Below are 143,736 nucleotides of genomic sequence, written 5' to 3'. Positions count from 1 at the left end.
GCCGCTGCTTTGCCAAGTCTGCTTCTACTCAGCAAGCCTGAGTTCTTGACACGTAAGTCACATTCCTCTGTTCTCACTATCATCTACGTCTGCTTCTGAACATCTTTACTTGCTATTTTTTTTGTTATTTGAGTCTTTTTGGTTTCCCCAAAGTTCTTCCCCAGAAGGGTGGGATTTTGCATTCACTCGAATCACCCATCTCTCCTACCTGACTCTGAGTTCCTTGAGAGGCCACGCACGCCCACAGGCCAAACACAGTGCGTCAATGACGGGCTAGTGACCCTCCCTGGGAAGCTCTTCTACAGCCTGACATAAGGAGAAAGTCACTTCAATTCTCAATTTATCTGTAAAATGAGGAAATACAATGATATTAGTGGTTTCCAGGCTGGAGATCGTAGTCTTTAGGGATCCACAGTGGGAGAAATGGAGAAAAGGAGAAAACTACTCTGAATGTTTTTAAGAGTTCAAAAGAAAGTGTGCATCTACCCAATTATGGCTACACTGGTTCATGTAAACCCTGTCACTTGATCTAGTTGGAATGATGTCACTTCTGTGCAGTATCACAGGTACAGTCATGTCGCTCAACATGTGCACCAGTCAGGATTCTTGGTTGTGAAGAACAGAAACCAAGTCTGATTGACTAAAACAAAAAATAAGTGCATTGGAAAGATGTCAGCTAGCTCCAGAAGAAATGGAAAAGCAAGAGGAACAGGCTCTGGAAATGGGCAGTAAGCAGAGAAAGCTGAGCAATGAGGTACTCAGCTAAGGTCCCATCAAAGGAGCAGCCCAGTGGGGGGTTGCCACTGGACACCAGGCACTGACCCACTGGAACCACCACTCTAGGGCATAGGATGCTGTTGCCCAGTGAGATGAATTCCAAACCATGGTGGCTGCTTTGTGTCCCTCACTCCAGATGCAAAGTCTCAGGTGATCATCTAGTGGGCTAATCTTAAACTTTCTGTGCTCATGTCCAGCTTCTGGAGGACAAGGATACTGGCTGGTTACTTTCTAGTATCAGTTCTTCAGAGACTCTACTGTATTAGGAAAATTCCCCAAATATAGAAAGAGAATCAGCTGTTGGACAGCCCCCAAAATGGCAAATGTCCACTATGGTTGTTAAATGTTTGCCATGATGAGTAAACCAATTAGAACTTAATTGATGGGAGAAAAATTTATTTTGAAACATTGGATCCATAGAAGAAAAAAGTAATGAACATGCTTGATGATTAAAAAAAAAAAAATTGATCAGAAAGGATGATTTCTAATGTCACTCCCAGGCTTCGGTGCCCCCTGCAGGCAAGATAGAGGAATAAGAACTGAACTGATTTTTCTCAAGCTCTTTGTTTCATCAAATACAGTTGTCCCTCAGCATCCAAGGGAGATTGGTTCCAGGACCCTCTGTGGATACCAAAATCTGCAGAGGCTCTTGTCCCTTATATAAAATGGTGTAGTATTTGCATATAACCTACGCACATCCTCCCTTCCATATACTTTTTTTTTTTTTTTTTTTTTTTTGCGTTACGCGGGCCTCTCACTGTCTCAGCCTCTCCCATTACGGAGCACAGGATCCGGACGCGCAGGCCCAGCGGCCATGGCTCACGGCCCCAGCCGCTGCACGGCATGCGGGATCCTCCTGGACCGGGGACGAACCTGTGTCCCCTGCATCGGCAGGTGGACTCCCAACCACTGCGCCACCAGGGAAGCCCCCTTTCCATATACTTTAAATCACCTCTAGATTACTTATAACAGCTAACACAATGTAAATGCTATGTAAATAGCTGTAAATACAGTACAGATATTATGTAAGTAGTTGCCAGTGTAAGGCAAATACAAATTTTGCTTTTTGGAACTTTCTGGAATTTAAAAATATATATATTTTTGATCCGTGGTTGGTTGAACACACAGATGCAGAACCTGTGGCTGTGGAATTTGCCTTGCACTGACTGTATATGTCATAAAAACCTGGACTTATAGAATTAATCACTGCTCAGGAGTAATTAGCCGTAGCTAATTTTAGGTTCTGCTGCATATAAGAGAAAACAAAAGGAATAATAGCATAAACATGATATGGAGTTTTCTTTTACATAAAAGAAATCTGGAGATGGGCAGTCCCAGGCTGGTATGGTAGTTTCATAGTGTTCATGAACGCAGGTCTCTTTTATTTTTGCTCTTCCATCCTTAGTAGTTCAGGCTTTTATACACAGGGACACTTCCTCAAGGCTGCTGGAGCTCCAGCCATCATGTCTGCATTCCAGACAGGAAGTAGGAGGAACAGTGAAGGGACAAATGGCAAAAGGGCACATACAAACTGCCCTCTTAAGACTTTCTGAGAGTTGTACTTAACAATGTCTGCTTATATCTTATTGACCACCTCTAATTTCAGGACAGCCTGGGAAGTATATGATCTTTTAGCTGGGCACTTTGCCACCCAAATATTGAATGGGAAACTAGCAGTCTTTTCCTCCCCAAGGAACTCTCAAGGTGATCAGAGGTAGGCAGAGGTCTCATTTGGTGCCCATCGGCTCTCTGCAGTTCGGTTTATGGGTATCACTTAAGATCAAGGAAGCCTCAGTGGGGAAGACCAGCACAGATGCCTTAGGAGCTACCTTTCTGAAATGCTTGGAAGGTGGTTATGGGTCCTTTGAGGAGCTTCCTAGAGAATAACAAAAATAGTGAACATTTGTTGAGTGTTTACCTTCTGCCAGGTGCTGTGCGAAGTGTTTTATCTCCGCTCTCTCACCTCATTCTTACAGCTACTCCATGAGGTAGGCACAAATGTGCCCAGACTACACTTGAGGAAACCAAGGATTAGTGGCGATAAGCATTTTGTCTGATCAGAGTTAGTAAGTGGGAAAGCAGGGTCAAAACCTAAAGGGTCTGTCTGACTCTGAGCCTAATACACATACACACATAGCAGCCGCGCTGTCCCATAGGGTGGTCGCCAGCCACATGTACATTTAGATTAAAATTAATTAAATAGAATTAAATTAAAAATGAAGTTCCTCAGTCCCACTAGCCACATTTCAAGGACTCAGTAGCCACACGTGGCTAGTAGCTACCATATTGGATAGCGAATATATAGAGCATTTTCAACATCACGGACAGTTCTATTGGACCACCCTGTGCTACATGGAAGGATCATTCCTGGATTCCAGCTCTCATCATACATGAGGTGATGAGATATTCTCTTCTTTTCTCTGGCCCCCTTTCCCGTTTCTGTAGCCCCATCTTGTTACACATACAGCTCAGCCGTGCAAAGAGATGAAAGAAATTCTGAAAAAAGAAAATACCCGTGAAAGTTGGAAAAGCGGTGGCGTGTGTTATTTGTGCTGCTACAGTACTTAACTTCGGGGCAGGGGAGCCACTGTGGAGGGCAGAGCCGGCCTGGGGTGGAGGATGTTCCCTGCAGTTCACAGTCAGCTCAGCTCACAGGGTGGCCACTAGACTGGCCTGAATTCCTGAACACTAAGTTGCAGCCCCCTTATCTTTCCCCTCCTTTCTTTAGCTCTTCCTCCCTCCTTATCCCATTTTGGCACATGCCAAATGTGCTTTCATTTAAACCTGCTCTTTTAAAAATTTGCAAAGCTCCCAGCTGTTGCGAAGTCAGATTTTTAAGAACACATTTGCATCTTTTCTCAGTTGCTGCCTTAATTACATATAATAAAGGTACTTAGTTATAGAAGAATAGCTGATGAGCCTGCACTGTCATAAAGAGGTCTTGCCAAAAGCCATTTCCTTTGTCAAGAGAGAACTTGCTCAAAGACAGTGAGAAGCCATGATTCATTCTTATGCCACAGTGTTGCTATAAAAAATTCGGTTCACTGTCGCACAAACTTTAAGCAGTGACAGAGTTCTCAGCCATGTTCTGCAACCAACACCTGTGCCTGGGCTGGAAAAGTGTGATAAGAGAAGACCAGCGTCGTTTGTGACTGGTTTATCAGGGTCAGGAAGCTTTGTGAGCTGACTGCCTGTTTTTGCAAATAAAGCATTATTGGGACATAGTCATGCTCATTGGTTTACCCATTGTTTACGGTGGTTTCCACGCTACAACAGCAGAGCTGAGTAGTTGCCATGGACTCCACCTGTAAAGCCTAAAATACCCTCTGCCCTTTCACCAGCCCCTGGCTTAGAAGGCAGGAGTTGGGGTAGATCAGAGGTCTCAGTCCTGTCCTGTTTGGGTGTCTCTATTGGAGGGTTTGCATGGACCCTGCCCTCCCACTTGGTCCAGGGCACCATCACCTCACCCCTGCATGACTGCCCTGGCCTACTTCCTGTCTACCTGTGTCTCCCTGTCCCCTGCAGTCTATTCTCTATTCTCCAGTGACTGGTCTAGTCACTGCAACCAGAGTGCCCCTTTGAAACATAAGCCCTTTCTTGTCACTGCCTTGCTCAAAGCCCTCCAAGGGCTTCCATTTCATAGAGAGTAAAGTCCGAAGTCCTTAGGGTGACCTGTAGGCCCCTCCATCACCTCCCCACCACCCACCTTGCCCCACCTGGCTTCCCCTGCCCCAGCCAAAGCAGCCTCCTTACTTAGCCTTGAACTACCAGGCCCTGTCTCCACTCACAGGCAGAGGGGGCCAGCTGGCCCTCAAAATGCCTGTCCACAGAATGCTCTGTTGCTGGGAAGTAGCAACCCAGTCAGACCCCTGGCATTCAAGGGTGCCATCCTGACTGGTTCTCACTAATGGAACATAACAGAAAGCGGTGCTTGTCACTTCCGCTGGGGGTGTGGTCTTCAGAACCGTCTGTGCCTTCTCCACTCCCCATCTGCCCCTTAATGGAGAGGTCTTCGAGGCCCTTGGAAACAGGAAAGCCGCAGGATAAAAGGCATTTGAGTCTCTGGACCCAAATGAAGACTGCCCATCACCAGCAGCTTAACAGTGGACTGGAACATGAACAGGAAATAAACATTCATTGTTGCCATCCTTTTATTATGGGGTTTTAGGATTTGTTTGTCATGACAGCATTACCTGGACTAAGACAGGGCCTTTGCACTTGCTGTTCCCTCTGCCTGGAAGGCTCTTCCCCAAATATCTGTATGGCTTTTCACTTCCTTTAGGTCTCTGTTCAAATGCCATCTTATCCTTGAGACTTTCCCAGATGACCCTAAATAAAAGAGAGCAAATCACCTGCTACCCCGGTACTATCCACCCTGTACTGTTTTATTTTGCTTCATAGCACACACCATCACCTGACATAGGCTCTATTTACTAGCTCATGGCTCAGTGCCTGAGTTGTGTGCCGTCTTTCTCACTCCACCAGAATGTAAGCACCCATGTGTCCCCGGGGCTGAGCACAGTCCCTGCTACAGCGTAGAGGTTCAATAAATGTCTGATGAATGAATGAATGAATGAATGAATGGACCAACAATCTCAAGGATTAGTGGGGAAAATAATAAGATTTAGAGTAGATGGTCGGGTGGGGAGAAGAAAGGATGTGGGATGATTCCTTTTGCAATGTTTAACGTTAAGTATTATCTGATGCCAAAGGCAGTGCCGACACCTGGCGTTTGGAGCACCTGCTCTCTTGAGTGTGTGGGCACAGGTGGCAGCATACCGTGAGAGCTGCTCTGTCACAGGGAGCCCAGGGTGCTCAGGGGATGGGCATCAAAATAGCCTGTGGGGTCAAGGGACGCTGGCCAAAGGAGACAACACATAGAAGGAACTGGCTGTGAGAAGAAGCCAGAAGAGGAGATTCCGGCATATGGGAAAGCAGGAGACGAGCCCTGAACACTCTGATGCGGCGTGAATTTGGGGCAGGTGGGGAGTGAGAGTAAGGGTGGGCACCAAGGCCTGTGGGGCCAGATCATGAACAGACTTGCTTGCTATGCTAAGAAGCTTGAACTATTTCCTGAAACAGATGGGAACCAGGCAAGAGAGGACATAATCAGAGGTGCATTGTATGAGGCTCTTTCTGGCAGCAGCCTGTAAACAGGATTGGCAAGGACGTGAGATTAGAGGCTACGTGAGGCAACTACATGGAGATGCCCTGGGGTGGGCCAGGGTCCCCACTGCTCTCTGCTGGCAGACAACACAAACAGCACGGCCTAGCTCTGGGCAATGGGAGCCTGGGAATCTGTTTCTACTTTCTTCCTCCCTGTTCCAGGTGACGGGTTGGGCACCATCTGGGTCTAGTTTCATAAAACCATGGGCTCCAGGAAAAGGCAGTGACTTCAAGCAGTGGCATCTCTGAATCCTTACTGCATTCCACCTTCCCTCACTATCCAGCAGGGACCCTGCAGGGATGGTGGACCCTGATGTATCACTGCCACAAACCAGTGCCTATGAATATGCCGAGAGCCTTGGGGTCCAGCTGAATGGAGGATGTTTGGGAGGCCCCGGGCACTCAGATCTGCCATGTCGTAACCTAAGTGTTTAGGGTCTTGGCACCTGAGGGGTGTCCAGAGAGGAGATATTTAGATGATGCAACTGCATTTCACATGAGTGGGGTTGGCATTCTCCAGTTAGGAGAGGCCAAGGAAGTTGGGGGGATGTCAGCAGGGGGTAGCTGCAACCATGCAAATGTCAGCAGTAACCCTTCAAGACTCTGGGCTTGCTCCCAGGCACTTGATGGCTTCCACATGGCAGTGGCCACACAGCACTAGAACTCTGGATACGTTCATTTCCATCATGTCCTGAGCTCACCCTCCCGTGGAGCACTTGCTGAGGATTCCAGGAATGGGAGGAGGGTGGATAGGGTCTCCCAGGGTTGTAGCTGAGCAGTGGGTGAACTGCAGGGGTCACGGCTTCCAGCAATGACTCATGAAATCTTGGAGGTGGTCAGGTCAGCCCTTGTTTCTCACATGGTTTGTGCTGTGAGCGAGCCTTCTGTGTTCAAGGAACTTGGAGAAGTTGCCAGGCTGAAGTGAGGAGTACAGGCGGTGGATGTGTCAGTGAGGTTGGAAACAGAGGAAACCATGTGGAACATATGACGAGTGCCTGAAACAAGGCATTATTGCCCAGGACTGGCTTTTACAGCTCTCTGTGACTCTTGTTATACATGGGTGGCATGGGAGTTTGAGTTAGACGTTTACAAGGGCCCACAGCCCTGCAGATGAGTAAAGCGGGCAGGTGGTGACTGGTCTCCATCCAAAGGGGGAGCCGCCCTTTATCTCCAGCCACTTGATGCCATGGGGCTCTGGAGGCCGGTGTCATCAGATCTTCTGACTCTTTAAGAGAAGGACAAGGTCCAGGTTGTTATGGGCTATCTCCTCTATCCGTCACTTTTTCTAGGTTAGGCTGTGGTAACAAGTAGCCCTCAGAGTATCACTGGCTTGTAACAGTAAAGGTTCATTTCTGTTCCTGTTACATATCAGCAGCAATGTTTCTGCTCTGCGGTTCCTCTCTTTCCAGGATCCAGACTGAAGAGCAGACCCCATCCTGGATGTGCTGCCAGGTGTCAGAGGGAGCTTCTGCTCACATCCCATCCACCAAAGCAAGCACCCTGGCCAAACCTGAGCGACTGAGGAGGGTATGTGCCGACCCCCGCACCCCCACACAGGGAGACATAGCTGTTCACGTGGCCACTGGTGGGAGGACAGAGGGTAATTGGGGCAAGAATATGATCCGCCACACTTCCTCTTTTTCTTTTTGTTTTTTTTTTGCGGTACGCCGGCCTCTCACTGTTGTGGCTTCTCCCGTTGCGGAGCACAGGCTCCAGACGCGCAGGCTCAGTGGCCATGGCTCACGGGCCCAGCTGCTCCACAGCATGTGGGATCCTCCCGAACCGGGGCACAAACCCGTGTCCCCCTGCATCGGCAAGCGGACTCCCAACCACTGCACCACCTGGGAAGCCCCCTCTTTTTAAACGTTGGCAACTGCACCAAAAGCATCATAAAATGTGGGCAGAGCCAAACAAACAAAGGGAACCACAAGCTACTAATTTATAACTTCTAATTTATGGGGTCAGAGATGGAGTGAACAGTATTGCTCTCTTCCTAAAACACAGACACTGGCTCAGAATCCCCTTAAGAGTCCTCTCAAAAAGAAATGAAAATGGTTACAACACCTTAACATTATGGGTGAATCTATACTGGCTCCTAGTAATCACTATTTCCTTTTATAGGTACTGATAAATTCCCTTTAAACAATTCTTTCATAAATACTACCCAGGATCCAGGTGGCCTACCATGTATGGTTTTCAGAATTCACCTTCTGTTTTGTTTTTTTTTTAATTTTTTTTTATTAGTCATCCATTTTATACACATCAGTGTATACATGTCAATCCCAATCTCCCAATTCATCACACCACCACCACACCCCCTGCCGCTTTCCCCACCTTGGTGTCCATACATTTTTTTCTCTACTTCTCTGTCTCAATTTCTGCTCTGCAAACTGGTTCATCTGTACCATTTTCTAGGTTCCACATATATGCGTTGATATACGATATTTGTTTTTCTCTTTCTGACTTACTTCACTCTGTATGACAGTCTCTAGATGCAACCACGTCTCTACAAATGACCCAAGTTCGTTCCTTTTTATGGCTGAGTAATATTCCATTGTATATATATACCACATCTTTATCCATTCATCTGTCGATGGGCATTTAGGTTGCTTCCATGACCTGGCTATTGTAAATAGTGCTGCAGTGAACACTGGGGCACATGTGTCTTTTTGAATTATGGTTTTCTCTGGGTATATGCCCAGTAGTGGGATTGCTGGGTCATATGGTAATTCTATTTTTAGTTCTTAAAGGAACTTCCATACTGTTCTCCATAGTGGCTGTATCAATTTACATTCCCACCAACAGTGCAAGAGGGTTCCCTTTTCTCCACACTCTCTCCAGCATTTGCTATTTGTAGATTTTCTGATAATGCCCATTCTAACTGGTGTGAGGTGATACCTCACTGTAGTTTTGATTTGCATTTCTCTAATAATTAGTGATGTTGAGCGGCTTTTCATGTGCTTCTTGTCCATCTGTATGTCTCTTTGGAGAAATGTCTATTTAGGTCTTCTGCCCATTTTTGGATTGGGTTGTTTGTTTTTTTAATATTGAGCTACATGAGCTGTTTATATATTTTGGAGATTAATCCTTTGTTGAAAATCCTCAACAAAATACTAGCAAACAGAATCCACCAACACATTAAAAGGATCATACACCATGATCAAGTGAGATTTATCCCAGAGATGCAAGGATTCTTCAATATATGCAAATCAATCAATGTGATACATCATGTTAACAAACTGAAGAAGAAAAACCATATGATCATCTCAATAGATGCAGAAAAAGCTTTTGACAAAATTCAACACCCATTTATGGTAAAAACTCTCCAGAAAGTGGGCATAGAGGGAACCTACTTCAACATAATAAAGGCCATATATGACAAACCCACAGCAAACATCATTCTCAATGGTGAAAAACTGAAAGCATTTCCTCTAAGATCAGGAAAAAGACAAGGATGTCCACTCTCACCACTGCTATTCAAAATGGTTTTGGAAGTCCCAGCCATGGAAATCAGAGAAGAAAAAGAAATAAAAGGAATACAAATTGGAAAAGAAGAAGTAAAACTGTCACTGTTTGCAGATGACATGATACTATACATAGAGAATCCTAAAGATGCCACCAGAAAACTACTAGAGCTAATCAATGAATTTGGTAAAGTTGCAGGATACAAAATTAATGCACAGAAATCTCTTGCATTCCTATACACTAATGATGAAAAATCTGAAAGAGATATTAAGGGAACACTCCCATTTACCACTGCAACAAAAAGAATAAAATACCTAGGAATAAACCTACCTAAGGAGACAAAAAACCTGTATGTGGAGAACTATAAGACACTGATGAAAGAAATTAAAGATGAGGGGCTTCCCTGGTGGTGCAGTGGTTGGGAATCTGCCTGCCAATGCCGGGGATGAGGGTTCGTGCCCTGGTCCGGGAAGATCCCACATGCCGCGGAGCGGCTGGGCCCGTGAGCCATGGCCGCTGGGCCTGTGCATCTGGAGCCTGTGCCCCGCAATGGGAGGGGCCACAGCAGTGAGAGGCCCGCGTACCGCAAAAAAAAAAAAGAAATTAAAGATGATACCAACAGATGGAGAGATATACCATGCTCTTGGATTGGAAGAATCAATATTGTGAAAATGACTATCCTACCCAAAGCAATCTACAGATTCAATGCAATCCCTATCAAATTACCAATGGCATTTTTTACAGAACTAGAACAAAAAGTTTTAAAATTTGTATGGAGACACAAAAGACTCTGAATAGACAAAGCAGTCTTGAGGGGAAAACACGGAGCTGGAGGAATCAGACTCCCTGACTTCAGACTATACTACAAAGCTACAGTAATCAAGACAATATGGTACTGGCACAAAAACAGAAATATAGATCAATGGAACAGGATGGAAAGCCAAGAGATAAACCCACACACCTATGGTCAACTAATCTATGATGAAGGAGGCAAGGATATATATTGGAGAAAAGACAGTCTCTTCAATAAGTGGTGCTGGGAAAACTGGACAGCTACATGTAAAAGAATGAAATTAGAACACTCGCTAACACCATACACAAAAATAAATGCAAAATGGATTAGATACCTAAATGTAAGACAAGACACTATAAAACTCTTAGAGGAAAACATAGGAAGAACACGCTTTGACATAAATCACAGCAAGATATTTTTTGATCCACTTCCTAGAGTAATGGAAATAAAAACAAAAATAAACAAATGGGACTTAATGAAACTTAAAAGCTTTCGCACAGCAAAGGAAACTACAAACAAGACAAAAAGACAACCCTCAGAATGGGAGAAAATGTTTGCAAATGAATCATTGGACAAAGGATTCATCTCCAACGTATATAAACAGCTCATGAAGCTCAATATTAAAAAAACAAACAACCCAATCCAAAAATGGGCAGAAGACCTAAATAGACATTTCTCCAAAGAAGACATACAGATGGCCAAGAAGCACATGAAAAGCTGCTCAACATCACTAATTATTGGAGAAATGCAAATCAAAACTACAGTGAGGTATCACCTCACACCAGTTAGAATGGACATCATCAGAAAATCTACAAACAGTAAATGCTGGAGAGGGTGTGGAGAAAAGGGAACCCTCTTGCACTGTTGGTGGGAATGTAAATTGATACAGCCACTATGGAGAACAGTATGGAAGTTCCTTTAAGAACTAAAAATAGAATTACCATATGACCCAGCAATCCCACTACTGGGCATATACCCAGAGAAAACCATAATTCAAAAAGTCACATGCACCCCAGTGTTCATTGCAGCACTATTTACAATAGCCAGGTCATGGAAGCAACCTAAATGCCCACCGACATATGAATGGATAAAGAAGATGTGGTATATATATACAATGGAATATTACTCAGCCATAAAAAGGAACGAACTTGGGTCATTTGTAGAGATGTGGATGCATCTAGAGACTGTCATACAGAGTGAAGTAAGTCAGAAAGAGAAAAACAAATATTGTATATTAACAAATATATATGGAACCTAGAAAATGGTACAGATGAACCGGTTTACAGAGCAGAAATTGAGACACAGATGTAGAGAACAAACGTATGGACACCAAGGGGGAAAAGCGGCAGTGGGGTGATTGTGGTGGTGTGATGAATTGGGAGATTGGGATAGACCTGTATACACTGATGTGTATAAAATGGATAACTAATAAGAAAAAATAATAATAAGTGAGTTTAGTATGGTTGCAGAACACAAGATCAATATACAAAACAAATTGAATGTATTTCTGTATACTAACAATAAGCATGGAAAACTAAATATTTAATGGAATTTTTCAACAGCACCAAAAATACAAAATACTTAAGAATAAATTTAACCAAACATATACATGACCTGTACACTAAAAACTACACACACACACACACACACACAAACCCTGCCCTTAGCAGCAGTGGGAGCAAAAATGCCAATAGCCAGGCTCTGGGTCCCCCTTCTGGACCCACAACCTACCTCAAAGGAACCCAGTACTGTGTGATCCCAGGATCAGGGAACCACCTGGGGGTGGGGGCATAGCTCCTGGTGTTACTACCTGTGAATCCTCCCAGCTCCCCAAAGCCTAGCTTCAGCAAGGCCAAGGCAGCTCAGCACCACCCTGGAGATCAAGGCCCCGAGCCTCTGAGTTCTTTCCAGTCCATGGGAGAGCCAGCAGCCTTCAGCTTTAGCACTGAGGACCCCTTGCCTATGCTGCACCTGACTGAGCAAGACAACATCCTGAGCAGCACCATGGCAGTTCCACTACTAGATGTGTGTCCACTGGGGTCTGTGGCCCTCACCAAGGAGAGCTCAACCAGGAGGCCGCCTGGCACCACACTCCTCACCGCTCAGACTGTGAGTGCATCCAGCCGTCCCTCCCCAGGAGCCCCTGTCCGAATCCCCAAGCACCAGCAGGTGCTGCCCCCACACTGGCACACTGCAGAGTTCTACCAGCGTCTGTGGACAGAGACGCTCTCCTTCATCTTCTTCTATCTGGAGGGCACTAAGGTACAGTACCAGGCAGCCAAAGCCCTAAAAAAAACAGTCGTGGCAGTTCCATACCAGATACATGATATGTTTCCAGAGGCACGAGGAGCCCGAGGCCACCACCGTCCAGTTGGGGTAGGGCACCTAAATCTATTTTAATTAGGAGAAGTGGGGATCATGGAAGAAGGAAGACTTCACCTTTGAGTGCACTGGCCCCTCACTCCACCCCACCCCTCTCCCTGGCATGCTGATCCTTCTGCCCAGGTGAGGGCCCTGCCCTGGAAGATTGATGGGACTCCCCGCCCCCCTTTAGAAAGCAGGGAGCAGGCCCCGAAGTTTTCCCATCCTGGTGGCCCAGGAGCAAGGGCTGTCCCCGACCTCCCCAGTAAGGGACATTTTTTGGTAAACCTATTTTCATTTTGGAAAATATTTATGAATAAAAAAATTTATATAAAAAAAAGGAAAGATATACCCTGTTTGCGAATTGGAAGACTCAGTATTGTTAAGCTGGCAATTCTCCATAAATTGATTCAATATGATCCCAAACAAAATCTGAGCAGATTATTTTTTAGCAATTGTCATGCTAAACCTAAAATTTATATGGAATTGCAGAGAACCTATATTAGCCAAAATAATTGTGAAAAAGAAATTCAAAATTGGAGGACTTGAACTATCTGAGTTCAAGTCTTGTTTTAAAGCTACTGTAACCAAGATATATTGTCTGTAGTTGCTTTCTCACTATAATGGCTAAGTTGAATAGCTGTGACAGGGACCATATGGCCCAGAAATCCTGAAATATTTTCTATCTAGCCTTTTACAGAGTTTTCTGACCCCTGTGATAGATGATGTTTATATATAAGACATACTCTTATGTACAATTCCTGGCCCAAAAGGTATTATTCTACCACTTTCTCTGCTGCTCATTATAGCGTATTAGAATGCAGGTTAGTCAACATAATTTTAGAAATAATCTTTAATCCCAACTAATATATTTAAGAATATAAATTGTTCATAAATTATGATACCTTATAATTAATAATATATTGTTTGCAATATCCCTTACAACTGCTCACAAAGCCATGGTTGAAAACTGCTCCTAGCAAGATGAATATAATTGCACATTAAATTTGTATGTAAATATGTAAATGAGGCATAGTACTACTGGGCTCGTTTTATAAATGAGTGGCAAATGTATCTGTTAGAGCCTGCTGTAGGTGGTTAGGAAAAGCAGACCAATGAGACAGTGGGATGAATAGGTACAAACTGGTGATGGATTGGATATAGGTAGTGAAGACAAGTATTGAAAAAAGTAATTCTGAGGGTTATTGGAGTCTGAGTTTTTAGATGTAGTTGCTTTTGACCTCATGGGAAGATTGTGAAGAAATACTTATTTAGCTGTCAAGAGCAGAAAGGCTATGAGTTCAATTTGCAACTGCTTAAAGCAATGCGTTTCAGATTAATGAACTTGCCAGGTCATCCTGCTGGAATGTAGACTGATTCAGTAGTTTGGGGACAAGTCCCAAGTTTCTGCAGTTCCAAGAAGTTTCCAGGTGATTCTGACATGGCTGATTCAAGGAGCACGTTTTGAGTAGCTAACAGAAATTCAAGTGTAGGTTTCTTCTGGAAGATAAGGGGAAGGTTGTAACAGTGAGTGATTTTTATGCATGGAAGGAAAAAGTTTATTGGTCTCCTCCAGAGGCAAGATTGTAAAGGGCCTGCAATCTTGAGGAGATCCTTAAAGCAGAGAAGAGGAGGATCCAGGGCAGTCAAGGAGAAAGAATAAGAGCTGTCAGGAAAAGAAAAAGACAAACCGGGTGAATTGAGTGTCATTAAGGAATCCTATGGAATACTGAGTTTCAAGGAGGAGGTCAGTGGAATTCCAATATATAATTCATTCATCACATTATCTTCCCTGGTCCCTTTTCAGGTCCTGTCTTGGTTGTAGTAGATATTGATGGATTGTCTGTCCAAAGCTTACCCACTCCTTTTGCTAAAATGGCCTCTCCTTATCAGTATGAGGTCCATAAGGGCTGCCATGTTTTTATATAACCCCATGCCCCCTCCCGCCCTACGGTTGATTGGTCCAGGCATGAACACCTGATCCCAGTTTGGCCAATCATAGTTCTTTCCTAGGATAACTTGAAATAGGACTTGATCATGACAAAAGTTGTTCAGTACAGAATAGTTTCTGTAGTGGTGAAGGTGTTAGGTACAGAATCTGCTAGTTGTTGCCAGCCATGTTAGAACCAGCACAGAGGAAAATTAAAGACAGTTGATGGAAGAGAGGCTGGCGGTGTTCCAGCTATTCCCAAGCCCAACTATATGCCCTTTTATTCCCCGTAATTTGGTTATTCAACACTCCCTCTGTGACCCTGAAAATTCCCCTCTTGCCTAAGTGAGTATGAGTCACTTTCAGCAGAATTCTGACTAACACCCAGCAAATCTTTTCCCAACACGTTTCCCCGTATACATCACTTCCCAGGGCCTCTGCACCCTGTTGACTAAAGCCTTCCCCAGGTGCTTCCACAGGGTGACACTAGGCCAGAACCAGCTGCTTGACAAGGACCAGAAACTCCACCTTTGGTCTTGGTGGATGTGCATGTGTCACTGAACACCAGTGTACCAAATCCATGTGTTCACGGCAACAGGCGAAAAGAGCCCACGAAAGTATAATCTTCAGCACCACTGGGCCTGTCCTGACAGATTGTTAAGACCCTGGGCCAGAGCTTAATGTGCGCGAGTATTTGCAAGGCACAATTTCCTTTTTACTCATTTCGACTAAATTAAATTCATTTTGGAATTCTCAAAGTCATTACTTGTTGATTTCTCCCGTCACCCTTACTTCACATTCTGGGTACATTTCCTCCCAAACTGAAAGTCACCCTCTTCTCTAGTTTCCTGGGTGCCTCAGATCCCTGGAGAGGTTCTATCCCTTGGCAGTTTGTTACAGTTCGTGGAATAAGTTAACTCCTTCACTGTTGGGAAATTAAAAAAACAAAAAATAAAACCTGCTGTTCTACAAAAAGGCAAAGAACTTCCCACTCCCTTCCCCACCTTCACTACACACACACACACACACACACACACACACACACACATACACACACACACCAGGCCTGTCTGAGGGCAAGAAGCCTACCTCCCACCACCCCTTCCGCAGGCAGAGATGCTGGCATTCGTGAGCTGTCACTCTGAGGAAGACAGCAGCTGTGTTATTCTCTGATTTATAGAACAGATTTGCATTTCCTTGCCTTTGAAGATTGCCTATAATCTGCCACATAAATATTTGAAAGACAGGATGGTGGAAACAGACCTAAGCAGCTTAAGGGAACACTTGGCAGGTAGAGGACTTGGGCTGGTGTTCATTTAAAATGTCCCCATTGCCCCGGGGACCTCTTGGTGTGTGTATACAAAATTGAAATTCAATGTTTAAACCCAATCCTACAGTCAAAAATCCCACTTGGAGGAAAAGCCAGAAGAATGCCCGTTGGAAAATAGGTTTCATTTCATGTCTGGTCTCTTGGGCCAAAAGCCTGTTTGGCTTCCTTAAACTCTGCTCCAAGAAACAGGGGGCAAGGAGTAGAAGCATCTCAGCCACTCTAGAAGCCCCACCTGTGCAAATGGGGTGATCTGAACTCCACCCTGCCCTGCAGCAGCCCTGAGGCCACAGAGAGGCAGCTTCACCGGGAGTAGGAACACTATTTCCCAAGAGTAATTAGGGGTTTGGCTGTCTTAGGGAGCCAGGAGACCCTGTTCAAGGAGCAAGGGAGCTTCAGATTTTCCATGCCTCTTCCCTCATGCAGCATTCCCCAAAATGTGGTACGGAGCACAGTTTCTGGAGTTATTATAGGTTCCTATTGGATGGCCATAGTCAGAAGCTCTAAGTCCTGCAGTAATAATAATCATAATTTGTTTAATCTAATTGTTTGAGCAGAATATATGCATTCTTATTTTCACAGGAGTCCTATTAATATACTATAGAATAAGTAGAAAATAGCAAATTATTCCCTAATCTGATTCAATAAATATGTGTTGATTCTCCTACTTGGCCTAGGAGAGGGACTGTCAAAGGTGGTCTTCATCCTCAAGACAGACCACCGATGCCACTCGTGGCTGGGCCCCTTTTCAGATGTCATACAAAGTTGGTGGAGGGCTGAAGGAGGAGGTACTCCAAGATAGAAAGACTTTTGTAAAATTCTGAATGGGAGAGGGCAGATGATCCAGTAAACAGAGACCCAGACTGAAGTCAGGAGACGTGGTGAGCCCCATCCTGCCATGAGTTCTGTGGTCCATGTCCTGAGTTCAACCACTTCCCCTCTCTAGACCTCCGTTGGCTCATCTGCAGAATGAGGCAGCTGATCTTAGGGACACCCTCCCCAACTCCCTTTGCTGTTAATATTCTACAACAGGCTGGGTTAGAGCTAAGATTCAGGTACGTCTGAATGATGGAGTGACATCTTCCCACCTGGATTTCCGGAGCTCCAGAGAAAGAACCCCAGCTGGGGTTGCCTGCAGACTTGGGACAAGGAGAGGAAGGAGGTAGGGAGATTGGTGACAAAAGTCAAATGTGAAGCTCCTAAGAGATGGTTTAACCTCAAGGAGAACAGAGCCTGGCAGATTCAGCGGCACAGGTCCAAGTCAGGAGGAATCAGTGGTCCTGGGGCCAGTGTGGTAGTCTCTACGGCAACCAACCACACTGGAGGCAAGAGGACAGCTGGGGTGTCTCACCCTCCTCCCAGCCCCCTGGATGCCAAGCGACCCTGTTCTAGGGCCTGGTAGTATTGTCACACTGGGGGCAGGGAGGTGTTTTCCTTCTTTTTTTTTTTTTTGTGTGTGTGATAATGCGGGCCTCTCACTGTTGTGGCCTCTTCCGTTGTGGAGCACAGGCTCCGGACGTGCAGATTCAGCGGCCATGGCTCACGGGCCCAGCCGCTCCGCGGCATGTGGGATCTTCCCGGACCAGGGCACGAACCTGTGTCCCCTGCATCGGCAGGCGGACTCTCAACCGCTGAGCCACCAGGGAAGCCCGTTCCTTCTTCTACTCTCAAACTGACTGCCAAGAACCAAAGGTCCAGGAAGGCAAAGCGATTTGCAGACATGGCTGAGACATCCCCAGGGACTTCCAGAAAAGCTGTGGGTATGAGACACACCAGGCAGGTGGGTGTCCTGGGGCAGTGAACAGGGACAGGGTACTGATGTTAATGTGGCCTCATTTGGACACTCCACGAGCCTACACTAGTTTACTTAGTTTACCTCTGGGGAGGTAGCCACCTGGAAGATGGAGGCAAAAACACCAGCTTCCAGAGGAAGCCCCGTGAACACGCCTGCCATCACAGCTGACAGAGGAAGGGGGAGGAGGACACACTGTTCTGGCCTGGCCGGGCTGTGACGGGCTTGAACCTGGCAGAAGCAGGTGAAAATCCCCAGAGAGGTTTTCACTGTTGGCAAGACGAGGAAAGAAGAAGAATGACCAGTCTCTGAAATGGAATGAGATTTGGGGACCACATCTATCAATCCATCCTCATGCCCACCTAGAAACTGGGCTACAGAAAGGTGGGAGAGATTCCTACACCAACAGCCCAGAATTTCAGGCCCTGCCTCTTCAACCCGCAGAGCTGTCACACCTAGCAGCGGCCTTGCCCTGCTTCCATGCAAAGGAGGAGCAGCTGGGCCTGCCCTGGCACGATGGGGGAGCCTGTGAGCCCATGGGGGACACAGAAAGACACACACAGAAAGCAGTTCCATGGTTACCTTGCACCTGTCTGTTCATACCCCCAGGTAGCTGTGGCCGAGGAAATCTCTGCTACACAGATTAGGCAGAAGCCTTTGACCCAATGTGTGGGTCCTTTGTCAGAATCATGGTGGCTTTCCCTCTCTTCACAGGCTGATCCCACAGCTTGCCTATTGTCCTGTGGCCTCAGCAGCTGTGCCTCTGACCTGGGTGGGGCTGCAAGTCTGGGCAGGAGAGGCTTTGGGAAGCCAGAGTTGTTGCCAGTCATCTGTTTCCAGCCTGGGGTGGGAGCTGGGCTGGGTTCCAGGAGCAACATTTGATCAGTCATTAGGCACAGACTCTGCTCCAGCCACACCATCACCTCATTCCTGCCTCAGGGCCTTTGCACTTGCTGTCCCTCTACCTAGAGTACTTTTCCTCCTGATCTTCACCTGACATGTGCTCCCTGTTCCGTCAGATGTTACCTTCTCAGAGAGGCCTTCCCTGACCACCCAGGCTAGTGTAGCCCCTGTTCTCTCTCTGCTATACTGCCCTGTTTATTTCCTTTTTGACACTCCCAACACTCTGTAATTCTCCTGTTAACCTGTTGACATGTTCACTGTCCCATTCCCCACTGGAACGTTAGCTCTTTGTGGGGAGGGGTCTTTTGTTTCTTATTCACAATTGTCCACAGCTTCCAGCACAATGCCTGGTGCATGGTAGGCGCTTAACAAGTATGTTGGATGAATAAATAAATGAATGAACGCCACAGCAGCCATGATAAACTTACCCCCACACTTCTCCCTTCTTCACAGAAACTCAGTGTTGTTTGGCAGCCTGTCCTACTCATTACCATGAGTTATGAGCCATCATGATGTCCCTTTCCCTGTGCTAGTAAGTGGCTACAGAAAGAACAAGTAATAGAATTCTGGCCAGAACCATGAGCAGAAGTCTACTAGGTGAGGGTCAGAGGTTCTAAAAAAGGTTTTCCCGTCGTAAAAAGAGCAGTAGTTACTGCCATTTGATCTGGATACCATGCCTGACTGCAGCTGTAGACCCTGGGTCCTTTATGGCGTTACTGAAGAACAGTACTTCCTGTTCTGGGCATAATAAATGTTCCCATTTTTAAGCCATTGTAAGCGGCATCTTTTGTTCCTTGCTGCCAAAGGCTTTTGGACCATAGAGACTACGGCATATGCTGGTCCTTAGTCCTAGCGGCTGCCCCTGGCTGGTAGACTGGAGCCTCGGCTTTTATCCCCGGGGTGTAGTGTTAAGTGAACATGAATTAATGAACTAGTTCCTTCCTTACCTCATCTGTACATCCAGCAAACTACACTGAAAACATCTGTGCTAGAAAGAGAGATGGATGAGGCAAGGTCCCGGCCCTGAAGGAGCCCAGAACCCATGGGAGGAAAGCTTGTGAATAGACTGGCAATCCGGAGGGCGCCTGTTACAACAGGGGTCTGCGAGGTGCCACGTGGAGTCGAGAGCAGGGGAAACAAGTGTCTGAAAGCAGGAGGTGGGAGGGTGACTACAAAAGAGGTTGTGTGTGAGCTGAGTCTTGAACAAAAAACAGGAGTTGCCCAGATGGACAAGCTGGCAGAGGGAACAATAATATCCCCCGTTCTAGAAAAGTAAAAGAGTAAGCGGGACCACTTTTTAAACACCTACAATGAGCCAGGCACTGTGTTAAGTGATTTAACATACATTTCCCCTCTCATCCTAAGGATATGCATTTCAAGGCAAACACTGTTAACCCATTTTACAGTATAGAAACTGAGGCTCCAACTAGTTGTGATTTACCCAAGGTCATGCAGCCAGAAAGTGGCAGGGTCAGGCTTTGAACATGGGCCGTCTGGCTCCAGATCCCATATTTTTTCTACCCCCCCAGCACTCTTCCTACAGAAGTGGACCCAGCAAGCACACATTTGTAGTCTGACCCGGTGACCCACATGTGGAAGAGACACGGCTCCATGAGCAGCAGAGAGAAGCGAGTGAGAGGCAATTGGCAGAAGGTGTGCTCTGGGTGGGGTAGAGGTGAGGTGGGTGGTTGACGGAGATGGTGGGCAGAAAGGAGAATGTAGGTGACCTGGAAATGCCTATCTCTCTTACACACGGTTTATATTAAGTTGCATGATTATAGTCAGGGTTGCCATCTCCTAACCATTTTCTTTTACATCACCCTTACAGCTAAATATTATCCTAAAAATTTACCAGCCCACACATCTTTGTTAATCAGCCTGCTACAAATATTATACAGATGGCAAAATAAATAAAACCTATCAGTAGTTATGACTAGCCTCCCTGAAATGGTAAGTGGCCTCTGGCTCACAGGGACTAGGCTTTAAGAAGACTGCCTTAAATAATGAACAGGAAGATGAAACAAACACTCCGGCTCCAGGCACTGCGGGACCCTGCAAGTTAGCACCCCAGATCCTGTAGACACTCTGGTTTGCAAACTCTCTTTTTCACGAAACAAGGGGTATGGCAGACACCCATCATCATAATAAAATAATGGCACCAGCTAATTTCCTGAGGCTTCGATCTCAGCAGGGAAGGATATAATATTACAAGCCAGCAGAAGCCAACCAAGTGGTGATGAGGTAGTTCTGTTTTACATTACATTAAATGTTACTATTTCTGAAGGGAGTATCTGTGGAGCACTGGTGTAACCCATAGCAACCAGCTAATAAATTGTAACTTACACTGCCTCAGCTTATTGTAGGGGTGGAGAAAAGCAGGAAAGAAAAAAAAAAAAGACCAAAATTAAGGAAAAAAAAGCAAATGCTGGCAAAAACGCCACATTTTCCCCCTCTCACTACCTCCCCTACACAGACACACACACACACACCACCCCGCACCCCACAGCAAATACAGGCTGCATCAGCATACTCTAGCCAAATTACTTAAGGTGAAGCGGGACAATTAGCGGTTAAGGGTTTAGAATTCCTGACCTTCATGTTTATATATATGGTGCCTCTTTTAACGCTGAAAAGATGTACTTTAAATGTTTCTGACTCTGGGCCCTCCCCTCTACAAGGATAACCCTGTGTATCATTTCACAGCCTCTACTGAGGGTGACAGTCCTCAGCGTCAAGGCTGCACCTAGAACTGAGCCGCTAAGCTCACCTTTTCTCTCTCTGTCTGCAAATAGCTCACACCTAATTGCCCCCATACTTCAAACTCACAGCTGGCTGCTGAGGCTCCTTCTTTGCTACAATGTGCCCACTCTCCAACCCCAAGTCCAATAGACTCCTCCCACCCATTAACTCCTGTTCCCAGAGCCATTCAGTCTTTCACACACCCAATCAGGCTCCCTGAAACTTAGGCACTGGATTCCTATTTACATGGGGCACTCTGTGGCCTTCAGAAAGTCTGTTTACGTGTGGGCTGATTAACTGTGTACCCGCCCCCATCTGTCTATATGAACACCGGTGAACTTAAGGAAATTGCTTCCTATTCTGAAATGCCCGTCACTCAGCCTACTGGGAGGAAGTGACCAACGCTCATGCCACCTGAATAAGTGTTCCTGGGCATCTCCTTTCTGTCTGGCCATCTCCGCTCTGCATGCAGAAAAGGGGTGTCAGGGAGTACACCAAGGCTCAGACTAGAGGGAATTCCATTATCTCTTCCCCTAGGGGACCAGCACAGGGTACAGAGACACGTGGGGCTTGGAATCAGGCCGTCAGGATCAAGAAGCACTTCAGGTACTTACTAGCTGAGTGTCATTTGGCAAAACTATTTTGCTTCTGGGGGTTTAATTTCCTCATCTGCAAGTGAGGCTACTGTATCAGTTAGCACACATTTGGCAGCAGTAAGGGAAAACCCAACTGACAAGACTTTAAAAAGGAGGAAAGATGTTTTCTCACTTGGCCATGGTTAGGGCAGGCTGGAGGCTCTGCTTCTACTTCCCTGTGATTTCTCTCCTGGTGGGTCCCTTTTCTCCCCATATTCTCCTCACCAGAGCATGTCTCTCTACTGCAGTTTGTGTGTTCGTCTCCTCGCCTAGACCTGATCTCCTCACTCATCTCCGAAAGCCCCCTGCCTCTAGCTCAGTGCCTGAATGTGGGTGGGATGAAGAGATGGGTGGGTGAATGAATGAATGAGTGATTAGAAACAGTCTCCCTTCTTATAGAAGGAAAAGGAAATTAGGGGAAAATAAAAAGCTGTAATAAGTGTGAAAATGCTCTGTAAACTGTGAGATGCTACAAAAACTTTAGGAAATGTTATGAGTATTCATTATTACAATCATGAAGCTTCCTGCTGTAGGAGCAGCCTCTTGAGCTGCTATGGCACACTGCTATGCCTATGGGCTCTAAGGCACACCATACTGTCAGTGAGTTTTTTTTTTTTTTTTTTTTTTTGCGGTACGTAGGCCTCCCACTGCTGTGGCCTCTCCCGTTGTGGAGCACAGGCTCCAGACGTGCAGGCCCAGTGGCCATGGCTCACGGGCCCAGCCGCTCCGTGGCATGTGGGATATTCCCGGACCGGGGCACGAACCTGTGTCCCCTGCACTGGCAGGCGGACTCCCAACCACTGCGCCACCAGGGAAGCCCAGTTGGTGAGGTTTTTGATAGGACAACGGAGGGAAGATTTTTTTTTTTTCAGGAAAAGTAGATGATTTTTGGCCCCTAAAGAAAAAAAAAGACTTTAACACCCACAGTGTAATTATTAATTACAAAGGTCAAAAGTTGTCTTTACAATGAAGGGATCTGATAGACATTCCCTTAGCCGATTTTTTAAACTTGGCATCACAGACAATGAGGGTAACTGACGTTATGGCCTCCTGATGTGGGCAGTGGGATGCACACGGCTTCACCTGTGTAGTATTCTTGCCTCAAACACTCAGCCTGAATATAATCATGAGGAAACAATCAGCAAAACCCAGATTGTGGGACATTCCACAGGATAACCAGCTGAACTCTTTGATAATATCAGTGTCATTAAGAAAAAGAAGTCAAAAGGCAGGGCTCTTTCAGATGAATGGAAACTAAGAAGATATAAGAACCAAACTGCAATGAATGAACTTAATTGGATCCCAGATTATAAAAGTGCTATAAAATATATTTTTTAGATAGTTGGACTATATATTGGATAATACTGTTGCAATAATGTCAAATGTCTTCAGTGTGATATCAATATTTTAGGAGAGTGTCATTATTCTTAGTAGTTACATAGTGAAGTGTCTTGATATCCATAACTTACTTTGAAATAGTTTACAAAAAACATACGGACACAAATACACTCATGTAAACACACACACCACACACAACAAACAGTCAGGTGCACATATACACAGAAAAAGCAAAAGTGACAAAATGTGAACTAGTGGATCTAGGGGAAGGGTACAAAAATATTCACTGCACTATTCTTTCAAGTTTTTTGTAGCTTTGAATTTTTCACTTTAAAATACTGGGCAGAAAGACATTAGCAGAGAGCATGAAAATCCTATTTACTTATTTAGACACTATTCTAGTTAGACATTTACATTTTGTCCATTTTGATTCCCTCAATTTTTATTATTATGCATTTGTCTTTGGAATCCTTTTACCTAGGCTAAATTAGAAAAATTAGGGTAATGTATCAGAGCACATATATTTGTAAGGATACATCATTCTTTCAAAAACATCATCTGGGCTCCTGCTGTGTATTCCTTCTGTGCCTCATCTCTCTCTCTCTCTTTCTATCCTCTCATGTCTTCCCATCAGCGACCTCAAGTGCCCTATGCATTTAAATGACCTTGGTCCCTGCCCTCCAGCCCTGTGTACCCTACACAAGGCTTCCTTTGAGCAGCAGCAAGGGAAAAAGCACCAGTCACAGCCCCAATGCCTACCTTGTATAAACACACACCTGAGACTTGGACACAGAAGGTCAGCTGGACTAAAATTTAGCCTTGATTTATCCAGTCCACAGCAGAGGTGGTATTTGGGGAAGCATTGTGGTAGAGGGAGGGGCTCTGAATTGAAAGGCTTGGTCTGGCCCTGGCTGATAAAATGTAGATCAGGCCAAGCCCAGGATGCTAGACCATCTGGCAGAATTTCTAGGAAGGGCTGGTCCCTGCTGTGTCTTGTCCCTGAAGCCGGAAGAGGCCAGGCTGTCCTACTGGCCATTGGCAAGTGGCCCTCTGTCCTTTGGGGTATCCAGTCTTGGCTGTGCTCATTTACCAGATCCACACACCTCTATGGTATTTGGCTGTCTTGTGACTTCATTCCTCAACTTTCCTCTGGTACACCCCTGCTCCCTAAGCAGGGCCCGACTTTTCCACAGGCAGGACCAGCAAGGTCCTGATGGTGACACAGAGGCCCTCTGGCACCCCACCTCACGGGATGCTGCCCCTAGTTTTAGGACCGTCAGGCCTGATTTACCCCTTAGGCATAGAGAACAAAGAAACTTAGGTCCACAATACTTTTAGGGGCCCACAAAAATGTTTTAATTTCTTTTAACATCAAAGGGGGAAAAATGAGCTGCTAGGGTCAAAGATTACATTCTTTATTCCAACATAGTCATAAAATGTAATTTGTAATATTTTTATAGAAGAAGACCTGCTCCCTATACCCCGCCCCCCAAGGAAAGCATGCCCTGGAAGGTCATGACACAGCCCTGGGGGCTAGTTGCCTCTACTCTCCTTCCTCCCCCAAATCCAGGGTGACCAGAAAGACGAAGTCCCAGACGCCTCAGCACCTCTGTCCACCTCTGTCCACGTTCCTTTGCTCTGCTGTTGCGCCTTCCCCAGCTTCTCTCCCCACTGCAGCTCTAGGACTCATGTTTTCATGAATCTGCAGCCAAATGAGACAAATAAGAACAATGTGATGATTTCTTCACAAACTTAAATTTATACCAAGTACAGGACAGTCCTTGTTTCTGAAGTTGTGTATTTCTTTTTTTTTTAATTTTTATTGGAGTATAGTTGATTTACAGTGTTGTGTTAGTTTCAGGTGTACAGCAAAGTGAATCTGTTATACATATACATATATCCACTCTTTTTTTAGATTCTTTTCCCATATAGGTCATTACAGAGTATTGAGCAGAGTTCCCTGTGCTATACTGAAGGTTCTTATTAGTTATCTATTTTATATATAGTGGTGTGTATATGTCAGTCCCAACCTCCCAGTTTGTCCCTCCCCTTCCTTTCCCCTGGTAACCATAAGTTTGTTTTCTACATCTGTAATGAAGTTATGTACTCCTGATTTCGCTTTCTTTCTTTCTTTCTTTTTAAATTTCAGGTACTAAAAGGCCTTTCATCTATAAAATTATGATAATGGCAGATGATATTTTGTATGATCATTATCTCACAAAATGTAAACGTCGGTGACCCAGTAGTGGCCCTGCCCTCCCCAACCATGCCGTGAACATTGTGCTGGTCTCTGACCAGCACTGGCTGAGATTACCCGAGCTTATCTTCAGGACTTACCTCTCATGGCTCATCCTCCAGGATGCCCTCCCTGGCCCTGAGCTCTAGGCTCCGTAGGTCCCCCCACTGTTTCCACCACGGCATTCACTTCCTCTCATCCTCTTAGCTTTTTCTCGACCGTAGCCATGACTAGGCATCTTCTGGAAGGCAGGCCTGCACCTTACTTCTGTGTGTCTCCTCTGCCTGGCACGGTGCCTGGCACACAGTAACTGCCCAATCAGTCTTTGTTGAATGAATGAAGAAATAGGCTAATTCCCAGAAAATTAAGTTAATGGATAGAATTTCTCCAGTTTTTTGTTTTTTGCTCTCTACATTTTTATTAAATCTTTGGCACCTGCTATTGCTTGTCCACTGGCCAGTTCTAGCAGATGACAGAGAGAATTAGCAAGTAGCAAATGAATATTAATGGACCCAGACATAGCCGCCGGTACTTAGTTTGACAGCTTGTTTTTTCTATGGACAGGTGTTTGGGCTTATGGTTCTGGTTTTATATTGGGTGTTAGTGTCTGTAAATTTAATTAAATTTAACATTTCTAAGCAACTTAAGCATACAGTAGCTAAATATCTAATTTTGTGCTAAATCATAGGCTGTATTTTGGACTTCAATATATCAATATTTTATGGTGTTCTGCAAAGGGTACCGTGACTGATAGGAGCTCCACTATATAAAACATTAGAGACTAGAAGATAGAGAACTGCTGTCCTGGTGCAAATGTGGGCTCTGGGGGCAGATTTTAAACAGCATGGGGGGGTGGGGGGGACTTCCCTGGTGGCGCAGTGGTTAAGAACCCGCCTGCCAATGCAGGGGACACGGGTTCGATCTCCGGTCCGGGAAGATCCCACATGTCACGGAGCAACTAAGACTGTGCACCACAACTACTGAGCCTGAGCTCTAGAGCCCGCGACCCACAACTACTGAGGCCACGTGCCACAACTACTGAAGCCTGTGTGCCTAGAGCCCGTGCTCCGCAGCAAGAGAAGCCACAGCAATGAGAAGCCTGCGCACTGCAAAGAAGCGTAGCCCCCGCTCGCCACAACTGGAGAAAGCCCGCGTACAGCAACGAAGACCCAGCACAGCCAAAAATAATAAATCAATAAACAGAATGGGGATTCTTTTCTGTTATAGGGAGCCTAAAAGAAGGGGGGGAAGCGGAATCCAGGAAGAAGGGTTGGAGAGGTTTGTACAAGGCCGGGGCATATGATCTGTCCCTGTTCCTCCCTCCCATGGCTTGGGTCTGAGAATGTAATTCTCTCTTGTTTGTTCTTGTTGATGCTTTAGGTGCATCTATATTAATGTCTGTGTGTGTTGAGGGTGTGGCAAATAATTAAAACAGTTATTATTTGGTAAAAAAGAACAAGCTTCAGTCCGTCTACTAAAGATGGATCTCCCCACATTCAGCTCTGATCCTGTTACCTGTCTATTGAGAATATCCCCAGGGGCCGCCATTTGCAACCTAAGCAGACCCTCATTTCTTGGCCTGCTATTTAAGGTGTCTCAAATCCTGACCCAGTGTAACTTTTCAACATTATTTCCACCCCTCCTCTACACACTTTCCATACGCCAGCTGAACTGGATGTTCCACTTGGCTTTCCAGACCAGTCCACTTTCTGGATTCTGCCTTTCCTAGTACAGATTCCTAGTTTCTAGACCTGGAAAGCCTTTCACTCTGTCTCTAAAAATCCTACCTACTTTTCAAGACCCGGCTTCTATTCTACTTCCTTCATGGAGACTAGCCCACTTTCCCCCAATGGATGCTGTCACTATCTTCTTTGACCTCCTGTATCTCTTTCAAGGCACTTAACATATTCTGCTTTCTAGAAGAGTAATTTTATATTTTATTATTCCCATCCCCCAATACAAACATACATAGATTTGTTATAAGTAATTTATGGTAAGGGAGTTTTTTTCATCTGTGTCTAATACCATGCCTGGCACGTTGTTCTCATTTTATCTATGTTGCATCGAATTGAATTGGTGTCCTCAATAAAGCCAAGCTAAATTCTGCATCTATTTTGCTGATATTCTGGGTATCAAAATTCTTTCAGTTGCAAAACACAGATGAACCAACACAAAAGGGCAGCATCAATAAGGAAAATAGTTGATAATATCTCACATACTAAGATGGCAGGAGGTAGGGAGTTTCCTGGGTTGAATTCAGTGCCTCAGTGATGTCATGAAAGACCTTCCTTATTCCATGTGGGCCCCCCTTAGACCTGGCTACAGTGTGGCTGCTTCAGACTTAGGTTCTATACACAGATAACACAGGGGAGCTAAGAGAAGAAATATCCTTTCTGTGATTCTCTTTTTATCATAAGGGAAAATCTTTTCTAAGAGACTGCCAACAGATCTCCCCTCACATGTTATTGATCAGAATTGCAACACACGTCCAGGCCTACAACAATTGCTGGCAGAGGGACCAGAATTATCTTGATCAGCTCACACTAATCAAGATTCACAGCCTTGGTCAGAGACCCAGACTCCCCTAAGCACACGGCCACTGTGTATCTGAACAAAACTGGGTTCTGTGTCAAGGAGGAAGTAAGAAATGGCTTTGTCTAGGCTCAGTAGTGCCTACCAAAGTCACTCTACATTACAGGCTATACAAAGCTATACCAGTGTCCTAAGGTAGTCCTGGAGAGTAATGTGTAGGATGGGAACGCTCACCTCTCACAGGGAGATCATACAATGGCTACCATTCATTTCTATCCCTTCCTCCTTGACCTTCCAACACCCCTTACCTTATCCTCAAGTTCAGCCAATGACCTTGCCAAGAAAACATAAGCAGTGAAATTTCGTATGCTTCTACCGACATCTACTCACTAGCTTACATCAGTGCCCATGTATTGTGCCTTTCCTCCCACATTATGTATGGTCCATTCTTGTTCCCAGCTAAGGCCAGTGCCTCCACTTATACCCTGTGTCTTATTTCCACTCAACTCAAGGATGTCATCCGGAGAATCTCCTTTCTGTCTCCTGCATCACTTGATTTTCCTCTCTCTACTGAATCATTCCCATCCATAAACAACATGCTCCTAACCTTAAGACACCTTCCTTGATTGCACATCCTTCTACCACTATGGGTGCATTTTCCTATTTTTCTTTTATATCAGAGTCCCTCAAAGGGGATTTCTATGGCCATAGTTCCAGTTCCTCTCCTCACATTCACTCTTCAATTCCTTGTAAGCAGGCTTCCACTCTTATCACTCCACTAAAGCTGTTCCTCTCAAGCTAACTAAAAACGTTCATGGATTAAATCCAGCAGTCAATTCTCAGTCTTCATCTTATTGAATCCGTTAGCAGTATTTGACATAATTGATTCCTTCTTTCTACCAGTAACACAGACTGTTACTTGGTACCAGGACACCACACATGCCTGGTTCTTCTCCTTTTGCACCGACTGGTCCTTCTCGGTCACATTTGCAATCTCTCTTCCTTTCTAGATGTTATGGTGTCTTGGGCCTCAGTCCTTGGACTCCTCTTCTGTACCTATACTCACAGCGTTGGTGCTTTCACTCTCATGGCTTTAACTATCATTGATATGCTGATGACTCCCAAGATGTGTTTGCAGCCTGGACATCCCCTGGATTCTAGACTCATACATCCAACTGCCTACTTGATATCCCAGTTTGAATGCCCATAAGACGTTTCAAATTTCACATGATTGTACCAGTTATCTATTGCTCATCAGAAACCCTAAAGCTTCGTGGCATTTTGGGCTGGACCAGCTGGATCACTCATGAGACTGAAATGCTCTGGAGGCTTTACTGGGACCAGATGGTTGAAGATGCCCTCATTTACATGTCGGACCATTAGCTGGAGCTCTTGGTTGTCCTCCATATTCCTCTCCAGCAGGACAGTTTGTGTTTCTCACATGGGTGAGGCAGCCTTCTAAGAGGGCAAGTCCCAGGGTACAAGCCCCAGTGCGTGAGTCATTGGGGGCTAGTGAGGCAACAGTCGCTCACAATATCCAAAACAGAACTCATAGCATTTACTCTAAATGGCAATTTCATTCAGGCCAAAAATCTCACAGACATTCTAGAAATCCTCTCTTGTTTTCACACTGCTCATGGAATCCGTCATCAAATTCTGTCAGTTCCTCCTTAAAAAACATATGCTGACTCCAACCCACTTCTCACCACCTCCTTTCTTCCGCCTGATGGAGGCCACCACCACCTCTCACCTGAACTACTACTGCACTGGCCTTTAACTAGTTTCCCTGCTGCCACTCTGACCCCTGTGGTCTACCTTCAACCCATCAGCCTGAGCACTCCTGTTAAAACCTTAATTGGATTATACCACTCCTCTCCTTAAAACTCTCCCAAGTTTTTACAATGATCAACAAGTCCCTACATGATTGCACTCCCTGTTACCACCCTACCCTCCTGCACATGTGAACCATTACCTCTCTGGCCTCATTTCCAACTATTCTCCCACCCCCACTCAGCTGCAGCCACACCAGCCTCCTAGATGCTTCTCAGCCCCACCTGGTGTACTCCCGCCTCAGGGCCTTTGCACTTGCTGTCCCCACCCTACCCAAAAGGTTTTTCCCTCAGACATCTGCAGGCTGGGCTCTTTCACCTCCTTCAGCTCTTTATTCAAATGTCACTTTCCAGGGAGTGCTGGCCACTGGGTTGAAAATTGCACATCCCCCCTCCTCCAGCACTCCTATCCCCTCCCTGATTTTATTCTTTCCACAGCCCTTTTCATTATCTAACATCCTACCTATTTTACTTATTTACTTGTTTCTTGTCTGTCTCCCCCTCCTAGAATATTAACTCCATGAGATCGGGATTTTCTTTTTGTCTGTTTTTTCTCCCAGCAACTGGAACACAGACTGACATTTAGTAGGTGTTAATCATTTTCATTAAATGACTGAATTCTTTAAGCATTTACTACGTGCTACAGATTTTACCCACCGTATTACCCCTGAGCTCCCTGTGCTAACTCTGTGAACCAAGCACTCCAATACCTCCTCACATGAACTAGGTGCTATTATCTCCATTTTGAAGGTTAGGAAACTGAGGCTGGTAGGGTAAATAAATTATCTAAGGTCACGTAGCCAGTGAAGGAAGAAGCTCTTCCCCGAAAGCTGGACTGTATTACGGTGTTCTCTCACAGCCCAGAGGTGGGGTTGGAAGCTCTGGGGCCCTCTGGGCGACATCTTTGTGTGGTGAGCCTTCCGACTGCCTTGCTGGACTTCCATTGCTGTTCCAAATCTGCAGTGTGAAAGAAAAAAGAAGGAGGAGGAGAAGGAAGAGGAGGAAGAAGAGAAGGAGAAAGCGTTGGGAGAGAAAGGGACGGAGGAAGTGGTGGAAGTAGTGGGGTCTGGAGCCATCCAGCTGCTTCCTGCCTCGACAGTAGGACCCAGGACCACCCGGGAAGCACCCACGGGAGGAGGACTCGTGTGTGCTCCCCACCACACACCCCAGCTCGTGATGCTTCTTTCAAACCCTGGCAGTGAGGTCTGTCCTGGTTTTCCCTGATGGTCACGACTGGATTCCTAGGTTGAAAACAAGCCTTTTAATAAGCAGCAGTTGCTGAGCTTTGAGAACAGCCCTGAGCCACCCCATCTCCGTTCCCAGGAGGCTTTGCTTTCACCCTCCCCACCCCGTCACCCTGCACCCCTAGCTGGCCTCAGGCAAGATTAGGCCTCTCTCAGATCTGGGGTGGAGCTTGGAGAGGGTTGTCAGCCCTCACCACTGCACAGACCAAAATGGCTCTGCGGTGGGTGAGGATGAAAGGGAACCTCTGGCTGGCTGACATCTGGCGGCCAGGAGTGGGCTGTGGGCTGGGACAGCCCAGCTGAATTCCACAGGGCAGCCATTGTTGCGATGGTCTTGTGACTGATACACGCATGCACATATTTTTTTTTAAAAATTTTTCTTCTTTTTTAAACAGTCTAGGACCAAGACAGACGGCTGTGGTTGGTAGTGTCTGGAGAAAACTAGCAACTACTGTGTTTGGGTTATCATATGACAGCTCACAAAGAAAGGGGCTTTGTTCTATGATTGGTTTCTCTAGTCAATTAAATGTGTAATATCTACCACGAGGTCCCTGCTGTTTAAGTAGAGATACTTCAGATATGTTTCTTAGACACATGTGTGGTTACTTAATTTAAGGTTCTTTCCTTCTTTCTTTTTCTTTCTTTCTTTCTTTCTTTCTTTCTTTCTTTCTTTCTTTCTTCTCTCTCTCTCTTTCTCTCTCACTGTCTCCCTCTTTCTCTCTCTTCCTTCTTTCTTTTCTTTCCCTCTGCTCCTTCCTTCATTCCTCTCCCTTCCTCATTTTTCTTCTTTGGTTCATTCTCTCTTTTCCAAGTTCTTTTCTTCCCTTTCTGCTGCTCCCTACCACTTTTTCCATAAATAGAAAATTATAAGTGAGGAAAAGAGTGGAAAGAGGACCGGGGGTGGTGTCAGAGAAGTGTTATAGAAACCACAAGTGATTATGAAAGAAGCTTGTTAATATCCATGTACGGTCATTTGTGCTGTGAACTTAAGGCACACTGTGGGCTCCTAAACACTGTCAGCTTTACCCAAAGCCACCCAGTAGAAATGCTGTCTCTGATTAAGTCCCAAGGGCCATGAGGTGTGGACTGGGGTGGAACTTGGGGATCCCAGGGAGATGGGCAGTGGTGGTAGAGGGCATATGTCCCTTGCCTGGGGACTTTGTGGATGGAACTAAAAAGGAAGGCTCTTGGGCACAAGTAGGAACAAAAGATTTGAACTCCTACTTGTCTGCATGGACCATCCATACAGAGCAGCTGGGCAGAGAAGCAGATGTCATGCGTGAAGTCACCCAGAGTAAAACTCATGAAATGCCCCAACCCCTGGCTGCCGTGGCTTCCCGGAGCTCAGGGGCTGGGGGTCCACTCCGTGGGCTTGAGGATACAGTCCAGGGTATTCACATAACCACTCCTTCATCTAGCCACTAGAGCTTTAGTTGAGCGCCGGCCAGGTGCCAGGCTCAATGCAGGGAGCGGAAGACACAGTTCTATCAGACAGTCTCTGACCTCAAGAAACTCGTTAGACAAAATACACAAGTAAACACATAACCTTAATCAGTGGAAAAGCGCTAGCCTAGAGGTCTACACAGAGCTTTGCTAGATGATGAACTCGGTGCTAGGAGGAGGCAAGCAAGGAGAGGGGAGAAAGTCTGCTTCATAGAGAAGCTGATGCTTCAACTGTTCCTACCAGAAGGTTGAGCGTTTGCCAAGTTGATGGTAGTGGAAGGAGAAAGGGCATACCTGGCAGATGACAGCATATATAAAGGTGCGTCCAGGAAGCCATAGGTAACTGAGTGAGACCAGATCATATCATAGTGGGAAGAATCAAGGGCATAGAGAAGTTGGAGATGGCTCCAGGGTGGACGTGGGGATGGGGGTATTGGAGGAGAGGGGCCTGTAAACCATTCTAAGGGGTTTGACTCTTCTGTAAGCAATTGGAAGCTCCAGAAGGGTTCCACCTGCACTTTAGAAAGATGTGTACTTTAGAAGGATGCATGGGCTGGGAGAGAGACCAGGTGAGAAACAACTTCAAGAGTCTAGAAAGAGGTGATGAAGCCTGAGCAAGGGCAGAAGCCATGAAACCAGAAAGGAGCACACAGCTTTGAAAGATGTTAAGGAAGGAGGTAGAATCGCCAGTCCCTGTTACCACTTGGACCTGGAAAGTGAGAAGTCTAAACTTAGTCCCAAGGTTCTGACTTGTCGAGTGAAAAGTGGTATCATTAACTGAGATAGGAAATTGAGGAGAAAAAAAAAAGTTTAGGGCTTCCCTGGTGGCGCAGTGGTTGAGAGTCCACCTGCCGATGCAGGGGACACGGGTTCGTGCCCCGGTCCGGGAAGATCCCACATGCCGCGGAGTGGCTGGGACCGTGAGCCATGGCCGCTGAGCCTGCGTGTCTGGAGCCTGTGCTCCACAACGGGAGAGGCCACAACAGTGAGAGGCCCGCGTACCGCAAAAAAAAAAAAAAAAAAAAAAAAAAGTTTAGAGGGAAAGATGATGAGCTAAGTTTTGGGCATGTTTAGTCTAAGGTCTGATGACACCCAGGTAGAACATTTCAAAAGGCGGTTTGCTCCATAGGGGTAAAGCTCAGAAAAAAGGACTGGGCTGAAAATTACAATTAGGAAGCTGTCTCCTGAGAGAGAAGTAGAGACCATGTGGGGACTGGGAGAGAATGGGGTCATAGAGAGAGTACACAGGGGCAGTGAGCTATTCTGACCTTTTTCCCATACCCCATGTCCAATCCATCAGGAAGAGCTCTCAGCTCTCCCTTCAAAGTATATCCCGAATTCACTTCTCACCACCTCCATCACCACCACCCTAGTCTAAGCCTCCATCATCTCCCACCTGGACCTTGCAATGATCTACTAATTCGTCTTCTTGCTTCTACTTTTGCTTCCCTGTAGCCTATTTCCTATACAACAGCCAGATTGGCCTTTTAAAAAAGTAAAGTAAGTCATGTCATTTTAATGCTGTAAGCCATCCAATGGTTTGCCTTGACACATGGAATAAAACCCAAATTCCCCTCCCCACATGATCTGCCTTTGCCTTCTTTCCTGAACTCACCTTCCACCACTCTCTCTCTCTCCCGCTCACTCTGCTTCTGCCACACTGACTTTCTCTCCCTCAAATGTGTCTCAGGGCCTTTGCACATGTTTTCCTCTCAGCCTGGAATACTCTTCCTCTAGATCTTTCTACAGCTTCCAGTTCTCTGACAAAATTTTCCAGTTTGAATTTTAGTACGCATCGTTATTCTATTGGCTGTGTCAGATAACTCCAATATCTTAAGGATGTGTGGGCCTGTTTTAGTTTTCTGCAGTTTCTGCTGGTTCTCACTCATACTGTCTTATTTCCTGGTTATAAATAATTATATGCTGGAAATTTCATTGTAGAATAATAATAGGATCTCCCTCCTGAAAAGATTTTCATTTGCTTCTAGAAAGTGCCTGGTACTGCTCCCAGTCTGCAACTCCTTTCATGGAAGTTCTAGGCTCAAGGTCTCCTGTCGCATCCAGATGACTTGAAGCCAAGTCAACAAATATTTATTTACTGAGCACAGTCTTTGTGCCAGCCATTTTGCTAGGCATTGGCATACACTAGAGGACAAGGCAGACCAGATTCTGGCCCACAGGGAGCTTACATTCTCAGGAAAAGACAGACAATGAACAGAAAAATCAACACAGTGCAAATTCTACGAGGATAGGAAGCATGCCTGCTTTCTCCAGCACTTCAGGGCATAGAACAGTACTTTATGTTAACTAAATATTTGCTACATTTAAAAAAAATCCTGTCCCAATGTTATTTTTCAGTATTATTTAATCACTGGTGTTTCAAGTGTATTGTTGGCTGACTGCTCTTTTCCTCTTAAATATGTAGTGTTTTAAGCATATAAAGGGTTAAATAGACTTGTGTGTCAGTCTGGAAATATAATCACCATTTATTATCTTACTCTTATGGGGAATTATGTTCTGAGTTCCAAATAATTAACTTCAAAGTGAACTTTTGGAAACTGTCAGCCGGGACCATATATATTTGGGTGAGATTGGCCAATGTCTTTGCACTCTTTTATAGGAATAGGCAACATGCCAGCCAGATCAGGCCAGACAGACTGGGTGATCAGTGGGGTAACAGATGTCTCAGAAAGAGCACCTCCACATCCAGAAGGCTCTGTTCTGCTCTAAGCTCATGGTTGTTTAATCCTTAGAATCTTAGGTCTATGGTGACACACCTTCCCCTGTAGGAGGCTCTATGATCAAACTAATGTTCTTTTTTTACAAGAGAGGCCAAGCCAAATTCTTAAGAGTCCTCCACCTGGGCAACAGCATGGTTGAAAGTGGCAGCCAGCCCTGGCAGCCAGCCCGGCTGCCCTGGGACACTGAGAGAGTGAGAGAGAGATTGGGGTCAGCCAATCTAACTCAGAGGAATCGCTCCAACATGACAAGTGCCACGGTGTTCAACCTGAGCTCAAAATCCTTGCCTACCCAGAGGCTCTGGGTTATTTCCATTCTTTAGCAAAAGGAGGGAGAGCAGAGAGAGAAGAGCACAGGTGGTGAGCCAGAGTTGGGTGTAAGAAGCCCATCTAAGGCTGTTGTTGGGTTTAAACAAACAAACAAACAAAATCAGGACTTGCTGAGATTTTGGAAAGGAGGAATGAAGAGCAATGAAATGCTCAAGGCTTGGGGTGGGAAGGATGGTTAGCCTCTTGACATGGTCAGGACTAGGTTTAGAATGGAATAGTGGTGGAAATGATGGGTTCTTCTAATTCTTTTGATCTAGGTGTCATGCTATTGTAGTTGAGGGTCCTCCCAATCAAAATCAGAAATGGACTTGGATAGAGGAGATGGATCTTGAATTTCCATTTATAATGGAAAGATCCATCATAAAATTTTGAGCTGGAAGAGCCCTTAGAACTCATTTAATCCAGTCTCACACCGATGCTTGGAAACTGAATCTTCTGGGATGGGGCTTGGGAATCTGTATTTTAATGCTTCTGGAGTAATTCAAGCACAGCAGTTCGGGACCTTCTGACTCATCTGACCAACCCCATTTTACAGAAGACGAAACTTGGGTCCAGAGAGGTCAAAAGACAGCATAAGCAGCAGAGTCTGGACTGAAAGCTCGAATTTCTGGCTCCTCGCTCCCAGCTCCTTGGACTGTGTGAGGTTTATAATCAGTGAAGAGAATAGCTAATGAGTACTGAGAACTAAGTACCAGGCATTTTGCTAAGTTCTTTCTACATATCAGCTCATTTAATCCTCACAAGCTCCTTGCGGTGGCAGGTGCTATTGCGATCCCTTTTTACAAACCAGAAACCTAGGGTGAAAGAGGTGAAGTAACTTGACCAGAGTTGAGTGTCAGTAGGTGCAGATCATACAAACCCAGGCATCCTTCTCCAGGTCCACTGTTCTCTGTCAGCCGGAGAATAAGCAAGCACAGCTGTGGGGTTTTGTGGAGGAAGGAGAATGTTCGCTGAATGAATCTTACTTTTCATCCCGAATGAACCAGCCTTCAGAGGTCCATGGGCGGGTGGGTGCAAGTCCAGACCCTTCTCTAACGCTAGATGGCACCCCTTGGTTTCTGGGCACCCACGTGTGGGGAAAGCTTAAGGGGTCTACCCCTTCACCACACCATCTCAAGATATAAGAGTCAACTCTATACTTTTTAAAGACAGATGGTATCCTGAGTAAGCTATTCCTAGTCTTCAGCTCTGGGGATCCTCGCCCGAGCAGGAGAGTAATCACCAAGAAGGAAGCTTCTACCAGGAAGATTGTTTAGTGGCACTTTGAGCTCTGACTTGGCTGTTTAGTGAAGGCATTGCTATTTCCACCCAGCATTTCAAGATGCATTAGGAGCAATTAACATCAGTGCTTGTGAGCACGCAGTGTCAAGCTATCTTTAGGCAAAATGCCTTGCCCTCTACTTTCTTTCAGCTGACAAAAGAGAACTAGGTTAATGCCCCCTTCCTTTTTTTCCTTTTTTAAAAAATAGAACTTTCTGTCAGTTGTGGTTTTATATTAGTCTTTCGATTGCAGCCACAACAGGTCTGGAGATGTCAAAACAGATAGAACCACTTGGCCATATTTATCCACGAAGAAATTCTGTGCTGTTGTTCCCCAAGAGTGTTAATTTTTTTTTAATTCTTTTTTTTTTTACATCTTTATTGGAGTATAATTGCTTTACAATGGTGTGTTAGTTTCTGCTTTATAACAAAGTGAATCAGTTATACATATACATATGTTCCCATATCTCTTCCCTCTTGCACCTCCCTCCCTCCCACCTTCCCTATCCCACCCCTCTAGTTGGTCACAAAGCACTGAGCTGATCTCCCTGTGCTATGCGGCTGCTTCCCACTAGCTATCTATTTTACGTTTGGTAGTGTATATATGTCCATGCCACTCTCTCGCTTTGTCACAGCTTACCCTTCCCCCTCCCCATATCCTCAAGTCCATTCTCTAGTAGGTCTGTGTCTTTATTCCTGTCTTACCCCTAGGTTCTTCATGACATATTTTTTCCTTAAATTCCATATATATGTCTTAGCATACGGTATTTGTCTTTCTCTTTCTGACTTACTTGACTCTGTATGACAGACTCTAGGTCTATCCACCTCATTACAAATGAGTGTTAATTTTTAAACACTAGCTTCCAACAAATAAAATTAGGAAGAATTCAGTGAACGTCTGGATTTCCTGCTTTTCCTGAAAAGTAGGAAAATCAGGCAACACTGGACCTTTGTTCCCGAGTGCAGCATTTTGCTGGAGCTGTGCTTCTGTAGGCTTCTTCGTTTGACTCCCTGAGGGAGAAGATTGAGTTTTCCAAAACACTCAAACTATCCACCCGATTCCAGACCAGTCCAGGAGAGGCTTCAACAATCCAACGTAAGGTGTTTTGAAGCAAGTTGCTAATGTTCAGCCTGGGTACCAGACATTTGCTGACTGGGGACTCCTGTCCCCTCTTCTCCTTGGATGCTTCTCCCTCCCTTGTGACTTGAGTCTCTCTCGGCCTGTGGATGATCTCCTGAAAGGGCCACTGTTCAGCACTTACTTCATGTACTTGCTCCTCTGCCCAAAGGGCAGAGGCATTCTTTTAATTGTACTTTACTCTCCCCGCCTGACAGCACAGCTCTTTGAATATCAATGTGGAAATAGGAAAGATACTAGGCTGGGAACCAGCCATAACGTATCTGGGGTGGTGATGGAAGTCCAGGGTTGACAGATCATCCAGAGGGATGCCAGGGGTCTAGGTGGTAGGAGGTGGGGTGGGTTGAGAAGAAAAGAACTGAGAAGGGATAATTGAGTACAGGGTTCAAAGATGGAGGAAGTGGCCTGGGCAGAGGACTGGGGATTGAATGCTTGGGAAGCGTGGTCTTGCAGAAGGGGCTGGGCAGCCTGGTGGGGCTGAGAGCTCCATTGCAGGCTGAGGTGGATCTTCTGGAAGAATCCTCGACTCTCCTCTTTCTCGCCCCTTCCGTATCTAGTTCTCCAGAAAATTCCATTGAATCTACTTTTAAAATGCTTCCAGACGCCACCCATTTCTCACAACCTGTATCTCTACCACCCTAGTCTGAGCCACTATCCTCTCTCACATTTTCAGTGTGCCTCTTCCACTCCTATCTCCCAACACTGTAGTCCTCCCCGCAACCCAGACTGCCCCCAAGCCTGCAAAGTCCTACAGGATTTTGCCTTTGCAACTTCCGTGATCATATTTCTCCTTCTCCTTCCCTCCTATGCCGTTTCAGGCACACTAACATACCTTCTATTAACAGAGCATGTTAAGGGGCTTTGTGCTTGCTGTTCCTTAAGCTTGGAATGCTCTTCCTCTAGAAATATGCGGGGCTCGCTCACTCCTTCTAATTTGATCTCAGCTCAGATGTCACTGCCTTTGTGAGACCTTCCCTGACCGCCTACTTAGAGCAGAATCTTCCTCCTAACCCCACACACATACATGCATATTCCCTTATCCCAGTTTTCCTCAGAATACGTCACATTATGCCATATATTTCTGTCTCATTGTCTGTGTTTCCCATGAGATTGTAAGCACCACGAACGAGAGCAGAGTTTTCTTGGCACGTAATAGACGCTCAATAAATAAAGGAAGGGGTCTAGCAGATAAGGAGAAGTGAGAGATGCCGGAGTCAGGGTTGTCTTGGGGGAAAGAGGTAACATTTAACACAAGAAGAGATTTTAAATACAATACTTGGCAGATGTGATAAATATTTAATTCAATTCGGTCAAAGTATTAATAGTGTAATTATTGTATGCAGATCACAATGTCAAGAGCTTTTTGGGGTAAATGATAATTAAAGGGCAGATCCTGCCCACAAGAAATTTATAGCCAAGAGAGAGGGGTGAGGGCAAATAAGACCCCTTAGTTATTTTTGCATTCCCGTAGCATGACCTTCATTGCCCTGCACCCTGGTGAGGGGAGGGGGTTATTAACATTTTTTTTTTTTTGGTGTCAGTGAATTATCAGACTATTTCTTCACTAAATACCGTCACCATCACACGGTCCAATGGGGTGAAAAATAACTTACAAAGCCGTAGTACCTTTCTGACTTCTGAACTCCGCTCTACGCTTACACGCCCACCCCAGTTACAGTTTGGACATCTTCATTTGCATGTCTCTTGAGCATCTCAAGTTCAATACATCCAACCTGACCCTATGTATTGTGATCTCAGTTGCTGAGGTTGCACTGGTTTTTCTGTTCCATTCCTCACCCTCAACCTGGCATTCCACAGAGCCTAGCTCCTGACCTGCTCATTCCTCTCCCTCCCTGTTGCTACTTCTGTGGTCCTGGTCACCACCATCTCTCGTCTGCAGATGCCGAGCCTCCTGTAGAACTCCCCTCCCATCCATCCTCCACACCTAGGCCAGAGGTCTAGGCTAGTGGTCTTTCTAGGCTAGTGGTCTTTCTAGAATGTACATCTGATAACAATACTGCCTTACTCAAAATCTGCAGGGGCTTTGCTATGGCTCTGGGCTAAAGTCCACACCCCTTAACACATCATACAAAGTCCTTCAGGTTCTGACACCTGATTTCTTCTCTGCTCGTTTCTTGCCACTTCCTCCTTATAGACTAGTTTGGGCCCAACAGAGATTTTTGATCCCCTACCTGGGCCACTCTCTCCCCTCCGGGCCTTCAAGGATACTGATTCCAGGGCCTGTGAGTCCTCCCCTTCCTCCTCTCTCTCCCCCTGGTATCTCCTTCTGCTCTTTTGGATTCTACCTAGTTTTCATTTCCTCTGAGAAGCCTTCCCGGCACCTGGCCTGATCTGATCAAACCCCCCTCCTCCTCATGCCCTGACCCCACAACACAGGGTCGGAGGCCTTGCATGTGCTTCCTCAACACTGTTCTTTTCCTTCCATACCTGTTTTATGGTTTCCTTAGTAGACTGCAAGCTCCAGGAGGGCAGGACTGTCCTATTCTACCTTGGTTACCTCGGGTCTGTGCTTACTCAGTACCTGCATATGTTAGACAAGTATTGAATGAATGAAAATGCACTTGCTTGGATACGAGTGTTCCTCATAAAATAATTACAGCTTGCATTTACATTTAAGATGTAGCAGGCACCATCCTAAGTGTTTTACAAGTGTGCCATGGACATCTCATATATCCCTATTAAGCATAGGCCATTTCCTCATATAACAGGTGGGTAAACTGAGGCACAGGGCTATTGAGTCACTCGACCAAGGTCCGCAGCAGGGAAGTGGAGGAGCCGGGGTTAGAAGCCAGGCTGTTTCCAGAGTCCAATTCAGTCTCAACGTCTAGGAAATTCTGTCTTAGAGTGAAGTGCAATGTGGGGTTCTACTATATGAACAGATTCAAGGCTCCTGCAGAAGGCTTTGTTTTTGTTTCCCAGAGAGGGGACGCGCTCCCGGTCCGCCCTCTTCCAGGCTCAGGGGTCCTTTGCTGGGCTTTGGGAAGGGCCTGTGCGTCCAGCCGGCGGCCAGCTAGTCTGCGTGTGAGCCCCCTGATTAACTTTCGGCGCTGCCCGGCCCCCACGCCAGCTGCGCCCAGGTCCTCGGGCGGCCCTTGCTACCCGCAGGTGCGGGCGGGGCTCCACCAGCCGCACCCGGAGCCCCCGCCCGGCCGCCCGGCCCCCGGGGTTGGGGGAAAGGGGCGGGCCCGGGGGCGGTGCCTCTAGCCGAGGCCACCGCCCTCGCCCCGCGCTCGGCTGGCCCGGGTGCAACGGGCCGGGTGGAGGGGGCGGGGACTGGGGAGGGGCCGGAGAGCGGCTGCTGGTGCCGCTGCCGGAGCAGCGGGAGGAGGCGGTGCGTCCCTAGAGGCGTGCGCCGGGACAGACGGACCGACGGACCGGCGCGCGAAGGGAGAGGGCCGGCGGCGAGGTCGGTATCCGGCGACCGCGCGGGCGGCGCGGGGAGGGGCGGCAGCGAGGGGAGCCGGAGCCCAGGGGGAGGGTGGTGGGAGGGGCGGCGGTGGGCCCGGCGGCGGCTCCGCTCGGGGGTCGGCCTGAGACCCCCTCCCCTGGCAGTGAAAGCGGAGCCCCGGGCTCCCTTCTCCCTCCTTCTCTTTTCTTTCCAATCAGCGAAAAATAAACACCCGGGAAGGTAAAACAATAGCGGGGCCACCTGGGACGCGGCGCGCGCCGAGCTCCCACGGTTGGGGCGAGGGCCGGGGGTGGAACGGGGAGTGGCGGCCCCACCTCGGAGCCTCTTCCCGATTTGCCCCCGCGGAGGGTGGGGCTACCCGCGGCGCCGGGGCTCGGTGGGAGGCGGAAGGAATTCCCAGGAGTGAAGCATTTGGTGAAAGTATTGCAGGAACAATCGGCTCTGTGCGGGGAAACTGAAGTGGAGGCTAAGGCGGCGACTTGGCCAAGGTCAGACTGCAAAGGTTGACCGTCCTGGTCCAGGACCAGGTGCCCGGACCAGCTTGGCGCTCAGCCCCTCTCGCTTTTGCGGCGGCCGTGCTTGCCTTTGATAAATCTGTTGTGTTTGTTTTAGAAAGCTGCTGGCATTGTGGGACCGCTTCAGGGCTGCCGAACGAACGCCAACTTGCTTCGTGCTTTGCGGGCAGGTCTAGGGCAGGTGGCAGCCCCGTGATTCACCATCATGCATGGAGACGGACTTTTTGTTGAAGAAACCCAGAGCAGTCGATGCCGACCAGGGCGATTTGGCTGTCAAGGGTTTTGACAAAACCTGCCCTGTTCCCTTTGGGGAATCTGAATGAGGGAGATTACAGACACCTTCACTGAGAAGCCAAGGACATTTCTGTATAATCAGTGGATGAAAGGATTTTCTCAGACTCTTTTTTTCCTTTTCCTTGAGGATTAATCCACCGCAACCTACAATTACAGTGGAAACCACAAGGCACAGGATGTGGCAGGAGCCTCCAGCGCCGTCCGAATTGTTCTGGACCCTTCCTTTAGCCTAGGGGAGTTTAACACTTGCCACCCGCTGCCCCTCCCCCACTCCCTCCTGCTGAGCTCTTTAACCTGTTCTCATTCCCTGAGTTAAGTTCTGTTTCCAAACCTGTCTTCTGGAGCTATAAGTGGATTGCCAGAAATGAGAGATTAAGTGCTGGGAGAAGAGGAAGCGCCCTGTGTTGTGTCTCCTCTCAGCTGCCGACATGAAGTGCTTTTTCCCAGTGCTGAGCTGTCTGGCTGTGCTGGGTAAGTGGCTGCTGCTTATCAGCACGATCGATGTGAAAGTTTAACCTGCTCTTGGTTCCTGTAATTCCTTGTGGTTCTTTCCCATCAACACTCGGCTTTGGGGGACCCCGGGAGGCAGCGGTGTGTGGCACAGGTTGGAAGAGAGCCCCATTTCTGACCCAGGAGGAAAGGTGGCACATCGTTTGTTGTCTTTAAGAAGGAACATTTGCTGTCCTTAGTGTCTGTCCCGGGCCCCGCCATGGGGTCCCCCATCTATGTCGACGCTTTAGGGACTCCATGTGGATCGTGGATTGGTTTCTTGTATTTTATAAACATGGTGCTTCAGCGTCTTCATGTCTGTGTCAGTCCACATCAATTCCTAGTCCGATCCGAAGTGGCAACGTTATTCCCATTCCCACTCTCAGGAAAGTTGGTTTGGTGATAACGATGGTGGTTTTTTTTGTTTTTTGTTTTTTTTTGAGGGGGAAGTAAGCATGGGTGGAATAGGGGTTGAAGGGATGCTTTGCCCTGCCTAAGTGATCAGTAGACTAAAACTGTTTGAGGGTCTAGTCATATGTCCCCTCACCAAAGAAGCTCAGATGGTAGTTCTGGGGGGAAGAGAGACTGGAGGAGTGGTGCCTGGTAGGGGCTGTGCTAGGATTGGGTTTTGTGACCCCACAGAAGGTTAGGATGGTTAGATCAGGATGGAGAAACTGTGGCCTGAGAGGTGAACCCTTGACACCTCTCTTAAGATTCCCTCCCATTGAAGAGTCCCCCCTTTGCCCGACATTCTCCGATTCAACAGTGCTTTCCATGCCACTGAATGCTGTCTTACTCTTAAGTGTGGTATCTCCGGACACATCTTGGGTCTAGGATAAGCTCCCTGGCCAGGATCTGATGCATCCTCTCCCTCCATTGCCTTAGACCTCGCACGTGAGCACACCCCGCTGCCCTCTGGGTTCAGCTCGGTCCCCTGCATTCAGAAGAGGTCATCACTGCTGCTTGTGGTGTTTGCATCTCCACATCTAGGTGTCTTGCATTTATGGGACTTACTTGTGACCTATTGGCAGTGGAGATTGCTTTCACTTGTTGTCTACACCCTTGCAAGAGTTCACAGGAGAGTGGAAAGAGAGTGGACTTTGCGGTGGAGAACCTGAGTTCAGATCTCAACCTGACTATGATTGACGTCTGAATCACAGTAAAACGGGGTGTACCCCCAAGGGCTATCTTGACAGTTAAAGGCTATAAGGTGTTCTAAAGGTCTTGGCTGCTTTGAAAAATGTCGGGAGCACGTAAGTATGTTCCGTCAGTGGCTCTCAAACTTGGGAGCATGTTAGAATCACTGGGGGAGCTTTAAAAAATCCCGATGTCCAGGCAGTGACCCCAGACCAATTAAACCAGATTCTCTGGGAAGGTGACCCAGGCATGAGTCTTTTAGCTCTCCTAGACAATTCCAGTGTGGAGCTGGGTTGGAGAACCGGTGTGTGAGTTCATCACTGCCAGCTCTGCCCTCCCCTCCTCAACACTCACAGGGACACGCAGTCTGGCAGCAAGTTTAGTCAGTCTTCTGCTCAGGTGTGGGTCGGGATACAGTGTCTCTGTGTCTCCTGTATGCTCAGGCAGAGTCAAGAAGACAGGTAGCTCTCCATTTGCCAATCCTAAGCATTGTATTGGTATTTGTCATTCACTTAGTGTGTGGGTTTAAATCAGTAATTAGTGATTCATGTGGATACAAGAGGACAAACAGGCGAGCCCTCCGGGAGGCTTGGGCATGGGGTTGATGGTGTGGCTAAGGCGGGAAAGAGGGCTGAGTGGAAGGGTGGGGCCCAGGGCAGGAGAAGGAATCACCAGTGGGCAAACAAGGCAATGTGACCTTTGTGCCTTTTGTTTCTCCTGGCTGCTCCAGAAATGTAAGGCTGCTGGCTGGTTCCCCTTCTGTTCACCCTCTGGGCCACTCTGGAGTGGAGCCCTGGCACTGGGCACTAGTATCTGTCTTCCACTCCCAGCCTCAAGCATAAATAGGTGCCATGGAGGAAAATGAGTGTCAAGGTGGTGTCAAAGGGGAACGGTGGCCGAAGAGCACACCTGGGTGAGAGTGGGGAGGTTTAGAACTCTGGACATGCCTGGGTTTTTGATCCCCACTGGTGGAATCTCACCTTTTCTTATCACTCGATGACTGGCAGGGAGGGGGCCTCGCTACTACTTTGTTAACCTTGGAGACTAGAAGGTCTTTGTGGAGGGAGCAAAACCCAGGCTGGGGTCTTATTTCTTGCTTGCAATCTGTTGTGATCTGATTCATGTGTCAGCATTCTGGCTGTGTAATGAAAATTAATGCGTAATATGAATTGAAAATAGCAAAGACTCTCAAGGTTTTGTGTCCAGGTGGGTCACACACTTGGAATAAAATTTCGAATGTAAAACGTAGGACCAGTTTAAGTGCTCTGCAAAGTGAGACTGATACAGGTGCTGCCAGCCTCCAGAAGTGGCCATTTGAGAAAACCCTGTGACAGTATGTGAGGGGCATACAGGGTAAATCTGAGATGCTTGTGACTCCCTCGACATCATCAGACCCGTGCTTTCCGCTCCCTTCCTTTACCGATGTCTAGGATTTGGATCAGGTTCCTCCTTTTTGCCTGCTTGGGTACCGATTCCTGCCCTCTTGACCACCGTGTCCTGTTTCATCCTGTTGCAGCTCTGGGTGCCCCACCCAACTAGGGAACCATCGGCTGCCATGGCCACCCTTATTCCAGTTCTAAAGCCGTCTTAAGCGTGGGCTTGGTTGAGCCAAGAGGATAGTAGAGTCTCCACTACTGAGAATGGATGGAGCCAGAGGGGCAGAAGATGAGAGAGAACAGGGGCTGGTGTGGACGTGGCTTGAGTGTGAAAGAGGGAATGAGGAGAGAAGAGGGTGGTTGTGTCTGTGCCTAGGCCCGGGGCAGGGAGCAGCCTGTGTGAGTGACAGGGACATGGAAAGGTGACAGCACCGTGGGGGAGACAATAGCATTTGTGTCTGCAAGAGCAGGAAGGGAATAATCAGGAAAGTTGAACATAAGCTTTAGGCACATTAAGCGGATTTCGATTTTGCGTAACCATGAAGAGTTAGGCCTTCCAGACCAGTGCTGATGTTGCAAACAAGATGAAATAGCTTTGGAAGTGTTAGCAATGAAAAATGTAAGTGATTGGGACATCCCTGGATCAACACAGAGAACTTGTAGATGTCAGATGGTCATTTGTGTTCTCCAGTGGGAGAGAAATTCGTTCGTAGAGTTTGAAAAGCCTCTTGTTTGAATAGGTTGGGACTGAGGAAGCGATCACGACCTTCCCAGTTAGTTAGGGAAGGCTTCTTAGGGGAGAAGCCAGAGGGTGCTTCCAAAAGAGATTGAAAGGGACTTTGATGTTCTGGGGGGAGTGAGCTCAGAGGCAGGACTGGGTGATCAAAGGCAGAGGAGAAGGAGGAGGAAGTGGAGAGCAGCGAGGAGGCCTGGGGTAGTCGGGGGAAGGGTTCTGACAGAAGAGGATGAGGATCGTGATTTACGGATGAACAAACACCACTGTCCCAACAGTTGTCCCGGAGGCAGTGCCCTTCCCTTTTCTGGGGACCATTTGACAAGGGTTCCAGAGAAGGGAATTCTTGTCAGGACTAGGCTAGCTAAGATGCCTTTCAACTGTGTGAATGATTGAGCCACCCCTGGGCACCCAGGGCTGTGTTAAGATGTCCCAGTCCCCTCCATTTGTCATTGCAGCAAGAGAACAGTAGTACTACCACCTCTCCTAACTCTAGCCCTTACTGTGAAGCAAGTCCTATCTCATTAAATCCTCAAACAGTCTTGCCAGCTAGATACCTTATATTATCATTCTTTCGTAGATGGGGATATTGAGGCCCAGGGAGGTTAAGGAACTTGCCTGAGGTAGATGACTGTACCAGTTTGAAATGGTGCTCCACAGGGGTGGGGACCCAGGTCCTTTCTATCTTGTTCCAAGTGCATGCCTCTATTCCCAAGGTCATCTCATGGTCCAAGATGACTGTGCTAGCTCCAACCATTAGGAAGGAGGAAAAGCGTTGGTGAAGGGCATGCCCTCGTGCACACATCGCTTTTGCTTATATCCCCATTGGTTAGAACTTGATCACATGACCATACTTTGCTGCAACGGAGGCTGGGAAATGTCATCCTTAATTCTAAGTATCCAGCCAAAACTGGGGTTCTATTATTGTAGGGGAAGGAGAGGAAAGAATTTTGGGGGGACAGCTCTTGGTCTCTGGCACAGTTACAAAGCTAGGAAGTGGCAGAACAGGGTTTTGAAATCAGGACCATTTGGTTCAATTCCTGTGTTCTTGCATCTAACAAGTTGCCCCTCTGAGTATGAGGCCCCGCCCCGGGCCTCCAGGAAGCCTTGTTGGGAAGGCGTGAGCTAGATGAACCAACACTTGTTACATGGGAAGCAACGCAAATCAGCATATAATTGAATGCTCAATATTGTGGTTTTAACAGTGGTACTGTAGTGTTTATAGAATGCTTATGTGCCAGTCACTGCCAAACACTTTATATAGCATGATCTTCTGTATAAAGTGCTTAGGGACCATCTCTGTCCAGTTCATTACTGTAGCCCCAGAACTCAGCCTTGTGCCTGGCACAAAGTAGGTATTCAGTTAAATTTTTGATGAATGAATGGTTTCACAAGGTAGGTGTTGTTTCTGTATTGACTCCCTCGATCAAGATGAGGAAATTCAAGGCTCAGGGAGTTCAAATCATTGTGCTCAAAGGGAAAGAGCTAGAAATTGGCAGGGCCTGGATTTGAATCCAGGTTGTCTGGCTATAGAGCGTGTGCTTTTACCCCACTGACCAGGGGTTCTTAACCTTTTTTGTGCCATGGATCCTTTTGGCAGCCTGGTGAAGCCTATGGACCCCTTCTTAGGATAACATTCTCAAATGCATAAATAAAAACATAGGATAACAGAGAAAATCAATTATATTGAAATGCTGCCATCAAAATATTTTTAAAAATTTATGATACAGCAATGTGCTTCTTTAATAACACATTAATAACAAGATCTACCAGCAGATCTAACAATTATGTAATTTTGCTATAGTGAAGGGTGAAAATATTTTGAGGTATCTGCATCCACTGTGATGTGATATGAAAGTATGTGTGATTTGTACTGTGACAGTCACAGGTCCTGGAAACATTACCATGATGTTTGCCTACATTCACAATTAAGGAACAGTTAACTTAGAGGTTCGTGAAAATAAAGATGTAATTTTTTTTCCCGTTCAAGTTCACATACCTCCTGAAATCTGTCCATGGACTCCCGGGAAGTTCAAGGTAAAGTTCAATGCAGTCACTGGTTGTTGTTTCTCATAGGTCACTGGGAAAGACCTATGCGTGAGGGCTTGGGCTGGGCTTTCAGAAATGGGCAGTCTTTGGATGGGGAGGGCATTCTCTTCCCATGAGAGTCCTGCAAATGCAGAGGAGTCAGCAGTCATAGGGGTGGCAGAGTGGCCCTTTAGGGATTGGATAAATGACTGTCAGTAGTTTTAGGGACCAGTTCGTGTGGGATGATGCTGGACACAGAGAATTAGTTCAGATTGTAATGAGTTTGGGATTTGGGCTTAGACTGGGTCCGTGGAGCCCAGGCAGACCACTTCCACTGAGCCCTAGCCTGGGAACTGGATGAAGTGGCTCCACTTACTGGCCTCCCATGGTCCCTGGCCTTGTGCATCCTGAATTATGGCTCCTTGATTATTATTTGTAGGTTCCTTTGGGAGTTCCTGATTCGCCGTGATTGGACACCTGTTCCTTTGCTGTTTCGATGTGAGCACAGCTATTCCTTGTAAAGGGTTGGATTTTAATTTAAGGAAATTTAGGACACCTGTGTGTGAATGACCCTGATTTTTCAAAGAAATGAATGGTTGCATCAAAACCAAGCTTATATTTGTAGAAAATCACATGTTGCCAAATTCCCTCATTGAGACCCCTTTATTAAGTGACTAATTGTGGGCCACAGTGGCAGGCACTTAACAAAGACCATGGCAATGGGCCTCCCTTAACTAGAATCCCATCCCAGCTAAGTGGGATTTTGTTTTTACTTTTGAGCTGCACTTTCAGGAAGGTGAAAATCACAAGATGTAGTAGCAGGGATTGATTCTAGAAATTGGCTTCCAGGCCACCATCAGCCCAGTCTCTACATCTTCCGCATCTGTAATTATATTAGCAGGAGAGAATGATGAGCCTGGGGGCACTGCAAGATTCTGAATCAAAGATTAAATTATATTAACTCTACTCAGGCTGGGAAGTGGTCAGATGTATCTTAAAAAGCTTTATAATAGGCCTTATGATCATGAGAGTTGAAAAAAGGTTCTGCCTAACCCTCTATTAACCCTCTATGAAATTCACCCGAATACCCTATTTCCCTTCATCCCGGTGATCCAGGCTTTGCTGGAACACAACCACGTTCCTCCCCTCTAGGATGATAATCTAAAGCCTGGGGTAAAAAAAGTGGTAAATCACTTTGCAAGTGGACAAGGAGACAGTGATATACCACGTGCTCTCCAAGGACAGTTGTCTTGTTGGGGAAGGAGAGGCGAGGCAAGTTTGGTCTTGCTTTCAGCTTAGCAGGAGGAGTGAAGGGAATGCTCTGTCCAGGAGAGGGATGCGACTGGAGTAACCCTCGAGTGGTCAGTCTGGAAGGGCTTTCTGGATGGGTGGGAATTTTAGGCATTTTTTTAAGTAATAGGAGAGTGAGGTCCTGGCAGAATTGTGGGGTGGAGGACACCGGGGCACAAGGGGCTGTTTTGAGAAGACTTCTAAAGGGGTGGAGAAGCCCAGAGTGTCAGTGGGCCTGGGCCCTTAGAGGTGCTGGTGGGAAGAACTGGAACAGTCGGTTGGTGTGAGGTCTAGGTATTTGGATCAGAGATAGATGGCAGATACCAGAGAGCTGTAGGTGGGTGTCCTAGAGGACCAGCGGGAGAAGTGGCAGGGAGGGCAGGGGGCATTACTGGACGTGGGGAGGTCCAGATTGGAAGTGAAGGGGACCTGTTTCTGTACCGAAGGAAGAACTTTTGTGTGTCCATCAAAACATCATCAGAGCAAAGACATTCTAACAAAACTGTGAACTCAGAGAGACTGGTGTCCAGTCTTCTCGTGGGACCTCTTCCCATCAACTTACAAGTCCCCAGACCTTCCCTTTATTAAAACAGAGGGAAGAAATCTGATACCAGCTATATGTTCTTTCCCATTCTGATTCTTTTTTTATATAAATTTATTTATTTTATTTGTTTATTTTTGGCTGCGTTGGGTCTTTGTTGTGGCACGTGGGCTTTTCGTTGTGGTGGCTTCTCTTGTTGCGGAGCGGGGCTCTAGGTGCGCGGGCTTCAGTAGTTGTGGCTCGCGGGCTCTAGAGCGCAGGCTCAGTAATTGTGGCGCATGGGCTTAGTTGCTCCGCCGCATGTGGGATCCTCCTGGACCAGGGCTTGAACCCGCGTCCCCTGCTTTGGCAGGCGGACTCTTTTTTTTTTTTTTCATTTTTATTTTTGGCTGTGTTGGGTCTTTGTTGCTGTGCACAGGCTTTCTCCAGTTGCGGGGAGCGGGGGACACTCCTGGTTGTGGTGTGCAGGCTTCTCATTGCAGTGGTCTCCCTTGTTGCGGAGCACGGGCTCCAGGCACGCGGGCTTCAGCAGTTGTGGCTTGCAGGCTCGAGAGCACAGGCTCAGTAATTGTGGCGCACGGACTTGGTTGCTCCGTGGCATGTGGGATCTTCCCAGACCAGGGCTCGAACCCGCATCCCCTGCATTGGCAGGCAGACTCCCAACCACTGTGGCACCAGGGAAGCCCGGCAGGCGGACTCTTAACCACTGCTCCACCAGGGAAGTCCCCCATTATGATTCTTTGATATAGTGGAGTATGTTCAGAATTGCCTTAAGTTGGTGTTATTTTCATGTATTTGTTTCTGCTTTTGCTTGTAACACCCACTTTCTGCTACTCTGGGGTACGGTCTGCTCCTTTTCCATGGCAGCCTCTGCAAACACCTTCTCTGCTCTCAGCTGGGCACTGGCTCCTGCTTGTGTTATGTTGGTAACGGAGCCATGTCATGAGATGGGCTGCCTACCTCCTTCTCAGGGACCCCTTTATTAACTCCCCTTCCTCCAAGAGCCCCATAAATTTGAAATCTTCTGTCTCCCAGCCAGGCAGCATTTATTAAGTAGTGTTAATCTGTTTTTTCTACGTGATAATCAGTGTGACCCCTCACATTTGATACAGTAGTCCAGTTTTAAAGCAAAATTAGTTTGGTGCTCTGGGTTGCCAGTGACCAAAGGAGACATAGCCTGGACCCATTAGGACCCTTAGTCCTGTGTCTGCAGCTTAGGAAAAGTGGTATCATGGTGAGGTGTTTTTGAAACCTGTAACGTGGCCAGCTTCCTCACCCCAAGTGTTACTTTGAGAGACCTAAGGAGCTTGCGTAACTTACTTAGGGGTTTTTGCCCATTAACTGGTTGCATTGGCAACCTTGATTTGACTTTGCTAGGAAGGGCTTTTAGGAGGAGGAGGAACCAGAGACCTGTGTGTGAGTAACCATCGCTGCTTCAGGGCAAACCACACCTTCCCTGTCCTGGCCAGTTACCACTTCCCCACCCGACATACCCACCCTTTCTAAAGACTTCCAGAGAATGAAATTTCACAACCTCTTAGATGTAGCACCCCCATCAGGAAGGAAATCTCGATTTTCACTGAAGATTTGTCATAATTTAAAACAACAAATAAAGTGCTTCAGGGTAAAATGTTACATAAAAGAAAGGTGATGAGCTGTTAGTTGCAGTTTCACAAGATAGCTTATATTTGCTTGCTTTATTTCTTTGACTTCTAATTTTTGGACAGAGTGACATGTGAATATAGTTCTGTTGTAAAATCCAAACAGTATCGACAGAAAGTAAAAAGTGAAAGTTCCCCTCTCTGCCCTGTGCCCCTTGTTGAGTCTGAAATATATTCTTTACAGTTTGATACACTATATTCTCTCAGGCTTTTTTCTATAATTTCTATTCATATACTCACACAAATATAGATTTTTTTGACATAAATGGACTCATACAGAACGTATTGTTCAACAACTTGATTTTAAAGGGGTGATTTATTCCACTATTTTTTCAGTCTTAGTTTTATGGCCATATCAGAACTGATTTGGTTATTTTATAGCTAGAAGAAGCTGTAATTGGTGAAATCGTTGGGGAGTAGTGAGCCTTATTCAACAGCTATATAACAGAATAATTTTATCTTGCTGTATCAAGAGCAAGAGTCATAATAAAAACACTACCCTTAAGTTTTAATGTACTTAAGAGAAATAATTGACTTGTTTATTGTGAATATTTTCTCTAGAAACACATAAATTTAGCAAATTAAGCACGCACATATTTTATTGACTGTCTTAGTTATAATCTTGAATTAAAATAAAGCCCATTCAAAACTTGTTAAGAGGACAGTTGTAAATACTGGATTTTGTATCCAGTTCAATCAGCTGTTCTTATTTGTTCATAGACTAGGAAAAAAATGAGAAGTTTTCCTGCGTTTTCAACTCCCAAATGATTCTTCCATTTAGAGTGAACTGGACTGGAATAACCTTTAATGTTGCTGGCTACCAGACCTTTGAGGCCTTAACCCAAAGGAAGAGAACTTTTTTCTTTAACCCTGCAGGAGCAACTATTGCTGTAAAAAGATTATCATTTCAAAGTGTTGGGGGTACTTCTCAGGTTCACTGGTGTGACTTTCTTTAAAACCCTGGGGGCAAAAGCAGGTTTCTTGGATGGTTCACCTTTAGACCTGATTTTTAAAAGATTCGCTATTTTGGAGGGATGGTTGTGGGATTCACATATCACAGCCAAGCCTTCTTAAACATCAGGGTTTGACCTGGCTACCACCCATCCAGAGACCACTGTTGTGTTAGAATCTCCTTACAGTACTTTCCTGAACCATCTGTTCCTTTGACAAATATTTGAGTGCCTGTTACAAGCAGTCATTATTCTGTTATCTCAAATACCAAGAACTAAAAGCTAAAATCATAATGAACATTTTAAGTAGTCATCTGATAGGTATTTTTAATCTTCAATAAATAGAAAGATTAATTAAAGACACTCTGACGTAAGGGAACTCTTTTCCTAAGGTAAGTCTTTCTTCTTGCTATTTCTTAAATCTTTTCTTCCTGTTTTGTTCTCAGCTCTTCACTAGCAGCCATGAATTACACATGCCCTGGGCAGGCCTGGTGAAGGGCCTATAGGAGTAAGAGACGTGCTTATTAACTGCTGGGGATGTTGTATTGGAATTGGGAATTGCATACTTAGCTCTGAACTTCTAGGAAGTCAGAACAAAGGAGACCTAGAATAGTCACATACTTTGCCATCAGATAGGAGACAGCATCCACAGCCAGCCTTCTGCTCAGGACCGTGTTAAGGCTGATCACCCTTACGTGGTACTTGGCCTCCCTTAACTCCTGTCCGGAGCCCAAGGCTCTCACCACGGTTGTTTTCCGGAAGCTGCTGGGTTAGCTCAGCCGGGTGGCACGGGACACACTGACGGACTCTTCCAGGTCTGCACCTTCCCAGGGGCCTTCCCTCGACCTGGGGTGAACCCTAAGAAGCCCTGATCTGCGCTCCTCTCCCTCGTCCCTGGTATTTCTCCCCTCTCACCCACGTTCCCTAAGTCTGCAGGTCCCAGGCAGGTTGTAAGCTGTACCTGGTGGCGATGGCTTGAGCCCCGGAGCAGGCAGTGCTGCTCCCAGGAGCCTGTGCGCAGGGCCAGCCTTCTCCCCACGAGCAGCTCTCCTCAGAGGCCTTTCTGGTGTTCCGCAGTGCTTTTGTTCCGCGGTGGTTTTGTTTCGGTTTGGAGATGGATGGTCTGTTGGGGGGTTCTGCTTTGCAGATGGACACGTCTGTTGGTTTATTAGAGGAGGGACTGTGCGGATAGGTTTATTCTCGGCTCATCCCCAAGCTAGACAACCCTCCGTGACCCTGTTCAGAGATGATTTGCTGTTCTTAAGGTCTTCTGATGTTTCAGTACAGTAAGGTAGCTTGCTGGAGAGTTTTGTAATCTGTCTACTGGTATTGCATTACAAAAAAGCAAGATTGCATTCGGAGCACCGGCCCAGGTCTTTCTCCTTCCCTGTGTCAGGATGGGGGATGACTTTTAGCTGGGTGTCCCCGCACCTCCCGGCTGGGGGAAGCAGCATCCGTAGTAGCCCCTTTCTCTCTCACACTCCGAGTCCAGGTCCATCCACGCCACCCCCCACGCCCAAGGGTAGATTTCTAAGAAGGTTGAAAGTAGATGAAAACGAATGTGGCTCTAGACTTGAATTTATTTTAGAAGACTCTTTGCAGATCTCATTATGCATAATCCCCTTATTTTATTTTATTTATTTATTTATTTATTCCCCCCCCTCCCCCGTACGCAGGCCTCTCACTGTTGTGGCCTCTCCTGCCGTGGAGCACAGGCTCCGGACGCGCAGGCTCAGCGGCCATGGCTCACGGGCCCAGCCGCTCCGCGGCGTGTGGGATTTTCCCGAGCCGGGGCACGAACCCATGTCCCCTGCATTGGCAGGCGGACTCTCAACCACTGCGCCACCAGGGAAGCCCATAATCCCCTTATTTTAAAGGGGAATTATTCTGGAGGTGAGGAAAAGACTGATGGCCTGGGTGGGGAGAGAGTGGAAGGAGGCCTGGAAAACTCTCCCAGCAGAAGAGAGAGACTCTGGGTACGTCGTCTTTGTTTTAATTAAAATGTTAAGCAACACAAACTTTGCCTTCCCACTCTTACCCCACCACAGAAGAGCTGTAATTTCCCTTATTTGGAATCTAGGGAGAGCCAGGCCACACTTGAGGACAAGGCCAGATTCAATCTATGCTTTGGGGGAAAGCAAGTAACTGTGAGAGCCGGAAGGGCTGAGGTATTTATGGCGAATCCATGGTTAATGTATGTGCTTCCTTGTCATAATTTATTCAGCAGCCCCTGATGTCCTGGGGCTGGTGCTATGCCCATCAGTAATCTGACTCTTGTTTTCTTCTGCATATTTTCCCTTTTTCAAATGTATAGGCATTCAGCTTTAATCAAGTAGGCTTTTCTTCTGTCATCTGTAACGGGGAATGACTGAAGTCAGATGGAGGATTTTAAGTAACTAATCGCTTAAGACGTTCAGAGCATAATCTCCCCTAGCCCCTGATCATGCCTGCATCCCAGAGATTGGCAAGGTTCCACAAAGGAGGCAGGACAGGGACTTTGGCGTCCTTCGGAGAGACCGGGTGTCCTCCTTGCTGGCGACAGAGTTTTGTTTGCCTTTGGCATGGGGACAGGGCCTGCTGATCATTTGCTATGTCAAGAGAGTTTAAGACGTTCCATGAATGTGACCAGTGTTTTACCAAATCTCTATGCTGGTGCAGCGAGCAATGACAGGCCAGACACGCATGAAGATACTGTCCAGGCTCATTGATGTCTCTGCTGTGTGTCAAGGGTGGCTGCCGCAAAATAGATAGGAGGACTTCTGGTTAGTGCTGTTCACCGATGCTTTTCATGAAATTACGTCAGGTCAATCAAAAGATCAGGGTGCGGGGCCTAAAGTTTTTACGTGCTTTGCTTGGAATTTGAATGTGACTTCATATAGGTGTCATGTATTAGGCTGAATTGGATTACAGCTGCTCTCCAAATTGTCATTTCTTTATTTTTTTTCCCACCTGCTCTCTGATGTTAGCTCTGGTTCTCGCTGCCAGAAGTGTCCTGCAAAAGAATTTGGTGACTATTACTCTAAGTGCAGCCTTTGATACTTTGTCTTAATAGGATAGTAAAATCCCTAACAACGTAGACTAATGAGGAAGATGAGTTTGAATTAGAAAAATGTTCGAGTTACCAAATATTTCTCCAGAACTTCACTGGTAGTACTTTTAAGTAAATACTGTAACTCAGACTAGGCTAATAGAGCACCTAATAAAGATCCTTGGGACATCCTGCTTTAGGAGAGAAATAAGAATGATTTGCAGTTAAGGTACCAATTGTTTATATAAATGGAGTTTCTGAAATACTAGACTGTGCTTAAAAACAGTTTGTTCTATTAAGTATTTTAAATAATCCCCATGAAACCCCATGTACTTATGCTGCTGGCAGTTTCTGTGTGGTATACGGACCTGTTTTTCGAGGACCTAATTCAGCCTTATCAGCAATGTTAGAAATTCCAAGTTGGTGAAGTCCCTGACACTTTCGTCCCCAAATTAGTTAGATCACTTTGCCAAACGCTTCCACAGCACCTGCACTTGTCTACTGTAACATGAATTAATAAGTTTAACAAATATCTAGTGCATTCTGCTACGTGTTTGGCTGTGTGTTATATAGAGGAGACACAGCCATCCTTGTGGTTTATAGGTGTGCAAAGAAGTCAGGCAGTAAACACATAAATACGCATATAATTAATTATAATAGTGCAGCTAAACTGTGTATTCCTTTCTTTTCTTTTTTTAAAAACTGAGATGACTTTTTAGTTAATGGTTTAATGCACTAGACTGTAAGTTCCATCAGGACAGGGATTATGGCTGTGTAGTTGGTCATGGTGTCCCAAGCCAGTTGCCTGGCACAGAGTAAATATTAGGTTGAACTGTGTGACATTGCCGTGTTCGTAGGTCAAAAACGGTCAAATATCAACAGTGTCATACAGTTCAACCTAATATTGCTCTAGTCACTGTGTATCGAATGTTGCATACGTGTCATAATCGATGAGTTCCGAGAGTGGCTGCATTCAACACAGTTTTCTTTAGCCAGTGAAATCCCAGCTGTACAGTATTTGAAAAGGAACTCCAAAACTTCCAATAGGTAAAAACTCATGGACCTGTGATGTAGATGTAGGGCATCTGTGAGACTTCAGAGCCTTGTGTTCAGTATATTTTCTATACAGTTCTTTGTGCATTTTCCACTCAAGGGTGGAGGCATGTGCCTTTGGGGTCTGGACTGCTGTCCGTAGCCCAAAGAATCTGGGAGAGTGTGCTGGAAAGCTGAGCTGGGAGGCAAGTAGAGGAACAGGGTGGCCTGAAGAGGAATGAGGGTGCAGAGACCTGTGAGCCCAGCTGAAGGAGCCATCCCTGACCCTGAGTGAAGGGAGGACTTGTTTTCAGAGCCCAGACCTCCTGTGCTAAGGTACTCTTGGTCCACAGACTTGTGGTGCCCATGATGTGCCCAGAGACCAGCTAGGCACTGGCAGGCCTCATTGGGAACCTCCTTTGTGCCTGACCGGCTGTGGGCTGGATGTAGACCCCTGGCCCAGTGGAGGCAAGGGTTGAAATGAGGAGAAGGCCCAGCTGGGCCCTGCTGGGAGAGGCCCAGTCCTCTGGCCTGGGGCCCGCTCCCTGGATGTGGAACTGGGAGTCAGGCCCAGCCTAGGGTTTGGACCAGAGCTTCCCAACCTCCTCTGCTAAGTACTTTTTTTGCATCTGTTTGGATTTCATGGCCCTCTTTCCATTTTCTATGCACAAATGTCCAATTGTGCCACTCTATTATAATGCCCACTGTTTTCTCACACCCACAGGATAATTCCTAGTTTGGCTGAATTCCACCGCTATTTGTTGAGCATCCATATGTGCCAGTGCAGGATGGGTGTGGCAAGGGAGGGAAAACGCAAGGATGCATGACACTGGGCCCTGCCTGTGGCAGACACTGTTGGTTACCTGCACAACAGCCATTTGTTTTCTCTTCTTGTTGGCAGAGCCCTGATTTCCTTTGAATGTCATGCCTCCCTCCCCGCCTCCCTGCCAACTACTCAAGGAAAGGTAACTCTGCTTTAAGCTCCATGGTAAAAGCTGATTGATCCAAGCCAGTCATGGATGCCCATAGTCTAGATATGGGCATGTGACATCGTTTTGGCCAATGAGATATGAGAAGTTCTCTGGGGAGGGCGGGGAGTGGATTCTGGGAAAGACATTTTCTCTCTTAAAAGGAAACACAGAAGGGACAGCTCCATACACTAGATTCTTGGAAATGAGGCAGCCATTTTGTCACCATGAGGAAAGCAAATCTGTTGAGGCCGTCAGAGGGGAAAAGATGGGAAGAATCAGGGTCCTTGATGATAGACGCACTGAAGACTGAGCAGGCCGACCTTGCACTTTCTGTCATCACTGTTTCAGCCAAAGGAATTGTAAGCAGTTAGAGTAAAGAGTCCCTGGAGAAAAGGAACCAGGCATGGCTTTCTTGACATAAGAGAAGCCATTTTTGGCCTAAGTTATTTTGAGATCTGAGCCTGGCCACAGTGCTTGCCCTTGAACAGACCTCAGTAGTTAATAATCTTAAGGGAACAAAAGAATGGAAGAACTGTTATCAGGCTAGAGATAGTAAGTATATAACAAAGATAATAGATCAGTTATAAAGACTTCCAATTCTCTTTCAGTAGTAAAGATTAGCCTAAAGCACTCAACCACCAGATCAACTGGAACCTAAGGGATGATGTTGTTGACCTTTTCTGACCCTCGTGACTTCAATCAACTAAAGCTTAGACTCTCAACCACCCAAGCCCCTCCATGAATATGAATGTACCCTGAGCCTAAAACTGCCCTAATTTTGCTGTTCGGGGTGACACTGCTTTGTGAAAGACCCCCAGTGTTCTCCTGACTTGCTTCAAGTGATAAATCCTTCCTTCTCCTGATCTTTGGCTTGGCTGTGTCTTTCTTGGCTCAACACCCACCAAGAGGCAAACCCAGTTTTTGGGGTGAGAGAATTGATGTTTTCCACTACATACAGTTGAAGGCAACCTATATTATTAGACACTCCCTCAAAGGAGCAGGAAATAGGATTTATACTCGTAAAACAGTACAATGTAGATTCTCATCAGAATGCACACTAGGCAGAGACAGTGCTTAGCCCTGTGGAAAACCAGAAGAGAAAGAGGTTATGTATGTTAGTGTGAAGGACTCAGGTGAGGAGGTCGTATTCGGAATGGATCATGAGGTAGGATTAGGATTTGCATAGGGAGAGTAGGAGTGGGTGGCACGAACAGACCTGTGGAGATGGGAGTGGACATGGCTGTGGCAGAGAACAGGGAGGTTATGTCCTGCCTAATTCCACAGGCAGATTCTAGAGCACTGCAAATTGCAGGCTTAGAAGGTGACCCTTGATTTATACAGTGGGGAGGATTGTGGGCCCTTGAGCAGGGGAGAAACTAAGAAAGTGGACCTTGGAAGGGAGGATTAGGCAGCCGTGTACCAGGTCGATGGGAAGGGAAGAAAATAAAAGCCGAGTGACCAGTTTAAGCTCCTGGAATAATTCAGTTGTTGGTGGTGAGATTTGAGTTGAAAGTAGTAGGAAATGGGGGAAAATATCAAAGGAAAATTGTAAAGGAAAGTAACTGTTAAAAGAAGGGAGGATTGAATGAAGAGATGATTGAATCTTGCATCTAGAAGATGACTGTAGGAGTTTGAGTGTGATGACTTGACATAAAATGGAAATTTGGAAGATGGGACCGAATTTAGGAAGATGCTGTCTGTTTTTGCCACTGGGGTTTTGAGGTAATGATGGAAGCTCTAAGTGATGAGACCTTGAATTCATTTGAAAATAGGGGCTTGACCTTGGGAATGAGAGGTCTTAGGACTTAGACGATGTGGCAGAGACAGCAGCTCACCAGATGTGCACGCACTCCTCCAAATTTTTGCAGATTTTTTGACGCTGTGTGACTAATGTGAGCCAGTGAAATGGGTGAGGAAGCGACAGGTGTCATCTCCTGGCCGAGGCAGCTAAGAGCCTGTATTCCTTCATTTTGTCCTCGCCTGCCACAACATCCTTGGGGCCCAGGGCCAGGGGCCGGGGGTGTGGCCACAAAGGGAGGAGTGCCATCCTTCCAGAATCCGACTTGGATTGCTCCACCTTTAGCTGGGGATCCTTGTGGAAGCCAGGTCCGGAGCTGTAACAGGGTGGGGCTGCTGACTGCTGTTTGTGATCCAGGTGATAGATAAGTGGTCTTCAGGTTACACTTTTCCATTTGCTTCTGACTTAATTTGCTCAGAGATCTGTGTTGAAGGAGCTAGGGCTTGCTGGCTGATGTTTCTTCTCTCTCTGGGGCTCTGAGTATTTTTGGAGGGTGAGTTTACTGCCACCCCCAAGGCCCTTTAGCTTAGGGGGATTCTTGTCCCTGAGCCATGTCAGCAAGATGGCTGCTCTCTCCCATCGGTCACCAGAATGTCAGTGGCTTGCAGAGGGGAATGTTTTGGTGACTGGTATCCACTGGTGACCAGCTTGAGCATCTCAATCATCCAGCTATAGGTGGAGCTTCAGGAAAAAGTTCCAGACCTCTAGACTAGACGAAGAATGAGGTACGAAGCCCATCTTTTTCACCTTTCCTAGCCTGAAAAGATTCCGAATGTGCCTTTTCTTAAAGGCTCAGGAGCGCGGATCTCGGCCCTTGGAGCATGGCGCGCTTTGTTCAGTGCCGTGTGCATTTCGCCTGGCTGACTCAAGTTGTTTTCCGAAGGGCAGGGGCCCTGACGCAGTGCTGGGAGGCATTTGGCATCTGGTTTTCGTCAGGCAGCGAGTAAAAGTGCAGATGCTGAATCTGATCTTGCTTTAAACAAAGCAGAGTTAGACACAAAGGAAGGGCCTTTGTGCGGCGCCTCTCCTGCTCCGATGTAATCTCTGCTGTGTCCTGTTTCTCCTCTAACTGAGAACTTTGACTCTGCAAATAAATACTCAGAGGAAAACCCTTCAGACCTGGGGATAGCTGGCATGGGCCACTGGGGCTCTTCTTTATGATGTGAAAATTTAAAGACAGGGAGAGACTGTTTCTCTTTTTCCTGTTTCTCATGGAGAGTTGGTGTTTTTATTTTCCCCCCACTTTCAGCAAAATAGGGCTGTCATATATATTTGTCGATGCTGTCTTGTTCATGGGCTCGTTTTACCCACCGCTCTCCCTGCTTCCTCTGACAGGCCCAGAAGGGCCAAGTCTAGTCCCAGGAGGAGCTGTCTGTCAGCCTGGCTTTCCTTTGTCCATCCAGTCATCCATCCATCCGTCCACCCGACCACCATTCGATAAGCATTGGTTATTCAGCCAGCGGTGTGATTTGGAGCAAGTTACTTAACTCTTCTAAGCGCCCATTTCCTTATCCGAAAATAGCAGGAGCCACTCATTTGGGTTATCGTGAGACTTGAATGGAACCATCGGGGAGAGTCTTAATGTAGGAGATGCTGCGTAAGTGGTAGTTGTCGTCATTGTTGTTCAGGACCAGGGTGCCACCCTAGTCAGCTGACGGCCTCAGGTTGCCTTAGTTAGATGCGTGGTCATTTGGAGGTTGGATTTAGGCCACAGTACATACTGCTGAGCCATTAAGGCACCACCTTTGGACCACATTGTCACCTCCCTCGGGATATCTTGCTGTTCTTGTTTCAGTCTTGGCGAGGCCATTGTGGGTGAAATCTCTGAGCCTTTGACCAAATGGCCCCTGGGCGTTCCCCAGCTTTGGTGTTCTCTCATGCTGACAGCATCGGGTGGCTCTGAGGGGTCCTTCCCCCATGGTCTGGGTGGTGCTGCCTGGGTCTCCCCTGCCCTGCAGCAGTCACCTCTTTTTTTTTTTTTTTTTTTTTTGCGGTACGCGGGCCTCTCACTGTTGTGGCCTCTCCCATTGCGGAGCACAGGCTCCGGACGCGCAGGCTCAGCGGCCATGGCTGACGGGCCCAGCCGCTCCACGGCATGTGGGATCCTCCCGGACTGGGGCACGAACCCACATCCCCTGCATCGGCAGGCGGACTCTCAACCACTGCGCCACCAGGGAAGCCCAGCAGTCACCTCTTTTGCCACCTGCCACACCTCCGCCTCTGATGTCCTCCAATGTGTCAACCATTATTCCTTCTTCTCCATCTCCTCCAGCACCTGTTCCTGTCAACACTGCTGTCTCTTGCCTGTTCTTCAAGGTTTCCTTCGTTTTGTGTTCTCTCCCGGTACTTTAGGGAGCGGTGCTGACATCCTCTGTGTACCGTACTGGGCTTTACTCCAGAGAACCTGCACTGGCCCTGTGAGTGTCAAGCAATAAGGATGTAATTAGACTGTTCTGGAGAAAGGGAGTGGTTTATCACTGGGTGGCAGGGAGGGTTTGCGGAGATAGCAGCCTTACCTGACTTGGTGTCACCTGAAACACAGGCATCTAACAGGGAAGAAGGCTCTACCAGGCTTTCCCGAAGGACCCGCAGTCTTGTTCCCAGTTTCCTTTGTTGCCCAGCTTAGCTGTCTGCAGCTAATGCCCTCTCTGCATTTCACCCCTGACAGCTCACTGGATTCTGCCTCTGGCAACTTTAGTTTCCTGTGGGTTCTCTTCTATGGCCGCTTTCTGCCTCATTCAAGCTGCATTCAGAGAACTGAGGAAATTCTTGCCTTCGTTATTTTTTAAATTTATTTCTTTTTAAAATTTTATTTAATTATTGGCTGTGTTGGGTCTTCGTTGCTGCATGTGGGCTTTCTCTAGTTGCGGCGAGCGGGGACTACTCTGTTGCGGTAAGCGGGCTTCTCATTGCGGTGGCTTCTCGTTGCGGAGCACGGGCTCTAGGCGCACAGGCTTTTCAGTAGTTGTGGTGCGAGGGCTCAGTAGTTGTGGCTCAAGGACTCTAGGTACACGGGCTTTAGTAGTTGTGGCGCACAGGCTTAGTTGCTCCGCGGCACGTGGGATCTTCCTGGACCAGGGCTCAAACCCATGTCCCCTGCATTGGCAGGCGGGTTCTTAACCACTGCGCCGCCAGGGAAGTCCCTCGCCTTCGTTATTTATGAGCCCAAACTAACCCTGTCTTGGCTGGAATATGTTTTATGCTAAGAGGAACTTTCAGAGTAAAATTAGACATAGTAAAGAACTGGCACCATGAATTTCCAAGCCTTTTAAAGTTCCTAGAAGTCCTTTGGATCCATTCTCTCTTTTTGACGCCACCCCCACCCACCCCCCAAGTCCCCCCCGCTTCCTCCTAAAGATACTGACGATGGCATTTAACCAGAAGCCAGGGAAAGGAATGCTGTGTCCTGGCGCCTGCGGGAAGTGACGGGGAGTGGCTGGAGCTTGTGTTCTGTGTCGCAGAGCCCAAGGGTTCAAACGGGTGGGGACGAACCACAATGTGTCATAAAGGAGACTTTGTCCTGCCCCAGCTCGGCTCTGTGTTTAAGCTGACGACTTTATAGGGAGATGATGCAGTTGTGGGAAAGCACTTCTGTGACCCCTCGTTAAAGCAGAGGAAATGAGAGACCTGGAGGCCACAGCCAGGCTGGCCTTGAGCAAAATGGTCAAGCGCTGGGCTGTCCCACCCACCTCTGTGCTGTCCCCAGCCTCAGCCCCTTCCCCAGCAGCCACCTCCGTGAGCTCCCCACACCCGCTCCTCCCCACCCAGGCTGTGGCCTTTGTCCTTCACCCTCCGCAGTGTTTCAGTTCCTCACTGGGTCCTCCAGCTCATCCCTGACCCCGGCTGGTTGAAGGCTTATGGATCAGTAGAGTCCCTCACTTACACTGGGGAGGGTGGGTGGGCAGAAGCTGACGCTTACGGACCCCCACTTGGTGCCAGGTCTGTACATTCACTCACATCCTCTGACTTCATTCTTGTCGTTTTGAGCCAGGGGACCGTGAGGCAGCCCCTGTACAGATGGCACAGTTGAGGCACAGCAAGGTTATGTGATTTCTCCAAGTCACAGCCAGCACGGGTCACTTCTCTGAACTCTAGTTAAGGAAAAGGAACCTAGTATTGTTTTAATTTGCTTTATGGTGGTCTAATGTACATACAACAAAATTCACCCATTTTAAGTGTATAATTCGTTGAGTGCTGACAAGTGTAAACAGTCATGGAAACCACCATCACAAACAAGTGTAGCATGCTCCCATCACCCCCAAAAGCTCCCTCCCCACATCTCCAGGTCCAACAACCACTGATCTGATTTCTGTAAGTGCGGTTCTGCCCTGTCCAGCATGTGATCCACATGGAATCCTACAGTATGAAGTCTTCTGAATCTGGTTTCTCTCACTCATCAAAATGCTTTCGAGATTCATTCATGTGGTTGTATGTGTCTGGTTCATTCCTTTTTAGTGCTGAGTAGTATTCCATTGTATGGATGTATCACCGTTTGTTTCTCCACTCCCCAGCTCATGGACATTTGATCTGTTTCTAGTTTGGGGCTATTATGAATAAAGCTGCTCTTCTGTGTGTAAGTCTTTGTGTGGACATAGGTTTTCATTTCTCTTGTGTAAACACCAGGAGTGGGATTGCTGGGCCAAATGGTGAGTGTGTTTAACTTTATAAGAAACTGCCAGATCGTTTCCCGTAGTGATACACGTCTCACATTCCCACCAGCAGAGAATGAAAGGGACCCGGTACATCTGACTTCTAATCTCGGACCTTTCTGGTCATACTGTAGTGTCACTCACTGCTGAGGCTTTAGTGGCTGATAGTTACGTTAACGAGTCCCGAGCCGGCCGTTCTAAGAGTGGGTGTCTGGAGAGGTTTCAATGTTTGGAGCCAGTTGATATTGGGAAGGGTTTATGGAGGTGCCCTCCAGCCAGTCAGGGCAGCCTTCTCCTCTGACGGCCATGTACTCCATGGACGTCCTCCTTTGTTGGCTTTCCCTTTGGCCGTCACCTCGGTTCACAATTCAGAGTCACCCGTGGATTTGCGCTGCTGTAACCGGGGCCCTCTTGCAGGGTGGACACTGGAACATTCTACACATGCGTTGTTCCCTCCCCCAGCCATCATGGCCCCGTGGACTAGCTTCAGGCCAGAGCTGGAGTTGGAGATGCCCTCTCCCCAGCGACGGCAGGAGCAGCAGCCACTGGGAGCTGTGGGCAGGCTCCGCGCTGGATGGCGTTTTGCTGGGGCCTGGGCAGCTGTTTGGCGGCCGCGGTTTCACGGGCATCTCAGGGCTGGAACTTGCTCAGGATGCTCCTGAACAAGCACCCAATGACTGCCTGGATTGTTTTCCTGTTTTGTGCCGAGGTTTTGACAGAGCCCGTAAATGGTAGCGGTGGATGCAGTTCACCCTGGTGTGGCCTCTGGGGGAAATGGAGAGGAGTGTGAGGACCTGTGGTTGGGTGTACTTTTTTCTTTACTGTGGCAACATTTCCTTAGTGGTGTTCTTGGTAGGGGTCAGTATGGAAGGAAGCACAGGTCATCCTTTTTTTTTTTTTTTTTGGCGGTACGCGGGCCTCTCACTGCTGTGGCCTCTCCTGTCGCGGAGCACAGGCTCCGGACGCACAGGAGCAGCGGCCATGGCTCACGGGCCCAGCCGCTCTGCGGCATATGGGATCCTCCCGGACCGGGGCACGAACCCGTGTCCCCTGCATCGGCAAGCGGACTCTCAACCACTGCGCCACCAGGGAAGACCAGGTCATCCTTTCTAAAGGAGTGATATCCGGAGTGAGAGTGCGCAGCTGTTTGTCCTGCAGCACGTGGACCGTGGAGGGGCCTCGCCACACTGGGGCCACTGGTTTGGGGAGGTCAGAGCCCACTGGCAAACCCGCCTGTGGGGGCAGGACAAGCCCTGCCCTCGGAGAGGGACACCCTGGCTGCTGCCCTTTCCTTGACTCCTGCTGACTTGATGACCTTGGGTGAGTCACTGACTCCCTGGCCCTTAGCTCCTCACCGAGGAGTAGGAACAACATCCTCGTTGCCCAGGGACTTGGATGCCAACCGCCCTGCCCACGGGGAATCCTCCTGAGTACGTGAAATCCCTTCCTGCGGCTATAACCTGGCCTCAGCTCCCCTCCCTTCCTCTCCCCCGGATCTGATTGCTGCCCAGCAGCCCCCAGGAGGACCAGGCATGGATGGGTGCCCCTGGGGCAGGCCGGCACCAGGTGACGTCTGCTGAGAACGGTCAGCCTCTGAGCACCCGGCCTGGAAACTTCCTGCTTGCTCCCTTAGACTAGCAGGAATAGATGCACAAAAGAAGACAGAGCTGCTGACGAGCGGCCCAGAGTCGAGGACACAAAGGACTGCAGGGGAGCGAGTCAAGGCCCCTGAAGGTCCTGCCACGAGTGTCCATCCAAATGAGATCTCAGTGGCCCAGGAGGATGCTTTAGAAGAGGGAGGCGCGGGACTTCCCTGGTGGTCCAGTGGTTGAAGTCTCCGTGCTTCCACCACAGGGGGCGTGGGTTCCATCCCTGGTTGGGGAACTAAGAACCGCATGGTGCCATGGGAGAGACGAGAGCACTGATCTGGGAATCTGGAGACCTGGCCTCTCTAAGTCCTTTTGTCAGGAACTGGTCGTGTGACCTTGGACAGGTTGACCTCAGCTCTGGAGTGCATTGCCTCTGCAGAGGAGCTGGCGCCACAACCACGGCCCCTTTCACTGTTCACACTGTGCTTTGCGGACCTGTGGGCTTTGTTACTGGCTGGTAGATGCCTGTGGTTAATGAATAATTGCTTCAGGGGCAGAGGTGGGCGAGTGACGACTATGAGCGAAGATGTGTGGGACACACGTGTGTGAGATGACTTTAGGCAACAGCATTCCGAGGAACTTGGAAACGACTTGCTAAGTGGTTTTTGCTGCAAGCTCGATGGCGGGTGGCCCTGGTGGCCCCCTGCTCACACCTGCCACCCTGAGCTCCCAAGGCCCGCTGGAGCCGTAATTGATGTCGCTGCAGCCGAGCCTCTACCCTGCACCTGCACCTGCCGCTGCCACGCCCTGCCGTTCAGTACACTTCAGACATCCTACGTCCCAGTTCAAAACCACTGGCTATAATTCTGGTTGAGTCTTTCCCTTTTCCACATTTTCTTAATCCAGTTGAGCTAATCTGCCTTTTTCTACCTATGTGACAGGAATTTTTAGCTCCCTCTCAGGTCAAATTTTGCTCTGTCTAGAATTCCACTGTGTTTCTTTGGGGTTTATCTTTTATATCCCAGGCATCCTGACCAACTCCATTGCTTGGACCCCTGCCCTGTAAGCGCGGGGACTCAGGTCCTACCTGCTTGGAGGCATCCAGAATTCTAATATGATTCATGACGATTACAGTTTCACTCAAAAGCATACAGTATGACCTCTTATCCTTCCTGAAGTCATTCCAGACTTAAAAGCCTAAGGACCTTTTTTTTTTTTCACTAAAAAGTTTTTTTTTTTTTTTCATGATGTTAACAGGTAATTCTTGCACATATTAAACAACAAACTTGGGAGTATGAAAACAAACGTTCTGTAATCCGAAGTAAAATTTCGTGGAACAAAAACTTGAGTGATTTTGAATGGTGATCATTCTATCAATCATACGTTTAAAATCTGATAACATCTTATTAGGTGCTACAGTATTGTAAAGGGTCATCAGAAACGCCAATTTGAGAAATAATGTTCCTCACTCTTCTGGCTTAAATCACAACACGGTTGGAAAGCCCCCTCTCCCAGCTTCCTTTTGTCCCCTTCTACCTGCGGCTCCAGGCTCTGCCCGTTCTGAAGGTTGCCTTCCTTCCACTGTTACAGGGGCTCCTCTTTGTTGCATTTTCTTTGCTCCAAATGCGGCTGCTGCTTTTCCTTATTTTAATTTTTTATTGTGGAAAATTTCAAATATAGACTAAAGTGGAGAAAATAGGATAATGAACCCCCATGCATCTATCACCCAGTTCTAGCAATTATCAGCTCATGGCCAGTCTTGTTTTATGTGTACCCTTGCTCACTTCCGTATCCTTTCTGTATTATTTTCCAGAAAATCCATTCTATTCCCATGTGTCGTTGAGAACTCTTGCCCACTAAGCTGCATTTATTAGTAATGTATTTTCTCATTTAAAAATAATTTTCAGAATAACAAGGAGATAACATTTCATCCCCATCAGATTGGTGACAGTGTAATAGTCGAACAATACCAGGAGATGATGAAGATACAAAAAGAATACTTAAACACTGACCTTGGGAATATAAAATTGGTGTACCAGGGTTGCAGAGTCATTTGGGCAATGTCTCCTGTGACCAAAGATACCCCTAGACAAACATTTTCAAGAATATTTATTGCAGTGAAATGTTGGAAACGTCTGAAAAATTCATCAACAGGAAAATGAATTTAAAATTTGTGATACATATGGTGGTGAATATTCCTACAATAAACTGTGATCTGCAGCAATCAGAATGAATTCACTAGAGTGACATATGTCAACAAGGATTACTCTCAAAAGTGTTTTGTCAAGTAAGAAAGATGCAAAAGAGTACATACAGTGTGATGCCATTTTACAAAGTTTTAAATCATGCAAAAATTATTAATATGTTTTTGGATACATATATATAGTAAAAGCATAAAAATGCATGAGAGTGATAAATACCAAGTTCAGAATGTTATTTCTGGGGTGGGTAGGGGTAATTGAATTGGGAAGGGAGTGAAATAGGGATTTGATCAGTGTCTGATGCTTTCTTTCTTTCGCAATTAATTAATTAGGCTGCATCGGGTCTTAGTAGTGGCATGCGAGATCTCTCGTTGTGGCATGCAGGCTCCTCCTTGCGGCGTGCGGGCTTCTCTCTAGTTGAGGCATGTGGGCTCCAGAGCGCGTAGGCTCAGTAGTTGGTGGCGTGTGGGTTCTCTAGTTGTGGCACAGGCTCAGTAGTTGGTGGCGTGTGGGTTCTCTAGTTGTGGCACAGGCTCAGTAGTTTGGGCATGCGGGCTTAGTTGCCCCATGACGTGCGGGATCTTAGTTGCCCGACCAGGGATCGAACCCATGTCCCCTACATTGGAAGGCAGATTCTTAACCACTGGACCACCAGGCAAGTCCCATAATGCTTTCTTTCTTGAAAAAAAAATCTAAAACAAATGTGGCAAAAATGAGGATTTGACTGTCTTGGATATATACAGGTATTTATTATTCTCTATACGTTTCTATATATTTAAATACTTTCTCATTCAAGAAGTAAATTTAAGAAATGTGTAATTGTTCTTCATCTTCTGACGAGCTTGAGATGGTCACTGTGTCACATGATGTTGTCAGCATCTAAACCAAAGCTCAAAGACTTGTCCAGTCCCGAGAAAATGCTTATTTTCTTTGTCATCTAATGACATTAGATCACAGTTTCCCCCTAAATTTAATGGATTCCTAGAAGTCCATGACTCCACGTATTTTCCAGACGCTCATATTGATAGTTAGCAAAAGCCAAGTAATGAAGCCCTAAGGATTTGACTTAACAAGCTTATAGAAGAAGCAACTGCATTGTATTTTCTTTTTCCTGTTGGAGAGGGTGAGGACAGTGTGAAGAGGGGAGACTGAGGAGGGCATCCTGTCTTGCCTGTATGGGGACTGGTCCTAGATGCAGCTTCTCCCCTTTCATCTGCAGTTGGTTAACACCCGTTTGCACTGGAATAGGGTGGATGGGCCTTGGAAGAGGGAGGGTTTAGATAATGAGAAGTGGTTGACCTGATATGTCACAGGGTTGAGGGCCCATCTATAGTGAGACAAACCCCTCAAGACCTAGTCCCTGCCCCCCATCTTCACCTCTGCTCCCTGCCCACCTCCATTCATGCTCCCCTTCCAGCCAGAGCCCACACCAGCCCTGGGAGTGAACTCATCCTTGGTTCTCCGACCTCTGGCTTTGCCCGTGCCCTGTCTTCTCACGTGGCATGAGTGCCTGTACCTGCTCCTGGGCTGCCTGCCTGACTCCTGCTTCCAAGGCTCAGATCAAGGTGCCCTCCGTGGCAAGCCCTCCCTGACTCCCCAGGCTGACCCCGCCTCCCCCAGTACCTGTACCACTGGCTGCTTGTGTGTGGCCGGTGCTTAATTCCATGCTCATCTCCCTACCTGTCGTGCAAGTGGAGTGGTTCGGAGTACAGACTCCACGTGTGCCCTGGGCAGAGTACTTAACTTCTCGGGGCCACGCTCATCTGCAAATGAGGATAAGGATGGCACCTACCTCCTGTTGTTGTTGTCAGGGTTAAATGTTGTCACGTGTATGAGGCGTTTAGAGCAGGGCCTGGCAGGATACTTCTGCGAGAGTTAGCTGGTGCTGCTGTCGTCATTCTTCCATTTTATTCCCTTCCTCTTTCTTTTCATTCTTCCTCCTCTTCTCCCTTCCCTCCTTCCTCTTTCTTTTTCCTTCTTGTTTAGCTCTTCAACACCGGAAGATGGAAAACATTGGAAGCAAAACCTATAGGTGGGAATGAGTCATGGCGGGCTTGGGGGGGAAAAGGCAAATTGTGGAAGGACTGGTAGGAATCAGATTAGATGGATGGGAGAGCGAGGCCAGAATCCGGGAGCCAGAATACCAAGAGGAGGAGTTGGACATGAAGGGATTGGCAAAGTGGAGCCCCTGGGCCATTGTGCCTGAGGCGGGAAACTGCCGTGGGGGACATAAGTGGCAGTAAGTTACTGGGTAGACTGGCTGGGGCGGAAGGAGAGAGTGGCAGTAAGGAGGCAAGTATTCAAATATGCTGAAGACCTTTAAGATTGAAGAGAAGACAGCTGGACAGGGCTGCTGATGGTGGCAGAGGAACAGGAGGGGTTCTGGTGAGCTTGAAGGAACAGGCTTGGGTAAAGGGGTGGAGTTAGGCTGCAGGAAGCTACAAAAAGAGGGAAGATAGCAGAGATAACTTTTTTTTAATTTTTATTTTTAGTTTTAATACGTGTGGAATGGCTTAGGATTTGGCATCCAGTTGGTGTATTTGTTGAGAATACCTGCTGTGGATGCCAGCTAGAGACACCATGAGCTCATACACTTACAGGCAGGACAAGAGCGGGGAAACAGTGTGCCCGAGCATCGTTGTCAGAGTTCTCTGGCTGGGTTAGGTGTTGTAGGATTGTGTCCTCGACCTTTCTGCATTTTTCTAGTCCGTTTTGATGAAGGTAGAGGTCCTACTCCTCCAAATCATTTAAAGTTATGTACATCACTTTAAAACAAGAAAGGACAGCAAGTATGTGGCTTGATAAGGAAGAAAGAGGTGGGCCGATGGTCTGGATCCTGTTAGGACGGACAGGGATAAGTGCAAGGTTCTGACTCCAGTTGCACAAGTGTGGGAGGGGCAGGTGGCGGAAGGATGGAAGGTTTTAGCTGGCCGGCGTCAACCATGTGATGTGGCCACCAAACAAATCTGTCTTATGTGCACTAAAGGAGATGTGGTGTCTAGAGCCGAGGGGTAGTGGTCTGCTCGCTCCTTGCTGACCAGACCACGCATGGGGAAGAGCGCAAAGTTCTGGGTGACACGCTTGGCGGGACAGAGGCAAACTGGAGCCCGTTTGTAAGAAACAGGGAGAGGAACCAAATCCATGTCATGCACAGCCACGGAAGATCTCCAGCTGTTCGGCCTGGAGACGAAAAGCTTCAGAGCTTCTAGATGGCGAGCTCCTTGAGGTTCAAGATCGTTCTGTGTGTCTTTTGTAGCCTCAGTGTCTGCTTCAGTGTCCAGTGCCTAGAATGTGCTTGATTATTGCCCATTGAATGGATAAATGAGAGACTGGGTTTGTCCAGGACCCTGGAGCCCGATTTCAGTTCACAGTAAAGAACTTTCCAGTAGAGCTTCCCCGCCTGGGCTGCCATCAGCGGCAATGTGCCTCTGCCGGGAGGGTGTCCACAGGCACAGTCAAGTTTAGGTGGGTGGTTAGACCAGTGGGCCCCAAGAATCTATCATTGTTTACATGAGTCAGGACTTTTTGGTGGAGGAGAGGAAGGGGGAGTGGGTAAAGATGTGTAATCATTGAAGGTGGCCAGGAGCAAGTAGATTTGTAAACGAATCTGATGGCAAATTTACTTACAAGTACACACCCCCGTCCCCAAAACGGTGCTTTTTACAATTTCTAGGTAAAATGCCCTAATTTGAAATAGCATCGAGTAGAATTTAAGTTAATAGTGTGAACTGCAGTGCCATCTGCTTGGCTTCACGGCCCAGTAGATCTGCAGAGCCATTTGTCACAATTTGTTTTAAAGCCAGGAAGAAAAATACTCCTGGATGCCATCCAGAACTTCTCGTGGAGATGCTGTCTTTGGAATGTGGAAGGGGTGGGTGGTGCGAAAGCTGCCCGCTTGGGCAGAAGGAGGGCCATGTGCTGGGAGGCAAGAGACGGGGGTTCCAGTTTCCCTTGCTGGCTTGCTCATGACCTTGGGGAAGTTGCACAACCTCTCAAGCTTTGGCGCCTGGTGTGGAGCGGCCCGGCAGACCACAGCTTCTCCACGTCAGGTCTGGGCCAGGTGACTGTTCATTTTTTCATTCATTCAGCTAGTATTTTTGAGCTCCTATTAAGTGCCAGGCACCATTCTTTTTTTTTTTTTTTAATTTATTTATTTTTGGCTGCATTGGGTCTTTGTTGCTGCACACGGACTTTCTCTAGTTGCGGCGAGCAAGGGCTACTCTTGGTTGCAGTGCACGGGCTTCTCATTGTGGTGCCTTCTCTTGTTGCAGAGCACGGGCTCTAGGCACGTGGGCTTCAGTAGTTGCGCCATGTGGGCTCAGTAGTTGTGGCTCATGGGCTCTAGAACACAGGCTCAGTAGTTGTGGCGCACAGGCTTAGTTGCTCCGCGGCATGTAGGATCTTCCCGGACTAGGGATCGAACCCATGTCCCCTGCATTGGCAGGCGGATTCTTAACCACTGCGCCACCAGGGAAGCCCCAGACACCATTCTTGAAGCCGGGGATTCAGCAGTATTAGTGCTTTTTCTAGTCTAAGACCTAGGATGCTAAGAACATCACCGTCCATTTTACTAATGTTACTGGAGAGCGCAGCATTTCCTTCAGGCATAAGAACCGTATGTGGGAAAACTGTTCTGAGCTGGGGGAAGTTGTCACCAGCCTTCCAGCTGATGTGCTTGAAACCTAAAGGGTAAGTAGGGCTGACTCAGAAGTGCATGAAGATCAAGCCACGAAGGCTTGGATAGCTGAACAGATGCTTCTAGAGGCACCTTCCAGCCTGGAAGGAATCGTAAACCTGGGGTGGGGCATTCTTCCCAGGAAAGATGGCTGTGGAGTGGGGCTCTCAGCAGGATGAAGGGTCCTGCTTTGTTCAGGGAGAGGCTGAGGGAGGCCTCAGAGTGGGGTGAGGGGTGATGTCTGCCTCTGTGAGGAGGGCAGGTACACGGAAAGGGGGTTCCCAGAGAGCAGCCAACTGAGTTCATCCCACGAGCACTCACTGGGCACCTACCGTCCGAAGTGCGGAGGGCGCACAGAGATGAGTTAAGGTGAGGCTCTGACTTAAGGTGCCCTGAGTCTGCAAGGCAGGCGAGTGTGGAGATAATTGTTGGTGCCGGGCAGGCACACCACACGGGGAGAGAGTGACTGACAGCCTAAGGGGGCGAGGAAGACTTCCCAGCAGGGATGACAAATGAGCTGGGCCTCAAAGTGTGACTAGGAGTTGGTTGGGTGTGGGGTAGAGAAAAGGCCATTGCAGGGGAGGAGCCTTGAAATCTTCCCGAGTTTACCTTCATGTTGTGAGTGGAGGCCAGAGACCCCGTACCCAGATGTTGTTCATTTGATTCTTGGTTCGCTGGGGGATATACGACTTCAGTGGCCCCCGCAAGGGGATGGTCACCCCTGTGTTTGACGATGAGAATTCTTGGTGCTTAAGCTGCCTCAAGTCTTTTCTGAAACATCGGGGTGTAAAGCAAACAAACAGAATAGTCTTTCCTGTTCTGCATGTGGGGAGTTGGAAAGGTTGAGGGGCAGCGAGGTGACTGACACAGCCCTGGGCGCAGAGGCCTAGGACAGTGGACGGAGATGTGAGCGCAGGAAGGCAAGAAAGGATCCGGGCGGAGTTCCTATGAATACGCAGAGTTTAGGGACAGTTGCATGAGTGGGCGTGAAATTAACCAAGGAGAGGAGGAGACCATGGACTCCTCTATTCCCGGAAGAGAACCGAGTAAGGTAGACATCAGCGGGACAGTTTTGGAGGAATAGGCATTATGGGCAGACACAATGAATTTATTTAAACAAATTTCTGGAGCTGGCGACTCGAGGGCTTTGTCAAGCTCAGTGCCTTAAAACCAGTAAGAAGTGGGAACCTAAGGTGAGTTTGAGATGGGGCTTTGGGATTCTGCTGTTTAGAGGCAGGTTCATTAATTAATTAATTAAAAAAATAATTAATAAATGCTTTGTAAGCAATCATCCCAAATCTGTGTCTTAAAAATTATTTTATTGTCTTTCAGGAATTCTCTGTAGCTCAGGATTCTGGGAAGGGTTTGGCTGGTGGCTGTGTCTCAGTGTCTTTCATGCTGGGGCTGGGCCACTGGTGAGCTGGAACAGCAGGGCCACCATTTAATTGTCTTCACGGGGTCACTCCTGGGCGCTGACTTGGGTTCCTCAGCATGGGGCGCTCAGAGCAGTCCGGCTGCTTATGTGGCTCTCAGAGCTCCAACTGAAGTCACAGAGGGTCACTACTCTTACAGTCATGAGCCCACCCAGCTTCAAGGGGAAGAAACACAGATCCCTTTTCTTGGTGGGAACAGTGTCAAAGTCACGTAGGCAGAGCTGGCGGGATGGGAGATCGCGTTACAGGCAACTTTGGGAAATACACCTGGGCTCAGGTGGGGAGCTCGTATGAACAGGTGAACTCCCTAATGGTATGATTACAGCAGAGGAGAGTGGAGGGCACCTCCTGTGGTTTGGTGGGCAACCTGAGTCTCTGGGCAGGAGGCAGGAGGGGACATAACCAATTACTGAGATGTGGGCGGGGATGGAGGAGGAGAGCCAGGTGTTCTGGCTGCAGAGCTGGGCTTGCTGTGGGAGCTCTGAGGCAGATGTGAACAGTGAGGACCGGAGAGTGGTGGGCTTGGCCAGGACGATGGCTCTTGTTTATCAAGTTGTTTTCTTCACTAGCTTGAGCCCTCTGCATCCGCCTCCTCTAGCCCCATTTTCCCCTTAAATTTTTTTTTTTTTTTTTTTTTTTTTTTTTTTTTGTGGTACGCGGGCCTCTCACTGTCGTGGCCTCTCCCCGTTGCGGAGCACAGGCTCCGGACGCGCAGGCTCAGCGGCCTTGGCTCAGCGGCCTTGGCTCAGGGGCCCAGCCGCTCCGCGGCATGTGGGATCTTCCCAGACCGGGGCACGAACCCGTGTCGCCTGGCTCGGCAGGCGGACTCTCAACCACTGTGCCACCAGGGAAGCCTCCCCCTTAGATTTTGAAATAACATTTCATTAGGAGAAGTTTTAAACTATCTTTGTCTTTTTTATTGCTTTCCTATTTTGTTTTGGCATGCCATGTATTTTATTCATTTATTTTTGAATAGGTAATGCAATTAAAAAGGATAACTTAGGAGGTAGACTGTGCAGATTGTCTGCTTCTCACCCCATCCCCCCAGAGGTCACCGGTGTTCTCAGTTTCACATGTTTCCTTCAAAAAGAATTCTCTCTCTGTGTTGCTGCTGTGATGCTGACTGTGGGCTCCTGCTCTCTGGCCTCCATTTCAGCCTCCACAGCATAGGGTAGGGTGGGGTGGGGTGGGATGGGATGGGGGTGGAGGCACTTCCCTAGCTGGCACCTCCTCTGCAGACCAGAATCTACCCATCTTTGCAGGAAGGCAGGGCCTGCGGGCTCAGGGCTGACTTCAGCCCTGGATTCTGTTCAAGCTTTTCTGAACCTGTAATTTTAAATGTTGCTTCTTAATTCAGGTCAGATTCCTTTCATGGTGGTTCTTCATTTCTACTTTGTATGGTTTCTAAGTGTTCTTTTACTCCCAAGATGGTGATTCTGATACTTGGTTTCATTCTATCATTTACATGTAAAATTTCCTGAAAGAGGAAAATATATATAATTAGGGGAGTCCTGGGGCTCTGAATTTTGGTATCACAAAATCACACAATCTGAAAAGGGACTTTAAGGCTTGTCTAGGTGTTTTCCCTTTTGTGTTTTTTTGTTTGGGTTTAAAATGTTTTTTTAAAAAGGTTTTTTTTTTTTTTTTTTTTTTTTTTTGCATATAGGGAATTCAGCACTAGACAGGAAACTAAAATATTGTCTAAAGCCCCTCCCCCCCGCCAAAAAAAAGAAACAAAAAACCCCAGACTAACTCTGCTAAACTTCCTGGGATGGATGGTGACCTGCTGAGACCTCCCAGTTCCCTGGAGCCGGCGGTGGAAGTACCTGGCCCAGCTCTGGACAGGAATGCTTGAACCCGGGATATTCTAGATGATTCGAGTGTGGGGATGTTTGGTGCTGTGTCCAGGCCTGGGGCTGACTTCTCCTTAGCTGGCTTTCAGGGGAACAGATTGCAGCTGAGCTCTGCCCAAGACCCTAATGCAGCTCCTAGAAACCTGAGGCTGTGTCTGCAGTGCACAGCATTGATCCGTAGCATTCGAGTCTATTTTTTCTCTCTGCGTGTCCACAAAATTCATTACTTTACAATGAGCTGTCAGGGATAGCTGCAGTGAAGAAATGCTCCACTCCAGTCCCAGGGCCTCATACTTCTGGAATTTTGCCTTGGCAAGTGAATCAAATACTCTGTAAACACGCTAATGTCACAGTCCCTACCCATGGGGAGTTAGAACTTTTTCAAAGCCCCTTTCTATCTGTTGCCTCACCTGTTCCTCACTGCAGCCCTTTATTTTTCTGGATTTGGCTGGAGGTTCTGTAAAAAGCATTTAAACAGCAGCTCCTTTGCCCCCCAAAAGTGCCCCCCACCATGCCCTGGGGCCTGTTCTCTTGGCACTGCAGGTCTGGTGAGTTAATCCTGTCGGACAAGGGCAGCTCTGAGTTAATGAGTACAATCTCTCTTTCCCCCCCTTGGAGCATGGATTTTTTTAAAAGTCTTTCCTAACTTTGGAGAGACAGAAATATATGGCTGAAAAAGGATTGCAGGGCAGGATTAAAAACTAATCCTTCAGCATCCACGTGCCCATTCGTTGCCTTCCGGGTTTGCTCTCCTTCCCACCTCCGAGTTCCTCACTCAGCATGTGGTTAGTTATTCCACAGTGGTCTTGAAAGTGGTTTTGGAGATGCTGTTTCAATCCTGGAGGATGTGTCACCATGTGATGACAGTCTGCTGTGCTGAGAGATGCTGACAGCCCCTGCCCAGCCCCACACCGGCTCCACATCTCATCTGGCCAACACAAAAGGCAACTGATAATTCCAGTTCTCAGCACTAGGTGGGCTGGAGACCTTTGGGGATAGTCATCGTTGTCTGGTATTTTCAAGGTGCAGCTCTAGCCAAGCGATAACCACAGCTATATCATCAGAGCCCTCATCACTGGGATCATTTTCTGTTTTGAACGTCTTGGTTGTCTTTCCTCTCTTTCCTCAATCAAGCCTTCCTCGGTTAGGTCGCGTGAGTCTGGAGTCCTTGATTGCTTTCCAGGGATGGGCTCTGCCCTTGTTGACTTCTGCTGTGTCTTGACCTTTGTGGTGACAATACCCATTTGGGAGCTGTGGGATCTGCAACTGATGGAGACTTGGAGGACTGAATGCCAAGTATTTGGGAGCAGCTTGGAAATGAACCGTCTTCTGGCAACTTTCTCAAATGGATCGATGGTTTATTGTGGCCTATGAGGCCGCTCTTGTCTGAATGCTTGCTATCCATCAGTTGTGTGACTGTTCTCTGCTCCCTCTGTCCTGCCAAGGGCTAGCTGGAGGAGATGAGTTCTGGCTGCACGTGATGCGGTGGTCTAGAGAGCTGGATGGGCCCAGGGAATCAATCCTCAGTCCAATGATGACATCATCCACTTCCCCCTAAGCCTACCCCTCTTCTGTTTCCATTCTGCACGCCCCCCTCCCCGACCCCAGTTGCCTAAGATTTGGGGGTTCTTGACAGCTCCCTAGACACCCCCGTGCGCTCTTGACTCCTGATGTCATTTCCTTAGCATCTCTCCTGCCAGACCACACCCCCTCCACCCCCTGTGCTCTGCTGTAGTTGGGGCCTCGGCAGCTCTCATCTGGATCACTGCCGGAGCCTTCTGCTGGGGCCCCCTTCCCAACATTCCTGCCAGAACTATCTTCCCGAGACCTGATTCAGAAGATAGGTAGATAGATACATAGATAGATAGGTAGATTTTCCCTTATTTACACCCCTCAGTGGCTCCCCATTGCCTGTGGTCCATGGGCCGAAGCTTCTTTCACGTGGCGTCCAAGCCACACCCTGATCTGCCCCCTTCTGCTGCTTCCTCCTGGTCGTCCTTTACCCCTCCGTTTTCCCCTCACCTGTCAATGGCAAACCGCTACAGCACTCTGGCCCCTCTGGCTCTCTCCTGTAGCTCTGCGCACACTCAGGTTGCTCTGTGCTGAGATCCTGCGATATGTCCTCCTGCCGTCACCTAGCACGCATGCCCACTCCTCTCAATTAAAACCTGGCTCAAGGAAGCTCCTTCTCTGAAGCCTTTTCCTGACTTCCCCCGGTTAGAGGGGACCCTTGCCCCATGTCCTCCAAGCGTCCTTGACCGCGCCACAGGCACGTTGCAGCCTCCATTTACACATCTATCTCCCCCTCCTAGACTGTGGGGATTTGGGTCTGCACAACGTCTGGCAAAGAAGAGCACCACCAGTATTTGTAGGATGGATGAGAAAGGAGCTCAGAGTCAGAGATTGTGGGTTGTGGTGCTGGCTCTGCATCTACTAGGACACTGAATTTCTCTGAGCCTCAGTTTGCTCATCTCATCTGTGAAATGGGGACAGTACACTCTTCTTACGAGATGGCTGTGAAGTTAAACTGAGAAGACACCTGGGAAAAGGCTAGTGTGGTGCAGATTTGGCGAGTGTCTGGAGCCGAGCAGGGACTCGGTCCTTATTGCCCACTTCAGCTGACAGCTGGGGAGGAAGTCTCAATTTCGGGGTGATGAGTCTCATCACTACCTTGTGCTTCTGTCTCCTCTCAGAAAGGGCTTCTCATCTTGCCCCTATTTCAGGGTGGGGTGTGTGCCTGGGAGTGCCTTAAAGCAGGAGGGCTGGGTTTGCCACCAGGGGGCAAAGGCGTGTGAACCCTCCTCACTTTGTGGAGGCCTCAGCAAACGTTCAGAACCCAAATCCTGTTTGTCCAAGTTTCTCCAGGGCCTTGGACGGTGTGCCCGCTTGGCTGTCAGTAGGGATTGAGAAACGGCCCTGTGTGGGCTGTCGTGTCCTGGGCCCTGTGTAAATCAGTGGCAGCCTGCCTGTTAATGCCTGGACTTCTGCTTTCTCAGGATTTCTCCAACCATCTGTCACTCAGGTGCCTTCTTTGTTGTATCCTGGAAGGATGATTTTCATCAGGGCTCATGGTATCTGTTAATGCCGTGCAGAGGCATCCAGTTGGAAGAAGCAGGGGAGATGTGGTAGAGAGATCAACCTGGAATTGAAAGTTTAATAACTTGGAAAAAAAGGAGTTTTAGGGAAGTGACTAAACAGCTTTGAAAGAATGGAGATGAGGTGAAACCTGTTCAACCAGGTCCTTGAGCAGTAGGTAGCTCAAATAGAAGGCAACTGATTAAACACGTGACACGTCACACACTTGCTGGGCCACTCGGCCAGCCTGGCCCCAGCTCGTTTTGGCATCAGTTCCTCTCTCAGCCCCTTCCCTATTTCACATCACCCCCCTCCGCCACTTACGCAACCTCTGACTCATCTGCACCAGAGTGTTCACCCCTCTTGACTCCTTCCTGGGGGGCAGTGAGGAGGAAGGTGGTCTGAGAAATGACTTGGGACCATTTGTCCTCGTTGCAGGAGTAATCCACGCAGAGTGCACAATGGTTGGAAAACACTAAGTGCAAAGAAAACAGTCACTTGTTACCTTACTGCCTTTTAGCATTCTCTCGTGTGTTCGCTCAGAACTTTCCCCACCCATGTGTGTGGGTGTGGGTATGTGTGGGGGGGTTCTTCACAAAAACACGTTCAAGGCTTCCCTGGTGGCGCAGTGGTTGAGAATATGACTGCCAATGCAGGGGGCACGGGTTCGAGCCCTGGTCTGGGAAGATCCCACATGCCGCGGAGCAGCTAGCCCCGTGAGCCACAATTACTGAGCCTGCGCATCTGGAGCCTGTGCTCCGCAACAAGAGAGGCCGCGACAGGGAGAGGCCCGCGCACCACGATGAGGAGTGGCTCCCACTTGCCACAACTAGAGAAAGCCCTCGCACAGAAATGAAAAGCCAACACAGCCATAAATAAATAAATAAATAAATAAATAAATAAAATTTTAAAAAAGGAAAAGGCAAAATTCCTTTAAAAAAACAAAAAACAAAAAACACGTTCAAACCCTTTTAGAGCCTTTTCCTCCTTTAACTTAGTAATGCGCTTTCAGCAGTGTTGGTGTTCATCAATGTTTTTCTCTGTGATTTGTAATGGCTGCATAGTATTTCACCGCACGGGGAAGTGCTGTAATTTATGTAACCGAGTCTCCCGGCGGAACTCTCCTTGCTCTGGGGATGCCCCAGGGGTGTGTTGCTCGTTCTTCTACCTCCCTCTGGAAGGTTCCTGTACTCTCTGCCAGCACAGCCGTCCACATTCCAGTACTGTGTCCAGACTCCTTCTCCTCAGTTCTCTGCTCGGGGCTGCTGCAGAGTTAATCTCTGCCACCATGGTTCTGTCTTCCGTGCCTGTGACCCCCAGTAAGAACAGGCAGGGCCCACTGCCTATCACCTGTTCACAGTCATGCTTGAAGCATGTTCCTCTAATTGAATTGGGAAAAAAAGATACAACCCCAGAGCTGCCCACAGAGGAGGGCAAAGAGCAAGAGGCTGAACCACCAACAAGGAAAGTCAAAGCTGAGAGAGGACGAAGGGCCACAGATTGCTATTCTGAGTAACACGTGCCTGGGAAAATCCCCAGGAGCCGTGTCAGTGCACTTGACTCTTAAGTTTTAGTTGAGTGTAGACATTGGTAGTTTATTACTGGCCGCCCACACTCAAAGCAAAGTGGCCCCCTCCTCGGGTGGTCCCTGCTGCCCTAAGTGGTTGTATGCCAGGTCATGGAGTACAGATGCCCAGCTGGTCTAGTCTGGCTGGACCTGGGTGGGGTGAAGTGTGCATCCTAATTGGCCCCCAAGTCCACAGCTTGGGAGGGCTGGTTAAGAGTTGCTCAACCATTGAGCTTGCTGTCTGGGTAATTTGCACCAAGAGACGGAGCGGGGAGCTGCAGGTGAGTGCAGCGGCAACAGTAGGCACGTGTAGGCTGCGATTTTGGAGCCCAGAGACTGAGGCCAAGGGCAGCAAGCACATCCCTGAAGAGTGGAGTGGAGCTGTCTGTGGGGAGGGGGCCTAGGTCATGCAGGTTTTCCAGTTCTGGGCCTTCCAAGGCTTAGCTGTGCTGTGGTCGTACTCTCGGGTTGCTCTGAACCTCCACTCTGAGTTGTACCCCCTTCTGCACCCTCCTCCCCAGCACACACTTGAGCTAGTTGAATGGGCTCAGCTTCCTGGGATTATCTGGTCACCATCCAACAGGACAGCCCACATGTGTTGGAGATGGTTGTGGTCTAGGAGAATGGTCATCTCTGCTGCCCGCCCAGCTGCTGCCCTTACTGTCCCTGTGCAGCCAGCCCCCAGCTCCCAGAGCCACCTGTCCTTTCCCACAGGAAGCTGGCCGGGAACCTCTGGAACCAAATGCGAGTGTTCAGGGCTTTTCCTCACCTCAGGGAAGTGAGCACTTGGAGCCAGTGCCCTGCTGGAGTCATCAAACTCATTCACCCATCCATCAATAATGTTTACTGAAGTCTCTCATAAGCCCAGCGCTGAGCTCTGCCCAGAGCCGCACAGAGAGGGACACAGTTGGTCATTGTCTAGTGACTCCAGCCCTGAGAGTCACAGCATGGCCGGGGAACCAGAGGAGAAGGCTCTGGGCAGGGGCCTTGGATGGAGTTCAGAAGAGCATTTGTGTTTTTCACAAGGAGGCTTACTGGGTCGGAGCTGGAAGGGCTGCACCTGGAGTGGGAAACTGCTCTGAGGCCCCCTGCAGACTACCCGTTCAGACCTGGGCGCCCCTTGGCAGCAAGGCAGCCTCCACCTTCTAGCTCTGTGTCTCCGAGGCTTGGGTGCTGAGAGGCAGAAGCGGGGGGCGTGTGTCAAGGACCCCTTCACGTCAAGTCTTGTTCCTGATGTCACTGGGGAAGCCCCGGAAGGTCTTCTGCTTCCTTCTGCTGCCCCGGCGAGCCGGCATCCTTATGCTGCCCAAAGAAGCCCTTTGAGATTGTTCAGGAAGGACCTGGGCTCAGTGGTCCTCTTCCTGACGGGACTGGCCAGCTTCCAGGAGGAAGAACAGGACGGCTGAGTGTGAGGGCAGCCACGGAGGAGTTGTTCTGCCTCGTGTGCCGGGAGGGTGGGCAGACAGTAAAGAGACTGTTGTAAAGCCCAGCAGGCACCTCTTGATCTGGCTCAGAATCTGGAGCAACCGAGACATCCTAGGTCCAGAAATGCAGCCTAAATGAGCAGCAGTGTCAACAGTCCTGAAATGTATGCTTGTGAGAAGGACCAAGGCATTTGCTGGTTCTGAGTGATGGTCCTTTTACTAGAAGTCACTGTAAGCTTGTGGTTCCTAGGCCCCTGGACTTGGCAGGGACTGCTGTGCCATGAGGCCACCTTCTTACTAAAGAGACTCAGCCTGACACTCAGCCCACTTGTGTTATCTTTGAGACCGGATGGAAGGAAACAGTGGTCAGTAGATCTAGGGTAACTACAGCGAGAGCATTTACAGGCAAGTAATGTGACTCTATCTTTTAATTTTTTTCCCCTCTGGAAAACAGAAGGCAAATACTGGTACTTATATTCAATTATGATCATCTTCCATTAGATTTGCTGCCTTGAGTCCTGGTGGAGCTGAGAGAAGGGTCTATCTCATAGCCATGGGCATGGTTGGCAGGGCTGCAGGACTCCCCCTTGGCTGCCTGTCCTTCCAGATGTTGCTTCCATGACATTCCTAGGTTGGGGGTGAGGGGGAATACGGGTGAGGAATATTATGGGGTGGGTAGGACTCTGGAGTGTTATCCCTGCCTTTTCAGGGAAAGGAGTGGAGAGTAGTGGCAAGAGGTGAGTGATAGGAGAGGAGGGGCTGAGGTGGAAGAGCAGGGAGGTGTGGTCTTTGGGTTGGTCCTCGTGCCAAGCACGTCATGGGATGAAAAGAGCCATGGACACCCTGGAAGTGCCCAGGTCTTCCCTATGGTTTAAATAGTGAAGGACAGGAGAGCTGGAGGATTTCATAAATTCAGGTGAGAAAAGAACAAGAAATTGAAGGCATGTGAAAAAAGAAGGGCTTGTTTGTTATAGCCCCCACCCTCCCAAAAAAAGAAAAAAGTAAACCTAAATATCCACCAATATGGGAATAAATAAAATGTGGTGTAGTCCTGTTATGGAATACTATACAGCTGTATAAAAGGAAAGACCCAGAATTATATTCAATCTCAAAAATGTTGAGGAGGAAAACTAAGGAACATTTCTGTATGAAAGGATGATGTTTACGTTAAAAAAATGCTGATCGGGCTTCACTGGTGGCACAGTGGTTGAGAGTCCACCTGCCGATGCAGGGGACACAGGTTCGTGCCCTGGTCCGGGAAGATCCCACATGCCGCAGAGCGGCTGGGCCCGTGAGCCATGGCCACTGAGCCTGCACGTCCGGAGCCTGTGCTCCGCAACGGGAGAGGCCACAGCAGTGAGAGGCCTGCGTACAGCAAAAAAAAAAAAAAAAAAAAAAAAATGCTGATCAATTGTGTATATTTTCAATGGCTTTATATATATATATATATATATATATATATATATATATATATATATATTTACTGTATATATATTTTTTTTTCCTTTTTTAAGTCAGGAGTGATCTATCCCTAAGTCTTACCTGTACCAATCTCTGGGGAAAGGAGGGGGAAGCAGGATTAGAGCTAGTAGTCAGAAGAGATTAAAAGCTTGTAATATTTTAACTAAAAATTTTTAAAATTTTTGTCTAAATCAAGTAAGTATTAGAATGTTTAAAAAACTTTTGAAGTCATAGTTTAGCAGTCCTCTAAGGTGGCAGCTTCAACATCTAGTAATGAGTGAATTAGACAACAGCTCAGAAGCAGGGACCCAGCCCAGGGTCTTGGTAGCTAAACGTCCTGGGATGGTGAGGCACCTAGTGACTCAGCGGACATCATGGAGATCAAAGCCAGTTTGGGACGAAGTGATTCATTTGTTTGCAGCCCTCTTTGCTGGTTCTGGAGCTGGTATTCACACCTTAGAAGTAGCATCAATAATTTAACATTTATTCATCATTGTCTCTAGAACACCTCTTTTAGGTACCACTGGAGATTTAAACTAAAAAAAGAATGAAGGATTAAATGAGTGATATTTTTGTCCTTGAACTTAAAACCAGGTCAGGCCCTCATCTTGTCTCACCGGACTGTTAATTTGGTCTCCCTGCTTCCAGTCTTGCCCTCTACTCTGTCCTCCACCTGCCACTCGAGTGATGATTCAGAAACACAAATCTGATCTGTCTCCTGCTTGCCTCTTCTCAGCTGCCCTGGTCCCAGAGGAGGAGTTTGATTTTATTTGCATGCCTTTCAGTGCCCTTTCCCACCTGGCACTGATGTGCCCTCCAGTCACGTGACAAAAGAGACCTTGGCAAACTTCTTGCTAATCCTGGGACATAGTACAATGTTTTCACGTGGCATGTACCTCACCTTGCTTCCTTCAAGACCCAGTTCAGATGTTACTACCTCTGTGAAGCCTATTTGTCCTTACTTTCTCCTTTTGAGAGGTCTTAACCTTGCACTTTGCACCTCACTGCTATCACATCCTGTTGTATAGTATTAATTAGTTATGAGTATTTCTTTGGGGATTGTCAACTTAGGATAAAACTACGTCTTATTGGGCTTCCCTGGTGGCGCAGTGGTTGAGAGTCTGCCTGCCGATGCAGGGGACACGGGTTCGTGCCCCGGTCCGGGAAGATCCCACGTGCCGCGGAGCGGCTGGGCCCGTGAGCCATGGCCGCTGAGCCTGCGCGTCCAGAGCCTGTGCTCTGCAATGGGAGAGGCCACAACAGTGAGAGGCCCGCGTACCACAAAAACAAACAAACAACCAAAAAAACACAAAAAAAACCCTACGTCTTATTCATCTCTCCTTCATGGTTTCTGTGCTGGTCCCCTTCATACAATAGGTATTCAAAAAATGTTGGCTGAAAGTATAACACATGTTCTAGTTACATTTGTTGTGTAACAAATTGTTTCACAACTCAGTGATTTAAAATAACCATTTTATTAGGCTCACAGAATCTGTGGGTTGGCAATTTGGGCAGGCACTGGCAGGGGTGGCTTCTCTCTGCTCTACGATGTTGGGGGCCTCAGCTTAGAGGATCCCAAGGCTGGGAGGCGGCTCACAGCTCAATGAGGCTGGTTCCTGCCCTTGGCTGGCTACTGATTGCAAGCTCTACTGGGGCTGTGGACTGGAGCACCCTCTCCATGTCTTGGACTCCCTCACAACATGGCAGCCTCAGGACTTCTTCCATGGTGGCATCAAGTTGCAGAGTGGAAGCCGCATTGCATTTTATGGCTGAGCCTTGAAAGTCACACCATGTCACAAACCTGCCCAGATTCAAAGGGAGGGGTATAAACTCCATCTCTTGGTCACAATGCAGAAGAGCATGTGGGACAGGAGATATTGTTACTGCCATGTTCGGAAAATACAAACTGCCATGGTTGGTGTGTGGGAGAGATTAATTCCACAGCTAGAGCTAATATCACTTACAACTACTGCTACAACTACAGTTGCTGGCTTAATGCATATTGAGCACTTATGGTGGGCCAGGTCCTAAGGGTTTTAAGCTCATTTAATCCTTCAACAATACTGTGAAGATTATATTACTTTACAGATAAGGATGCTGAGTCACAGAGAGGTTAAGTGACCAGCCAGGGTCTCCAGCTACTGCCTGTGCTGTGAGAGGTCAGAGAGGGAGAAGCTTCCAGAATTAGCTCCATCCTTCAGGTCTGCTGCTGTGTTGTGCCACTGCACATATCACGTGAGTGTTGATGGCTATTTCAAGGGATGTTTTTGATGGAAGTAAAGACCTGGGTGCAGGTCTTTGTGCTTGTGGTCTGGGGAATCTGAGCCATGAGCTGTCCTGGCTCTGTGGCTCCCCTGTGTGTGTGGACCTTGGTCAGGCTGCCCCTGGAAGGCAGTGACATTGACCTCACGGGGCCTTCCTTGTTAAGGTATTTTTCCATAGTGTGGGCGTCTCCAGCCTGGCTTCGTTGACATGTTAATACACATAACTTACTGTCCCTGATTGGGGCCCAGCAACTGCTGGCTCTTGATGGTAAGGACCAAGCTCTGTGTCTGTCTGTCCCCTGACCCAGAAAGGGATCAAGTGAGGATTCGTTTTAGCTCATGCCCCTTCTTGTCCTCCCTTGGCTGAAGGCTAAAACGTGAGAATCCCCAGCCTTGTCACTGGAGTGGCCTTCCTGACTGCTCTCTCGGGAGCATTTCCGTTCTGTGAGGCCGTTAGGTGGCCTGGTTTCCATCCCATGGCTGGTCTGTTTGGCATTTTTTTTTTTTTTTGCGGGACGCGGGCCTCTCACTGTCGTGGCCTCTCCCGTTGCAGAGCGCAGGCTCCAGACGTGCAGGCTCAGCGGCCGCGGCTCACGGGCCCAGCCACTCCACGGCATGTGGGATCTTCCCAGACTGGGGCACGAACCCGTGTCCCCTGCATCGGCAGGTGGACTCTCAACCACTGCGCCACCAGGGAAGCCCCATTAATGTTTTGTTTGGTTATTTTTCTAGGTACAGTATTTTTTTTTAACATAAATTTACTGTGTGTGCAGTTTTGCATTTTTAACTGAAATTCAAACGTTAATCTTCTCTTTAATGCTTTTGTACTTAACAAAGATTTTTCCTGTTTTTGGATTAGTATCTCATGTTGGTAGAAACAAGATGAAATTTTAAAATTTTCATTTGGTGACTTTCACAGTATTATTTGATCTCTAGGATTACCTCTGAGATTGATATACAGTGCATTTACATTATTCCCATTTTACAGATTAAAAAATATACTAGTGTGGCCGAGGCACATGCAGAATTTGTAACAACTGTGTGCTGTTTGAGCTCTGAGGATTATAGAGGTCACAACTGGAGCAGGAGATGTGGAATGGTGAGCTAGATCCTTCTGACACTTTGACATGCTCACTTATGCATCTTGAACTCAGAAATTGGATTCCGTGCTTAGAGATGTGTGTCCCTGAGCCCAGGCATGTTCCAAAAATGCATGGGAAGCTGGCTTTCACAGGCGCAGCCACACCTCCCTGCTCACTAACTCCTGAATCACAGTGCCTCTAGCCAGGTTGTCTAGGACCCATCATGAAGGAAAAAGTGGGAGCAAACTTGGACAAGCAATAGCTTGAAAAACTAGTTAAGTGATATCATGTGTTTATGGATTAGAGACTGCCAAAACTAATCTAAAAGGATGTAGCCTTTCCCACTGACCATTTATTGTCTAAAGCAATGATTCTTAATCTTTTTTTCTGGGTCTTGAATATCTTTATCTTTTGAAGTTCATGGACTCTTTTTCTAGAAGAACACACACAAGTGCATGTAATGTAATTTTTCATTCAATCTTAGGACCCACAGGTGTCTATATTAGACACATATTGGTACAAAACAAATTACTCCAACACTTAAGACTAAAAGAACAGTAAATTCTTCTCAATTTTATTGCAAACGTAAAACTGCTCTTAAAATAAAAATTGTCCTAAAATAAAAATCTTGATTGGAGAAACTGTGTTCTGCTAAACCAGTAGTTACTGCAATTGTGAGTATAATTCTTAAAGCAAAACAAAACAAAAAAACCCAAAACCAAACCAAAAAAACAACAGTTAACATTTATTATCTCTCACAGTTTCTGTGGATCAGGAATTCAGGAGCATCTTAACCATGAAGCTCTGACTCTGGGGCTCCCAGCGGGCTGCAGTCAAGATGTCATTTGGGGCTGCAGTCGTCTGAAGGCTTGGCCAGGGCTGGAGGAAGTAGCTCCAAGGAGGCTTAGTTATATGCTGGTTGTTGGCACTAGGCTTCACGTGGACCTGGTCACAGGGCTGCTTTGATGTCCTCATGACATGGCATTTGGCTTTCCTCAGGGTATGTGATCCCAGAGAGCACGGCGAAAACCCCAGTGTCTTTTTATGACCTAGCTTTGGAAGTCACACTCCATCATTTCTGCATTTCCTTTTGGTCACACAGGTCAGCTGTATTCAGTGCATAGGGCAAGGTATGGGGGAGTAGCTTCCAGGCCCTCTCCAGGTGTGCCACACTCCCAGCACATTGACCTGGAAGTTCTAATCCTGTCATTTAGAGTTAGTATATGTGCTGCTGAAGCGAGCACTGTATTAAAACATCATAATCACCCAAAGTCCATAGTTTACCTCAGGGTTCACTCTTGGTGTTATATATTCTGTGGGTTTGGACAAATGTATAATGAATGACATATATCCATCATTGTATTGATAGTATCATACAGAGTATTTTCACTGTCCTAAAAATACTTCGTGCTCTCCCTATTCATATCCCTGCCCTCCACAACCACTGACCTTTATGGAGACTGATTTGTCTCCATAGTTTTGCTTTTTTCAGAATGTCATTTACTTGGAATCATACAGTGTGTAGCATTTTCTGATCGGCTTCTTTCACTTAATAATATGTATTTTCAAGTTCCTCCGTGTCTTTTCATGGCTTGATAGCCCATTTCTTTTTACTGCTGAATAATATTCCATTGTCCGGATGTATCATAGTTTATTTATCCATTCACCTACTGAAGGACATCTCATTTGCTTCCAAGTTTTGGCAGATATGAAGAGCGCTGCTGTAAATATCCATGTGTAGGTGTTTGTGTAGACAGAAGTTTTCAGTTCCTTTGTGTAAATACCAAGGAGTGCAATTGCTGAATTGTATGGTAGGAATATGATTACTTTTACAAGATACCACAAGACTGTCCTCCAGAGCATCAGTACCATTTTGCATTTCTGTTGCAGGAAGGGGGACCCCTTCCAGGGCCCGAGAGCGGGCTCTCGTCTAACACTCGGAAATGAATTGTCCGAGGAGACACACGTGCTGACAAAGCAGGAGACTTTATTGGGAAGGGGCGCCCGGGCGGAGGGCAGGAGGGTAAGGGAACCCAGGAGGACTGCTCTGCCACGTGGCTCACAGTCTCAGGTTTTATGGTGATGGGATTAGTTTCCGGGTTGTCTCTGGCCAATCATTCTGACTCAGGGTCCTTCCTGGTGGCATGCATGTCGCTCAGCCAAGATGGATTCCAGCGGGGAGGATTCTGGGAGGTTGGTAGGACATGTGGACTGGCGTCTTCTCTCTCCTTTTGACCTTTCCCGAATTCTTCCGGTTGTTGGTGGCTTGTTAGTTCTGTGTTCCTTACCAGATCTCCTGTTGTAAAATAACTCATGCAAATTGTTACTGTCTTTGCCTGGCCAGGGTGGGCAGCTTCAGTCAGTGCTTCCCCTAACATGTCGACCAGCAGTGAATGAGCATTCCTGTTGCTCTGCATCCTCACCAGCATTTGGTGTTGTCAGCATTCCAAATTTTGGTCATTCTACTAGGTGTGTAGTGGTATCTCATTTTTGCTTTAATTTGCATTTCCCTGATGATGTATGATGTGGAGCATCCTTTCATATGCTTACTTGCCATCTGTATATCTTCTTTGGTGAGGTGTCTGTTAAGGTCTTTGGCCCATCTTTTAATCAGGTTGTTTTTTTTTTCTTTATGTTTTAGGAGTCCATTTTATGTTTTACAGTACAGTTCATTATCAAATGTGTCTTTTACAAATATTTTCTCCCAGTCTGTGGCTTGTCTTCTAATTCTCTTGATATTGGCTTTTGCAGAGCAGATGTTTTATATTTTAATGAAGGCCAACTTATCATTTATTGCTTTCATGGATAATGCCTTTGGTATTGTGGCTGAAAGGACATCACCATACCCAAGGTCATCTGGGTTTTCTCCTATGTTATCTTTTAGGAGTTCTAAATTAATTAATTTATTTATGGCTGCACTGGGTCTTCGTTGCTGCACGCGGGCTTTCTCTAGTTGCAGCGAGTGGGGGCCACTCTTCGTTGCGGTGCATGGGCTTCTGATTGCGGTGGTTTCTCTTGTTGCGGAGCATGGGCTCTAGGCATGCGGGTTCATGGCATGCGAGTTGTGGCTCGCGGGCTCCAGAGCGCAGGCTCAGTAGTTGTGGCACATGGGCTTAGTTGCTCTGCGGCATGTGGGATCTTCCCGGAACAGGGCTTGAACCCGTGTCCTCTGAATTGGCAGGCGGGTTCTTAACCACTGCGCCACCAGGGAAGTCCACTTTTAGGAGTTTTATAGTTTTGCATTTTACAATTAGGTCTGTGATCTATTTTGAGTTAATTTTTGTGAAGAGTGTAAGGTTGTATCTAGATTCATTTTTTTTTATGTGTCTAGTAGTTTGAACAGCATTTGTTGAAGAGACTATCTTTACTTCATTGTTTTTCCTTTGACCTGTGTCAGAGATCAGTTGACTATATTTATGATGCTAATGTAAATGGTATTGTGCTTTTACTTTTAGATTCTATTTATTCATTATTGGTATATAGGAAAGCAGTTGACTTTTGTATATTAACCTCTGGTATCCTGCAATCGTGCTGTAATCTCTTAGTTCAGGAGTTTTTTTGTCAATAAAAACTTTTTCATTTTTACATAGACAATCATGTCACCTGCAAACAAAGACAGTTTTATGTCTTCCTTCCCAATATGTATACCTTTTAAGTCTTTTTCTCGCCTTATTGAAAAGGAATGGTGAGAAGGGACATCTTTGCATTGTTCCTGATCTTAGTGGGAAAGCTTTGAGTTTCTCACCATTAAGTGTGATGTTAGCTATAGGTTTTTTGTAGGTAGTCTTTATCAAGTTGCGAAAGTTCCATCCTGTTCCTAGTTTACTGTGAGTTTTCTTAATGAATTGGTGTTGAATTTTGTCAAATACTTTTTCTGCATCTGTTGATATAACCATGTGGTTTTTCTTTTTTAGTTTGATGTGATATGTTATATAATACATTGATTGATTTTTGAATGTTGAACAACTGCACCTGGGATGAATCTCATTTGGTTCTGGTATATAATTCCTTTTATATTTTTTGGATCCGATTTGCTAATATTTTGTTGAGAATTTTTGCACCTATGTTCATGAGAAATATTTGTCTGTAGTTTTCTTATAATACCTTTGTTGATTTTGGTATTAGGGTAACGCTGGCCTGATAGAATGAGTTAGGAGGGGGTATACCCTCTGTTTCCATCCTATGAAAGAGATTGTAGAGAATTGGTATAATTTCTTCCTTAAATGTTTGGTAGAATTCACCAGTGACTCCATCTGGGCCTGGTGCTTTCTGTTTTGGACAGTTATTAATTATTGATTCAGTGTCTTTAATAGGTATAGACCTATTCAGATCATCTTTGCTTCTTGTGTGAGTTTTTGCAGATTGTATATTTCAAGGAATTGGTCCATTTCATCTAGGTTATCAAATTTGTGATCATACAGTTGTTCATAGGATTCCTTTATTATTCTTTTAATTTCCATAGAATCTTATAATTTCCTCTCTTTCATTTTGGATATTAATAACTTGTACCCTCTTTTTTTCTTTGTTAACTTGGCTAGAGGCTTATTGGTTTTATTGATATTTTCAAAAAACCAACTTTTGGTTTCATTGACTTTCTCTGTTGATTTTCTGTTTTTAATTTCATTGATTTCTACCCTAATTCTTATTTCTTCTGCTTACTTTGGATTTACTTTACTCCTCCTTTCCTAATTTCCTAAGGTAGAAACTTCAATTATTGACTTAAGATTTTTATTCTTTTCTAATTCAGTGCTATAAATTTTCCTCTAAGCACTGCTTTCCCTGCATATCATAGCTTTTGCTAGGTCATATTTTAATTTTCATTTATTGATAGTTTAAAAGTATTTTTTTTTAATTTCTCTTGAGACTTTTTTCTGTGACCCGTGTGTTATTTAGAGGTGTGTTGTTTAATCTCCACATATTTTGGTATTTTCCAGTTATCTTTCTATTATTGATTTCTAGTTTAATTCCATTTTGGTCTACCAGCAGATATTATATGATTTCTATTTTCTAAAATTTGTTAAGGGGTATTTTATGGCCCAGAATGTGGTCTGTGTTGGTGAATGTTCCATGTGAGCATGAGAAGAATGTGTATGCTACTGTTGTTGGATGAAATAGTCTGTAGATGTCTGTTGTATCCAGTTCATCGAAGGTGTTGTTGAGTTCAACTATGTCCTTATGGATTTACTGCTTGATGATTCTGTCCATTTCTGAGAGAGAGGTGTTGACATCATCAACTATGCTAGTGGATTCATCTTTTTTTCCTTGCAGTTCTATCAGTTTTTGCCTCATGTAGTTTGATGCTCTGTTGTTATGTGCATATGCAGTAAGACCTGTTATGTCTTCTTGGAGAATTGACTCCTTTAATCATTATGTAATGTCCTTCTTCATTCCTGATAATTTTCCTTACTTTGAAGTCTGTCTAAAATTAATATAGCCACTCCAGCTCTTTTGATTAGTGTTAACATGGTATATTTTTCTCTATTCATTTACTTTTAACCTTTTTGTCTTTATGTTTAAAGTGGGTTTCTTGTAGACAAGATATAGTTGGGTAGTGTTTTTAATCCACTCTGACAATCTCTGTCTTTTAATTGGTACATTTAGACCATTGACATTCAAAGTGATTATTGATGTAGTTGGATTAATATCTACCATATTCATTACTATTTTTTGTTGCCCTTTTTTTTGTTCCTATTTTTGTCTCCCACTCTTTTTATGTCTTTTGCGTCTAGTCCTTTTTATACAGTTATATATAATACTTGGATCATTTTAATTTAGAGAAGTGATACTTACTTATTGCAAAACAAAGAGTACAGAAATGTCTAAAGTAAAAAATGTTATTTTTGATCCCTGCCCAGAGGAACCTTCTATTGTAGGCTGAGAGGGAAGATGGAAGGGACAGTGGGGTCAGGAGATGCCTTGGCCAGGGTCGGGGCTCTGTCTTTTAAAATTTTTTTTCTTTCTTTGCGATACGCGGGCCTCTCACCGTTGTGGCCTCTCCCGTTGCGGAGCACAGGCTCTGGACGCACAGGCCCAGGGGCCATGGCCCACAGGCTCAGCTGCTCCGCGGCATGTGGGATCCTCCCGGACCGGGGCACAAACCCACGTCCCCAGCATTGGCAGGTGGACTCTCAACCACTGCGCCACCAGGGAAGCCCGGGGCTCTGTCTTTTTGAAGGTAGCAGCATCTAGGAAAAGGAGATCCGGACAGCAGGGGCAGTGCCAGGAGAAGGAAATGGGGAAGGTGGAGTATAGAATGGGAATTAAACTGCTGAGAAGAAAAAGTTAATTTCTACTTCTATGTTAAGGTCCACTTCCTAAGAGCAGCATTGTTTTCAAGGGTCAGAGGCCCTTTGTGGGGTCAGAAGGGAATTCAGAAGATATTTAATAAGCAGGTGCAGCTGATTGTGTATGGTTAAAGTACAATCTAGTATCTATTTATTTGTTTATTTGTCAGGACTGTTTATAACCGGCTTCCCCGACTCAAGACAAGTTGTTTTGACCCTGATGCCCTGGCTCATTCAGGCCACTTAACACTGTTTACCTTTCAGGGGAATAATGTGTATGATCCCCCGATCTAGTGCTTTTGTAAGGTCTGTAAATAGAATGCACTCTAGGTGAGCTCAGTATTGCATCATCATAGCCAGTATCTGATGGGCCTCAGCTGCTTTCTTCTGCCCATTCACTAGAGGAGAATAAAACTTTCTTGACCCAAATCAGCAAAGGGAGGAGCTCAAAGCTATTGAGAGTCTTAAATCAGGATCTGGTCTTTAATTTGGGCACCTGGCTGGCACTCTGTAGATAAAGACCTCTCGACACTGCTCTGCGTTAGAGTTTTTAAAACTCCTAATGCCCAGGCTTCTGCACACCAGACCACTTACATGGGGTGGGGCCCAGGCCCTGTTATTTTTTAAAGCTCTCCAGGTGATTCCAGTGTGGGTCTAAGGTTGAGAAGTAGTGTCCTAACAAAGATGCTGGCTGGTCCTGACCTGCTTCCAGCCTTCTTTGCAGTGGGTGGGGCGTGGTTGTGGCTGTTTTGTCATAGAACATTGAAATGCAGGGAGACCTAAAAGTTATGAATGTAGTTACATTGTTTTCAAAGTTCTGCATTTCTGGAGTACTGCAAACATTTGGTTCAAGTGTCATTATATACATATATATATATTTTTAAATTGTTGTAGCACACATAGTAAAAATGTTACACACTAAATTTTAACATACTGAAAATAACTAATGAGCTGTCTTCTCCATGACCTTCAATATAGTTGTGAATGCTGTCAACCAGAATGTATCACATAAATTCACGTACCACTTCCATCTGTTGATTTGCCACCTCTCCCCCACCCCCCTTTTCACTTTCCTTGCTTCTGCTGCTTAAGCCAAGGTGGGGTTCCATGTAAGATTTTGTTTGGGAGAAAAGATTGTGCATGAATAAAAGTTTATAAGCCACAGGCCTTTCCTTGTAGCGTCTGTTTTAGATTAGATCAGCTTGCTTTGAGGCTCAAGCATCCCCTGGGCTGGGCTTAGAGCTGCATCCTGCTAGGATTTGAGCTGTCCCGGCTGTTCCCCAGCTGGATCTATTTCAGATAAGTTTAAGCTGGGGCAGCTGTGATTGCCTTTTGGAGGGAGAGTGGGAGAAGCTTTCATGGGAGTGGGAGTGGGCTGCAGCTATGGGTGGAGGTGGGTGACCCCACAAATGGTGTCATCGTCAAGAGGCCATTGGCATGTCCTTGAGGGATCACTGGCCAAAATCCTGTCCTCTCTGGATCCAGAGCCACAGAATATTCCAGCCCGGAGAGGCCCTAGCTAGCAGCTCTTTCTTAAGGACTAATTATGGGCTAGGTCCCATGCTAGGGGCTTTATATATGTTATCTAATTCAGTCTTTTGATAACTCTATGAGGCACACATGATTATCCCCATCTTACAGATGAGAAAACTGAAGCTTGGAGTGGTTAAGTAACTTATCCAAGATCACAACTAATCTAATAAGTGACAAAGCCAGCATTGGCACACGTGCTAGTCCACTCCAGAGCCTTCTTAGAAATCATTTTGTGGATGAAGAGATCAAGGTACAAGAGAGGAAAAGCAGCTTGTCCAAGATGGCACAGCCAGCTCCAGTTCCTGGCAAAGCTGTGACTAGCCCTCCCCTGCTCTTTCTGTCACAGTGCTGTGCCCCCACTGCTGTCAAGGGGAAGGCCACAGGGGTGTGTCCCCCTCCCACCTTCTCAGTGGCTCAGGCAGTATCAGTTGTGCTGGCATGGAATGAGGACGCAAACTCACTATATTTCCCGCCCCTGAGTCTGCGAGGGGAGACCATGTTAAGAACACAGAGAAGGCAGGCAGAGGCCAGGAGGAGACGCATATCCCAGCCAGAAGGTGGGGCGGCCGGTGGTGAATCAGAGCTCAGTCTCCAGAGCAGCCTGACTTCCTTGTTACGGGGGGCACCGTCAGTTGCCCCCATCGGCGGTGTGTGGGCATCTGGGCGTCAGGGATGTGCATCAGCCCTTCCCATTCCTGTTCATGTGTACTCAGAAGAGCGGCCTGCAGGAGCTCAGCTTTGCCTCCGCATATGGAAGGAAGAGGGTGTAACGAATGCTCTACGTGGTGTCACGGGAGTAGCTACCTCTTGCAAGTAAGGGTGCAGCACCAAAGAAAGGGCCCCAGGACTCCCTCCTACCAGCCCTCTAATCAAGAAAGGAGCATCTATTTAGTTTCAGCCAGATTGCAAGGCAATTGCTTTTATTTGTTTTCCTCTGAGTTTGTGCCAAGGATTCAACTTTTCCTCCTCATTTTATTAAAAAACTTTATAAAGGGCATTAATAAATAGATATAAAACTGCCACATAAATGACAGAGGGACTAAATGAAATTCCCAAGAGTCAGCCATTGAATAAGTAACAGAACCATGTCCTTGCATGATCAAATCCCATATATGCAAATTAGAGACAGTGCTTTACCACAGTGTTTTAATTAATATTTATAAATCAAAGAGCGCCTCAGAAAGGGCCAGTAAGCTACTTATATTATTACCATGTCACACGAATAACAAAACCTTTGAACATTGCTGCCTGCTTTGCATTTTGGTCTGAGAAGTAAGTGAGCCTGTTGTGTGTGTCTCCCCCACAGGGGTAGTGTCAGCACAGCGGCAAGTCGCCATCCAGGAAGGACCCTTGTACCGCACAGAGGGCTCCCACATCACCATCTGGTGCAACGTCAGTGGCTACCAGGGGCCTTCTGAGCAGAATTTCCAGTGGTCCATTTACCTGCCCTCTGCCCCTGAGCGCGAGGTCCAGATTGTCAGCACCATGGACTCTTCCTTCCCTTACGCCATCTATACCCAGCGTGTCCGCAGCGGGAAGATCTACGTGGAGAGGGTCCAGGGGAACTCGGCATTATTGCACATCACCGATCTCCAGGCCCGGGATGCTGGGGAGTATGAATGCCACACGCCCAACACCGACGAGCGATACTTCGGGAGTTACAGTGCCAAGATGAACCTCGTGGGTAAGGAGATAACTGTGTTCACATGGCTGCTGTCCTGCCTGAGTGTCAGAGTCAGTGTGAGCTGCTATCATAAATTATCATAGACTGGACTGGGTGCTTAAACAACAAGCATTTATTTCCCAGTTTTGGAGGCTGGAAGTCCCAGATCAGGGTGCCAGCATGGTTAGTACTGGTGAGAGCCCTCTTCAGGGTTGCAGAGTACTGACTTCTTGTTGTCTCCTTACATGGCAGAAAGGGAAGGAGAAAGCTGTCTGGGGTCCATTTATAAGGGCAATAATACCAGGGACTTTCCTGGAGGTCCAGTGGTTAAGACTCTAGGCTTCCACTGCAGTGGGCACGGGTTCAGTCCCTGCTCTGGGAACTAGGACCCCGCATGCAGTGTGGTGCAGCCGAAAAAAAAAAGGTGGGGGGCACTAATCCCATTCATGAGGGCTTCACCCTCATGACCTAATCACCTCCCCAAAGCCTCATCTCCAGATACCATCACACTGGGGATTAGGTTTCAACACAGGAATTTGGGGGGGGGGGACATAAACATTCAATTCATAACACTGAGTCACTTCTTTTATAGCGCAGTTTTATTTGACTTTAAAAGGAGAATCCAAAGCTCCCCAAATATTTTAGAGGTCAACAGGTAGCATAAGTGAACCAAGTTTGTGTGTTCACTTGTAAATAGTAGGCTGAAGCTAAAACTTAAAGAAGATCTAATGCAGATGTTAAGAATTTCAGAGAAGGTTAACTGACCCTCGAGCTGGTGAAAGGGGATATAAAAATATAAGGCAAGGACATTTGTGGTTGATAAGCTGAAGAACTGATGAGGAACACTAAGCAGGTGACATCAGCTGGAAGAGAGGCCAAAACTCTAGGAAACGATGGGCCTTTGTCTTTTTTAAATTTAATTTAATTTATTTTTTATACAGCAGGTTCTTATTAGTTACCTATTTTATACATATTAGTGTATACATGTCAATCCTAATCTCCCAATTCATCACACCACCACCACCACGCCTCCCGCCACTTTCCCCGCTTGGTGTCCATACACGCTTGTTCTCTACATCTGTGTCTCTATTTCTGCCCTGCAAACTGGTTCATCTGTACCATTTTTCTAGGTTCCACATATATGCGTTAATATACGAAATTCGTTTTTCTCTTTCTGACTTACTTCACTCTGTATGACAGTCTCTAGATCCATCCACATCTCTACAAATGACCCAGTTTTGTTTCTTTTTATGGCTGGATAATATTCCATTGTATATATCAACCACATCTTTTTTATTCATTCATCTGTTGATGGGCATTTAGGTTGCTTCCATGACCTGGCTATTGTAAATAGTGCTGCAATGAAAATTGGGGTGCATGTGTCTTTTTGAATTATGGTTTTCTCTGGGTATATGCCCAGTAGTGGGATTGCTGGGTCATATGATAATTCTATTTTTAGTTCTTTAAGGAACCTCCATACTGTTCTCCATAGTGGCTGTATCAATTTACATTCCCACCAACAGTGCAAGAGGGTTCCCTTTTCTCCACACCCTCTCCAGCATTTACTGTTTGTAGATTTTCTGATGATGCCCATTCTAACTGGTGTGAGGTGATACCTCATTGTAGTTTGGATTTGCATTTCCCTAATATTAGTGATGTTGAGCGGCTTTTCATGTGCTTCTTGGCCATCTGTATGTCTTCTTTGGAGGAATGTCTATTTAAGTCTTCTGCCCATTTTTAGATTGGGTTGTCTGTTTTTTTAATATTGAGCTGCATGAGCTGTTTATATATTTTGGGGATTAATCCTTTGTCCAATGATTCATTTGCAAACATTTTCTCCCATTCTGAGGGTTGTCTTTTTGTCTTGTTTGTAGTTTCCTTTGCTTTGCAAAAGCTTCTAAGTTTCATTAGGTCCCATTTGTTTATTTTTATTTCCATTACTCTAGGAGGTGGATCAAAAAAGATCCTGCTGTGATTTATGTCAAAGAGCGTTCCTCCTATGTTTTCCTCTGAGAGTTTTATTGTGTCTGACCTTACATTTAGGTCTCTAATCCATTTTGAATTTATCTTTGTGTATGTTGTTAGGAAGTGTTCTAATTTCATTCTTTTACATGTAGCTGTCCAGTTTTCCCAGAACCACTTATTGAAGAGACTGTCTTTTCTCCATTGTATATCCTTGCCCCCTTTGTCATAGATTAGTTGAACATAGGTGTGTGGGTTTATCTCTCGGCTTTCTATCCTGTTCCATTGATCTATATTTCTGTTTTTGTGCCAGTACCATATTGTCTTGATTACTGTAGCTTTGTAGTATAGTCTGAAGTCAGGGAGTCTGATTCCTCCAGCTCTGTTTTTTTCCCTCAGGAATGCTTTGGCTATCAAGGGTCTTTTGTGTCTCCATACAAATTTTAAGGTTTTTTTGTTCTAGTTCTGTAAAAAATGCCATTGGTAATTTGATAGGGATTGCATTGAATCTGTAGATTGCTTTGGGTAGTATAGTCATTTTCACAATATTGATTCTTCCAATCCACGAACATGGTATATCTCTCCATCTGTTTGTGTCATCTTTGATTTCTTTCATCAGTGCCTTATAGTTTTCTGAGTACAGGTCTTTTACCTCCTTAGGTAGGTTTATTCCTAGGTATTTTATTCTTTTTGTTGCAATGGTGAATGGGCTTGTTTCTGATCTTTCATTGTTAGTGTATAGGAATGCAAGAGATTTTGGTGCATTAATTTTGTATCCTGCAACTTTACCATATTCATCATTGATGAGCTCTAGTAGTTTTCTGGTGGCATCTTTAGGATTCTCTATGTATAGTATCATGTCATCTGCAAACAGTGACAGTTTTACTTCTTCTTTTCCAATTTGTATTCCTTTTATTTCTTTTTCTTCTCTAATTGCTGTGGCTAGGACTTCCAAAACTATGTTGAATAATAGTGGTGAGAGTAGACATCCTTGTCTTGTTCCTGATCTTAGAGGAAATGCTTTCAGTTTTTCACCTTTGAGAATGATGTTTGCTGTGGGTTTGTGATATGTGGCCTTTATTATGTTGAGGTAGGTTCCCTCTATGCCCACTTTCTGGAGAGTTTTTATCATAAATGGGTGTTGAATTTTGTCAAAGGTTTTCCTGCATCTATTGAGATGATCATATGGCTTTTATTCTTTAATTTGTTAATATGGTATATCACATTGATTGATTTACATATATTGAAGAATCCTTGCATCCCTGGGAAAAATCCCACTTGATCATGGTGTATGATCCTTTTAATGTGTTGTTGGATTCTGTTTGCTAGTATTTTGTTGACGATTTTTGCATCTGTTTTCATCAGTGATATTGGTCTGTAATTTTCTTTTTTTGTAGTATCTTTGTTTGGTTTTGGTATTGGGGTGATGGTGGCCTCATAGAATGAGTTTGGGAGTGTTCCTCCCTCTGCAGTTTTTTGGAAGAGGTTGAGAAGGATGAGTGTTAGCTCTTCTCTAAATGTTTGGTAGAGTTAACCTGTGAAGCCATGTGGTCCTGGACTTTTGTTTGTTGGAAGATTTTTAATCACAGTTTCAATTTCAGTACTTGTGATTGGTCTGTTCATATTTTCTATTTCTTCCTGATTCTGTCTTGGAAGATTATACCTTTCTAAGAATTTGTCCATTTCTTCCAGGTTGTCCATTTTATTGGCATAGTGTTGCTTGTAGTAGTCTCTTAGTATGCTTTGTATTTCTGCAGTGTCTGTTGTAACTTCTCCTTTTTCATTTCTAATTTTATTGATTTTAGTCCTCTCCCTCTTTTTCTTGATGAGTCTGGCTAAAGGTTTACCAATTTTGTTTCTCTTCTCAAAGAACCAGCTTTTAGTTTTATTGATCTTTGCTATTGTTTTATTTGTTTCTATTTCATTTATTTCTACTCTGATCTTCCTGATTTCTTTCCTTCTACTAACTTTGGGTTTTGTTTGTTTTTCTTTCTCTAGTTCCTTTAGGTGTAAGGTTAGATTGTTTATTTGAGTTTTTTCTTGTTTCTTGAGGTAGGCTTGGTATTACTATAAACTTCCCTCTTAGTACTGCTTTTGCTGCATCCCATAGGTTTTGGATTGTCGTGTTTTCATTGTAATTTGTCTCTAGGTATTTTTTGATTTCCTCTTTGATTTCTTCAGTGATCTCTTGGTTATTTAGTAACATATTGTTTAGTCTCCATGTACTTGTGTCTTTTACATTTTTTTCCCTGTAATTGATTTCTAATCTCATAGCACTGTGGTCAGAAAGGATGCTTGATATGATTTCAATTTTCTTAAATTTACCGAAGCTTGATTTGTGACCCAAGATGTGATCTATCCTGGAGAATGTTCCATGTGCATTTGAGAAGAAAGTTTAATCTGCTGTTTTTGGAAGGAATGTCCTATAAATATCAATTAAATCTATCTGGTCTATTGTGTCATTTATAGCTTGTTTTTCCTTATTAATTTTCTGTCTGGATGATCTGCCCTTTGGTGTAAGTGAGGTGTTAAAGTCCTCCACTATTATTGTGTTACTGTCGATTTCCTCTTTTATAGCTGTTAGCAGTTGCCTTATGTATTGAGGTGCTCCTATGTTGGGTGCATATATATTTATAATTGTTATATCTTCTTCTTGGATTGATCCCTTGATCATTATGTAGTGTCCTTCCTTGTATCTTGTAACATTCTTTATTTTAAAGTCTATTTTATCTGATATGAGTATTGCTACTCCACCTTTCTTTTGATTTCCATTTGCATGGAATATCTTTTTCCATCCCCTCACTTTCAGTCTGCATGTGTCCCTAGGTCTGAAGTGGGTCTCATGTAGACAGCATATATATGGGTCTTTTTTTGCCATTCAGCAAGCCTGTGTCTTTTGGTTGCAGCATTTAATCCAATCACGTTTAATGTAATTATCGATATGTATATTCCCATGACCATTTCCTTAATTGTTTTGGGTTTGTTTTTGTAGGTCCTTTTCTTCTCTTGTGTTTCTCACTTATAGAAGTTCCTGTAGAATTTGTTGTAGAGCTGGTTTGGTGGTGCTGAATTCTCTTAGCTTTTGCTTGTCTGTAAAGCTTTTGATTTCTCCATTAAATCTGAATGAGATCCTTGCCAGGTAGAGTAATCTTGGTTGTAGTTTCTTCCCTTTCATCACTTTAAATATATCATGCCACTCCCTTCCGGCTTGTAGAGTTTCTGCTGAGAAATCAGCTGTTAACGTTATGGGAGTTCCCTTGTATGTTATTTGTTGTTTTTCCCTTGTTGCTTTCAATAATTTTTCTTTGTCTTTAATTTTTGCCAATTTGATTACTGTGTGTCTCGGCATGTTTCTCCTGGGGTTTATCCTGCCTGGGACTCTCTGCGCTTCCTGGACTTGGGTGGCTATTTCCTTTCCCACGTTAGAGGAGTTTTCTACTATAATCTGTTCAAATATTTTCTCGGGTCCTTTCTCTCTCTCTTCTCCTTCTGGGACCCCTATAATGTGAACGTTGTTGCATTTAATGTTGTCCCAGAGGTCTCTTAGGCTGTCTTCATTTCTTTTCATTCTTTTTTCTTTATTCTGTTCCACAGCAGTGAATGCCACCATTCTGTCTTCCAGGTCACTTATCCGTTCTTCTGCCTCAGTTATTCTGCTATTGATTCCTTCTAGTGTATTTTTCATTTCAGTTATTGTATTGTTCATCTGTGTTTGTTTGGTTTTTAATTCTTCTAAACCAAAAGGTCTTTGTTAAACGTTTCTTGCATCTTCTCGATCTTTGCCTCCCTTCTTTTCCAAGGTACTGAATCATCTTCACTATCATTATTCTGAATTTTTTTCTTGAAGGTTGCCTATCTCCACTTCATTTAGTTGTTTTTCTGGGGTTTTATCTTGTTCCTTCATCTGGTACAAAGTCCTCTGCCTTTTCATCTTGTTTATCTTTCTGTGAATGTGGTTTTCCTCCCACAGGCTGCAAAATTGTAGTTCTTCTTGCTTCTGCTGTCTGCCCTCTGGTGGATGAGGCCATCTAAGAGGTTTGTGCAAGCTTCCTGATGGGAGGGGCTGGTGGTGGGTAGAGCTGGGTGTTGCTCTCAGTGATGGGCCTTTGGAACGTGGCTCTGAGCTGCCTGGGGCACTGTTGAGTCAGGAAGCTAATGCAGCTGCAGGACCGTGCTCAGACCTGAAGTGGGTCTGTGTGTCCTTTGGCTCCAGAGTGAGGAATTTTGCACCAGCTGTCTCCCTTGGCCCCCGGATGATGGAGGGAGCTGGAGGAGAAGGGAGAGGGATTTCATTGTGGACGGCTCTGCGCCACAGTGTTTGCCAATGTGAAGGATCAGAAATATCAAGGCTGTTCTGTTTTTCTGTCCACGTCATAATTTCCAGGCTTAATTGTGATAATAAAAACTAGAAATTAAGATTTCGACCCTTCACATCAGAGAGGGGGTCGTGTTTATTCTCTGCAGGAAACTGCTGACCAGGTGACCACAGGGGAAATCTCATCGCTTGCCTGACTCATCCCCATACCATGGCTTCCTTCCAGCGCACGAATATGACACATGTTGGCACATGAATAATATGAAAATTAAACCTACTAAAAAATTGAGGATGCTGCTGCTTCTCTCTACCACAACCTTTATTTATTTATTTATTTATGGCTGCTTTGGGTCTTCGTTTCTGTGCATGGGCTTTCTCTAATTGTGGTGAGCGGGGGCTACTCTTTGTTGTGGTGCTCAGGCTTCTCACTGTGGTGGCTTCTGTTGTTGCCGAGCACGGGCTCTAGGAGCATGGGCTTCAGTAGTTGTGGCTCGCAGGCTCAGTAGTTGTGGCTTGTGGGCTCTAGAGCACAGGCGCCGTAGTTGTCGTGCATGGGGTTAGTTGCTCTGTGGCATGTGGGGTCTTCCTGGTCCAGGGCTCGAACTCGTGTCTCCTGATTGGCAGGTGGATTCTTAACCACTGCACCACCAGGGAAGTCCTTTTTTAAAAAAAAAAAAAAAAAAAGAAGAAATAACCTTCCTAGAGTATTGCATTGCTGACATGGGGGTGGGGTGGCTAGAAGGGAGCAAATGAGCAAGTTGTATAGAAAATGTGAAACTCGAAGTTCCAGGAACTCTTTTTGTTTGAAGTTTAGTGAGAAGCCAAGTTAAAATGTCTGGAAGCAATACTACCGTGAACAACAAAATCTTATTTGACCTGACACAGAATTCCTTTTACATTTTATTTTCAGGGAGTTCATTTATTATGTAAACTGAAATATGACCCACTTTCTTTTAAGTCTGCAAACATATTTTACTTATGTATTTTTTTAATTGAAATATAGTTGATTTAGAATGTTTCAGGTGTATAGCAGAGTGATTCAGTTATACACACATATATTCTTTTTCAGATTGCTTCCCATTATAGGTTATTATAAGATATTGAATATAGTTCTCTGTGCTATATAGTAAGTCCTTGTAGTTTTCTGTTTTATATATAGTAGTATATATCTGTTAATCTCAAATTCTGAATTTATCCCTCTGCCCCCAACTCACTTTTTATCTGAGTGTTATTGAGGTATCAACCAGGTAAGTGTAAGCGCCAAAAAATTACAGCCCAAATCCAAGCAGAAAATTCGTTCGGTTTCTGTGCCATCTAGGGTCCTCTATGGCCACACAGGGACTGTTGAAGGCTGGTGGGTGGGAGCTCAGTCCCACAAGTGTAAGATCTGTGGCTTTGTGACCGTGTCCCATGGCTGTTCCTGTGTTGCAGTGATCCCGGACTCCCTGCAGTCCACTGCTGTGCGCCACACTCTGCACAGAGTGGAGCAGGACCCCCTAGAGCTCACATGTGAGGTGGCCACGGAGACGTTGCAGCACAGCCACCTGTCCATGGCCTGGCTACGGCAGCGGGGCGGCGAGAAGCCGGTGGAGGTCATTGCCCTGAGCCGGGATTTTGTGCTGCAGTCGAGCAGCGACTACGCGCAGAGGCAGAGCCTGGGGGAGGTGCGCCTGGACAAGCTGGGGAGCAGCACCTTCCGCCTCACCGTCTTCCACTTGCAGCCCTCCGACCAGGGCGAGTTCTACTGCGAGGCCACCGAGTGGATCCAGGACCCAGACGGCTCGTGGTACCCGATGACCCGAAAGCGTTCCGAGGGGACTGTGGTCAACGTCCAGCCCACCGGTCAGTCTCTCGTCCCCACTCTCTGTCTGGCAGGGAGGGTGGTCAGAAAGGCTGTGCAGACTCTTCTGGCGATTCTGCAAGTACTCGGGGTACATAGGGCCCAGGTATCCCAAGCCCTGACCTTCTCAGGCTGCACTCCCCCGACCCCTGAGTCCAGCTGGGCTCTAGACCAGAGCCAAAAGCGATTGCTTGGCTGCCTCAGCTGGGCTGGGGGCAGGTGTTCCAGGGGCCTTCTGTTCCCTGGTTTTGGTTGGAAGGTGGTGGTGTGCCATCATGGAGCTGCAGCAAGTGCCCAAGGGCCTTTCCTTGTGTTGCTGGTCACCTTCAGTGAGGGGCTGCCATTGTCCTGGTGAGCGGGGGTGTGGTTTGTGGGAGGTGAGCTGGGGTGTCTGAGGCACAGGTGGGGGGCCCCCTTCAGGACCTGTAGTTTGACACCCCGCCACCCCACCCCATCCCATTTGCTCCAGTCAGGTGGTGGTGGTCTTGGTCTTTGCATAGCTTTCCTGCCACCTGTTCTTTTCATCCTAAGGGTGTGCTTCAAACTTACCTAATAGCACAGATTCCCAGGCCCAGGCAGTACAGATTCCTGAATCAGGCTTCTGGGGTGGGACCTGGGAAGCTGGATTTTCAGTACACTTCCACTGTCTATGCTTTGTCAGGCGCAGATCTAGAGGTAAAAGGGCAGAAGCGATCCTCTGGACATCTAATGGGTGTGAGGGCTTTTACAAGAAGGGTTGGGCTCCTGCGCTGGGAGCACTTTATCTGCTCTGTAGGACCCAGAGCATTTAACAGCTTCTGGAACTTCCAGTACTAAACCTACAGAAGGCACTTTATTTCATATTTATCTCTTCCCTTCCTGGATGGTTTTAAGAGCAGCTTCAAAAGTCTGGGCCAAATTTTAAGTCTTAGCGCTTTCAAATTAAGTTGCATCAGTTAATCTTCTTTATTTTAATCTTACCAATTTGGAATGAGGATTTTATTTGAATTTGCCCAGCAAATGTATCCAGACGAAGCCAGCAAAGGGAAAAAACTAGGTGAAAAAATAGCTGATGACTTCACTCTGTGTCTGTGCTGTTCTGGTTCAGTGGTTGTAGCCCCAGTGTTGTCCTTCTTTTAGTTGATTTCAGTCAACACTTAGTAAGTCTCTGCAACACTGCAGGTGTGGCGATAGGCATCGGGGATTCAGAGATGAATAACGCTTGGTCCCTGCACTCAGGGAACTACAGATGTGAAAGCCAGTGGCTGAGTGAAGGGTGCCCTGGGAACATGGTGAATGTAAAGTGTTCTTACAGCAATGTTTTCCCTGGGTGGGGTGGTTGAGGAAAATTCAGGAAAACCAACACATTTGGTGACTTGAGCTGAGTCTTGAAGCTTGAGCAGACATCAGGAGGAGAAGCATAAAGGTACAGAATTGTTTGACCTGTTTGGCAAGCACAGAGAAGTCAAGGGTGAGCAGATGTTGAGTTCCAGATAGGAGTGGTGAGAGGAGATAGGAAAGGTGGCCTGAAGCCCACATGCTGGAACGTGAGCTTGGCCTTGACCCTGTGGTCCAAGCATTTCAAGTTGTTCTCCTTAGAATCTTAGGAGTCCTGTAGAGGTGACTGAGCGGTCGCTTGTGGGTGGGCATGTGTGTGTGTTCATGTGCATGGGTGCACGCCATGGGGTGCTTGAGGAGGGTGTATGAGGGCCGCGGTGTTCCCCCTTTGCCTGAACCAAATGTTTTCTGTACTGGGCAGCAAAAGACTTTGTATGAGGAAAGGAAGGTCTCCCCCCTACCACCCCGCCTGAGCATAGCTTGAAAACCACTGCTGCCAACGTTTGGAGGAGGGAATAGAGATTTTTAAGCAGAGAGTGACACAATCAGGCCTGGGTTTTAGAAGGGAACAACCGTGGAGGCCACCTAGTGTTGACTAAACAGGTTGGGTCTGAAGTTGGGAGACCAGGTAGGGAAGGGCTGATAAGGCCAGGGCTAGCTCAGTGGCAGTGACCTAGGAAGCGGGCAGTGGGTGCTCGAGGCAACAGAATGGAGAGTATTGTGGAAGGAGGAATCGGATGCTGGGGCTCGGGGGGATACCTGGAACTGTGATAAGGAGGGATGAGGCAATGTGCCAAGTCTTGCTTGAGAGCCTCTGCTTCCCCTTCAGTGGCAGCACTGGGTGTCTTTGCATTTGTTCTTGTAAATTTTGGTCAAGGAGTCCCATCCCGCAAGCGGACCTTCATAGAGATGCTCAGCATGTGAAGCACCCAGCATGTCATCAGACGTGGCACTCAGAGGCTGAGCTTGGGAGCGATGAGGGCCCAGGAAAACTGTGGCAGTAAGAGGTGGTCAGGGGAGCAGGTTCGAGAGACAGAGTGGTCAGGCCAGCGGGAGAAGAAGCAGGAGAGATGGTGTCATGGACCCAAGGGAGGAGAGCTGGTCCAGAGGCTAGAACATACTTGAGAAACGCCTTTGGTTGTGATGGGCAGGGGGTGTCATTGGGGACATTTGCTGGGTCAGTGAAGTGTGGGAGAAGGCCCAAAGCCAAATTTCAATGAGCTGAGGAGTGAGGGGGTGTTGGAAAAAGCATAAATCGATTTATGGAGGTTTAATTGACTGGGTATAACAAGGGCAAATGGCTGTGCAGAAAAGAGTATGGTTTGCCCTGAATCTCGTCTTCAACCTGGGAATGTGAAAGCTTCACCAAGCCCCATGGGGAGATTCCTGTGAGATCAGAAGACTCTTTGGCTGCCAAAAGAAGACAGCCACTGTTGCAGCCAGCCTAACTCTGAGGAATTGGGAAGTCTGAGGTCCAGGGCACCTGTTTGCATGTCTTCAGTGGCATTTATGTGGAAGGGGTGCTTTTTTTTTTTTTTTCTAAAATCTCTGATGTTGAGGTATAGATTACTGTAATCTGGTTGACCAGAAAGCCAGTATCTGGCAAATGACATGGGCTCCGTCCCACATGGGTGTATGCATCTAGGCAGAGGCTGGCAGAGTGAAACCCAGGTCTCTCAGCTTGTTCTTTTGGGAAGGGAAGCTGAGGCAGCAGCTGTCACTTTAGAAGTGAGCCCTTGGAGTCGTTGAGGGTAATTCGCTTTATCAGGAAGTTTGGGTAATAAAGGAGGAAGCTGATTCACTAGAGAAAATGGGTATTGGGGGCAAGACACTGGCTCATGTGGGAGGGGAGAGCCTGAGGAACAGGTGGGTACAAAGCCAAACGTGAGCTGGAGAATAGGAATGTGGAAGCAGCACTCTTGTGATTGCTGTGTTTTTTAGGGAAATAGGATTCTCATTTGCTTGAAGAGTGCATGGGATAGGGGGATAAGAATGGGGCAAGGGCCTTAGAGATAAGATACCACTTCAAGATAGTGGTAACGGCTTGGAAATGCCAGTGTGGGGAAGACAGTCGAGATTGGAGCTAATGGATGTACAAGGAATTCAAATATCCCTGTAAATGCGATTCTCCAGTCAATGTTTTCTTTAGAGGAATAGAGCTAGAACTGGGAGGGGCAGGACTTGGGCAGTACTTACAACTGCAGCCTCTCCCACCCAAGGCTCTGTGACTCTGTTTTCCAGGACCCTTCACTCCTTTGTCTTCTGCCACGGGTGCCTGTGAGATACGATCATTGTCTCACGGCATCGACAGTCACCACGCACCGTTACATGGTGTGTGGGACAGTTAGTGGCGATGAGCCCTTCTTTGATCACCACCCCACCCCCATGCCTGGTTCAACTCCCAGCTCTTTGAAGGGTGCTTGGGTTCATTGACCATTTCAGAGGTCATCTGGCTGTCCTTGGAAGTAGGTACTTTCCCACTCCATCTTTCTAGAGATTTGATCTGACAGGTGATAGATTAGTGAAAAACATTAGTTTTCACTTTTCCTATGCAGTTTTGTTAGGGACTGTCTTACCTGTGTCTTATTTCTGGTATTCACCTGGGGGTGGAGGACATCTTTCTCTCTCTCTCTCCAGATAGATAGGTAGATAGCTAGCTAGCTAGCTAGCTAGCTGGGGGTGGAGGACATCTTTCTCTCCAGATAGATAGATAGATAGAATGTTTATTTGGATTGGGATCAGCACCTGGGGCACTGGGTAATTTGTCTCACAAGCCTCAGCAGGGTCATGTCTATAATATTTACTGAAAATATTTGTAATCCTGATGTTTTAATGGAGTTCTGGGCATATAGATCAAGGATGGACATTTGTAATCTGCTGTGCAAGTGAAATTAGGAGTGATATTGCTTGCTGTTCTCAGAGTCTAACCTAGGGCATTATACACTGCAGACAGAGCCCTGTCGACTTGATTGGGATAGCAAGCCCTTTAGACTCTCTGGGTCTGGCTCCCTTTGAGTTCTGTCTGTGATATTCCAGAGTTTTTCTCTCAAGACAAGTGTGGAGGTGCCTTCCCAGTAGTCAGCTTGGTGAGGAGGTGTGGGTGGTGGGAATTTGCTGATGCAGTTTGGAGAGCTGGGGCCCTCGGTCACCCAGAATGCATCCGTTTTGTTATTTGTTTTCTCAGACAAAGAGTTCACCGTTCGGCTGGAGACCGAGAAGCGGCTGTACACGGTAGGTGAACCGGTGGAGTTCAGGTGCATCCTGGAGGGGCAGAACACTCCCGACCGTTACTTTGCCGTCTCCTGGGCCTTCAACAGCTCGCTCATCGCCAGCATGGGGCCGAACGCTGTGCCGGTCCTCAACAGTGAGTTCACCCATCGGGAGGCCAGGGGCCAACTCAAAGTGGCCAAGGAGAGCGACAGTGTCTTCGTGCTGAAGATTTACCACCTCCGCCAGGAGGACAGTGGGAAATACAACTGTCGCGTGACAGAGCGAGAGAAAACGGTCACCGGGGAATTCATCGACAAGGAGAGCAAGCGTCCCAAGAACATCCCCATCATCGTCCTCCCCATCAGTAAGTGGAGAGATGTGCTGCTTCCTTCTCCTCCCGCTGGTCTGGTTCAGTAGCTAGCACCATCTGAGAGAAGTCGGGGGAGGGGAGAAGAGCTATGGGGAGGGCAGGGCAGGGCGGGGCGGGTTCAGTCAGAGCTGGCAGAGAAAACCTGTTACCCCCCACTCCTTTCTCCGGCTCACCTGCCCACGCTTAGCAACCCCCGCCCCCCACCCTGGTAGGCAGAGCGTCGGGTGTATGTTTGCGGGCTGGAGAGGGGCATGGCAGATCCTAGCGCTAGCAGCTCCGTGTAAACGCCTGCAGTGCCAGCTCAGCCTGGATGCCAACCAGGAATCCAGGACAGCTGTTTGCTCCTGTGTGGGAATTAAGTCCCAGAAGAAGTGGGTGGATGCCTGTCTTGAAATCTCACTTAAGAGGGTTGGTCTTTTATGGGAGGATTTTAAATGCTAAAGTGCATTATTAAGAAAGATTTGCTCTCTGGGTTTTGGAGGTATAGGGATTGGCATTACCCTAATTGTCTATCCCCTATCGGAATTGGGTTCTTAAAAGTCAGTGGATGGGACCTCTCACATCTTCCTGGAGCACAGCCTTTTAAAGCTTAGCTTATTTCCAAGGCTGCTTAGGTGGGCTCCCCGCCTCCTTCTAGCTGGCATTGTCTGGGTGGGTATCAGTCAGGACTGGAGACTCGGGGGACTGCCTGTGTTTGCTTATGTTGGGTTTAATTATCCATGGTATCAGGATGTTCTCATTAATATCTCATTTCTCTCATAGTTTTGTTTTTAGTAAACTGAGAACGCTTAGAATGCCCTGATTTTAAGCAAGATGGTGAAGTTTTTAAACTAACCTTTAACCTTTTTCTCCACTGCTCAAGCTATTCTTTCTCTTAGCCCTGTAATGATTCCCTTTTCATTTTTATTTACACTTTTACATATTTAATATAGTTTCAAGTGTGAAGAAAGGAAACAGACAACAGGGGTCTTGCCACTCTTCTTTTCTTTTCTCACCAACAGGATGACTTTCCTTTGTGCTTTTTTTTTTTTTTTAAAAATCTCTCTCACACACATCTCATCTTGAAATTCTTTTCTTTCTTAGACTGTTTCCCCCTGCAATGCCTAGCATGGTGCTTTGCGTAGGGTAGGTGCTTGCTGAATATTTGTAGAATGGAATTTGTTAAACTGGATGCCCACTCTCTTCAGTATTTTCCTGTCGGACTGCACCTGCCTTAACCACGGTCTCTCTACTTTTAAATCTGCAACTAATTCCTCGTTGTTCTATAAGGATCCCGTGAAGGGCAGCCGCACTGTGTACTTCCCTATTTTTTTGTACTAAGAGATTTCCCCCATCCCCTTCCAAGAACTTGTTTGATGATCTGTGGCCTGCTATATTGCTTTTCCAGCAGATAACTGGGTAGTTAAAGTCCCCCAGCACCACCAGATCCTGCCCCAAGGCCACTTGGGTAAGTCTACCAAAGAACAACAGTGATCACATCGGTAATGGTGATAATAAAAACTCGGATTTTAATGGCGCTTTTCCTCTCAAGAGCCCAAAGTGCTTCTGCGTGTATCATCTTCTTCTCCACTCCCACCCCTCCAATCCTTGGAGAGGCCAGTATTCTATTCATCCTGTGAATGAAGAGGCCAGAGCACCATACAGGGAAGTGGCTGAGCCGGTCTGATAGCGGTCGGTCGAGCTTGCATCGCATGGGAAGTATTTGCTTCTAACTCCAGACTCACTGCTCTGCGCTTAGCCTGTGCTCCGTCATCAGCCTCCTGATTTGAAATTTCGTTTGTAACCGTGCACTCAGATTCTCATTAGTTCTGTCCTAGTTTTCACTTAATCCAGAGAGTTTTAAATTGTTGGCTGCCTTTCCTCAGGCCTGAGAACACTTGTAAATAGTCTTTAACGGGCAGTCAGCTCCGTGTCTGCATTTGCCTTTGCCTGGGCTGCGGAATGGTTTTGCTTCTTGTAGTTTCACATCTAACTGCGTGGTTTTTCCAGGCTTGCTCAAGTAACAGAGCACCAAACAGCAGCCCTTGTAACAAACAAGCCAGGGCTTATAGAAGATAGAGCCCATTGGGGTGACAGTAGGGGTTGGGAGTGATGTCCTGTAAGTCATTCTTCTGCTTAAGGCAAGCAAAGGGATTTTTTTCCCATTGATGCCGAAGTTGCCCTTCTTTAATTCCTCGCTTTGAATTGATAACGCTGGAAGTGAGTCATTAATGAGTCTTTAATCTGAAGAGGAATATTGTTATTATTAATGAGTATGATGAAAAATAATCACCCCATCTAATACTCTCAGTGTCGTGACCCTAAGAAGTAGGACTCTTAGTATCTCCATTTTGCACATAAGAAATGGAAGCTTGGGTAGGTTAAGTAAGAGCCCCAAAACTGCAGAGTTAGGAAGCAGTAGACCTGGGCCTGAGCGTGGTCTGCCTGCCTCCAAATCCTTGCTTTCAGCCACTCCTGCTACAGATGTAGCTACTCAGGAGCCCCGTCATCTCCATGACTCATCTGGGTATGGCTCCTGGGAAAATTCCTATTCCCCACCCTGTCTGTCCGGACCATTTTTCATGTGAAACAAGCCAATCCGGAATGGGTGGCAGACATGTTCACTATAGCAAGAGCTCCATGCCTGGGCTCAGTGCTCATCTTTGCATGTTTCTGCCTGTGGGGGAAACACATGGGAGAAAAGATTGATTCAGATGCATGGTCGTAGGTATGCTTTTCCCCTCAGTAATTGGGTGTGCCTCTTAATCTGGGATTTGATTTACTGATTGATTTAAAATTGATGTATGTGTTCCATGTGGATGGTGCCCAGAAAATTGGAGCCGAATTAGTCTGGTACTTTCTGTTTTTTAATACTTAAGGGCTTTTGGAGCTCTATAGATAAATATACAAAATAATCTATGCATAATTAAGATAGATTAAAGTATCCACACTCTTTATAAAAACAAAGAGTTAATGGGAGTAGTAAAATTAATTATGATCATGGTAACCAGTTTTTGAAAACCTATGTATTAGGTGATTTATAGACATTGTCTCATTTACTTTTTAATCTTTGAAAAACTGCACAATGTAGCACTCTCCCTATCTCATAGAAGAAGGCATGTAGAGCTTAAATAATTCCATTGAGGGAGTTCCTATAGCTAAGTGAGGAGCTAAGGAGAGAGGAATCCTTATCCCAGAGTTTGATTGGCAGAAAGTCAAGGTCAAGAGCAGTGGAACCCCAGGGCTGAAGGTGGACAGCAGCAGGAAGGCGAGCCGCCGGCTTTGGTCTGTTCCTGTGTGTTAATGAAAGTATGAAAGCTTGCTCCCCACACACGCTGTGCAGTGAGGCCATCTGTGCTCCATTACTGCCCACACCCAAGCAAGCCCGTGTTGTCCTCCAAATACTTCCTGTCACTTTTTTTTTTCTACCTCCTGATATTGCCCTGAAGGACTCAAATGGCATGTATGGATGTTCAGCTTTTATTTGACTGCTGTAGCCCTAAATTATGGGAAGATTCGGTGAAGGAGAATTTTCAAGGTATTCAACTTACTGAAAATCCAAGTCAAAAATTCTTGAACCCTACTGAACACATTACAGTCATCCTTCAGATCCCGAGGGGGATTGGTTCCAGGACTGCCCCAAATCTGCAGATGCTCCTCAAGTCCCTTATATAAAATGGCGTTGGATTTGCATATAACCTGTGCACATCGTCTCTAGATTACTTATACCTAATACAATGTACATGCTATGTAAAGAGTTGCCAGTGCGCAGCAAATTCAAGTTTTGCTTTTTGGAACCTCCTGGAATTTTTTTTTTTTTTTTTGGCATATTTTCTATCCATGGTTGGTTGAATCCATGGATGTGGAAGTGGTGGATATGGAGGGCCTGATGAATTGCTTTGTGCCCTAAGGGTAATGTCTTTCTGTTCTGATTCAGTCTCAGGTCTTAGACGCTCATGATCCCACACGTTATCTCTGTATCCAGTAAAGGGCCTCCTAGGTTATCAGCTCTAAAATCACAGGGAGCGAAACCCAGAACCAGGCAGGGCTTGGAGCAGCAGCAAGTGTCAGAGTGCTTGCGTCCTCCAAGGTCCCCTTGTACCTGAATAGAGTGACATTTGTACCCCTCCTCCTTTGATGTCAGTGGGGAGGGCTCAGTGGAGCCCAGAAAGCCCCAGCGTGGCCCTGTCTCCCTCTGCACAGAGAGCAGCATCTCGGTGGAGGTGGCCAGCAATGCCAGCGTCGTCCTGGAGGGTGAGAATCTACACCTCTCCTGCAGCATCCGCACAGCAGGTAGACCACTAGGCCGCTTCTCCGTCATCTGGCAGCTGGTGGACAGGCAGAACCGCCGCAGCAACATCATGTGGCTGGACCGGGACGGCACCGTGCAGCCTGGCACGTCCTACTGGGAGCGCAGCAGCTTTGGGGGCGTCCAGATGGAGCAGGTGCAGCCCAACTCGTTCAGCCTGGGCATCTTCAACAGCAGGAGGGAGGACGAGGGCCAGTACGAATGCCACGTGACCGAATGGGTGCGGGCAGTAGATGGCGAGTGGCAGGTCGTGGGGGAACGCCGGGCCAGCACCCTCGTGTCCATCACGGCTCTCGGTAAGTAAGCTCGGCAGTCTTTTCGTGGGACCGTTGGGGAGATGCTCCCATGTCAAGACTCTTGTAGGAGATAGACGGCACCTTCCAAAGGGTTTGATTGAAGAAAGTATTTATGGGAGTGTGGATGGGGTTCCAGGAACCAACAGTGGTTCTCCGTGGTGGGCCCTGGGGATGGGCAACAGCTGAGTGCTGTTACTACTCCTTGGTCTGGGTGGTAGGAGTGAAGTTGTAAGGATTCTGGCCAGGGGAGTGGTGGCCCCAGGTGGAGCAACAAAGGCCACTGCCAAAATTAACCTGGAAGAGCGAGAGCAAATCCTCTCCCTCCTGCACCCCGGGCCCTCCTGTCCAGGGGCTCAGCCCTCCCAAAAATTCAGAGCAGGGCAGAGAAGGGTAGAAAATCACCTTTTGCCATTTATTTAGCCCTTACTACCCTTCCTGGCTGAGTGTAAGCACTTAAGCTTAATTGTCCCTTGGAATCCTCACCTAGCCTACAGATAGACACTGTCATTTTACAAGGAGCCTAGTGAGACAAATTGGCTAATTTGCCCAGGACTGTAGCTTTTAAGTGACAGACACACAATCTGAACCCAGGAAACCAGCAATCTGTCTTAAATTTTTTTTTCAAAGCCTGTGTTTTTACCTTTTCCTCTATAAGGCTCTTCCTAAAGAAAGCCATTTCCTGATGAGCATGAAATTAAAAGATACCTTGGAATTTGCTAAAACCAAAGAATATTAGATTTGCTTCTCACAGGGTAAAGAGGCTTCTATCAACATTTATCTGCCTAATAGAATCAGTATATTAGAAGACCAATCTGCTACTTTGCTGGGGAGGTAACTTGTCATGTTAGGTGTTTCTGTTTGTTAAGAGACTGTGACATCAGTTGTCCTCAGTGACTTTGCATCCCACCCCTGGGACCATGCTGCCACCTTCCTCATAGGTAGGGCTGGTGGTGCTTTGGACCATCTTACCCCAGTAAAGATGGCAACACCAAGTGGTTTTGCCCCCAACAAAGTCCTTTTTCACCCCAGATTAGAATTATTTTTAATTTCCATAAGCTTAATCCAAAAGGTTGATCTGCTTTCTACACTCATCATCCCATTCAGATTTCTGTCTCTGGAAACCTCATCCAGTGGTTGAGTTTCCAGGTCAGCTCACTCCCCATGTCTCTCTCTGCTCAGTATCCTATGTGGACACGTGGAAATGGAACGTGTGAGGAAAATCCTGGGTGTCCGGCAGAGGGAGTCTTTCCCATCCTGTGAGGCTAGAAATGTCTGAGGGGTGGTTAGGGTTAGAAGTAATTTTACAGCATCACGTTGTCCTCTGAGTTTTTTCATATTCACCGTATGTCTGTGGTTCCCATAGCCAGAGCTTACCAAGGGGCTCTGGCCAGGCTTTGCCAAAAGATTCATTCGGTGCCTTGTTTTTTACCTATGAAGTTTAAAGTACTTTCCTTTATGTCTATTTTTTAAAAACAAACTACATATTTAACAAAATATAGTGTATACTGTGTGTCAGGTACTATTCCAAGTATTTTATAAATACTCATTTAATCTTCACAGGGACCCATTTTACAGATGGGGAAATAGAGGCAGAGAGAAGTTAAGTAACTTGCTCAACATCACATAGTTGGGCATTTGGCTCCAGGGTCTGTGCCTTTAACCACTGTCTTATGCTTCCTGGGAGTAAAGCAGCCTAATAAGTCCCCCAGAATCAGTGGCACACAGATTTGTAGCGTGACTGCCATTTGCTGGCAACTTGATAGTGGACAATTTATCTACCCTCTCTGGGCCTCAGTTTCCTCATCTGTAAGAAAATGGTGATGGATTCAATGAAGTGTGATGAAAGCCAAGCAGTTGGCACCATGCCTGGCCCGTAGTGCTCAGGAAATACTGGCTGCTCTCAGTTTTATGATCATAATGAATGTGTTAACAGTCGTATTTCAAGGCTGAAGGGACTCTGATCACTTCTACTGAGGAGTCAGTATTGGAGATTAGTGATGCTGGAATATAGAGAGACTCAGCCTAGTGCACCTGCAGGGCCCCACCTCACCCCAGGTCCTACTTGGTGAAGGTCAGTCCCTCCTGCTGTGGGTCCCTCGCTGCCTCTTTGCCCTGGATTCCGTGGGGGGTTGGGTAGAAGAGGGACTGGAGAGCAAGCCGGCGCTGCCCAGCCCGGGGAGCACAGGCACCTGCTCCACCTGCCTCCCCTGCTCCGGCACTGACGCAGTGGTGGGCCAGGCACAGGGGCTGTCCAGGCTGGGGCAGGGTGCATCCACCTGAGTGTGATGAAGGAAATCGGCCCTGGGGCTCTTTTCTCCTGTTTCAGCGCGGAATCCCAAGATATCTAGGGATGGCCCCGCCTACATGCACTCAGTCCCTGTGAGTGGGACTGATCCAGCACAAATCCACATGAGGGTTCATCTGGAAGGGTTTGCTAGTGCTGCTTAAGGAGGATTGCCGCCGGCCTCTTTCTGTGGGGTCCTGTGAACTGCTGGGTTTGTGTGTCAACACGCTAGCAAAAGTAATACAGGGCCTGGGCATCCAAAGAGCCCCATGTGTGAGCCTTTGCTCTGTCCTGCTAGCTTTTGCCAGGAGCCCTGTCACCGCGTCACATGGCCCTGAGAAAGCCAAGTGTCTCCTCTGGCCTGAGTTTCTCTGCTCTCTCTCCAGAAACGGGCTTTGCAGTCACTGCCATCTCCCGCACGCCGGGGGTGACCTACAGTGACTCCTTTGACCTGCAGTGCATCATCAAACCCCATTACCCCGCCCGGGTCCCCGTGTCAGTGACGTGGCGGTTCCAGCCGGTGGGCACCACCGAGTTCCATGACCTGGTGACCTTTACCCGGGATGGAGGAGTCCAGTGGGGAGACAGGTCCTCCAGCTTCCGGACCCGAACGGCCATTGAAAAGGCTGAGTCCAGTAACAACGTCCGGTTGAGCATCAGCCGAGCCAGCGACACGGAGGCGGGCAAGTACCAGTGTGTGGCAGAGCTGTGGCGGAGGAACTACAACAACAGCTGGACGCGGCTGGCCGAGAGGACCTCCAACCTGCTGGAGATCAGGGTGCTGCAGCCAGGTGAGGGTCCCGGGGTCCCCCACGCCTGCCCCGGCTGAAGAGGGCCGCAGAGAGGCAGGAAGTGTTGTGTGCTGAGCCCTCGGCCCGGCTGCTCTTATTTCCCAACTTTCTAGTTTGAGAAATTTCAGATATGTAGGAGGTCGCAAGACTCGTATTCCCTTTTCGTGATGACCAGTTGTTAACATCTTACCACGTTTGTTTCTCCCTCTGTGTGTAATTTTTTGTTGTTTTTGAACCATTTGAGGGTAAGTTGCCAACATCAGGATACTTCCTTCTAAATACTTCAGTCTGTATCTCTGAAGATCAGGACTTTGTCCCACCTGACCACAACAGTGTAATCAGACTCTGGGAATTTGACGTGATTATAGGACAGTACCAGCATTTCCCCAGTTGTCCCGAAAACACCCCTTATAGTGTTTTTTCCTTCTAGGATCCAGTCAGGGGTCACACATTGTATTTAGTCGTCATGTCTCTTTATTTTTCTTTAATTTTTAAAATTTGTTAAATTTTTATTTATTTATTTATTTTTAATAATTTGGCAGTTTCTTTTCTTTTTTTAAAATTTATTTATTTATTTATTTGGTTGCACTGGGTCTTAGTTACGGCTCTTGGGCTCCTTAGTTGCAGCTCGCCGGCTCCTTAGTTGCAGCATGCAAACTCTTAGTTGCGGCATGCATGTGGGATCTAGTTCCCTGACCAGGGATCGAACCTGGGCCCCCTGCATTGGGAGCACGGAGTCTTATCCACTGTGCCACCAGGGAAGTCCCTGTCATGTCTCTTTAGACTCCTTTAATCTAGAATAGTTCCCCAGCAGCACGCGCGTGCGTGTGCATGTGTGTGAAGACGTTGATATTTGTGAAGTGTGCAGGCCAACTAGACTGTTTTGCAGAAAGCTCCATCTCTCAATGTCATCTCCTATAATCCTTGCAACAGTGATGTGAACAAGGTACCACTGTCGTCGTCCCCCAACCCCCGTTTGCAGACAAGGAACCTCAGAGGCAAAAGGGAAAATAACAGGTACTTACTGAGTATTTGCTTTGTGCTAGGTGCTTAGGGTTGATTATTTTATGAGAATTTCACAACAGCCTCAGGAAAGATTAAGTGATCAGCCCAGGGTTGCCTAGCTGATGAATGGAGCCAAGGTTTGAATCCTTGTCCTTCCTTCCTCGACACTTTCCCTGACCCAGACCCTGTCCCCCTGCCCTGGGTTTGAGCGCATGAGAGCAGGCAGGCGGAGTGTCTCTCGCAGCAGGTGATAAGGATGCACTCATTTGGGGAGCCTTAGTCAGGGGGCGTTCTGCAAACACTCACCTTCATCAGGCCCTTCCCCTAACGCGGGGGAGAGGGTAAGTTAGTGCTGCTCTTGTGGTTTCCTCCGTGTCTGTGCCTGTCTCCGGTTAGGGTGGAAGCAGGTGGAGGGTTGACCCCGGCCCTGGCTCCTGCTTCCCTCCATTGCCTGGCCCCAAGCAGGAGAGCACAGGCATGCATGCAACGAAGGGTGGGGGCTGAATGGGAGGTGACTTTGCAAAGACTTTTTTCTGACTTTCTGCCCCACGCACTTTGCAAAGATGGTTTGAACACCTTGCAAAAAGGATTTTTTCTGCCTGCTCACAGCCATGATGTGTGCCCCACCCGGTCTGCTCCACCACTGCAGATGGTCACAGTGCTTGTTATTTTCAGCAACGCGAGGTTACAAAATGGCAATGTCTGGGCTTATCCTTCGCCTCTTCTAACCCCATAACGGAGTCTGTATCGAACCAGTTTGGAACAAGTGAACTGTATAAATGATGGGACAGTTCCTTGGCCAATTAGAGCCTAAACTTGGACAACGAGATGCCAGGGAAGAGGCTGTTCTACTGAAGTGGATTTTCAGGTTAATGGAAGGTTAAGCAGAGACCCCATTTCGTGTGAACCCTTGTTGTGGAAAGTGCCGAGGGACTCGCTTGCCTGCCTCGCTGAGTAATTGCACCCTTTGTGGTCTCCTCTGGCCTCAGGGTCGGGCTGGGAGCCTCCTTGGTGCCCGTCACGTGGTTCCAGCTACAGAAGGTAGAGGAAGTGCTGACCCCGGGACCTTGCCTAGCCTTGCCTTTTTGAATAAATCCCTACTATTTGCTTGTTTGTCTTACGACTTAGAATCTAAGGCTGGAGTGCCTCAGGGAAGAAAATGGAGTTAGGTCATTGAAGGTTCTAGTTATTTGGATTCAGATCAATTCATGGTGCTACTAAAGGGGAAAAGGGGCAAAAATGTATTAAATACGTCTTGGGTGCCAGGCTTTGTGCTTAGCACCTCTGTTTTCTTTTTAAATTTATCCAGCAATGAAATAATATAGATACTTTTATGCCCATTTTGCTAGTGAGGAAACCCAGGCTCCCAGTGTATAGGAGCCTTGATGGAGGCAAACCAGCTTGTCAGATGAAAAACAGAGTGGAACAAGACTGGAGCCTAGGTCGTTCTGATGTCCATATATCTCTATTTTCCATTACATCATTTTATTGCCCCCTGGAGAATAGTTAGGGGACCCAGGATCTGCTCTGAGGACTGACTTCACGTCTCCCGTGGCTTACACTGAGTCAGTTTGTTTGTGATTTCACTGTAAAGCGAGAACTAGCAGCGGCTGGCGTGGGAAACTTGGGAACGAGCACCAGGGTGCTTGGCCTGTCCTCAGAGGTGCATGGTAATGCACTTGGCTGGCCCTCTGGAGGCCGCAGAGAGCAAGGGGGTTGCTGAGGCTGGGCGGGCGCGGGCCCTGGGAAGGGCTGTGGCACCAGGGAGAGTGCATCCTCCTTAAGTGTTACAATCTCTCCTGATTAAATATTTATGCATTGAGCACTTAATATTTTCCAAAGGGCTTCATGCTCATTTTTACTCTTTTACCCGCACACCCTGGTTGGTACTGGTGCTTTTATTTGGGGGAAGTAGAAGTGGAAAAATACCAGAGGGCTGACCGCGTGCCGGAGAGTATACTGGACACTTGGTGCAGATGACCTCAGTCACCTTTGCTGCAGCCCTGGGAAGAAGCTACTGCTTTCCCATTTTATAAATGGAGTAACTGAGCCTCAGAGAGGTTGGGACTTGGCGGAGTCAAGAAATAGAGAGTGCGAAGTGGGGATGGGAACCCAGGTATGAACTTTATTAAAAAGCAGTTGGGGTGGATGAGAGGAAGACTTCGGCCTTTTTTAAGGCCATATCATAAAAAATTATTCTTCTAGGACTTCCCTGGTGGTCCAGTGGTTTAAGGCTCTGCACTTCCATTGCAGGGGCACGGGTTCCATCCCTGGTTGGGGAACTAAGATCCTGCATGCTGCACGACGCAGCCAAAAAAAGGGGAAAAAAATTATCCTTTCAGCATTCAGTTAATAGTATCATTTACAGAAGCGGTTTCTCTTTGTAGAGTGCTGTGTGGAGGCGTCTCAGAACCTGTAGCGGCAGAAGTAACAACAGTAACGATAGTAGCTAATCTTTGCTGAGCTTTTGTAGCATGCCCATTACCACCTTGAATGCTTTATATACAATAACATTCTTCGTTCTTAATTCATGCAAGGCCATGAGGGGGTGCTAGCTTCACCCATTTTATAGGTGAGGACACTGACACAGAGGATAAATAAATTCTCCAGTGATTCATAATAAGCGGCAGAGGCAAGATGCAAATCCAGACAGGCAGTCTGGCTCCAGAGTCCAGGCTCTTCATTTTATTTTATTATGGTAGCTTTTTTTTTTCCTCAGGAATTCTCTTTGGTACCATATACTTTGATTTAATCCCTGCTCTCTCTGGTTTACCATCCCTGAGCCCCTTTAGCAAATACTTAAATTTGTTCTTTTTAAGTTGGGGTCACAAGGTCGCTGTAGAGGTTCCTCAAGACACGATTTGCTAATGGTGTAGGAGTTTTTGTGCCTCTTCGAATGCCTCTATTTCTTCTAACTTCTGCCACCAGGTGGCTCTAAGGCTTGGGGGGCACCAGAGCTCAACCCAGTGCTGGCTTCTTTCTGCTCTCCTTCCATATCTTGCCCCTCAAAACTGGATTCTTATCCCTGTTCTGGTGTTCTCCACGGGAATATCATCGCCCTCCCCCTGCCCCCAACCCTTTTATTTATTTTTTTATTATTAATTTTTTTTTGCGGTACGCGGGCCTCTCACTGCTGTGGCCTCTCCCGTTGCGGAGCACAGGCTCCGGACGTGCAGGCCCAGCGGCCATGGCTCACGGGCCCAGCCGCTCCGCGACATGTGGGATCTTCCTGGACCAGGGCACGAACCCGTGTCCCCTTCATCGGCGGGCGGACTCTCAACCACTGCACCGCCAGGGAAGCCCCCCCAACCCTTTCAGAAGATGATTTTGTCCAATATTCTTATTCCAACAGCATGAAGCAGAAACCCAGGGACCGTTGGCTCGCTCATGCCAGTCCATTTATCTGCCCTCCACAGCTTATGTCACCGGCTTCCAAGAAGGCTCTGTGTGGTCTCTGCCCCAGACCAGTCCTTTTGCCAGAGCCGCTTGCTGACCTGACCACATCACGGGTATTTGTTTCTTTAAAATCTCTGGCTGGATGGCCTGATGAATGTGTTGTGGATCTTTTATTGACCATTCTAGACTTCCTGTTCCAAATGCACATCCCTAAGGTCATCTTCAAGGAACGCCATCCCTCCTGTTTTGTTGTTGATCTGGCTTAGCCTTACTGCCATCGATGGCGGAGTGTGACCCCACAAGGGGCATTTAGGCAAGCCTTTAAGCCAGTTCAACATATTCGATTCTTAGCTCCTAATCAATTCTTTTCTCTTTTAATTGTGAAGCATTGCTTTTCTTCCTTCTGATTTTCTTTAGCACCCAAAACACCCTCCAATTACATCTCCCTAAATGCAGAGGAATAAGGGAAATGTCAGCACTCATATTCCAGATATTTACAACCGTATCTTGGTTTGGCTATTAAATACTGCACGTTAAAATTGACGAAGCAATAAACACGCTTCCAGGAGGACAGCCTCCGGTGTAGAAAGCTGACTTGTCAGTGGGTGTATTCTGCTGGGATTTTACTGATGGGCAGTCAGGATGAATATTCAGTACCCTCTGGATGCTGCCAAATCCGTTCTCTCCAATTTCTTATTGCTGACCTGGCAGATTGGCAGAGCTGAGGGCTTTTTCTTTGACTTCCGGGAGTCCAGGGCTTGTGACAGTGGCTCTCCTTGTCACAGTCCAGTAGGTGACAGGCTGCCCCATCCTTCAGAGGCATTGGCCCCTCCTTTCTTTCAGGAGAACCTGGGGTTCTCCTTCCATCCCGGGTGCATGTGGCTTCTGCCCGCTGGCTGTTCACAGATAGAGTGAGCATGAGAGCAGGAGCCCTAGAGGAGTCCCCACCCCTCCCCCCACCTCAGGCCTCGTTGTCATGGTAACACCAGGTGCACCTATTTGGAGTCAGTGAGCAAGGGTCACTGCTGTGTCTGCAGATGGGTAAGGCAGACAGGGCAGTAACCCTCCTTCTATGAGGACAGGTGGGACATGGACATGCACGCACACACACACACAGGCAGGCAGTAACCCTCCTTCTATGAGGACAGGTGGGACATGGACATGCATGCACGCACACACACACACACACAGGCAGGCAGTAACCCTCCTTCTATGAGGACAGGTGGGACATGGACATGCACGCACGCACACACACACACACACACAGGCAGGCAGTAACCCTCCTTCTATGAGGACAGGTGGGACATGGACATGCACGCACGCACACACACACACACACACACACACACACACACTTGCCCCACAGCTCTTCCTTCATTCTCTCCCAGTCTTTTGGCTGACTTGCATCCCTCAGTTTGACAAATCTCTGCTGTCTAGCCACTGGCCCCCTCTCCACCTAACATGACTGAGTACTGTCACGGGTCTATAATAAAGAACAGAGTCTTCCTTTGCTTCCTTTGCTCCCTCTGCTCCCTCACTGCCTGTATGCTACCCTCTGGCTGCTGCTTGCACCATTGCACAGAAACTGCTGTCTCTAGAGTTACCTGTGGCCCCCTCACTGCCACACCTGTGGCTTCTCAAACTTAGCGCATCAGAATCACCTGGAGGGCACGTGAGCCCGCAGGTCTCTGGGCCTCACCTGTGGCGTTTGTGAGGCAGCGTCTCCACCCCAGGTGGTGCTGATGCTGCTCGGCCACAGGGGATCGGAGGCCTCAGAGGGAAACTCTCCAGATGCAGAAAGAAAGGGCCCTTCCCTCCAGCAGGGTACAGCCCCGCTCTGGAAGTCGTGAGGTACCTGAGAAGGCAGCTGCTGGGTGTGCTGGAGTCTGTGCTCGCAGGTGGGGTGCTGAAAGGTGGGGCCTGGCCCGCAGCCTCACACCCTTCTTCCTGCCTCTTCCTCCTGCTGACTCACTGTTGGGGATCAACCAAGTCCTCAGCATCTTGTCTTTCACCTTTGTGTTTATTGCCTAAGTCCATTCACTCACACAGCCAAGTCCAAGGTTTCTCGGGCTTTCAGGTGCATTTGAGTCACCTGGGGGTCTTGTTAAAAGGCAGAGTCTGGTTCAGGAGGTCTGGGGTGGGGCCCAAGAGTCTGCATTTCTAACAAGCTTCCAGGCGACATGGATGCTGCCAGTCCGTGGACAATACTTTCAGTAGCAAGTTTGCCACTTAGGTTTGGCAGTTCTCAATCTAATATGGAGCTTTGAACATGGGACTGAGCCCGGAAACGGAAAAGAAAGGGGGATAGTGAAAATGTACTGTGTGTTTATTATAGAGCAGGTTCTGTGCTAAACTCTTACTGTAGAGTATTGCTTTTAACCTGCATAGCACTCCTCTCAGGTACATGCTGTGATTGTTCTCATCTTGCAGATGAGAATACCTACGGTTCTTAAGGGGGCTGGGCTCTCCTGACCCCACGGAGGAAGGTGGTGCCAGCAGGCTGCACACCTCCCAGGGCAGTGCTGGGCAGGATGTGTGAGTGCTTCCTAATTAGCTGTGCAGGCTGCTGTCTCCCCTGGGCTTCAGGAAAGGTCCTCCCTGTCCTTGAGAAGCTGGAGGAAATTCAGAGCGTAGAAAAGGAGCTGACCCCTTGCCTACCTGTCAGACATGCACCAAATTTCAAAAATGCCTCTCTTTCCAGCTTTTCAACACTTCCCAATATTTTGACGTGGGAAGGAGGGAAAAAAATGGAAATGCTTTGAAACAATTCTCTTCCTTGGATTCTTGTTCTCAGACCATGTGACTGAGAGGAAGTTTAGTCATAGGCATCCAGTTTAATATATGCGGTTACTATAGCAATGGAGGTTTCCTTAGTAACAGTTGCAAAAATAATCTGGCCCCAATTAATAATACATTTTAAAGCTCTTTCTACTCTACACTGAACAACCCAGTTTTTTGGGCCCAGAACCAGATAATTCAGGTGGTGTCATTTGCTCTGATAGAGATATCATTTGCGTGCGGTGAATCAGGTTGGAAAGGAATGAAAAGGGAACTGGTTGTTGCAAGTATTAGAGGCAGCGGATATGAAAAGTCGACTGGCAACCTAAGGTGAATCTAGTTTCCAGAGCTTGGGTGCTTGCTGGTAAAGCCTGCCCTGGATTCCAGTGCCCTGGAGGACTTCGTGCGTTTGAAGAAGGGAGAAGGCAGGAGACTGGGCTTGTTCCCCAAAAAAGATGAAACCAGAAGGGTATGGTCATGGGCCAGGGGATTTCTCTCAGACGGGTGCCGCGTGCATTCTTGATGGCTTGAGAATGTCTGTAGGTACGTGAATCCAGCTTCTTTTGTGAAGAGTGTCCCCTGATTTAGCACCGGGAAACAGCCTCAGAGTTGCTTTTGTAGTCATGGTATTGAATCGGGTACGGCACCCGATTCTACCGTACTTAGCTCGCTGAATCCTCTCAGCCACTCAGAACCTTTGTCTGTGGGTTACCGCAGTGCCCAGGTGACAGTCTGGGGCTTTCAGAAGTTTCAGTTGCCTTGGTGCATGGAACTCAGACCTTGATCCTGTCTTTCCACACTAAGCTCTAAGTGAGCCAGCTAGCCAGCACTGACAGGGGAGGCCCAGGCACGACCAGTGGGCTCAGTCCTGTGTCTAGATCAAGAGAGATGACCAGCAGAGGTGCTGGAGAAAGGCCCAGGCCAACCTGTTCTGGCCTCCCCTCTGGGCAGGGTCACTGGAGGAAGCCCAGCTTGCTCTCCCTGTCAGGGTCTGTGCCTTGTCCTGGGTTCCTTTCTCAGCTGACGAGTGATTTAGTCCTCGACAAGTAAAGTGTAAAGAGAAAGGTGAGGGTGGGATGATGCTTTTACTATTAGCTCCGTAAGAGGAACTTGGAATTGTGACTTTTTCCTTTTTTCTCTTTTTCAGTAGGGGGAGGATGGTGGGTAGGGGAAGCAGAGACAAGTATAATAGTGATGGAATGGGTGAGATCTCAAATTACCTTCATAAGATATATTTCATTAGACCGTGGCTTCTTGCCACCTTAAAGGAGAGCACGGTCATTAATTAGCAGGTAGGGTGGCCCTCTGGAGTCTGCCGTCCCTTCTGGTTTTGCAGCAGGATCGTGAGGGGAAGGGGAGGCCGGAGTTGGCTCTGTTCTGTCCCGTTGTTTGTCATTTTCTTCTCTGCCTTCTCTCTTTCCATCCTCCAGGAAGAGCACCCCAGCATCCTCCAGCCACCTGCTACCGTATTTCTCCAGCTCACTCTCATTCGCTCACCCACTCACTCACTCAGTAACTCACACATCCCAGCAAACGTTGATTGAGTGGGTGCTCTCCAAAGCCCGAATCCGGGGGTGCGGTGATGAGAACATCTCCAGGCAGGACCGTCTTATTCTTCAGAGCACCCCCGGCATTTAGCCTCATGAGGGGCACAGAGTGGGCACACTCTAAATATTTGCAGATCAAATGGAATAAGCTTGATCTCTGCTCTTGGGGAGCTCAAGGATAGCATGGGAGGGACGTAAGGAAAAACAGGCTGAAGATGCGTAAGGGTGCTGATGGGAGCACAGAAGAGGGGCATCTGACCCAGCGGGATGGGAGTGAGGGAGAGGAGGACTAGAAGGTGAGTAGGGAGAAGGGTCAGAGGGGAGATGGTAGGAGACAGGCAGGGAGGACGGCTGAGCAGAGACCGAGCTCAGGGAGAAGCGGCATGGGAAGGTGTGGTATGGTGTGGTGTGGGTGTGACAGGCGAGGCTTGGAGGTGAGTGAGGACAGCGGGGTGAGAGCCAGATCCAGGAGGGACTTTGTACGTGAAAGGAATTTTTTTTCTTGTCTATAAGCAGTTGGGAGCCATTAAACTTCTTCAGCAGGGAATTGATACAGGCTGGGTGTGTTTTTGCCGGATCCCCCTGGCGGCCATATGATGGCAGGGAGAGCTGGCAGGAGAGACGGCGAGGACCTGAGCCAGGGAGAGGCAAGGAGGAGGCCAGCGGAGGGTTCTTTGGGGCGCGATTGGCTCTGTTCTGCTGTCCTCACGCCGAGCCATGCTTTGGGGGAAGCCCATCAGTGTCTGGTTCTCTAGGAGCCGTGCTGGACAAAACCAGGCGGGGAGCCTGGAGGTGGGACTTGGGCCACATTTCCAGGCGTGTGTGGTGATTCTGCTGAAGCACCCCCTTTTCCTTTGCAGTGACAAAGTTGCAGGTGAGCAAATCAAAGAGGACCCTTACCCTGGTGGAAAATAGGCCCATCCAGCTGAACTGTTCAGTCAAGTCCCAGACCAGCCAGAACTCCCACTTCGCTGTGCTCTGGTACGTCCACAAGCCCTCGGACGCCGACGGCAAGCTCATCCTCAAAACCACCCACAACTCCGCCTTTGAGTACGGCACCTACGCCGAGGAGGAGGGCCTGAGAGCCAGGCTGCAGTTTGAGAGGCACGTGTCCGGGGGTCTGTTCAGCCTCACTGTCCAGAGAGCCGAGGTCAGCGACAGCGGCAGCTACTACTGCCATGTGGAAGAGTGGCTGCTGAGCCCCAACTACGCCTGGTACAAGCTGGCAGAGGAGGTTTCGGGGCGCACGGAAGTCACTGTGAAGCAGCCAGGTAAGGACAGACGGGGGTACAGCCAGCCTGGGCCAGTAGGCTGAGGGCAGAGACTGCCTGGGGGTGTGGCAGGGCTCTGCGGGGTCCATGATGGATGTGCGTGTGGTACAGAGCATCATCCTCGTCCACTGCAGGCCCACCCACTTTACCTAGTGGGTCCTGGTGCTGATGGCAAACTCAGAGAAGCATCCTCTGTCAGTATCTGCTGTTGTACACAGCATCTTCACCCGGGAGAGGCCCGAGGGGCAGCTGGGGGTCGCAAGGTGCGGCAAGGCAGGATCCCTGGCAGCGCCTGGATCTCATTCTGGGTTTGCAGTTTGCACCTTGGATCTCAGGCTGGTGCCGGCTCCATACCCAGGATTCCTGCCTGGAGGGCGTTTTCTGGTTTCCCCTTCTTCCTTACCACGCACAGCCCACGGATGAGCCCTTCCTGTCTCTGAACAGAACCACCCTTTGGCCCCCTCTCAGACCCTGTGGGTGCAGCCTTTATTCCGTTTATATCCGGCTCCCTGACAGATAGCGTCTGACTTCTGCCAGAGCACTTCCCAGGAGGGAGAGCTGACTGCCTCCACAGCCCTCAGTTCCACTTTTGGGCAGCCCTGGTTGTTGAAAAGTTCCTCCTCCCTGTAATTTCCCTCTCAGGTTTTAGGTCTGCCCGAGAACAACCCAAGATTAGTCTGAGTCATATCCTTTCAAACATGTGAAGGGAGGGAGCCCTTTCTCCTTGTTGAAAAGCTCTAGTTCTCTGAACTTCTCACATAGTGTGGCCCTAAGCTCCCTCTCCATCCCTCATTCCTGCGTGCCCTATAGTTAGTTGTTATCCCTACCTCTGGTGCCCGATGAGCTGTGGGATGCTGTGTTGCCACCCTGAGTCCGAGCTCCATGCCTTAGCTTATGCTACCCTCTCCTCCTGGAATGCACCCCTCCTGTGGCTTCTCCCCTGTCTTCACCCCATTCCTAAGACTTTACTCAGCACCACCTCCAGGAAGCCTTGCCTGATTTCTCCTATATCACCAGGGGTTCTGTATAAAATACATAATGTAATAATTATTTTCATTTCTTCTCCACTATACCATAAGCATTTTGAGGACAGGTGCTGTGTCTTTGTATCTCCAGCCACTGACATGACACCCTTAATAAATACTGGTTGAATAAGGAATGAATGGTTGCTTTCCTTGACACCCCAGGGCCTTTGTACTTGCTGTTCTCGTAACCTGGAACGTGTTGACCATAGATGTCCATCTATCTCGTTCTTCAGGGAGGCATTCCTAGCGCATTTTAACTAAAATGGCACCCTAGTCACTCTGTATCCCCTTTCCCCAGCCCCTTCATAGCACATGTTACCACCTGGCATACCTATTCATATATGAGTAATTATGAACTACCTGTTCTGATTTTATACTCATGGAAATTCATTTATCATTGGTTATTATGTTCACTGTAGCGAACACTGTCACTTGTTCACTCTTAATGTATTCAAATTCACTAGATGGGTAGCCCCATGAGTGAGCACAGGTCCTGTTCTCTTTACCATGCTATCCTCACGGCTTGTCTCCCAGGAGGCCTCAATAAAAGTTTATTCTGGGACATCCCTGGTGGTCTAGTGATTAAGACTCCGTGCTTCCACTGTAGGGGGTGCGGGTTCGATCCCTGGTCAGGGAACTAAGATCCCTCATGGCGTGGCATGGCCAAAAAAAAAAAAAAAAGCTCTGTGATCAAATGGAACCAGATGCAGAAGTCCAGATGTGGCCTGGCCCTTGCTGAACGCCATGGGGCTTGTCCCCTCCTTTCCTCAGGATATTGTATTTCACACTCTGCCCCAATCCGGGGATTCTCAATCCAGGGATTCAGGTCTGCCCACGATGACATTTCGTGCCGACCCTTCTGGTGCCTAAAATAGGAAGCTCTGGTCTAAGTGATTCCTGTTGGTATTTCCAGTGACCTACATCCTGCCTTCAGGCCAGTCCCTGGGGCTTTTGAGAACTGAAGGTTGCCATTAGGCCCACAGATGTTCTTTCAGGTTTCTGTTCTTCCTGTCTTTTCTCAGTTCTGACTGTTTTCCCCATTGGGAGGTCATGGTCACCCCTCCCCCACCGTGTTTCCTCTTAGTCATCATTCTGCCTTTCCCTTTTCTCATTTGTGCTGAAACTAAGAGGTTCTTGGTAGGTCCTAAATTTATCAAGGGTATTTCCCCATTGGAGATTACAGACTCACAGCAAGCTAACTGGGGCAGTGCACTAGGGCCGTAGGGGTTCTTGTCAAAACACAGTGAAATCCCTGCTTATGGGGAACATTAACACTATAAACAGAAAACTCACAGGACACAGATTAAAACAACACATTCCCCCTTTTCTGTTGAGATTTTTAATTTGTGTGTTTTTCTCCCCCCTCCCCGCCTCACTTCGTCTAGTCCCCACCCCCTCCCCCGCTTTTTTTTATAAGAAAGCATACATTTATAGAGCTTTTGGAAAATACTAAAAAAGCACAAAGGAGAAAATAATCTTTCAACCCAGAGAAGGGCAGAGTTAATATCTTCCCAAGTATATATTTTCGGAGACTGGTTATTTGAAATATATTTTCTGTTGTTTTTTTAAATTTTTTGACGTTTTATTATGAAGGTGAAATAAATGTGCATTATAAAACATTCTGACATTATTAAAGTGAAAAGTGAAAGTACCTCCCTCCTCAGATATCACTCAGGAGGTGTCCTTCTCAGGGGCTTCTGTGCATTTACAGTTTCATAGCTTTTTAACCCCTCTGGTCCAAAGAGGCTTTTGGGCCCTTTATGAAATTGTATGTGATCAGAGAGCACCGCGTTTAATGACACTTTTTCTCTGGAGGAGAATCTGATTGGCTGAGGTTTCAAACAACCATCCGTATCAGTCTTTTCTTTACTGATGTCAGATCAGTTCTGCTTCCACCTTGAGAGGGAACCCGTGTGGGGTTTTTTGGTAAAGAAAGTAAGAACCGCAATTCTTAGGTCCAGCTGGTGAATGTATTGATGTGGCTTTCCCCTGCAGTTCTTTTGAGGCTGGCAGCCCAGCACATTCTAGCCATCATGTGGTCAGTTTTAAAAATTTGCTCTCCCAGCAGGCTTCTCACCATGCCCTTTGCTGTCCCTTCCCAGCCACCCCCTCCCCTTGACCATACTCTTTGTGGTCTGCTGTCCCTTGGACGTGGAGTCACCTACCATGCACGCTTGTCCTCTCCTAAGCATCTGAACCGATGACAGTTATAAATTAGGGGGCCGCTGTTACCGTAACATTGAACTCCATGAAACTCAGGCACTCAGACCCGTGATCAAGAGCTCAGAACGTTCAGGGTGTGCGCCTGAGCAGTGCTTCTGCTGATTGAGCGTGCTGCTGTCCTCCTGCGTTTGGAAGGCACCTGCTTACGTCTGCTGGGAAGGGGTGCATGCACGTGGCTCGTTGTTTTCTTGTTGGCAACATCTCTTTCCTCGCCTTTGCAGACAGCCGCCTGAAGCTCAGCCAGGCGCAGGGCAACCTGTCGGTTCTGGAGACGCGGCAGGTGCAGCTGGAGTGTGTGGTCCTGAACCGCACGAGCGCGGCCTCGCAGCTGCTGGTGGAGTGGTTCGTGTGGAAGCCCAACCACCCAGAGCGGGAGACCTTGGCCCGCCTGAGTCGCGACGCCACCTTCCACTACGGAGAGCAGGCGGCCAAGAACAATCTGAAGGGCCGGCTGCACTTGGAGAGCCCTTCCCCGGGCGTGTACCGGCTCTTCATCCAGAATGTGGCGGTGCAGGACAGCGGAACCTACAGCTGCCGCGTCGAGGAGTGGCTGCCCAGCCCTGGCGGCACGTGGTACAGACGGGCAGAGGACACTGCTGGCCAGACGGCTGTTCGAGTCATGCGACCAGGTGAGGGTTAATGTCCCCAGGCCTCCGCTCTCTTTGGTGGTTCCCCTCTAAGTGTGATATTTTATGCACTGCATAAAATTAGTTAATTTTAAAGTGAACTAATTGTTAATTAAATTAACCCAATTAATTAGTTACTTGAAGTTAAGTATATGAGCATTTACGTTGTACATTTGCATTCACGGTTGTCTGAGATTTTTTTTCCCCTAGTGAATGGAAAATTGCACATCTGGCTTTGGCCTAAGGTGATTCTATTTCTTAACTAGAGTAGCATTTGTCAATTATTTATTGCAGAGCCTAGAATATTTTCTTTTTAAAGAATACATTCAGATTCAGACAAGTGGCAAAAATCTTGAAACAGTAGCCATGTGGTTCAGAAAATTCAGCTTGTGGATTTTCAGTGGAAAAGAATTGATTCATATGATCTAAATGGAAAATGAAGTAACTGCAGCCTTTATACTCTCACTTCCTAATAATTTTATTGGTACTAATGACTGTTCTATGTGGCCTTGTGCTTTTCTTTATTGTTGCTTCTAAAGTACCCAAATGCATATAATTACTGGGTAGAATTATTGTTCCACATTCAAACACATAATTAAAGCAAAGATGTGCAGGGTTCCTGTGTCCTGAGAAACATCACATCATCATTCATTCATATCAGAGCAAAAAGTCAGTGATCCCCTGAAGGACATGGAGCAGAAATGCACTGTGACCTCCATCCAGGGGAATGCTTTGTCTTGTGTTCTGAGCATCCGGGGTTCTGTTTGTGGTGGTGGGCACTGTTGGAAGCTTTCATAATGTTTTCACATCTAAGTAGAGCAGCTCTTTTTGTTGGTGGAATCCTGGAGCTTCACGGCTGTGCCCGCCCCACACATCAATGAACACACTTCGGGGAGTGCATACAGCCTTTGTTACAGGAGAGGGACATTATCTCTCTCCTCCGTGTCTTGCCTAAGCTGGAGGGGAAATTGCCTCTACTTTGAGTCACTCATATTTCCCCTGAGCTTTCTTCCCCCGTCCCCCTTGCTTAGAAGCTGCTGCGTGTCTTTTCCCAAAGGTAAATGGTAAACACGGCAGCTGAGCACTCTCCTCCTACACCTCCCACCCATTTTGGAGATCCGCACACTGAGGCCCCAGGCAGCGTGGGAGGAGGCAGCCAGCTGCGTCCCAGCCACAGTGAGGCTGTTTATGTTCAGTCTTCACCACAGCCTCAAGTGGTGGGTTTTACTGTCGAGGGAACTGAAGCCTGAAGAGAAGTGTCGCACAGCCAGTACTCTGAGCAGACTGGGTGGTAACCCAAGTTTCCCTCCCGCCACACTGTGTGCTCACAATGTGACCCCTGAATCTGCAGCCCTGAGGCTGCCTTGTGTTCAGTCAGTTGAGTAGCCTGCCTTCCTCCCTCCCTCCCTCCTTCCCTCCCTTCCTTCCTTCCTTTCTTCCCTGATTATATAAGGTGGTCATGCTAATAACAAAGCATTTGGAAAACAGAAAAATACAGTTTTGAAAAGAAAATTTATCTGTGGGGACTTCCCTGGGGGTCCAGTGGTTAAGACTCCGCGCTTCCAACGCAGGGGGCACAGGTTCAATCCCTGGTCGAGGAACTGAGATCCCTCATGCTCTACAGCCAAAAAACCAAAAAGTTATGTGTAATCTCACTACCTACATATCTTCATATTCCCTCTGTCTCTCTCCCTCTCTCTCTCTCTCTTTCTTTCTAAACGAAGTCAGGATCTTATTGTTTTATGTGATTTTTTTTTCCCCACTCAGCATTCTTTTGTGAGCCTTTCCCCATGTCATTGAAAGCATTTCATGTCCACCATTTTTACTGGTTGCATAACATTCATTATGTAGATGTACCTCAAAGCTTTTTTTCTGAGATATAAGTTGAACATATAGAAGACTTGAAATAAAAGAGCTCTAAAAGTTGGGTTAAGAATCGCCTTGCATTGCTTAGGGGCGACCATAGTACGAAATATATAAACTGAAGGACTACCCTGGGTGAGATTGTAGCTGAGTAGATTAGTAGTTGTGTTTGGCTCACTGGGGAAGAGAGAGAACTTCATTCCTCACCCACAGCCCAGAGTCACTGGTCAAGGTCACAGCATGGGAGCATCAGCCTGACCTCGGGGAGGGGCAGGGACGAACTTTTTTCTTGTAGCTTACACATGGAAAAGGAAGGAAAGAGTGTCAAAGGCTGACCAGGGAGATACTTTGGCCTCTTCTACAAGGGGACAGGGAAACCAAAAACTTAATTCATTAACAGAGACAAGGCACTTGAAGGGGCCCCGAAAAATTGTGAGCTTTAGACAAGAAGACAGCAAAGAGAGAGTAGATGGGAAGAGGCCCTTCTGGGGAACTGAATGTCCCACGGTCCCTGACCACCTTGCCATGATGGGTCCACTGCCTCACTGCACAGCATCTCTCTCTGTTGGCACGTCCGCCTTGCTCCCTGGAGGGATAAGGCGATGAGTGAGGGAGTTTGAGTTGCCTGTGAACTGATTTCCTGTCCTGCCGCTTTCCACCCTCCAGCATCTCTCCCCAGCCCCGGTGATAGCTGGGCTGATGCACCGTGCCTGCCACCTATAGCTGGCTCCTAAGTTTTTGTGTCCAGTGGTGCACACAAGGTTCCAGATATGCTGAGGGGGTCGGGGAGGGGCTTGTCAGAGCCCCACGGAAGCAGTGGTAACCAGCTTTGTGTTCACTGGCACGCCGATTCAGCCACTTCATTGAAAGCCCAGGACAGTACTTGGGAAATGTTCCTATTTGGTTGTCATCCAAGTAGAATCCGATTTGGTCTCTCTACTTTCGTTGATGCCACATTGGCATCTTTCATGAGCATTTCATAAACAGAGCCAAAGGGAGGCCCTTGAGGAGGTAGGGAGTGAATTACTTGTTTAGAACCTACCCCAGTGAGCCAAAACCCGCGAAGGAAAGAAACAGATACAGCTGTCTGGTGATGTCTGTGGGTTGTGATTTACCTGCTCAGGTGTCTCTCCGTGGCTAGTCTGCATCTCCCACCTCTGTCAGGATGCTGTCTGTGTTATCCTCCTGGGGGTCCATACTCAGGGTGAGGGGCCCTTTCAGGTTTATTGTCTGTTGTTTAGCTTCAGTCCTTGGAGAATTTTTACCTGCTTGGGTTGGTTCCCTGTGGTATAGGCAATAATCTACATGTACCCAGTTTAAATTCAAAAGCTGCTGATGGGGTGAATTCATTTCCAAGGGCTGCCATAACAGATTAGCACAAGCATTGTAGCTTCAAACAACAGAAATCTATTCTCTCTCAGTTCTGGAGGCTAGAAGTGTGAAATCAAGGTGTCATCAGGCCCCTGCTCCCCGAAGGTTCTAGGGAGGGGTCCTTCCTTGCCTCTTCCAGCTTCTCACGGCCCCATGTTCCCTGGCTTGTGGCTGCATCACTCCAGTCTCTGCCTCTGCCTTCCCGTGTCCTCCTCTCTGTGTGTCTCTCTGTGTCCTCTCCTCTTCTTATATTCAGGCCTGCCCCAAATCAGTATATGAGTACATCTTAACTAATTACATCTGCAAAGACCCTATTTCCAGTTAAGGAAATTCGGAGGGTCCAGGTGGACATGAATTTGGGGGGACACTATTCAACCACTACAAGGGGTTACAGTGAAAATAAGTGTCCCTCCCTCCCTGGATTCCTATAAGCATCCATGTTACCAGCTCCTTGTGCATTCTTCCACAGATATTCCATGCAAATATAAACAGATTCTTATGTCAGTATAAAACTTATTTTCTATTTTCTTCCACTCGATGATGCATAGAGTACACACTGTGCTGTACTCTAACAATTTTTCTTGAATCTCCTTCCACCTCTCTGCACACAACGCCCCTTTGTTCCTTTCAGTAGCTACATAGAATCCTCTTGTATATTACTAGAACATATTTAGTGGTGGACATTTAGGTTGTTTTGAACAGAAATTAAAACAGCCTTGTCTCCCCCAGATGCCGCCCTGCAGGTGGACACGGTGGTCCCCAACGCCACGGTGTCCGAGAAGGCAGCTTTCCAGCTGGACTGTAACATCGTGTCTCGCTCCAGCCAGGACTCCCGCTTCGCTGTGGCCTGGTACTCCCTGAGGACTAAAGCTGGAGGGAAAAGGCGCAGCCCTGGCCTGGAAGATGGGGAGGAGGAGGGGGAGGAGGGGGAAGAAGAGGAGGAAGAGGAGGAAGAGGACCCCACAGAACGGACAGCCCTGCTGAGCGTGGGCCCAGACGCTGTCTTTGGCCCAGAGGGCAGCCCCTGGGAGGGCAGGCTTCGCTTCCAGAGGCTCTCCCCGCTACTCTACCGGCTCACAGTGCTGCAGGCAAGCCCTCAGGACACGGGCAACTACTCCTGCCACGTGGAGGAGTGGCTGCCCAGCCCTCAGAAGGAATGGTACCGGCTGACAGAGGAAGAGTCGGCCCCCATCGGCATCCGGGTTCTGGACACAAGTGAGTTTTTCCAGTTTTCAGGGGGAGGATGTCACTGTTGATTCCAGCTGTCCGGAAGATAAAATCAGAGCTTGATGGTGGACTACTAAGCAGTTTTCTTGCCTGTTGTGGGCATTTAGGATTTGACAAACCAGTTCATATAACTGACCCTTGATTGCCCTTGGGAAAAATAGAGATAGGAATTAAAGTGATCATTGAAGTGATGATCTTTATAATAAGCTTGATGCTCCACCAGATTCAATTTTAGTTGGATTTCATTATACAAGTGTATTGGTAGATGTTACCTTGTTACTTGTTAGAATATCCAGCTTAGTCTCTTTTTAGCAAATCAGCAACAGAAGAGGAAGAAAAAATAAAATGAAGTCTGACTACCTCACTGCCATTCTCCCTTTTTCTCAAGTTCCTGAGTCATTTTTATTTTGGAGGCAACTTGGAGGATTAGGTGGATTTTGCATGTTAGTTGGGAAGACCAGCCTAGAAGGACAGTGATGTTACAGAGCATCTGGAAAGAGCTTAGCAGCAGCTCTGTTAGCCAGCAGCTGTTGCTACAGAATGATCCAGAACCCAATGTTTTTATAATACCAAGGGACTCATGAACAGAGACTGGAGGAAATTTTTGCTGACCTGAATTATTAGTTCTAACGAGGAGCTCTTTTGGTTGACCTTCTGTCAAAATGTGGAATTTATCAGACTGAAAATGGTGTTTGTTATAGTAGAATTAGCCTATGATACAGAAATTAAAAATTGGCTAAAAATTTCAACTTCTTCTCAATCACAGCATTTTATCAGATCATTTTGAGTTTTGTCAGCTTTTTCTTTTCTTTGATAACCTCCTGTTTATTAAATAGAACCTTATGAAATTGAGGTTTCGTTGGTCAAAAGTGTTTGATATCACCAATCTCATAGACCTTGGAAATCTAATAAGTGTAAGTGTGTGTTAAATTTTCTTAATAATACTAATGAGCAACAGCTATGCAGTAGAAAGGAAAGCCAAAAAAACCCCCCAAAAAACCCTAAATCATACTTAGACCCCCTAACGATCTGCTGAATAACCCACTGTCCAAAAGTACAAGGGAAGGTGTTTAGACCACATTTTTTCTGCCCACTGTGGCTGTCCAAACTTAGTAAACTTCATAGCACACAGAGATCATCCAGCAGCCTTATTTTACAGAGAAAATGCAGCCTCCCAGAGCCCTGTCACAGAGCAGCAGTCCTTGATGAGGTCAGGGGTGTGAGGTTTCATTCTCCTCTGTTTCCAGGAATAACTAACACTGTGTTCTGTGCAGCCACAGATACACTACAGACATTTGTAAGTGGTCCATAATGACTTTTTAACTGATAACATTAATCAAATGAGCATCATTTCTGGTAAAACTGCTCTCAGAAGCTGGTGGGTAGAGAATGCGTTCTGTTCCAAAGAAGGACATTGGCAGCAGAACTAAGTGCAAAGGGACATGTAAAATACAACCAGGAAGGAGTTTCAGGCTGAAGTGGATTCAGCGTCTTCACCACCTCAGATACAGTTGAGTTCACAATCAATAAATTACACTTTCTTGTGTGGCTTTCCAAGCAATACAACTGACTCATAGTGGGAAATGGAGGCATGGCTTTGTTTGAACTTCCAGCTGTGTTGGAAGAGATGCGGTTGTGAAAACAAGAATACCAGGGTAGTCTGCCTTCCAGTAGTGGCAGGAGGGGAAAGACAGGGTGGATGCAGGAGTCCTGCCAAGTTGCATCCATGCAGTTGGGTGGGGTCTTCAGGAGTGAGTGAGAGTCCAGGTTCTCAGCCCTCATTGTCCTGTCACCCTCTCGGTCCTTTTCAGGTTCCACCCTGCAGTCCATCATCTGCTCCAACGACGCGCTCTTCTACTTTGTCTTCTTCTACCCTTTCCCCATCTTTGGCATCCTTATCATCACCATCCTGCTGGTGCGCTTCAAGAGCCGGAACTCCAGCAAGAACTCCGACGGGAAGAATGGGGTGCCCCTGTTGTGGATCAAGGAACCACACCTCAACTACTCCCCCACTTGCCTGGAGCCCCCTGTGCTCAGTATCCACCCAGGAGCCATAGACTAAGGGGACCCCTGGCGGTCATAAGCCACGGAGGAGCTGAGGCTCTCCCCACTGCCTCTTGCTCTGCGATCAGACAGTGGACAGCACCGGACCTCTGGGGCGCTCTCACAGAACAGGGTCGGACTTGAGAAGTGTTCCGAGTCGTCGCTCAGCCAGAGGCAGACTGCCTCTAGGTGGCAGTCTTGGTTGGTTAGCTATTTTCGAGCAGATGGCGCCATCCTGCCGAATTAGGTTGCTTGTTTCTGTTTTCGGTAAAGTGGTGAGTAGCTCCCGGTGCCACGTCTACTCACCGATTTATATAGTATTCTCAGATATAGATGTTACAGGGGTTCTTATTCTTTGTAAGGGACGCTTTTTCAACCCCTTTGGTTTACGCTTTTTGGATTCCGTAATGTTGTGGACAAATTACTCTTAAATACAACTGATGGCAGCAGGAAGGACGAACTTTATAGCGCAAAGGAATCTCTTCCAAGACTTTTTTTCATTTTTGCACACTTGAAAATGCCACCCATGGATCAAAATATACCCAAACATTTTTTACTTCCTTAATGAGACTTGAAAATTATGTGTAGTGTGGGCCCAATTTGTATCTTATATTTTCTCTCAGCTGGAGTTGTTGGAACTACTTTGTAGTCAAGATGAAAGCATTGAATTTTGCTTCAAAGAACTGTATGTACAAGATAAATCCTGCATAACCCCACTAGGAGTAGATAGCGCCCAGCCTAGCCTATCCTTTGGGGAGGCAATAGGCTTCATCCCAACCTTGCCAAAAAATGCACAGACTCTGTTGGAGAACAAGTCAGAAGCTCCAAACAGCACACGCTTTGCAAGTTAAAGTGGGCAGAGGGCTGCTTTTAGCAGCTACTGACTTTCAGATTGATCAAAGTCACTGATTAGTGAAAGAAGGAAACAAGACTGGTTGTTGGCTTGGTCTGTTCTGCAAGGGCAGTCGCTGACTGATAATTGCGAGCAGGTGGGCTTCTATTTTCAGGTGCTTTGCCAAACTCTTAAGGGAAAATGGCCAGTGTGCCTGCAGAGGGCCCAGCAGCCCCCACATACACTGTCGGGAGGCACTGGGGCTGTCTGACAGCTAAAGTTCGTGAACATTGGGACAGTCAGCCAGCGGTGAGGGGGTTTCCAGAGCCAGCCATTGTAGAACAGGGAGGAATAACTACCTCCCTGGAGATATGAAGACTAGGTTTTCCTTCTTCCTTCCAATTAGGTTTTTCTCAAAGATACTGATGTCTTTCTTCTTCGCCGTTTGACCTGCATCTCACTGCCATAAGAATATCTGCCCAGGTGAGGCCCAGACACAGCCCTTTGTAATCTTTATGGATTACCTCATCTCAGCAGAAAGTGATCACATGCCTGTCTGTGGATTTTTTATCTTTCCCTTTCTTAGATCTTGTTTGTGGCTTTAGGTGATTTGGTTGTTCACTGTCATGGCAGCTTTTTATTTGAATGCCCCGTAAAGCCTGGCGAAGGCCAGTGTCACCTTTTATTTTACACTTGCTGGGCAAGATGCCGGGCTCCAGAGCATCATTGGTTGCAAGTGTTTCCTTTTGCCCACTCCATGAAGATGTTTTTCTGCCCTGGCTTTCTCATATTTTGCTGGCCAAAAGTTCCATCTCCCTTCCTTATGAACTTGCAGCTTGAATCCCAAGGGACTTCCCACTTTGGAAAAAACCTCCAGGGATTCTGGAACTAAGTCTAACCAGAGAGATTAGTGTGAAACCCTGTTCTGAGACAGAACACACTCCAGGGGAGGGCTCTAGGATTCCAGGCCACGTGGGTGCTGATCCTTATTGGCGTCTGCGGGTGTGCAGGGGGCCTGGGTGCTCGGCAGGTGCTTTGATGTGTCATAGCCAAGGGGGAAGCAAGGCAACTGCCCAACCATTTTCTGAGGGGCTTACATAGGCTGCCTTCTCTCCCTCCCAGATACACCAGTCCTCTCCTGTGAGACTGTGTAGGCACGGCCACCTGAATCCCACTGATGCCTCGTGCTCATCCCCATTTCTTGTGCTGCATCAATGCTGTAGAGGTACACAACAGGCGCAGTGTTGAGGAAATCAGGCGGTCTTTGGCCCAGTTTCTTCATTTCAGGGTGTGGGCTTTCAGTGGGAAATTGCTGGCCCTTAATTCGTAGACAGAGTCAACTCGAGAAGATGATGTACATTCCCTCTGTCTGAAAGGAAAGATGCCGGAGGGCTGGCTGGAACTGGGACGCATAATGAAGATCTGAGTTTGAATTGGTTCACAGAAGAAAGAAAAGCCAGTGCTGCACATAAGTAAGTGAAGCACTTGCAGGAGATTTGAAAGGAAAAAAAGAAACCGAAGCCAGTATTTTAATAACTTTTTTTTTCTGTGCGTTTTCTATCGGGCCAGGGGATACTGTCAAAGGGTGAGCTTTTCAGCTTTCTATGAAAATCCCCAGGACCTTCTTTCTTTGGCCATTTCTATGGAAATGTGGCATCAGATGAGTGATAATGGTGGCCTCCAGTGGCTGGGAAACCTCACTGCAAGTTGCCTACAGGAGAGACACGCAGAGGAAAACTGCCGACTGCTCTCTTGACTTATCTACATCTACGATGTTGCATTAATGAAAAACGACACTGTGCTAGGCCCGTTCCAGGACATGGATATGACCACACCCTCTTTCCCCAGGGTGTTTCTGTAGCAAGTTTTCATATTCTTTTCAAACAATGGTTTCTCTGCGTTAACTTTTGAAGAAGAAAAAAAAGAGGTAGGGTAGGCAAACTACCCATGCATGATGTAGAGAGCTGTTGATTTGTTTTTGTTTGTTTTTTTAAAGGAAAACTATTTGTAAGATGTTGCACTAAAATGTTTTATATACACTTCAGAGACCTGTAGTAAATTATGTTGAAAATATGGCTGTTTACATTGACTAGAGTCCACTGTCCTTCTTTCTCCTCACTAACCTGCCACTCTGAGTACGGAGCTGTGCCCTGGGGGCCTGGAGTCCTGCCCCTGACTCTGGCTTGCTAAACTCAGGGTTTGTGAATTGCGGCTTCTATTATCACGCCTCACCCCCAGTGCAAGTGGCACCTTTGTACAAGTGATAAAAACCACCCCTTTCTCAAGACACTTTACTCCCAGCTGCTGAAAATGTATGTATATCACACATACATAAATACACACACATCTACCCTGACTGTCAAGGCCAGAGTCGTGCACCGCTCAACACACAGGCCTGGAGGCCTGACAGGCCAGTTCAGAATCTAGCTTTCTTTTGGGTGGGAGTGGGGTGGAGGTGGGGAGACAGGATGCAGTGAGAGGAGACTGATAGAGGAGGAGAGCAGGAACCTGGGAGAGCGTTCTCCTTGGTCTTGGCAGCAAGACCACACCATCTTCTTCAAACTCTGTAGTATTGTCCTGACGGTGAAATGCTCAGCAAGCCTTTTCCAGGATGGAGGAAAGCGCAGGAGCTGTGCATTCCTGTGCAGTGAGCACACAGAACACACCCATCTCTGTTCCCTGCACAACTCAAATGCTGGGAGGTTTTGGGGGGAGTTCACCACATCTGCAAATTGAGAAGAATGATAGAATGATTAAAGCTATAGCAGCGACATGTGATTAGTCAGAACCCATCTGTAATTCTTTAAAATTCACAGAATGCAAAAGGAACTAGATGGAGGTAAAAAGCAAAGGGGGTACTTCCTTTTCTTCTTCTTTTTAAAACTCAAGCCTTTCAAAGCCTTTAGTATGTGCTTTCCTCTGCTCCCCAGCCCCATGCGCTGCATCCTTATCAACTTCTTGCAGCTGCTGGCTTGGTCGAGAGTTGAAATGTGACTGTTTATCTCTTGGGTACCCAGAATGGTTCCATGTTAAGTCTTATGTATTATTTTTGCCTAATTTTTTCCCAAATGCTCTCTTTTTGCCAGGGAGCATTTTAAAAAGGGAAACAGTATTATGGAATAAAGATTACCCCCCACACACACCCCTGGTGCAAATCCGCCCAGGGTTTATATAAATGAAGTGAATATACACTTCCGTATGGGGCAAGGACGATTTTCACATATGCAGGATTAGAATCAGTGTTTTGCTCTGTCTTTCTAGGATTCCCAAGCTCCTTGGGTGCAGTTCCAAGCTTGGCAAGAACTAGAGCCAGAGAACTAGAGTGACGTGCTGGGAAGAGCAGCAGCCCATCCACGCCACATAAGCAGACTGAACGAGCCCTCCTTTTTTCCCTTCTAGTCCATGATTCTTTACAGTGACAAGCAGATAAAACTGGACCTCTCAACACTGGTCACAGGATGTAAAATACATCCAGCCCTCCTTTTGGTGGCCAGTCCTCAGTATATGGATAGGGCCTTTTGGGCCATGTGCCTAATGCATTGCAGGTCCAGCCTTTCTGAGCCACTTTTGACTAATGAAGTCTGCTAGACCAGGCATATAAGGGCTTCTAAAAATGTTTGCTGGAAGCACAGCATTTCTCTTGATGAAAGAGCTGGCACCATTCGTTGGCCAGAGAAGCAGCCAATCAAGGAAGACCTACTGAACCATTCCTTACCTGATACCTGGAGACCATGACCTGGGGAATACTTCTCAGCCCCAGGTGACTGGGCAGTCCTTTCCTCAGCCCTGCTCTTGAGGGGGTTGACAGCTTTTGCTGGCCAGTCCAAACAGCAGTATAGCTGCCCATCCTGTATGAAAGGGTAAGAGTGGTACTTTGGACTTACCCTGGGTTGGACTCCCAGTTCTGCACCTTACTCTGTGTCCTTGGGCAAGTCATTTACCTCCTCAGAGCCCCTGTTTCCTAATCTGTAAAAACAAGGACAGCAGTAAGATTAAATTAATGCAGGTAATGCACTTAACACAGGGCTTGGCTCATAGTAAGGACTCAACAGATGTTTGCTGTTACATCACTTCCCAGCTCAAAAACTTTTAGGGGCTCCCTAGTGTTTAAAGGTCTGATCCCATCTTACCTTTCCAAGTTAGCCCGAGTTCTTACCAGCCCAGAGCAGAGGAGAAACTTGATCTTCTCACATTTTGTGCTACACACTCTACCTGCCTTATGTTCCCGATATCTTCAGATGATAGGGAATGTCTAAGCTCATGGTACAGAACATCAGTCTCAGAAATTTCACGGATATAGACACCTCTTACAATTTCATGGCTAATGTAAGAAATAATTTATGAATTCGTACAGGGCAGTCCAAGTGTCTTGAGTGGTTTGGAGGTCCCCACCTGAGGATGATGGTAATGACAGCAACAATAAAGCACACTTCCACCGCTTCACAACTGGCCAACATGTTGGTGTTTGTTGGGACATCAGAGAGTCTCGTTCATGAGTCCAGCTCATGGAAGGAGTTTCCTGCTCACATGGTAACGAAGAGTTCACTGAACTGCAATGGCTGAGCAGGGATCATTCTGGTGCCACTGTCTGAAACAATGGGGGCTGACCGGGAGGCTGATGCCAGTAGCTGGTTCTGGGAATACAGTAGTAATTGAGTCTGGGATCAGATGGATTTCAGGGGAGAGGACTAGCCAATAAGATGGGGAGTTCCAAGCGCCCGCTGCAGCACGAGGGAGAGAGGTTTGGGGAGGCCAAACGGCGAGGGAGTGAACAGCCCTGACTCCCTAGCCTGAGGGCGAGTCCACAGTAGAGATGGAGGAAGAGTGAAACAAAGAGGAAACGGAGAAAGGAGAAACCCAAGGCTGGAAATCCCAGTTCCAGTGAGGGAGTGTTGGGGTGAGGTCCGTCTTAACGAGAAGGTGGCTGCACTTGAATGATGAGAAGCAGGCACTTGGGGGGCGGGGATTGGGGCCGCACCAGGGGACCCCACACAGTCTAGCAGTCGGCTAGAATGTTGCCCGTTTCCTTTTGTCTTAATATTTGAGGAAGCTGTCTTGTCCAGGGTCGTAGTAGCGAAGTGACAGGCAGGAAAAGCGAGGCTGCGCGACTGCGGCTGCTGGAAAGCGCTGAAGGAATAAAGCGCTTCAGAACCTCCCTGTCCCGGCACAGAGTTCTGCTGTCACCTCCAGCCGAGTGGGGTGCAGTTTTCGGGGAGCGACGGTCCGATACCCCCGGCTATGGGGGCGCCTCCATCACGTTCCAAATGCCAAGGAAAAGTGCGGGAGGTGCGGGAGGACCGAGGATAAACCTGGTTGTGAAAACGCAAGCCGCTTTTGGGGGAGAGCTCCACACAGCAGGGCGGGGGGCGGCAGAATGGCAGGAAGGACCCTGGGCCCAGATCGCGTTCTCGGGAGGGTGGAGAAAACGCGCGCCAAGATGTCATCCGGGGCCTGGCTGGACGCGCGGGGGCGGGGCGCACCGCGGGGCGGGCTCTCTCTCCCTCCGGCAAGCCGAGGCGACGCCCGGCTGTGTCCCTGTCGCGGAAGCTGGCCCGTCCGCTATGGTCGCGGGAAGCGCGCCGGGATGGGCCGTGGGGGCCCTCGGAGTGGTCTGCCTGTTGCTCCGGTTGGGTGAGTGGAGACCTCCCCCGGGAGCCCGCGGGGACCGGCAGCGCGGGGTGTCAGTGGCCCCAGGGCTCCGGGGCCGGGTGGACGGGTGCGGCCCGAGGCCGCTGCAAGGTGGGATGGTGGGATTGGCGTGGGGCACGGGGCACGCAGCCCGCGCCCGGGACTTGGTCGTGTCACCCACAGGGCTCCCTAGGGTGGTCAGCAGGAAACGTGGACCGCAGGCTCT

The 143,736-nt window shown here is 47.3% G+C and overlaps 1 protein-coding gene across 1 annotated transcript; it reads left to right on the top strand.

The window, feature by feature from the left end:
- Window positions 1-41,367: 41,367 nt before the first annotated feature.
- IGSF3 (immunoglobulin superfamily member 3) lies at window positions 41,368-137,069 on the top strand (the record flags this gene model as incomplete). Its single annotated transcript, XM_079724596.1, has 12 exons — window positions 41,368-41,403; window positions 42,019-42,686; window positions 95,646-96,023; window positions 103,711-104,121; window positions 108,621-109,010; window positions 110,404-110,463; window positions 113,199-113,600; window positions 116,271-116,675; window positions 126,262-126,672; window positions 130,142-130,549; window positions 134,510-134,995; window positions 136,819-137,069. The coding sequence occupies exons 2-12, from the start codon at window positions 42,644-42,646 to the stop codon at window positions 137,067-137,069; spliced, it is 3,645 nt and encodes a 1,214-aa protein (XP_079580722.1). The 5' UTR covers window positions 41,368-41,403; window positions 42,019-42,643.
- Between the last annotated feature and the right edge of the window lie 6,667 nt (window positions 137,070-143,736).

Source organism: Hyperoodon ampullatus, assembly GCF_949752795.1.
Source record: "Hyperoodon ampullatus genome assembly, chromosome: 2".
NCBI classification, from domain to species: domain Eukaryota; kingdom Metazoa; phylum Chordata; class Mammalia; order Artiodactyla; family Ziphiidae; genus Hyperoodon; species Hyperoodon ampullatus.
Note: the sequence above shows the minus strand (reverse complement) of the source record. Positions and strands in the feature narration are given on the sequence as shown.